General features: G+C 45.9%; 1 protein-coding gene across 1 annotated transcript; it reads left to right on the top strand.

Moving 5' to 3' along the window:
• Window positions 1-21,792: 21,792 nt before the first annotated feature.
• Window positions 21,793-81,310, top strand: LOC130132831 (sodium/potassium-transporting ATPase subunit alpha-3-like). The gene is made up of 26 exons (XM_056301855.1): window positions 21,793-22,123; window positions 22,538-22,843; window positions 23,264-23,392; window positions 23,621-23,817; window positions 41,742-41,855; window positions 43,374-43,433; window positions 43,797-44,000; window positions 47,110-47,223; window positions 47,851-47,985; window positions 48,570-48,687; window positions 50,346-50,434; window positions 50,984-51,163; window positions 53,213-53,411; window positions 54,072-54,316; window positions 54,402-54,594; window positions 55,536-55,711; window positions 58,798-58,934; window positions 59,224-59,374; window positions 60,043-60,211; window positions 62,951-63,105; window positions 65,455-65,578; window positions 66,449-66,594; window positions 68,607-68,737; window positions 75,867-75,968; window positions 80,451-80,542; window positions 81,176-81,310. The coding sequence occupies exons 1-26, from the start codon at window positions 21,793-21,795 to the stop codon at window positions 81,202-81,204; spliced, it is 4,026 nt and encodes a 1,341-aa protein (XP_056157830.1). The 3' UTR covers window positions 81,205-81,310.
• Window positions 81,311-130,707: the final 49,397 nt, after the last annotated feature.

The raw sequence follows: 130,707 nt of genomic DNA, 5'->3' as shown, positions 1-130,707 counted from the left end.
ACACACCAACTAAACAACACACCAACTTAACAACACACCAACTAAACAACACACCAACAAAACAACACACCAACTAAACAACACACCAACTAAACAACACACCAACTAAACAACACACCAACTAAACAACACACCAACAAAACAACACACCAACTAAACAACACACCAACAACACAACACACCAACTAAACAACACACCAACAAAACAACACACCAACTAAACAACACACCAACAAAACAACACACCAACTAAACAACACACCAACTAAACAACACACCAACTAAACAACACACCAACTAAACAACACACCAACAAAACAACACACCAACTAAACAACACACCAACTAAACAACACACCAACTAAACAACACACCAACTAAACAACACACCAACAACACAACACACCAACAAAACAACACACCAACTAAACAACACACCAACTAAACAACACACCAACAAAACAACACACCAACTAAACAACACACCAACTAAACAACACACCAACAACACAACACACCAACTAAACAACACACCAACTAAACAACACACCAACTAAACAACACACCAACTAAACAACACACCAACTAAACAACACACCAACTAAACAACACACCAACAACACAACACACCAACTAAACAACACACCAACTAAACAACACACCAACTAAACAACACACCAACTAAACAACACACCAACAACACAACACACCAACTAAACAACACACCAACAAAACAACACACCAACTAAACAACACACCAACAAAACAACACACCAACTAAACAACACACCAACAACACAACACACCAACTAAACAACACACCAACTAAACAACACACCAACTAAACAACACACCAACTAAACAACACACCAACAACACAACACACCAACTAAACAACACACCAACAAAACAACACACCAACTAAACAACACACCAACAAAACAACACACCAACTAAACAACACACCAACTAAACAACACACCAACAACACCCCCTTCAGGATAAATAGTTTGGCTGAAACTCCCGTCCCCACTACTTTCCTGATTCCAGCCCCATATGTTACCCCCTCGGCTTGAGATGGAGGGTGGGTGGTGGTGGTGGTAGTGGTGGTGGTGGGGGGGGGGGTGTTACGTTCTCAGTGCCCTTCAGCTGTAGGGTGTAATGGAGGAGGGCTGCCCACCTTTTCAGCCTGGCGTTCATCTTACCGACACTGATTCAATGTAGACGTCATAACTGCAGTGGTCATATTAGCTTCACCTGCAGACAGAAGGTCCACCCCACCACCACGGTACCAGGCACAGGACTGTCATTCTCAGACTGATTGACAGGTCCTTTCATACAAGGGAGGCCATCAACCAACAACTGTCTCTGCTGTTTTCCGCCGCTGTTCTGTCAGCAACGTTTGTGAACGCGGGAGTTGAACAGCTGAACATATTTCCAGCTACGCCTGGGGGAGAAGACGCAAAGATGTGCTTACTTTAATAACGCAAGATGTTCACTTATGCATGTAAATATATCTCTTACGTGGGGAAGGAAATCACCTGTTGGGCCTTTAAGCTCTTGTAGGAACAAAACAAAAAGTCAATTCCTCAATTTTAGTTCAGATTGACCCCTGTGTCCTTCCCCCCCACACCCTGCGAGCTGTAGGGGGAAATGACACCGGGTAAAGAAACGGTTCATACCCACAGCAGTACCAGTTTGCAACAGAACCACGAATTTGCTACAGAAAACCCATGGTTTCACACACACACACACACACACACACACACACACACACACACACACACACACACACACACACACACACACACACACACACACACACACACACAGGCCCCCTCCCCCACACTGCCCAGTTTAGTGTAGATGTGGGATTATATCGGTGAAACCAGCCATGACCTGAGATTGGGATTATAGAACATCAGCAACCCCCCACCCCGACCTACCACCACCACCAACCGACCCTACCCCTCTGCCTTCACAGTAGATTACAGATCAGAGGTGCCATATTACACACACACACACACACACACACACACACACACACACACACACCCCTCCCATCACACACTCTTGTGTATGGTTGCAGCTGTGAACAGTTGACTGTGCAAAGCACACGATGCAAGACATCTGAAATCTAAAATCCCCCGTTCAGTTTTATCACAGCACCTTACATCACACACTCTTTATTGTTAGTACTGCTTTTTGTTCTGCTTTTTCGTTCTGTTTTGTAATTTTATTGCTAGTGTTGCTGCAGTGTTGTGAGCTGAAACTCAAGAATTTTACTCTCTTGTTCTTTTATAATGAGACGTAACAAATATAGAATCTTGAGTCATGCCTTGCAACGTGTGCCATTGCTGTGCATGAAGAAACGATCGATCTCGTTTGCTAGATTAATCAGAAATGATGATGAATAAGTTCTAAATGTTTGGTCCTATTGTGTGGACCACTCTAGTGCCAAGTGACATCTAGAACCTGAGATCTTTGAGATACCTTACATTACATTACATTACATGACATTACAGTCATTTAGCCGACGCTTTTATCCAAAGTGACTTACAATAAGTGCACCATTTAACGTAGGAGTTCAGGGGAACTACTAGTTATCAGAGGTCATAAGTGCATCTAAACAAGCATCTAAAGTAAAAGAGCAAGAAAGATTTTATTTAAGTTAATACAATAAGTGCTAAGAGCACATAACAGGGTAGTAGTTCTTGAAGAGGGGAGTTTTCAACCTGTGCTGAAAGATGGGCAGTGACTCCGCTGTCCTGACATCAGTGGGGAGTTCATTCCACCACTGTGGGGCCAGGACAGAACAGAGCCGGGACCGGGTCGATCGGCAACAGGGGCCTCTGAGCGACGGGGCAACTAGGCGTCCCGAGGCAGCAGAGCGAAGTGGTCGGGCGGGGGTGTAGGGCTTGACCATAGCCTGGGGATAGGAAGGAGCTCTTCCTTTCACTGCCCTGTAGGCTAGCACCAGAGTCTTAAACTGGATGCGAGCAGCTACTGGGAGCCAGTGTAGGGACATGAGAAGGGGAGTTGTGTGGGAGAACTTAGGGCGGTTGAACACCAGACGAGCTGCAGCTTTCTGAACAAGCTCCAGAGGTCTGATGGCCGACGCCGGGGCGCCAGCAAGGAGGGAGTTGCCGTAGTCCAGTCGGAAGAAGACCAGAGCCTGGATGAGCACCTGTGCCATCTCGTCGGTGAGGAATGGGCGAATCCTCCTGATGTTATAGCAACCAATGCAACTTTTGCAGCAAACTACAGTTGGTCGTCCAGAATCACCCCCAGATTCCTCGCAGTCCGAGTTGGCGTCACCACGGTGTTGTCATGGTGATCGCCAGGTCTCTGTGCAGGAAACCTTTCCCCAGGAGGAACATCAGCTCTGTCTTGTCCAGATTGAGCTTCAGGTGGTGTGTCGCCATCCACTCCGAGATGCCAGTCAAGCACGCAGCAATGAGTGTCTCTACTTGTGTGTCAGAGGAAGGAAAGGACAAGATCAGCTGGGTGTCATCAGCATAACAATGGTAAGAGAAGTCATGCGAGTGAATAACAGAACCCAGGGATGTCGTGTACAGGGAGAAGAGGCGAGGACCCAGAACCAAACCTTGTGGAACGCCTGTAGTCAGTCTGCGAGGCTCCGACACAGATCCCCTCCATGTCACCTGGTAGGAGCAACCCGTCAGGTAGGATGCAAACATTGAGAGTGCAGAGCCTGTGACACCCAGCCCCTCGAGGGTAGAGAGGAGGATCTGGTGGTTCACTGTGTCGAACGCAGCTGACAGGTCCAGGAGTATCAGGACAGAGGAGAGAGAGTTTGCTCTCGCAGTGTGCAGCGATTCTGTCACTGCAAGGAGGGCCGTCTCTGTCGAGTGACCCACCCTGAACCCAGACTGGCTGGGGTCCAGGAGGTTGTTCTGGTGGAGGTACAAAGAAAGTTGGTTAAAGACAGCACGTTCGAGAGTTTTGGATAGAAAGGGTAGAAGGGAAACCGGTCTGTAGTTTTTGATGTCAGAGGGCTTAAGTGATGGTTTCTTGAGAAGGGGGGTGACTCTAGCAGTCTTGAAGGCAGATGGAAAGCATCCTGCCTGGAGGGAGGTGTTGATGAGGTGGGTTGGAAAGGGAAGCAGTTCAGGTGCTATAGACTGAAGAAGAGGGGAAGGGACCGTGTCAAGGGAGCATGAGGTGGGGCGACTGGATGTGATGAGGTTGAGGACCTGGGTGGGTGGGACATGGAGAGGTGAGGGAGGGTGCAGAGGGTGGGCTAGTGCAAGCAGCACTAACCGGGTGGTGAGAAAAGGAGGATCTGTTGTCGTTTACCTTCTTGTCAAAAAAGTTGACAAAGTCATCAGGGAGAAGGGAGGAAGTAGGAGGAGGAGGTGGGGGTTGAAGAAGTGTAGAGAAGGTTTCAAATTGTTTCTTAGGATTAGAGGCAGAGGATAGGATTTTAGAGCGATAGAAGGCAGCCTTCGCAGCAGAAAGGGAGGAGGAGAAAGTGGAAATAAGAGACTGGAAGTTGAGAAGGTCCTCTGGGAGTTTGCCTTTTTCTCCATTTGCACTCTGCCACTCTTAGGCTCCGTCTGTGTACTGAGTCGGACAGCCAAGGGGCAGGTGGAGTTGGGCATGCAGGCCTGGAGGTGAGGGGACAGAGATTTTCCAGAGAAGAGGAGAGGGTAGAGAGAAGAAGATCAGTAGCAGTGCCAGGGGGTAAGAGAGAGAACGATTCAGGTGTAGGGAGGATAGAGGTAACAGAGGAAGAAAGATCAGTGGCGGAGAGAGAGCGGATGTGTCTACGGGTGGAAACCATGTGGGTAGGGGGAGGGGCTGAGGGGGGCAGGGAAGAGAGAATGAGAGTAGGACATGAAATAATGGTCAGAGAGCTGGAGGGGAGTAACAGAGATTGGAAATATTACCTTAATATCATTATTGCCCTTATTTCATGAATATGCTGTCTTTCAGCCTAAATATCTCTTGTGGTGTTTTGTTCTGTCGTTTTCTACTAATGGTCAGTATTTATGACTGGTTTATGATGTCTGACAGGATGCGGAAGTGGGGCAGGCTAAGCTAACTGCTAGCCCATGCTGACCGGCAGTTCCGACAGTCAGCCTGGGTGGCGTTCGTTCCCTTGGACAGTGATTTTTTTTCTCAGTTTGGATATATGTTATTTTAGATATATGTGTTAATTTGGATATATTTGTTAGTTTAGATATACATTGTAGTTTATATATATACTTGTAGTTTGGATATATGTGTTAGTTTAGACCAGCGAGCTAACGCCAGGTGGGCGAGCTAGCAAAGTTAGCTAACGTTGAATCGCAAATCAGTTCGGCATTTCGGCGACATTACAATACTTTTAGCGAATTAAAGTTTGGCTGAAGTCAGTGGGCCAAGCAGGTTCATTCAACATACGCTAGCCCGCTACCCGCTTCGTCAACAATGCTGCAAAGGTAAGTAACGTCTTTATTCAATACAACTCGGAAAAAAGAACAGCGTCAGGTTTGAGCTTAATGGTGTATGGCTGCTGCATCATTCCTAAGTCCTGACACAGTTTTGGATATGACTCTTCCATCTCAGCTTTGTCTACTCGCCTTTACGCTAGCTGGTCTGCTAACAAGGCCATTTGTAAGTCTTTTATGACATACACATCCTCCTGGATCACTAGCTCACCTTTGCCTAGTGACTCAGTGTACCTGCCTAAATCAGGAAGGGGCTTACCTCCTGGGCCGGCTAGTGGTCTGTCTGTTTTAGTCAAATGGGTGTCTGTCTCTGCTATAGTGTAGTATGTCTGAGCTGGAATGACGGAGACGTCAGCTCCCGTATCTATTTTAAGCCTGACTTTATGGTTTCTGATAGTCAGAACTGCATACCATGGGTCTGTGCCTGCGTCTACGGAGCCTAGGAACAAGGATGTGTCGCAGTTCTCACTAGTTTCTACAGTGTGCACTGCTTTGCCAGGTTTGTACACTTTACTGTAGTGCCATTTCTTTCCACATGCATGGCATGTCACTTCTCTGTCTGGGCACTGCCATTTTCCATGACCTGGGGATTTTCCACATCTGTAACATGCCTGGCGATCAGATGGTGCTTTTCCTTTTGACCCTGTTTTTGGAGTGGGCAGCTTTTGTTCTCTATTCTTGTTGTCGCTGCATCAATTTCGGTTTTAGTTTCCCCTCTGAGGTTCGTTTGCTGACTTTTTATCCCTTCCGACTGCCTTGCTATATTGACTGCTTTTTCTAGCGTCAAATCTCTGTCCAACTGCATTCTCTCAGCAAGACTGGCATCTCTCAGTCCTACTACAAGGCGGTCTCTGATTAACTTGTCGTGAAGTGCGCCATAGCTGCAGTTTTCTGCTAGAGCATACAATGCAGTGATAAAGAGTCTACAGTCTCATTAGCTAGCTGCACTCTTTGGTTGAATCTTGCCCTCTCATATATTAGTTTTTCCTGGGCATGAAGTATTTCTCGAAAGTGTCTCTTACCGCGCTGTGTTGTTGTCTCTCTGCACCGGTGAAAACTTGGCCCTGCAGTATGTCGTCTGCATCATCTCCCGTGCAGTAGACTAATGTGTTCACTTGATTAGCTTGTGAACTAAGATGCAGGTTGCTGGCCAGTCTAAATCTTTCAAACCTCCTTATCCATCTTTCCCAGTCTTGGGGTTCTGGAAAGTCGAACGCTTCTGGAGGCTGGATTGTGAATGTTGCGCTAGGAGGTGTGTTAGCAGGGTTAGCTCCTAGCTGGGGGGGGGGCTGTGTTGCTGCACTGTTGTTGTCTTGGGACATCTCGCCATTCGCAGATATTACCTACGACTAACTAACTTAAAGCTCTCCCTAGCTGTTACAAAGCTGTCACTCCTTACTGCAATCCCTCCTCTGACACCATGTCGTGTTTGGCGTAAATGATTCCAGCAGTCTTTTATCGAGAGTAATGCGAACGTCTTTATTCAGTACAACCCAGAAGACACTCTGAAGTCTGCCCCGGCAACTTTCAAAATAAAATTTCCCTGCGGTATTAACTGATTCCTCCACAGTAAATGCGTGACCTTCCCGTCACAATGGCAACGCTCTATGAAGGTCACGACACCAGAATTGGGCTTGAATGAGCTGGAATTCTTTATGAATGGGGATGAAAGATAAGATAGAATTGCATCAGTTAAACAAATTACTGAGACAGAGTAACCGGGAGTTAATTGGATGTGCAATGTATTCATAAATAATGAATTATTTTGTATGTTTAGTAGCCGTGATTACATCGGATTGAATATCTTCTCATTTGCAATTAGTGACAGATGAGCTCATAATTGTATATCTATTATTTGCAGAATTAACCAATAGGAAAATATGCAACTGCAAAAAATCCATCCCTATGGTAAGAGTAACATTGAAATGTTTAATTAATAGCTAAGCATGAATATTCAATACATTAATGTGTTATAGAGGCTTATTTAATGATAGAGTTGGCATGCTTTTTTTCCCCTATGTGACCTGTCTCATCTCATCTCATCTCATCTCATCTCATCTCATCTCATCTCATCTCATCTCATCTCATCTCATCTCATCTTCAGCCGCTTCTCCGGGGTCGGGTCGCGGTGGCAGCAAGCTAAGTAGGGCACTCCAGACGTCCCTCTCCCCAGCAATGCCCTCCAGCTCCTCCTGGGGGATTCCAAGGCGTTCCCAGGCCAGATTGGACATGTTGTCCCTCCAGCGAGTTCTGGGTCTACCCCGGGGTCTCCTCCCAGTTGGATGTGCCTGGTAAACCTCCAAAGGAAGGCGCCCAGGAGGCATCCTGATCAGATGCCCGAACCACCTCAACTGTCTCCTTTTGATGTGAAGGAGCAGTGGCTCTACTCCGACCCCCCCCCCCGGATGTCCGAGCTCCTCACCCTGTCTCTAAGGCTGAGCCCAGACACCCTATGGAGGAAACTCATTTCAGCCGCTTGTATCCACGATCTCACCCTTTCAGTCACTACCCAGCGCTCATGACCATAGGTGAGGGTGGGAACGAAGATTGACTGGTAAATTGAGAGCTTTGCCTTCCGGCTCAGCTCCCTCTTCACCACAACGGTCCAGTACAACATCCACATTACTGCTGATGCTGCACCAATCCACCTGTCAATCTCCCGCTCCATCCTACCCTCACTCGTGAACAAGACCCCAAGATACTTGAACTCCTTCACTTTGGGCAGCAACTCATCCCCAACCCGGAGGGAGCAATCCACCATTTTCCCGTTGAGAACCATGGCCTCAGACTAGGAGGTGCTGACTCTCATCCCGGCCATTTCACACTCAGCTGCAAACCTCCCCAATGTGCGCTGGAGGTCACGTGCTGATGAAGCCAACAAAACCACATCATCTGCAAAGAGCAGAGATGCAATTCTGAGGTTCCCAAAACGACACACTCCTCACCTTGGCTATGTGACCTGTCGGTGTGCAAAAGTTGTTGGACACACAGGCATTTGGGATGGCACACCTATGGCAGAGTTCAGCTAAAGGGGCACAATGTTGGCAGATTTATTAGAGGAAAGGACAATATTATCATATTTGTGCAGAAATGACTGATCTCACCAAGGACAGATTTCTTTCATTATAACACAGCCATATATTTCAGCCTTTCTCTCAGAAAACATCTTTATTATGCAGTTACTCAAGGCTGAAAGAAATGGATGATGACAATGGACTTGTTGTGTAAAAAAGTTAAGCCTCGTGTGTGTTTGTGTTCCACAGACAGTCACTCCTGTTCTCCATCCAAACACAAGAACATGTACTGGTGGATCTGCTGGGATGTGCAAGTCCCCTGCTTTCAACCGAAAGGCTGCATGAGGCTGAAAGCTTTGAGGGTGAGTGCCTCTGTCCTGAAAGACTGGAGGACACACCACATCCATCTGTCTCCCAGTTGCTGGCATTATATAGGTGGCAGGTATAGTTTGATGTGTGTGCATGCCCCACATAGGTGTATGTGTACCCATGTTTTGGAATGTGTTTTTCAGAATCAGAAACACTTGCGCACATGAAATGAAAGGAAACATCGCTTCCTCCAGCCCACAACAGTACAACACAAAGACAAAAACACATCCAAAAACTACAAGAACTACAGAACACATATATCCAAACTAACACATCTCTAAACTAAACAAAAACATCACTGTCCAGGAGAGCGAACGCCAGCCAGGATGACTGTCAGAACTGCCGGTCTGCATGGGCTAGCAGTTAGCTTAGCCTGCCCCACTTCCACATCTTGTCAGTCCACCCTCGGTGTTTCCTCTTCAGTTGCAGCTCGGGTCAGGGCCGTGGTCCTTAGGCCCACGGAACGCAGCAGACCAGGCTCCCTCAGCCGATCCAACGCCAGCTCTCCCAGCCAGGCACCTTCAACACACCTCCCCGCACTCCACACGATGACACTAAAAATACAGTTAACGCCAGGTGAGGCCGCCGCCAGACCACCCTCAGTGTTGTCGGAACCGCCGGTCTGCTTGGGCTAGCAGTTAGCTTAGCCTGCCCCGCTTCTGCATCCTGTCAGACTGCCCTCGGTGTTACCTCCTCGGGTGCAGCTCCAGGCAGGGCCGTGGTCCCTGGGCCCACAGGACGCAGCAGACCAGGCTCTCCCAGCCGATCCAGCGCCAGCTCTCCTGGCCATCAAACGAAGACAAACTTAGACGTGGACAAAGACACTGCATGGACGGGACTGGGCGAGGCCGCCGCAAACGTGAATTTGCACCGCCATCTTCCCACACCGGAACCCCTCTTTTCTGTTTGTGTGAGCATTTGTCTTGTCTGTGGGTCTGTGTGTGTGTCTATCTGTGTGTATACACACAGGATATTACTCTACATTCCTGCCTTCACGATCTTTGTCACAGGAGCACCTCTTTGTGTGTATACGCACATCTGTACCTACCTGCCCCCCTGCATTTCTGGCCGTCTTTCTGTTGTTTGTGTTTGCCTCGTGTGTGTGTGTGTGTGTGTGTGTGTGTGTGTGTGTGTGTGTGTGTGTGTCTTCATATCAGTGTTCTCATCAGATATCAGAGAGATGATCCCTGCCGTGTCTCTCGACACACAACCTAGACTAAACTTGTCCAAAAACGTACAGCTTCATCATTATTGTCAGAGCCGGGCGGCGAGCGTTTGTCTGCAGGCGTCTTGTGAAAGGGACACAGTGACGAAGCACTTTTCTTTTTAAAACCGTTACTCTGATTTGTTCTGCCGGCCGGGGCTGAAGAAAACATGACCCCTGAGCCTCCATGGTCTTAATCAGTGTTGCATGTCATCAGTGAGATTCGACACAAAAAAAGACTCTTTGGATCATTAAGTCTTTCAAGAAGTCGCTTTTCTTCTTTTTCTCTCTCCCATCAGCTCTCAGCCGCCGCGTGTCCAGTCTTCCTCTCCTGGCTTCGACTCGCCATCCATCCTCTGTGTTTCTCATCGCTTCCATTTTTTTTTCCTTTTCGCCGTCTGTAGGGTGATTTGAGAGTGGAGGTGTCCTGACAGTTGTTGCTATGGTGACCCGGTTTTCTGGAATGCTTCTGTCCCTCGCTGGTCTCTTCAGTCCCCCTCCCAACCCTCACCGCCTCCTCCCCTCAAAACACTGTCTTTGTTGTTGCTGTTGTTGTTGGTTTTGTCCTTTCCTTAATTCAGGGATGAGCCATGATCCACACTCGTACCGGTGCATTTGTACCCGGGAGCGGCCCGGTCCAAAAGCAGCCTGGTAGAAGTGAATTAGAGAGGGAGTGTCGGAGAGCAAGACGGATAACAAACAGGTGGAAAGCAAAAGAAAGGGAGAGAGGATGAGCATGAGTAAACCTGTCAGTCCACCTCTTGCAGACTTCTACTGACTGTTTCTCTGCTACTTGTGTGCTGTTCAGAAGAGGCCCATTATTCCCTCGCCTGCTAACATGTGTCATTATCATCATGTCTTGTGTGTGTTTCTGTGGACCCCCGAGCAACGTTCACCAAATGTGTATTTGTTGGCTAAGGAAAACAGATTCTGAGTCTGATCTACTGACCAAAGATGAGGAAATGATGTGTCATAGCAGCAAGTACTGTAGAAGACCCACATGTAGTACAGATGCAGCCCTGGTACAAGTTCTACTTTTTACATGCCCCCTGGCTGCTGCCCTGATTCTTAGAGGAATTGTTTGGAAAGCAGGTAGTGGTGATGCAAGACAGACGCACACTGGGGATCTAATGACTAGCTAATCACAGCTGTGACTAGACGCTGGTTTAACTTTGGAGGGGATGCATCTTCCGCTTCCAGTGTGGGAAGATGGTGGCACAAATTCAGGTTTGCAGCGGCCTCACCCAGTACCGGTGTGGGAAGATGGCAGCGTGAACTTACCTTTGCGGCGGCCTCACCCAGTACCGTCCATGCAGTGTCTTTGTCCATGTCTGTGGGTAAGTTTGTGTCTTCGTCTGATGGCTGGGAGAGCTGGCGCTGGATCGGCTGGGAGAGCCTGGTCTGCTGCTTCCGGTGGGCCCAGGGACCACGGCCCTGCCTGGAGCTGGACCCGAAGAGGAAACACCGAGGGCGGTCTGCCAGGATGCGGAAGCAGGGCAGGCTAAGCTAACTGCTAGCCCATGCAGACCGGCAGTTCCGACTGTCATCCTGGCTGGGATTCCTTCTCTTGGACAGGATTTTTTATTTTTTGTAGTTTTGATGTGTTCTTGTAATTTTTGAATATGTGTTTTTGTCTTTGTGTTGCACTGCATGAAATGAAATGACAAAGTGTTCCTGATTCCTGATCTACAGTTGGACACCTCTGTAGATGTACCTCTGTCGATGCAGTCGTGACTACATCTTGTTTCAAAATGGCGTCCTGACACCATGTGCAGATTTTTGCATTTTGCTTTAGAGTCGGCATCATTTGAAGTGGCTTGAGAGCAGCGTTATTTGAAGTCAAATGTCTCTGTGTTTGCAAACTTTTCCAGCTCATTTTGAGAGTAGAAAAAAGGGAGAGGGGGAAAGCAGAGAGTATGAAGTAGAGAAGAGAACAGAGGGGTGATTGCTGAGGAGAGCTGGAGGGATGACAATGCAGCACAGAATTCAGGCCACACTTCAATTATGATAGTGGGCAACATTGATCCCATCTGGACACAGTATGTCTGGATGTAGCCACGAACATACAGAGCAGAACAGACACACACACACACACACACACACACACACACACACACACACACACACACACACACACACACACACACACACACACACACACACACACAAAACGGCAACAATAATCTTTGTGCTCCGTCCAGCTGTACGATTGTAATGAGTTTCCAGCGGTGGTCTGAGACAACACTGTAACTATCTAATAGAGGCAACACTGTAACTATCTAATAGAGGCAACACTGTAACTATCTAATAGAGGCAAGACTGTAACTATCTAATAGAGACAACACTGTAACTATCTAATAGAGACAACACTGTAACTATCGAATAGAGACAACACTGTAACTATCGAATAGAGACAACACTGTAACTATCTAATAGAGACAACACTGTAACTATCTAATAGAGGCAACACTGTAACTATCCAATAGAGGCAAAACTGTAACTATCTAATAGAGGCAACACTGTAACTATCTAATAGAGGCAACACTGTAACTATCTAACAGAGGCCACACTGTAACTATCTAACAGAGGCCACACTGTAACTATCTAACAGAGGCAACACTGTAACTATCTAACAGAGGCAACACTGTAACTATCTAACAGAGGCAACACTGTAACTATCTAATAGAGGCAACACTGTAACTATCTAATAGGGGCAACACTGTAACTATCTAATAGAGGCAACACTGTAACTATCTAATAGAGACAACACTGTAACTATCGAATAGAGACAACACTGTAACTATCTAATAGAGACAACACTGTAACTATTGAATAGAGACAACACTGTAACTATGTAATCTCTCACGGCAGGTGGTGTGTACAGAAATAAAGCATGTAAAGCTGTGGCTTAGCTTTGGAGGGCCATGGATGTCACTTCCTGTCTCCAGAACAATGTGTGTACTTAGTATAGTCTGTCAGTCCCGTGTATCTTGGACAGGGCTGTGACTCCCTGAGGTCACTGCTTGGAAGCCATCTTTGTTCCATTTTAGGTCAGTGGAGGCAGGGTGTTGGTTGTATGGATTTGGCGGGTAATTTTTTGTTCTGTTTTTTTTTTCTGTTCACCTCTTTTCAGTTCATTTCCTTGTTGGTGTCTGTTCTTTTTTTTTCCGTCTCCTCATGGTTTGAAAATTCAAAAATCACACTGGGAAATAAGCGGGGCAAAGCAGTGAGCACATGCAGGGAGGTCATGGGGTGCAGCAGTGTGTGCGCAATACATTGCACGCTTCTCGCCCAGCCAGTAAGACACACAAGGTTTGTAGTGACAAGTCACCGCCCGCTGGATACCAGAGCGGCCAGAGGAGGGGCAGTCCCTGGATCACAGTTATCAGTACGCACGTGTCCAACTAAACAAGCAATAATCAATGGACTCTTGGCAATGGCAATGTGTGGCGTGCCGCCATGTTTGTAATGCACGTTTGATTTGATTGTGTTTCATCTCTTGTCTGTGCAGGGTTTTTCCTTGTCATATTGCCACACTGCAAAACAAAAGGCCTCGTTGGGGAAAGTATCCGATCTATCTAATATCTATCTATATAATAATATCTATCTATCCGATCTTTCTATCAAGTCAAGTCAGTTTTATTTGTGTAGCCCAATATTCCAAATTACACATGTGCCTCTGGGGCTTTACAGCAACACAACATCCTGTCTTTAGACCCTCGCATAGGATAAGGAACCCCTCCCTAAAACCTTCAACAGGGAGAACCACCAGGAAGAACCCTCAGGGAGAGCACCAGAGGAGGATCTCTCCCCCAGATCTAACTGTCTCTCCCATCCGTCCGTCTGTCTGTCTGTATGTCTGTCTGTCTGCCTGTCTGTCTGTCTGTCAAATTGTCTGTCTGTGTCTGTCAGTCTGTCCATCCATCTTTCAAACTGTCTGTCTGTCTGTCTGTCTGTCTGTCTGTCTTGTCTGTCCGTCTGTCTGCCTGTCTGTCAAATTGTCTGTCTGTGTCTGTCAGTCTGTCCATCCATCTTTCAAACTGTCTGTCTGTCTGTCTGTCTGTCTGTCTTGTCTGTCCGTCTGTCAAACTGTCTGTCCCTTTGTCTTGTCCGTCTGTCTGTCTGTCTGTCTTGTCTGTCCGTCTGTCAAAGTGTCTGTCCCTTTGTCTTGTCCGTCTGTCTGTCAAACTGTCTGTCAAACTGTGTGTCTGTCAAACTGTCTGTGTGTCTGTCTTTCCGTCCGTGTTGTCCGTCTGTCTGTCCGTCTATCAAACTGTCTGTGTGTCTGTCTGTCTGTCCGTCCGTCTATCAAACTGTCTGTGTCTGTCAAACTGTCTTGACTCTCTGTCTCTCAAACTGTCTGTGTGTCTGTCTTTCCGTCCGTGTTGTCCGTCTTTCTGTCCGTCTATCAAACTGTCTGTGTGTCTGTCTGTCTGTCCGTCCGTCTATCAAACTGTCTGTGTGTCTGTCAAACTGTCTTGACTCTCTGTCTCTCAAACTGTCTGTCTGTCCGCCTGACTGTCTGTCTGTCTCTGTATCTATCTACCTGTCTGTCTGTCTGTCTGTCTGTCTGTCTGTCTGTCTGTCTGTCTGTCAGTCAAACTGTCTGTCTGTCCGCCTGACTGTCTGTCTGTCTCTGTATCTATCTACCTGTCTGTCTGTCAGTCAGTCAAACTGTCTGTCTGTCCGCCTGACTGTCTGTCTGTCTCTGTATCTATCTACCTGTCTGTCTGTCAGTCAGTCAAACTGTCTGTCTGTCCGCCTGACTGTCTGTCTGTCTCTGTATCTATCTACCTGTCTGTCTGTCTCTGTATCTATCTACCTGTCTGTCTGTCTCTGTATCTATCTACCTGTCTGTCTGTCAGTCTGTCGTGTTGTTCTTAACAGTGTTCAGGTTGTAAAAACTGAAATTCAGACTTGCCGTGACCCCACAGGAGCTGTTTGGAAGGTCAAGCAGTTTTAATGCGTGTCGGCTGATGGTGGTGGTGGTGGTGGTGGTGATGGTGGTGGTGGTGTGTGTGTGTGTGTGTGTGTGATGGGGGTAATGTGAGCGGTCATTCCTTGCTGCCTTTGGTCAGCACAGCACCCATTCTTCAGTAGAATCTGACCGGTGATCTGCCGGTTTTTCTGGGTTCTACTGCAACTAACCCGGATGCTCAGTGGACGGGGGGGGGGGGACTATACACGTTTTTGGTTTTTTCTTTTGTTTAATCAAATGATCTCATTTGTCAAAACATTGCAGTGCATCGATATCCAAGGCGCGCGCACAGCCCCCCCCCCCCACACACACACACACCACCGGCGCTTTTTTCTCACACGCGGATTGGTGTGCGGACGGGGTTAGGAAAAAAGGGGGAGGGGGCGTGGTGCGGCCGGCTGGTCACAGTCGCGGAGGGAGACGACATCCGAGGAGGAGCCCAGCGGTCCGGCGCTACAATCCGCCGGCATCACTCGCGCGGCTCGGGACGGCTGTACGCTTGATGCCAGTCTGCACCTGAGAAACGCCCCCTCTGGGTTTAAGTCGCCCGGGGTGCAGCGCTGCAGAGGTGATCCATGACACGCCGCCCTGCCACGTCCCCATAGGCCCGCTGCTCTCGTACCTGAGACGTGAAGACATTCCCGCCGTTAGACAGCGCTGCCCTATCCTTAGACAGGTATATATATATATATATATATATAAGTACACAGTGCAGGGAAGCGCAGAACGCGTTCCTGCCCCTCCTCGCGCCTCGCCGCCAGCTCGCGTGCTTCAGACCCGTCTCGTCTGCTGAGGAGACCCGACCGACTGCGTCGACATGGGGGTAAGAGCTCGTCCGGTGTTGTGTCCCACCATAGGGCATGTGATGCTGTGCGTAAAGGCGCTGCTGGGAAGCAGCCAGCCTCTGGCGTGTGGATGTGGACGACTTGCCGGTGCGTCCAGTTCAGTAACGGTTTGCGTGTGTGGAGGGGGACGCACGGTGACATTGAACACGGTGGGATGTGTACGACTTCCGAGGGTGGATGTGGCGAGCGGGTTCGACTGTCGTCAGCCTGGCATGACGTTCAAAATCTGCCAAAGGCGGCGTGGCTGCTCGTTTTGGTGTGATCCGTGTGGTGTGTGGAATTGCTTTGTAAATGCGCTGCTCCGATCCGCTTCTTTATCCTCGTTTCAACCGAAAACATCGAGTCGGAGGCTGAGATATGGTCGCCATAGCGACGGGTGAAGGAAATGGGGGAATGCTCGTTGCTTGTGCACTGCGCCCATCGCTTAGAAAAAAGGAAAACGCGCCGGAGTTATCCGCTCCTGGAGACTCCGGCCGGTGCGTCATAATGCGGTTACCCTGATCTGCCTTTTCATCTCCCGCTCCAAAAACCAGATTACAGCCGACCAGCATCTGTTGCCAGCGGTGGACGCTGTTCGGGACATTGAGGAATTTCGCTGCCCCTGCGGGAGCAAATGCGCGCGATCTGCTCCTCCTGCCAAATCGGGCAAAGACCGCTCCTCTCCAGCTCCGGCAAATCCACCACTAGTCGGACGCTGTAATGCTGCTCAAATGGACGCTGATATGAGGAATGTGACCCGCAAGTCCAGCTGCCTGCACGGGTAATAGGAGCAAAGAAGACAGACAGACAGACAGACAGACAGATAGTCAGACAGACAGACAGACAGACAGTCAGACAGTCAGATAGACAGACAGACAGACAGATAGTCAGACAGACAGACAGACAGACAGATAGACAGACAGACAGACAGACAGACAGACAGACAGACAGATAGACAGACAGACAGACAGACAGACAGACAGACAGACAGACAGACAGACAGTCAGTCAGTCAGTCAGACAGACAGACAGACAGACAGTCAGATAGACAGACAGACAGGCAGTCAGATAGACAGACAGACAGACAGTCAGATAGACAGACAGACAGGCAGACAGACAGACAGTCAGATAGACAGACAGACAGACAGACAGACAGACAGACAGACAGACAGTCAGATAGACAGACAGACAGACAGACAGACAGACAGTCAGACAGACAGACAGACAGCTGCCGCCATGGTGGGGACGAGTGAGCAGGGCGCCGCGACAGCAGCGTTCCTTCAGACACACCGGCGCAGGCGCGCGTCTCGCTGGCGTCGTTATCTCGGAGCTGTAACGTTAGCGTGGTCCTGCGGTCTTCAGCATCGTGTAGAATCAGGCCAGAGACGATAGTGGCGACCCTACCCAGAGGTGGGGGCGGGGAGTCAAACTCACGGAGGCTGAAATGAATATTTTCTGCAGACTGTATTTGATATGTTTAAACACCACCCAGTGCTGCAGTGTATATGTCTTTTGTTCTGCTCTGTATTTATGAGACGGGGTTGGTTCCTCACGACCGAGTGAGGATGTGGACTTGGTGATGTGAGGATGTGAGGGGGGATGTGGATAGGTCTGGGTACCAAACGGGCACAGACAAATGCGACAAAATGGTTCCTCGGCGGCGGGTGCCCCTCTGTGATGACGGATGGGTCCTGGAGGAATGTGGTCAACATTACAACCACAGACCTGCGCTATCATCATCATCATCATTATCATCTTCATCATCATCATCATCATCATCAGACACAATTGGCCCATCCAATGTCTAGTTTTACTCAAGCTGGTTTACAAGAGCTTGAAAGAGCCTGCCAAAACCCTATCGATTCGTCAGGTCATGAAGGACACTCTGCTCCACCCAGCACATTTAGACGTGTGCGTGGTGGCGTGCCTCATTTCAGTGGCGGAGCTGTCCTCTGGTCCTGCGTCCGCATCCGTCCACGCCGAACCCGTAGGACGTTATCTCATGCCACGAGAGAGCATTAAAGATGAGTATTGGAAATGGTGTCGCTCTGTCACGGTTTGGGATGTTGTCCGTTAGATGGCCAGAGGGGGAAGCCACACATGACTACTGCGTCAAAAGGAGGACAAGAGGAGGAGGAGGAGGAGGAGGGAGCGAGTGGAAACTCCCGTGCCAGGCCTGTGATTCGTTGACATTGCGCCATGGGCGTAAATAAAATAAATGGGTGGGAGGGATGGGTAGGGGGACAGAGATTGGGGGGCGGGGTTGTTCACTTGACAAGAAAACGGAGGCCATCTGGGCCGATCAATCGATAGAGGCCACTGGCAGGGACGGCAACGATCGGGACGGTTGGTGATCGGTTGGCTGGCAAAGAGGAAACGAAGGTCAGCCGCTGTGGGCGCCGAACGCCGAGGTTGATGATCTGGACAGAAAACTAAGCGATGTGACTCTGAGTGGAGGAGCAGGAGGAGGAGGAGGAGGAGGAGGAGAAGTGGAGAAAGAAGGATGGAAATAGAGGGGGGTGGAGAGACAGAAAAAGGGATGCCTCCATAGTGAGTCACCTTGAGAAGGGTGAATGGTTGAGGGAAGGGTGGAGGGAGGAAAGCTGTTTGTCCAGTTCTGCTGGGCTGCCACAGCATCATGCGGCTGTGGTGACGGTAGCGCGGGAGCGGGAGAGGACGAGAGACACGCTGAAAGACAAAGATTGAGGGGGAAAGACGGACAGAGGGGGGTAGGAGGTAGGCGGCTGGGGTTGAATGTGTCTCCCATTTCCTGAATACCCATAATGCACTCGGTGCGAAAGCTTCCGGAGGAGAGCCAATCAGTGCGGAGCCTGAGATCATGCGTGCGTGCGTGCGTATGTGTGTGTGTGTGTGTGTGTGTGTGTGTGTGTGTGTGTGTGAGAATGGGTAGAAGGCTATAGCTGGAGTGTGACACGCCATCCCTGCCTCACGCTGTGTGATCGGTCCACGCGTGACGCGTGTACGGAGCAGGAGGCCTACCTGACATTTTGAGAGCTGTGCGGTGCAGGGACTCCATTTCGAGCAGCCTGGCATGTTCATAGATGTTCTGCAAAACCCTCTGTACATCAAATCACATTCAAAGGGAGGAGAATGTGCTTTTTACAGGATTTTTTTTTCTTCTAACATTTATTTCTGATGTTTCCCCTTTTCTCCAAATTTAGTAGCCAATCGATCCCTATTTTAGTTCAAACACCCACTCTCGTACTGCATGCGTTCGCCAACTGCGTCTCTCCGGCCGGCAGTCTGGAGGGAGACGCCTCGCCACTTCCGTGACAAGGTGAATCCAGGCCGAACGACTGCTTTTACCCCCCCACCCCACACCACACACCCCACACAGAGACCCCACACCACACACAGAGACGCAGTCATGTGACGAACACCCGAACACACTCCGCCCCCCTCCCGAAGACAGCGCTGCCAATTACTGCTGCTTCACCGAGTCCGGCCATAGTCGGATCTGACGAGACCGGGGCGCGAACCCCGGTCCCCAGTGGGCAACTGCATCGACACAAAGCCGATGCTTAGACCACTACACCACCGCGGACCCTGCTTTTTACAGTATTAACCCGAGTTTTTTCAAACCCAAATTATTGATAAATTCACAATTTACCACAAGCCGAGTCACTCGGAAAAAGAGCATGTTATGCCCCAGTGTCGAGCAAATAGCATGTACAACGTACAACATGTGAACATATTTAGCGAATTTGATTCATTGCCTCACAGTACTTTAGTCCTTCCTTGGGTTATTATGAGCACACCAGAGGGTATGAAGTTGCAGCCCGGTATCGCGCCAAAGCGTGTAATATACACGCTGGTCCAGCGTATCAGTGTCACGGTTTGCCTCGCTCAGGCGTGAAAAGTACACGCGTGTATGAAAGCGCAGTGCCAGCAGGGGGCGATGATTAACTCAATGCTAGCAACTCCCCACGGAGGAAAAGAAGCATACAGCATTTTCCAAAATCCCTCGCCTAACCCTAACCCTAACCCTAACCCTAACCTTAACCTTAACCCTAACCCTAACCTTAACCCAACCCTAAACCTAACCATAACCATAACCATAACCCTAACCATAACCCTAACCCAACCCTAACAAGAACCCTAACCTTAACCCTAACCCAACCCTAACAAGAACCCTAACCTTAACCCTAACCCAACCCTAAACCTAACCGTAACCATAACCGTAACCATAACCCTAACCCAACCCTAACAAGAACCCTAACCATAACCCTAACCGTAACCTTAACCCTAACCTGCCTTCACCTCTTAATCATCGCCCCCTGTTGGCACTGCGCCTTCATACACGCGTGTACTTTCACGCCTGAGCGAGGCAAACCGTGACGCTGGACCAGCAGGTGTATTACACGCTTTGGCGTGATACCGGGTTGCAGCGAAATTTAGAGATGACGTTACAGTGACTGGCAGTCATGAGAGACTTGAATGTAGGACGAGTAGGATTTTCCTAAAAATCAATGTATAGACTCTTACAAAAGTAATCCCTCTCCATCATCACGTATGACCCACTAGACACGCGTGGTGGTGTCTGTATGTTTAGAGACCTGCATTTTCTTATTTGATTGATTGATTTTGCTGTGTACGGGACGTTTGTGGGCGTTAACTTTTGGACAGTGTGACTCTATAAAAACGTAGCGACCAGGGGCCAAATATATAAAACTCTGTATATTGAGATGTAGAAATGTGTACACACACAACAGGAAACATGCATACGCAGTCTTTTCATCAGATTTATAAAACCCCACGTACATCTATTCCCCCGTGTTTTTTCCACATACATCTCAATCATCCTGAAATTGTGTGTGTGAGCCTTCTGGCCACGCCCACAATTTACTATAAATGGCTTCCAACACGCCCTCAACTGCCTGGTTTGCATATAAAGGGCCAGCATTTAGTTGAGTTTTAAGGAGACATTGCGGAAGCGTTTAAGAAGCAATTGAACAGGAAGAAGAAGCGCAATTTTACCGCAATTTTAGTTGGAGGCCTAAGCTCTGGCACCACCAGCAAAATGAAACAAGTTGAATGGCAGCAAGTAACCGAAGCAGTGAAAGCCGTTAGTTCTGAGCCACGGACCCTGGAGATTAAAAACAAGTCACACCTAAAGGTGTAAATTACTCTTACTCCCCAATACTGCTACTACTACTACTACTACTACTACTACTATCACTTTCGGCTGCTCCCATTAGGGGTCGCCACAGTGGATCATCCGTTTCCATCTCTTCCTGTCCTCTTTATCTCCCCAATAATACAGAATGATATTCATTTATATAAAGCTCTTGCACCAATTATTTGTTTACATAAAGATCCTTATGTTGTGTCCATATACATACATAGTGATGCATTGTATTCTGTTAACGCTATTTACGTTGGAGACCGCTAGGTGGCACTATTGGTTGATATGTTCCAGGTACTGTGAGTTACGCATGTGTAGAAGGAGGAGCAGTGTGTCGATGAAAAAAAGTGCTAAGTAAAGTACACCTCCCCTGTTCCTCTGCTTCGTGTGTTGATGTCTGATACTGAACCAACTACGCAACAAAGTGGCGACGAGATGGCTTTGCTCTCCTTGCACCCTCCTGCCGTGCTCCTGGAGTGCCCCTGAAGTGAACCGAAAACCGCATTTGCTGCGTGGAAAAAGTTGTTGGACAATTACCTGCTTGCTGTCTTGCTCCGAGAGACAGAGAGCCTTGCTAGTTCTCTGCTTAGGAACAGAGGGGCAGAGAACCTAAAGCACCTCGCCGCTCACGGCTGATACCTACGATGGATCTGTGCAGGCTTTGGAGGCGCATTTCACCCCCAAACTGAACGTTGTCGCCGAGAGGTACCGCTTTAGGCAACGAGCTCAAGCTGTGGGTGAGTCAACGGATCACTATGTGGCAGCGCCGCGCGAGCTCGTGAAGAAATGTAAGTTTGGCAATATGGAAAGTGAAACGCTGCGTGATCAGATCGTAGAGAAGACAAATAATCCTGGTATACGTGAGAGACTGTTAATGGAGGAGGACCTGACACTTGATAGAGCTTTGGAAGTAGCTGGGCGTACTGAAGCTGCTAAAGCTGATGCAGAAGTCATTGCTGACGGTGACACAAAGCACGTCGCCGCCGTTCAAGTGCAAAAGAAGGCGCGCAAGCCAAAATACAAGACCGTTCAGAAACCGGATGCAACCCTCACCTGCTATCATTGTGATTCAGCTGGCCACCTAGCCAACGATAAATCCTGCCCTGCGAAGGACTGCAAATGTAAAACATGTGGTAAGATGGGACATTTTTCTAGAGTGTGCAAATCCTCCCAAAAGTCTGTTAATGAAGTGACTGTGCCTGATATTACTTTCTTAACTGTTACTTCTACCACTGAAACAGCTGCTAAGCTAATGTGTACTGCTACTATTACTGCACCTACTACTGCACAGGCATGTACTGTTGAGTTACTTGTTGATAGAGGGTCTGGTGTTTCTATACTGCCTGAGAATGTTTACAGTGAATATTTTGGTTCAGGTAAGCTAAGTGAACTTAGAATGCAGCTTGTTACATATTCCAGAGAGAAGCTGAATGTGCCAGGATGTCTTAAAGCTGACATTACTTAGTACGGAACTGCAACGCCATGATAATCCCAGAAATTTGGCTAAACTCCTCAATCCCTGACTCCGCTGTTGAGCTGACTGACAGGTCGCTTCACAGACAGCACAGATCCAGGGATATCGGCAACCCTGCGCTCATTTCTTGGTCTGAGTGTATGGTACAGCAAGTTTGTGCCCAACTACGCAACTGTTGTTGAACCTATGAGAGCTCTGCTGCGAAAGGACAGTTCATTCCGGTGGAATGATGCAGCTCAAGCAGCATTTGACCAAGTCAAGAGGATGATCGTGAATAGCCCTGCTCTAGTGCTGTTCGACCCCAACAAGCCTACCATAGTCTCAACAGACGCTTCAGACTACGGGTTAGGTGCCATCTTGACTCAGCTGGACAGTACTGGTGAGGAACAGACTGTTGCTTTTGCATCTCACAGTCTGTCGGACGCTGAGAGAAAATATTCAATCATCGAGAAGGAAGCGCTGGCCTGCGTCTGGTCTGCTGAGAAATGGTGTAGGAAGGGGGAAGGAAATTCCTGTTACGCACCGATCATCAAGCACTTATGACACTCCTGACCACCAAGGGCAATAAACATGTTGGTCTCCAGATAGCCAAGATGGTCTGCTCACCTGATGGAGTTTGACTATGATGTCGAATATGGAACTGGATCTTTGAACTATGTCGCTGACTATCTATCTGGACTCCCACTTCCCGAGACAGACACTGCATGTGCAGAGAATGTGGGATCCCTTGCAACCATTCTCACTGATCTGAGTGCTGTGTCTGTGGATGACTTCCAGTGTGATTGCTGTGCCTACCCAGTGCTCACAAAGCTCCATGCACAGATACGGAAAGGCTGGCCCTCACGAAAGAAGGCACTTGAGCCTGACTTACAGCCATACTTCCTGATCCGCCATGAGCTTGCACTCACGGATGACTGTATTGTCAGAGGTACTCATCAGTTGCTGGTGCCTGAGTCATTGCAGAAAAGAATCATTGATATTGCTCATGAAACCCACCAAGGCATTGTGCGCACTAAACATCGCCTCAGAGAACTGTATTGGTGGCGCAAAATGGATTCCCAGATAGAGACATTGATTAAGAACTGTACAACCTGCAGACAGAATGATAAGTCGACTGTAACCCATGATTCTCCACTCCAAACCGTTCCCCTACCAGCTGCTGCCTGGGAAAAGGTTTCCGTGGACGTCGTAGGTCCATTTGAAATAGCACCTGCTGATTGCAGATATGTCATAACACTGGTAGACTACTATAGTAAATGGCCTGAAGTAGCTTTTGCTGCCTGTGCTGACACAGATACTTTCATCCAGTTCCTGACCACTGTTTTCTCTCGAGAAGGGAATCTAAAAGAACTGGTCAGTGATAATGGACTTCAATTACTCTCCTTTGAGTTCTCTGACTTTCTCAAAAAGAGGGAAATCAGACACCTGAGATCTTCAGTTTATTATCCAAGATCAAATGAAGAAGTTGAGAGATTCAACAGAAGCGTTAAAGACTGCCTACAGACCACATCAATCCAAAGAGAACCCTGGAAATCATTCCTGAGAACTTACCTGATGGATTACAGAGCAACGCCTCATTGTACAACTGGCATATCCCCTTCAGAACTGCTCCATGGTCGACAAATGAGAACAAAGCTACAGGTGATGGGGATGCCTGTACCTCCAAAAGATGGACACGCTGCGCATGAAAGAGTGAAGCAAAAACAAGTGAAGATGAAAGAATACACAGATGCTCACAGAGCCATGGAAAGTAAAGAAAGGAGGACTGAAGTTCACAAAACCAAGGACTGTTGTGACAAAGAAAGGACCAAACACTTACTTGCTGGATGATGGAACGATCTGGAACGCCTCACGCTTATCTGCACTGCCAGAGTGGATCCCGGATACTGAATCTGACAGAGCAATGGACTGTACTAAACCAGAGACTGATAAACCACCTGACTGTAACTCTGATAACCAGCTCAGGTTTACCAGGATTAGAAATCCACCTAGCTGGACCAAAGACTTTGTCATGGGAAAGTGAAATAAATAAATAAATACTGCTGACTAGTGTGGGGAGGAAAAAGAAAATGTGAAAAGTGAGTGATGTTATTAAATTATTCAGAGAGTAATACTGTCAGTTCTAATCTAAGGTACTGGAAGTATTCTCTGTTTAAAAGGGGAAGATGTTGTGTCCATATGCATACATAGTGATGCATTGTGTTCTGTTAATTCTATTTACGTTGGAGACCGCTAGGTGGCAGTATTATGGTTAATATGTCCCAGGTACTGTGAGTTACGCATGTGTAGAAGGAGAAGTAAAATGTGTCGATGAAAAAAAGTGCTAAGTAAAATACACGCTCCTCTGTTCCTCTGCTTCGTGTGTTGATGTCTGATACTGAACCAACTACACAACACATTATTAGAATTATTTTAATGCTTAGTGGCAAACATATTTACTCAAGATAGAACGAAATTAAGGCTTGTCAAAAAAAAGAGGTTGGTAACAAGTCACGCATCACAATGTAATCATTGTGAAGGTTTTTTTAAAACTATACTTCAATTCAAAACTTTATTGCAGACTCAGGGTCCGTAAAAAAACAAAGACAAATAGGTAAAAGACAAACCCTAGACAATACACAGAGTAAACACAATAAAATAAAATGAAGTAAAATAAAATAACGTAGAATGCATCCTAGTATAACCGGTTAGTTTTTTGCCCGGTGCGGGATTCGATACGACGTGCACTGCACCACAAGGCGACGTCACTAACCGCTCGACTAAATGGTCAGACCTGTTAGCTAGGGACTAACGTGTCTTATTAGTAGTTTACACTAACAAAATGTGAAAGAAAAAAAAGCTCTAAATAAAATGTTAGCCAAATTCACACTTTTCTTATCTTTTTTTTTGTGCCAACTCACGACATCGCACTAATCGGCCTAGAAAGGCCGTGTGTACGGTACGCATGGTGTGAAAGACGTGTACCGCCGGTACCGCCTCTAACCGCCCGCGCATTTTTATACATTCGGAAGCCTGCGTGGAAAGATGGCGTAAATAGAGTTTCGGCGTGAGTGCGTGGTTTACACGCTAGGCCCCAGGGTGCCAGGTAGTGACGAGGGGTCCGACTCTTTTTACTGACTCCAGTTTGTATGAGTCACTCACCAAAGGGAGTCGCCCAGAGCCCGGGGAATCCCCTTACGTCACACAACACGTCACGGCTACACATCCGCCATGTTGGAGGAGTCAGTCAATCGTCCAATCAAACTGTGTTGCTGTCACTGCGACGCTAAACGTTTTCTAAACAGTCAGAGTGTGTGTAAACTACTAATAAGACACGTTAGCCCCTAGCTAACGGGTCTGACCCTTAAGCCGAGCGGTTAGTGCTGTCGCCTTGTGGTGCAGTACACCCCGTTAGCTAGGGGCAAGAAAATAACCGGTTACATGTGTTTCAAGGTTTGATTCATACAGAGCTCTCGTGGTTCTACATTTTACAATAGTTAATTTCTGCGCTGTTTCTGTGGTTCGAAACTGTTTTCCGGACAGTGGATCACAACTGCGATGTTTTATTGCCGTACGTTTGTCCGATGTTCGCTTAAGATGTCGTTCTTGTAAACACAGCTCGACAACGAGAACTTCAGCGTAAACAGTGGTTGCTAAAGTCCAGCTGTCTTCCAACATGGCGGAGCGTCCGTTGGCAACGAAGAAGTCACGTGATTGAGAATAACCCGTCGAGCATGCGCACCAGGGTTAGCCGGCAGCCAGGCTAACTTCCGGTTTAGCCACCTTCGCTAACTCGAACGTAAGAAAATAATCGTGCGGCTCTTCTAGACTTTCCAAATGTTACCGGACCACATTCCGACGGTGAAAGGAGTCCTTTCGCTGAGGTTGTAACGCTCAAAAAATCATCCGCTGTTTTACAGCGGCTGCTTTTCCGGCGACGGTGTGCGGGGAAACGGCTCAACTGTGCAGTGTACACGGACACCACAGGCACCGCACGGGGCCGGAGCAAGGCACGCAGAAAAGCCGCGGTTGCAGGTGTTTTTTGTTTCCGGTTGCAAGTGTTTTTTGTTTCCGGTTGCAAGTGTTTAATTGCCTTCGCGAGACGAGCGTGACGTGTATATAAAAACGTCCGACGCCGTCCGGCACGCAGAGACGAGCGGAGCAGCCAGGTCCAGCGGTAAAGGTCCAGCGGTAACAACCGAGAGCAGCCGGCCAACACTCACCGCGGCGTTACACAACTTAAACCACGTCTGAGGTAAAGGAAACAACACTTACACAAAACGTTGGTCATGGAAAGTAACTGGAAGAATTGCAAGGATTTAAAAGTATTGTTTTCCCTTCAGGAAGGTCCGTCATTATGCTAATGGCTGCGCTCACTGCTGGCCCGTGTAGGCGGCAGTTCTGACGGTCATCCTTGGCTGGCGTTCGCTCTCATGGACAATGCGTTTATTGATTTGATTTTGTGATATGTTGATTATAGGTGTTTTTGTAGTTTTTTAAATACTTTGGATATATGTGTAACCTATTTTTCTGGACTTAGCCTGTTAGTGGTTTTAAGTTCCTGTTATAAACCGCTGCCACCAACGTAACCGAGGGGTTGTAGATGTCGCCTATACTGTATGAAACTATAAAATAACAAATACGAAGGCTCCACTTTCACACGAGGCCCACCCTATTTGGATTCTTCCCCCAACAGAACTCCACAGCAACAACACTGGGTACAGCACTTCCGTTCTCTCTTCAGCCTTCAAAATAAGAGCTCAAGGCATACACTGTGGCAACAGCTTATAACAGGAACTTAAAATCACTAACAGGCTAAGTCCAGAAAAATTGGTTACATATGTGTTCTTGTAGGTTTTGGATGTCATCGTCATTGGGTTGCACTGCTGTGGGCTTGGGGGAAACGATATTTCGTTTGCGATAAATATTCCGACATATACATTTTCCTGATTCCTTAAAAGACGTGAACGGCAACCAGTCCCACCTCAGGACGGCATCTACAGCAGCCCAGTCTGCTAAGCACACATTACACTGTTCAATTTCATGACTGAACGATCTCAGTCGAGCAGTCATCAACTGCTAAAAGGGACAAACTGAAGTGCACGAACGGTTGGCGACTGTGGCACAGACCCTGTGAGTGAGTGAGTGAGTGAGTGATTCGTGCAGCCCGAGTCAGACCTTCAGCTCCAGTCTGGGGGAGCGAGTACTGGTTTGAAACAAGCACCAAGGTGGTTGCTTTTCTCACAGGGCTAGGTTAAACCATGCCGGGGCGGCATGGCTCAGGAGGTAGAGCGGGTCGTCTAGTAATCGGAAGGTCGCTGGTTCCATCCCCGGCTCCCCCAGAGAGCGTGTTGAAGTGTCATTGAGCAAGACACTGAACCCCTAACTGCTCCTGATGAGCAGGTTGGTACCTCGCATGGCAGCCTCTGCCGTCAGTGTGTGAATGTGAGGCATCCATTGAAAAGCGCTTTGAGTGGTTTGGTAGACTAGTCATCCAAAGGAGTTGAATCAAGTGCAACTGGACTTGGTATATACCCGTGAAGACGTTTCGCCTCTCATCCAAGAGGCTTCCTCAGTTCGTGCCTTTCAGACTAGACCAAGCTAGTCTGAAAGGCACCAAGAGGCGAAACGTCTTCACGGGTATATACCAAGTCCAGTTGCACTTGATTCAACTCCTTTGGATCACCATGACCTGGATGAATGAGAACATTCACAGACATGTTTGGTAGACTAGAAAAGCGCTATATAAATGCAGTCCATTCACCATTAACACAGTGAATGAATGATGATTTATTTGGAACATGTAAATAAGCAGGATATAACACACAAATAATCCATTGCCAATAATCTGAAGGGATCAACAAATCCACACATCAGTCTCAGAGAACAGATCTCCATATACATCAGGTTATTTGTTACATGTTGGAAAAGCAGTAGGAGGAAGTATACGCTTGTTTTTTTCCCTACCCCTTCTCACCTACTCTTTAAGTTAATTCTGCTACTATACATGACAGAAAGGAAAAACAAAAATATGGCAATATATATATATAGATATATATATATATATATATATATATATATATATAGATATATATATATAGATAGATAGATATAAAACACCCCAGATATCTACTCGGTGTCATATAAAGGAAAATGAAAAAAGGTAATCAGGAATGTTTGTAATTAGTGATTGTATCAAGTAATTGATACAACTGAAATGTATGTTTTGATATTGATACATACAGGATGTTGTGTTGCTGGAAAGCCCCTTGACGCAAATTTGTAATTCGTGATATTGGGCTATACAAATCAAATAGACTTGAATTGACATTGAACTGTATCAAGTAATTAACTTGATACATTTCCACAAACATAGTTGATATAAGAGTTGCACAGTCGTGGCACGTTGACTCGCCTCGTCTTCGTAGTTCGCACCGGCTAGCGGGAGGGTCGAGTAAGTCAAGTCAGTTTTATTTGTCTAGCCCAATATCACAAATTACAAATTTTGTAAGTGAACAGTAAGTAACAATAAGTGAACAAGTTAATGGAGAGGAGTCGTCGTCACTCGACTCAGTTAAAAGAGTCGTTCGTTTTGAACAAATCATTCATGACTGGCACAGCACCCATGCCAGACTGAGATCGTAAACACGCATCCAAGAGGAAGCTACGACAATGGTGGACATAGTGCTGAAAAGACGCAAATATAGCGAGGCAAAATGTCAAGTGGACAAAGCTTATTCCAAAACGAGAGTGAATCTGGGGTTGGCTTTCACCTGCTGGTGAGCACTGAAGAAGAGGATGGAGATGAAGAGCAACGCGGAGTTGACCTGTACACCGGGGTGTGCTCTGGAAACTGGTGAGGGGCGTGTCCATCTGGTGTCGTTGAGCTGGGGAGGAGGGGCCAACTTTGAATATTGTGTTTAAAAAGAACCGCAACCGAGAAATCTTGTCGTTCTACTGTTAAAAAGCAGGCTTTACCCCTTTTTTTTTTTTTTTTACACAATTGATCTAAAACTCATTTTATAATGCAAATATATGCAATTTTAGGAGCATTCACTGAGCGGCAGGTCTGTATCTTTTCTTATTCCACGAAGTTATTAAACATTGAAAATCCAAAACCATCAAAATGACAGCCTTGGTCGTTCTGGTGTTAAGACTTGAAGCCAATAAACCTGAGACCCCCCCCCCTTTTCCTCCCCAATTGTATCCGGCCAATTACCCCACTCCTCCCATCCGTCCCGGTCGCTGCTCCACCCCCTCTGCTGATCCAGGGAGGGCTGCAGACTACCACATGCCTCCTCCCATACGTGTGGAGTCACCAGCCGCTTCTTTTCACCTGACAGCGAGGAGTTTTACCAGGGGGACGTAGCGCGTGGGAGGATCACATTATTCCCCCCAGTTCCCCCTCCCCCCTGAGCAGGCACCCTGACCAACAGGAGGAGGCGCTAGTGTAGTGACCAGTACACATACCAATTGTGTCTGTAGGGACACCTGACCAAGCATGCTCTTGCACTGCAGAACAAGTTAAATATTTGGCATCTTTTTCATAAACCATTGTCAGCATCATCGTATTATAGTGTTGACTTTGGCCAGGTGTTTGGTGTTCTTTTCTCCAGCCTATTCCGGGGATCCTGTATGGACTCTTGGGGGTAGCCAGGGACATGCCGCGGGGCCAGGGGAACCACCCCCCGATGTTTTTATCCTCTGGACCAGGACCAGGATTTTCGACGAAATAAGGTTGACGAGGTGCCTCTGTGGGCGGGTTGACTTTGCCAAATGGCCGGTCCCCGTCTGGAGCGCAGGAGGGGGAGAAAAGTATAAAATGGGCCGACTACGGGGAGGGCAGACTGGCCAGAGACTGTCCCGGGACCCAGCCGACCCTCCCCGTGGGTCTTTATGTTCTGAGATGAGAGTTGGAAACTGGCTATAACCAGGTATGTTAGTGGGCTAGCTATCGCTCTGGCCACAGACGATGCTGGTTACGTTCACCAAGTACCTTGATAATATTATTTTGTTAGTAATAGGCTGATTTGTTAATGGTAATAATCATTGTGTGGGTAAAACTAACAGTAATAATACGTTGACTATATTAGCTGTCGATAATAGCTAATAGCAAGCTTACCTTGGAGCAGACGAAGGTATTTTTGTTGAGTTTTGGGAGGATTAAGCTGGTCACGTGGACTGCCACACTGCTTAATCCATTGCCGACGTCACTACTCTTGCGTTTTGGGTTTCAGGATGGGAAAGAAAATTACACCCCCCTCCAAACTTTTTGGATACCTAGTATCCGATTTGCAGGTCACGTAGGCACACCATTTTGCATTTTGCTGTCTGTTGAAAGCTTGACCGACCTCCCTCACATAGAAACCGTTGCTAAGGAAGGATTGGACAAGAACCGTTCTGGGGCGGGACTTTGCAAAAGGTCAGTTGTAATGGATGGCGAAAACTGAGCATTTTGGTATTGCTGACATTTGATTGTCATCAGCATAAAGCAGCTGGTTCAAGTGTACTGCATATTCCCAGTAAAAGAGATTTATGCCTCTTCTATTGTTTTGGTGTTTAAATGGGGACGGCAAGCTTTGAAAATTATCTGAAAACATTGGACAGAAAGCTGTCCTCCCGTTTTCAACATGAAAACATTTTCAAATTTCTCCAGAGGAATATGGATATAGTCTGAGAGTCCTGAAACCACAACAAGGCTTTAGAAGTCAAATTTTCCACAACCTGTAGGTAGTGAGAGGACAGGGGCCGTTGACTGTGAGCTTACTATAAGCAAACCACAGCGGTAGGCAATTAAAAGACTGCAAAAGTTGGTTAATTCAGTCATTCAGTGCAGTGAAATTTAGCTCAGGAGGTAAAAATTGTCTCAATAGAGGCTTTAATTTTTTTCTACTGGGCTATCATGAGATGAGAGCAGGTTTTAAATTCTCCTTAAATACTCAGCTAGCACTGAGGGTGCCTTTTTTTCTTTTTCCCAGTGTGGGCGCAAGTCCATGAATACTGGGATGCCATCCAGCATTTTACCTGTGCTCCCGTCCACAGGGTTAATAGTTGTGTCAGGAAGGGCATCCCACATAACATTTTGCCAAATCATTATGCGGATGAACAAGACCATACTGGGTCGGTCAAGGCCCGGGTTAACAGCGACCACCATCGGTGCTGTGCCCTCACAGGGTACCGATGGAAACTATCAAATCCGCTGTGGCGACCCCTGAGAAACGGAGCAAGACGAAATAAGAAGAAGAAGATGTAGAGAGAGAACAAGAGAGTGGAAAGACCAACCCTTTTTGCTTTCAGGAAGATTGGGATATACTCTTGCCATGGATATTCTGGAAAAATCCAACCATTTGACATTGTTAACTGGAATATGACCTAATGCATGACACGTATGCACAGGCCATTCATTCTGTCTAACTGAGTAACTAGAAAGCCACATGCCGAGGCTGGCCCACAGAACAGGAGGATGAACTTCAGTATACTCACACCATATGTTTATTTTTGGCCATACTATCTGTTGCGCAACTCTTCCTGCGTGTCAGTATTCCAGTAGTGTTGATTTTGCTTTTGTGTCCCCTTTGTAGTTTCCATTTCTGTGTATTATTTATGTGAACAGACATCATACAATGTGTCATATCAGTGTGTGTCATGTCATATAATGTGGGTCATATCATACAGTGTGTGTATGATATCGCTTCAGATCCATAGTACAGATGCCAGATCAGGGATATCCAATACAATCACTGCATCCCATCATCAGCTCCTAGAATAAACTGTGACATCACTTTCTGTTTACAGGCTAGGCTTGGGGTCAGGTAGATGGGAAGGGTACATGTAGGACTTAGATATGTTGACTGTGCTCAACAGAAAGGTACTGCGGAGCTGCCCCGTAGCCAGCTATGAGGTCGCAGAGGTCTGGACCTCGGTAAGTTGTTTTCCCTCTCAGGCGGACGTTTTGCATCATCATATATATGTATTTTATTTTAAGACTGAAAGTGGGGTTTTGTTTCGTTTTTTGTAGACCCCCCCCTTTTCTCCCCAATTGTATCCGTCCAATTACCCCACTCCTCCGAACCGTCCCGGTCTCTGCTCCACCCCCTCTGCTGATCCGGGGAGGGCTGCAGACTACCACATGCCTCCTCCCATATATGTGGAGTCACCAGCCGCTTCTTTTCACCTGACAGTGAGGAGTTTCACCAGGGGGACGTAGCGTGTGGGAGGATCATGGTATTCCTCCAGTTGCCCCACCAGAGGAGGCGCTAGTGCAGCAACCAGGACACATATCCACATCCAGCGCCACCCACAGACACGGCCAGTTGTGTCTGTAGGGACGCCCTACCAAGCCGGAGGTAACACGGGGATTTGAACTTACGATCCCCGTGTTGGTAGGCAACGGAATAGACCGCTATGCTACCCGGATGCCCCCCAAAGTGTTTTGACATCGTTATAAATTTATAAATGCCCCTGCCGGCACAGCCAAGGTAGAACAGTCAACAGATCTGAGCGAATTCTCTGTCGACCGTATGGTTGTATCAAGCTGCCAAATAGACTCATGTCAGTCAGTTAGAGCTTCTTCGTCAGTGATAAGTGACCGTGTGTCTGTCACATCTGGTAGGCAGAGGGATAAGAACAGCGAGAGCCAACCAGTAGCATGTTGGTGTCTACTAACTAGTGTCCTCTTTTTTGAAAGCCAAAATATGCTCACCCTGGGTCGCATGTTCACATGTCTGTTGAAGCGGTCCGTTCGGGCTACCCAACTCGGTACATTCTCTTTCATCCATCTGACTTTTCAAATATTTCTGAACTGTTCAGTTATAATGCAGTACACCTTTGTCTGCAATTAGGCTTCTTCTTCTTCTTCTCTCAGCTTGTTCCCTGTTTCTCAGGGGTCGCCACAGCCGATTTGATAGTTTCCATCGGTACCCTGTGAGGGCACGGCACCAGTGGTGGTCATTGTTAACTCGGGCCTCGACCGATCCGGTATGGTCTTGTCAATCTGCATACTGATTTGGCAGAATGTTACGTGGGATACCCTTCCTGACATGACCGCTAACCCTGTGGACCCCCGGGGGCACAGGGAACGCGCTGGAGGCCATCCCAGTATTCATGGACTTGCACCCTTGCCTGTCGTCTGCAGTTAGGCTAACGTTCTAATCAATCAGAAAACTTGCCTCAAGTCCTGTGTGATGAAAAGAATGATAATAATGTGGATGAATAATCATAGGCAGTCAGATTATAATTACTTATTTTATTTACGTATTTATTTTAGAAAATGGTTAAGATAAACCTTTTTCCCAGAGTATTTTCAACTATTTGTCCTAAAAATCGATTTGCTGTTCGTAGATTACATTGTAATTCACATACATTAAAAATTCACCAATTGCAGGAAATTGCATGTCTGAAACTCACATTTTCCTGGGAAAAAGGCTAAAAAGAAAAAGTACAAATAGCTATAAATTAAACCTGCTCTACTCATGCTTCTGGACCTCAGTTAAAATGTTGCCCTGGCTACGGCCTGGCTGCTGACTGATGCAACAACTGACACAGTGCAGATTAGATGTCAAAATGAATAGCAACATTTTTACATGGCTTCACTGTGTGACTTGTGAAAAGTGGAGAATCAAGTTTATTTGGATCATAGATGCTGGATGGGGGGGGGGTGGACAATGAGAAAGAGACACAGACTGAGAACCTGCTCTCTAAATTAGTCAGCCATTGACTAGTTTCTCCTGGAGTAATTTAGAAATATTACATAAAACACACCTTGACGTCAAGTACATCATATAAAAGGGAAGAATATCCAACCCCCCGCCTCCCCCACACACTCTATATAGGCCTCAATTATTCAGGCCAGTGCATTGGGTGTTGCTAGGAAACCTTACATCCCTCATCTATCAGCCCATTGGACGCAGGAGCTGTCAATCTAATTCTGTCAACTGCCATTTTCTATGCAGCTCTGCAGCGTGCTGTGCTGAGGCAGATGCCTCTGCATGGCCAGGGAGAGCAGGAAAACCGAGTCATCTAAATTCTCTGACATTAACCCTGACTCCACTGCAACTCCATTTCAAAGAACAGAATGAATAAAAAAACCCAAGATTCATGACCTGCAGTGACATTTTCCCTCCTACATATGCTGCATAATGTCAGAAACAGCTTCTAGCTTTTTCCTGGGAATCACAGTAAAACAGCATAATGAGTGATCTTGATAGTAGTTGACAAGTTTTTCGAAACAGCTTTAGGTTGGACCTTGATTGTTACTCACAGAATTCCACATTGTTCCATGGACTTGATAACTGCTCTCACAAAGTAATTGTATATCTAAATCTTCTGCAAGTCGGACCGCTACCCTGGGCCTGGTGGTCTTGTGGCCATGTGCGTCACATTTCAACATGATGGAAGGGGTATTCATGCAATAAATCCCATTTAGTGAATGCATCATTCATTCATTATCTAAACCGCTTATCCTTACTCAGGGTCGCGGGGATGCTGGAGCCTATCCCAGCAGCCACTGGGCGGCAGGCGGGGAGACCCCCTGGACAGGCTGCCAGTCCATCACAGGGCCCACACACACACACACATATTCACACCTAGGGGCAATTTAGTACGGCTGATTCACCTGACCTACATGTCTTTGGACTGTGGGAGGAAACCGGTGCACCCGGAGGAAACCCATGCAGACACGGGGAGACATGCAAACTCCACACAGAGGACGAACTCGGATGACCTCCAAGCTTGGACTACCCCGGGGCTCGAACCCAGAACCTTCTTGCTTTGAGGCGATTGCGCTAACCACTGCGCCACCGTGTCTTTATTGAACGGCTTCATTCAAAATGCCTTACAGTACAGTAAGAACATGTATTTTTAGGAATCCTGATTCTGGCAGTGTTAGCACCATGCTCCACCCATTGAAACACACTGGGTCCCAGTCCTTATAATTATATCCACTTGCTTGCACCATGAGCAGAACCTGTGAAGTTCTGGGCTTTGGGATTTTGTGGGGACCAGCTAGAACATAGCATAGTTATAAGATTTTGAATGTGTAGCTAGTGAGTACAGATGTCATAACTCCATCAGTCCGAGTGACATCACTACCACGTCCTATCTGAAGAGACCTCCAGAATACACACCTGCTGTCTTTAAACGGCGCAGCCTGAACAATGGCGGTCTGAGGTCCTACTTGCTCTCTGTGTCTGAAGTGGTCCTTCTCTTAATCCAACCTTCCTCGGATAAACATCAGGGAGGGAGAGAAGAAAGGAGGAGAGAGACAGATGGGCGGCTTTGAGAGATGGAGATGGAGGAGGGGAGGGGAGGGGAGGGAGAGAAAGGATGGGAAATGTAAACAAAGTATGTGTGTGGGGGTTGGAGGCTAGAAGGTCCTTCTGGTGTGTGTGTGTGTGTGTGTGGGTGAGTGTGCAGTCAGATGTTTCTAGGTCGGTCTCTCCGCTGATGTGAGTAATATTCCACTGTGACGTTGCCGTAGTAGCCAGACCACGTATATTTAGGCAGTGTGAATAAGCCCATAGAGAAGACATGCTGTCTGCAAATTGACTTACAGAACGGAGAAGTCGTCAGCAAACAGACAACAAAACGCCTCACTTGGTAACACAGTGTACTATTATAAGCAACTGATGACTGTTTGTCTTAAACTAATAAACCAGTGCAGAGAGGCAGAGAGATTTAAAACTGCTGAGAGACTTGTTAGGACTGATGTACAAAATATTACAGTGCCCACTGTAAAGTATTCTGACAAAAGACGTCTTTATTTTGTCTCTATATCCAATTGATTATATATGCATTAGAATTTATATCAGGTCGGTAAAAGATGGGGAATTCTTTTTTAAAACCCGGCATTCATTCAGACTAGAACGAGAGATCCTCTAACATTTGCACTATGGCCAGATCAAAATGAAGAGCTTTAACCAAGAAAAAAAACAGGGTTATCTCGCTTTTTCTCTAACCTGTGGCTGACAGTGCTGCAGGTGAGCGAGGTAAGAAACAGCTGTAGATACACTCATACTACATACGCTCAGTATGGACAGTCTGTTCTGCAGTAGATCTGAGAACATCTGGATGCTTCTAGAACATCTGCAGGTCCCACATCCTGCAATGATAGAGCAGGGAACCAGAGAAAGAGAGAACAAGGGATGGATGAAGGGACAGACAGACAGGCAGACAGACGTATAGACGGATAGATAAGGATAGAGGGAGGGAAAGAATCTTGCAGGAAGGCGATCTTGCACAACATCCTCATAGGCTTAAAATGAATTCTGTTTTTCACAAATTTTGCATACTGTGCTCATGCATGTTTCATACAAGCTACCTACTGCTACACATGTGGAATAGAAAGAGCAGTGGAGCAGCACCTCACACATTTTCCATGGCCATGAATACCAGGATTTGACTTGTTCTCCTGAACTCTCTAACCTCTGTATGAACTTGGCGCCTTTATAAGTACACCTTGTAATCTAGTTCATAATCATGTAAAACTAGCAGAGGTGCCTGGTGTTGCCCAGGGAAAATGTTCCAACCAACACGATGTCATTAACCGCTGCAAATCCGCTGCCACCGCCGCCAAGGTACCCGGCCTTGCCCGGGGAAAATGTTCTCACCAAAACAACCAACACGATCTGATCTTTACGATATAATCAATGATGAAATATAGGATAATTTATGATATGATACACGTGATAAATGAATGTCGAATAAACGAATCTTTTTAACGAATATTATCAAATGTCATAATTTTCAATCCATTCATCAAGTGTCTTCGCCAATGTGTGTATTAGTCGCTCAGGGCTGGAGTGCCTCAGTGTCTTACTATTTGGCGCTAGGATAGAAAGCCTTTCTGCACTACTAGTTGTGGAGGCGGCTACATACAACTGGCCGTGTGATAAACATGGAGCAGAAAGATTTCCTCCAGTCGCTTTAAAAGTCTGTGCTGGTTAATGGTAAACATCAACAATCAAATGTCCCCCATCACCAACTTGCAATTTCACAGTGTAAGAAGCCCAACCTGTCATTTTACAAACCCACCAAATTGTGCTCCAGTGTTTCAATTTCATTTTTTTGTTTTTTGTTTTAGAGTTGTATGTGGTCCATCTGGAGGTCACGTTTTGTTTTTGGTTTTTTCGCTTGCTTCTCCAGATGGAAAATGTTTAAAGCTGCTTAGGCTAGGTTCAGTCATAATGACATAGTAGTATTTCCATGAGTAATGGGGGAGATGTTTTGTTTGTGGACACTGCACTCCATTGCCACTCAGTGGCACTGCGAGACGATCGATGGCGGAGAGGGACTGCCGTAAGGAGACAGAAGAAGAACAACTAGAGCGAGCAAAATAAACTCAATTTGCAAATCAATTTTTTTACTTGGTTTTTGAAATATTTTTGGAACTGTGCAATCCCTGGAAAGTGCTGATTCTAAAGATACCTTTCTTTTTGTTCTACGATGAGTATTTCTGGAGTTTTAAGCAGACATACAAACATACACTCTTGATTCGTATGTATATAGAAGCCATATTGTTACGTGACAGTTTTCAGCTTCTGTTAGTCGCTGTAGCCCCATCTTACATCTCTACAGATCACTTTCATTGCTAGCATGAAGAACGGACGGTCCTGCGTGCGTGCTTGAGTAGAAAGCCTTCTCGTCTTGTTGAAGTTAAGCTCTAGAACAGATGCAAGTGCCTGCAGTGAGGAGGAGGGTTGGTGAAGGACAAGAGATGGGAGAGATGCCTATTAGCAAGGCAGTGGTGGGGTGATGTATGGAGATGCGAGGTGTCTCACAGCGTTGTGGTGAAAGTTGAACAAAGCCAGCAAGCGGTTCCAGACAGACATTAAAATGAAGATGCTTTTACGTCACTTGGTGCTGCTGTGAGCGGTAGAGGCGGTAGTTGTAGTTGTAGTCTCTGACATGGCAGGGGATGATGGGATTGCAGCTTGTGTTGGATTACATACACTTTACACCTATTCTATAGTATATTCTATAGCATATACATCCTCCGTAAATGAATTCATACTTTCCATGATGTTCAGCAAGGTCACTTGGTAACTAAGGGGCAATATTCTTTCCTACAACACAAGCCCATTCATCCATCCATCTGTTATCCAAGCTGCTCATCCTGCTCGCAGGATCGCGGGGGTGCTGGAGCCTATCCCAGCAGTCACTGGGCAGCAGGCAGGGAGACACCCTGGACAGGCCGCCGGGCCATCACAGGACACACACACACACACATTCATACCTAGGGACAATTTAGTACGGCTGAGTCACCTGACCTACACGTCTTTGGACTGAGAGGAAACCGGAGCACCCGGAGGAAACCCACACAGACACAGGGAGAACATGCAAACTCCACACAGAGGGCGACCCGGGATGACCTCCAAGGTTGGACTACCCCGGGGCTCAAACCCAGGACCTTCTTGCTGTGAGGCAACTGCACTAACCACTGCGCCACTGTGCTGCCACAACACAACACAAGCCCGGCCCAGTGAAGTGTAAATTCATAAACTGCATCAAGTCTGTGTTTGTGTTTTGGAGTTGGTCATTTCGTTCATTTTGGTGTTGTGCTTTTAGGATTGGCAGCCTGTTTGAGTTCGTGGCATTGATGAGCAGGCTGCCTGAGTGAGAGTTGTTTGTCTCATCCTGTCCTTGTAGTAGGATACTGAATAAGAGACATCTCTCCCGTGATGGATAGTGGGTTTCTACAGTGCTAACCATTCAGTGGAGACGCCACTTTCTTTAGGGGAAAAACAAACAGCTGTGAGTAAGTGAATGGTTAACCGGGGGGGGGGCATAAAGAATTAGTCTTTTCAATGATCCATCATCCTTGAGGTTCACTCCGAAACCTTTCCCTGATTTCTAACGCTTCTGTCCCAGCTTCTGTCCTCCCTGGGTAAGAGGAAGTGGAAGAAGACGAGAAGAGAGAGAGAGAAAACAAAGGGATGGAATAGGGAAAAAAGGTCTTCAGATGTCAAGCGTCCTTGTGTTGTCGCTGCGTGGCTCAAGTGATTTCAGGTCTTTTGTTCCACTGCTTCCGCTCAGGGACATGAAAGACTGGAGCTTTTGTTTTCTGTGCTCTACGTAAGAGAATGGGGGAAAGATCAGAGAGACGGCGAGAGAGAGAGACAAGAGACAGAGAGAGAAGACAGTGATTGAGCAGGATTACCATTGTTCAGTGGGTTAATCTGAGTGTAGTAAACAGCTGTAATCTCATGGCCTGGCAGAATCTCCTCGCTGGACGAGACTGCCCCCGGGAACACGGCACCTCCTGACAGATGGCATCTCACACACACACACACACACACACACACACACACACAGGCCCATGAAAACAGACATGCACACATGACTTTACGTGGGTGCATACACATGCACCCAATGCACCCACATATATCTGGAATAAAAACCCGAAACGTAGGAAAAAACATCAGCTGCTTAGAAAATCTGCACACAAACACAATCTCTCACACACACACACACACACACTTACATGTGCCCACACGCATAAAAAGCTCTACTTGGAAGAAGATGTAAATATGAAGCCGTGTGAACCCACACTTTCAGCATGCGCACACACAGACACATCTGGAAACCACACATGACAGATGTGTCTGGGCGGTGGGTCGACAGGGAAGCCGCACAAACATGGAGGAAATGTTCAGCTGGCCGTCAACCAGCCGCCATCCTGCCAACTGCTCATCCAGCAAGGAGCGAGCTAACTGAGGAGCAGCATCAAACAGTCGTTAAACGGCATCACACAGCCATCAAATCTGTGTGAGACCTCCTGGTTCAGACTAATCCAGATAAGTGCTTTCCCAAAATACCTCCCCCTCCTCCCCTCCCGACAGTCATCATCAGACGGCTAAGAACAGAATCTGTAGTCAGCCTAAAAATATCCGTTCTTGTCTACACAAAACTATTTTTTCCCACCCTAAGAAATACGACATACGTTTCAGAGTACCACTGAGTGGAAATAAAGTCGTATTTGCTGTAGTCTCCAGACCAACATGAAGAAGAATGACGACTCCTTCACTGATGAAGAGGAGGAGGACATACACACTGTTGTCTTTAGGACATTTGATCAGATAATTCACATAATCTACTACTTACTTGCACCAAATCAATGTACAGTGAAATCCAAATGTGTGATATACAGAGAACACCATATATATATATATATATATATATAGATGGATAGATAGATATATATATATATAGATATCTGTGTACGTGTGTTTAAGTAACTTTAAATGTTGTGTGATGTCCCAGTGCCCTAACAAGACACACTCGTTAAGTCAAATTGCTGGTGTGTGACAAATTACTTAGTAAATAGAACAAATTGTGATTCTGGTTCCGATTCAAAGTGTAGTGTAGACAGTAGTGCAATGAAAACATCCTGTTGCATTGAATCCCACACAAAGGATGATTTAGAAATAATCAAAAAAAATGTTTATGGAATTTCTAAGAGAATTCTGCACTAAAGTGTTTGCAGTCTGCTTCGGCCTCCACCTCTCTGTGCAGTTTCCCTACCCCCATTTAGAGATATACAGTTGGGATATGCCACCAGATGACATTTTCGGTCTTAAGCAGAGACCGGTCTGGAGTCTGTGGTGCATGCTGGGTAGGGAGATGCCAATAGAGAGTGGAAGTGTGAATTCCTCCATCCTACTGCGTGAGCATGCTCAGAGTTGCAGACACAACACAATCGATGCAGTCACGCCATGTCTCCATGTGTATCCTGTAGCTGTTTTTCACTCAGACACAGTCGGAGTCTGTAGTCTCGACAGCAGCAGCAGCCTGAGTTTGATGTAATGATGCCAGATCGGACATTAGAATCTCAAATATTTGACTCCTTGGGGGGATTAGCTCTGTTTTGGAGACAATATATTTCGTCTCATCTATGAAGAACAATCAGCCAACTGTATTCTGACAGACAGATGTCCGTGATGCTGACAGACTGCAAAGCCAAGTTCAAGTTTTATCGCTCACCAAATAAATTTGCACAAACGGGGAATTGTACTTGGTGTAATGCACGGATAAAAAAAGAATGGACGCCATGCAGTAATGGAAAAGTTGAAAGAAAGCGCTTATAGAGAACATCTATAAAAGACTACTTAGTCTCAGACTATCTGGGTGGTGGCAAAGGGAACACAACGGTTTAATGGGTTAATGAAATGCTAAAGAATTTAACTGCATTATAGAAGTCAACAAGGCCCTGTCAGTGATTTCTGGCTCCTGTGTGTGTGTGTGTGCGTGTGTGCGCGTGCTTGCCTGCGTGTGCGTGTGGTGTGTGTGCATGTGTGTTACAGTATGGACGGTCGGATAGCTACCGCGTGGCTACCACGCAGGACAAGGATGAGAAGGAGTCGCCCAAGAAGAAGGGAGGCAAGGACCTTGATGACCTCAAGAAGGAAGTGCCACTGGTATGTACACCACTTTCTGTTTCGTGCAACCATATTTCTGTCTCCTGTGATCAGAGCAGGCATACAGACTAAAGGTCAACCCACCCCTGCTGCTGTTGAATCACTTGTCAATTGACAAGTGTGAAGACATGTGGCTCCTAATCAGTGCTGAACGACAATTTTTCACAGGGCAAAATGAACTGTGAAGAAGAGCTTCGGATTCTGTTGATGGCCTGGTATATAACCATCATCCAACCTCTTATGGGCCTCAAATCCATGTTTGTTTATCTTACATGAAACTGTCCAGCCATCAGAGGGGTCACCCTGCACAAGAGCTTGAAACAGTACCGTTACACCGAATGACAGCTGCAAACAGGCTGTATTCATCAGTAGAAAACAGCCTTTATCCCACATAGCAACTAGAGCTGGGAATTGGCAAGCACCCCCTGATTTGATATTACAGTGATAAAGAGCCTCTCTTACTTTCCTGAGTAAAGCATTCAAACACTTCAAATTTAACATTCGGAGATGTGAAAAAATATATCAAACCTCTCCACATCATGTGTTCATTGTGCTTCAGCATTGTGATTCAGGGGAATGCTGCGATGTTGAAATTGTTATGTATTGCGATTTTACAATGAATCAGTTTATCCCCCAATCCCATTAAGAGCCAATATAGGGCCATTATACTCGCTGGCATTTCTCCAGTGTTTCTGGAACTTGAATCCAGCTGTAATCTAATCTCGGTCTTTAGATGAGATGTAGTGCTGTGGTTTGAGGTAATAGGACAGAGAGATTTAATTCTACTGTGGAGAGATTGCCTCCTGCCTGAGGGAAGCAGTCAAACCCAAGGAGAAGTTCTCTTTGCTAAACAGCGGAGTCATGACTGAAATCAGCAACCACACTTAACTTTTTCACATCTAAAACTGTTGAACGCTGCATCTGAAAACATTCTTCACGTTTTTATTTGTAAATGACTTAAAATTGTGTTTTTTAAGACCTCAATCCAAAACTTCTCTGTTATCTAAAGAACAGTGAGCCTTTGTGTGACAAGTACAGACAAGGATTGGTGGTAAGGGTGGGTGGGGCCTCATAGTTTGATTTAATCTGATTAGCTGTAAGTAAATGAGTGTTTGATGATATCATGAGTGTCAGAAAAAAATGATCCACTGAGAGAAGCCGAAGGGGGAGGATCTCTTTAATAAAGAGAAAAATAGAAAACCTGAATTCTACCTTTTATACTTTATTTCGGGAGAAACAGACAGTTGTAATTGATGTTTCATATATAAGTTTTTCAAATTCAGTCCAATTTAGCATCGAATCCCAAAATGTTGGTTACATGAAATAATATGGAGGAAATATAAAGATATGCAGAAGATCTGGTCAGTTATTATTTTGTTAACCAAAGGCTTTTCTATACTCTAACAAACATCATTTTTAAATGTGCTAATTAATCTAATAAATTCATTTTTATCTTGTGCTGTGAATTTATTTGTGGGACACTGTGAGAGTTTTTTCTTGATTGTCTTTTCTCTGTAGACGGAACATAAGATGTCTGTTGAGGAGGTTTGCCGGAAATACAACACTGATATTGTCCAGGTAAATTGTTCCTCTTTAAACATATTCTCAAACACATATTCAAGTGATGTTTGCTGATGTTTGAGCTGATAGCTTTGTTTGGTAAAACGATGGTTATGTATTGGTGTTAATGCCTCAGTCTCTACTCCTCATTTGCCCTGCTATTCCCCTTCTCCCCAACAAACTTCCTCTTTTTTCTCATTTTGCCCCCCCTCTTTCCTTTCCTTTCCTCCCTCCTTCCTTTCTTCCTTGTTTCCTTCCTTCATCCTTCCCTTCCCTTATCATCACTTCCTACTTCATTCTGTCTCTCCAATTACTGCTCAATTTTCCTTCACTTTTGCTCCCCTATTCAAATATTCCCCTATCACTCCACACCCTTATCAGGGTTTGACCAATGCCAAGGCAGCTGAGTACCTGGCAAGGGATGGGCCCAATGCCCTCACCCCTCCCCCCACCACCCCAGAGTGGGTCAAGTTCTGCCGCCAGCTTTTTGGGGGCTTTTCCATCCTGCTCTGGACCGGTGCCATCCTCTGCTTCCTGGCCTATGCCATCCAGGCTGCCACAGAGGACGAGCCTGCTGGAGATAATGTGAGTGGATGGATGGATAGATGAATAGATACATAAATACATACATACATAATATACATACATACATATATACATGAAGAGATAGATAGATAGATAGATAGATAGATAGATAGATAGATAGATAGATAGATAGATAGATAGATAGATAGATAGATAGATAGACGGATGGATAGACTGACAGTCTGGCTGATTGACCAACAGCTAAACAGATGGAGAGATAGATGAACTGACTGACTGACAGGCTTCCACCAATAAGAAAAAAGGATTAAGTGATCCAAAAAGACAGATGGACAGCTGGACAGACGGTGACTCAAAGTTAGCCTCATTTTAGGCATTCACAAACAGTCAAAGTTGTCACCAAAGAAAAGATAGGACTGTTTTGAATTTGTTTGTTTATTTTGTTGTTTTGTTACTGTGTTTGTGCCATCCTTCTGCCAGTGAGCTGTCCTCCGGTATGCCACCTGGCTTCATAGACGGTATTCTGCTGGGTCAGGACAGAATTACTTTCGAGGGACATGGGGGCTCCATGTCAGGGACAGCATCGTGTCAGCTGTTTTGCCGAATCATACCAGCCGGACCCGTCGTTACGATGACAGATAGCATGGTGTCGGTGTCTGGATGGAGCATGCCACAGGGAGTGGCGGGTAACTCTTGGCATTATAATAGCAGGGCAAGAGGAGGGCATTTACAGGTCAATACCATTTAGTGCCGGATCAGAGCAGAGAGCAGCACTGGGGGACTAAGACTAAACTGCTATGAGACAGACAGCATGCCAACACAGAGTTTGGATCCAGACCGTAGGGCTCAACTCAGGCTGGAGAACTATGACAGAGACAGTGACAGGCGCATAATGCTAGAGTCTTCACATTTCGCTAGAGTCTTCACATTTCGCTAGAGTCTTCACATTTCGCTAGAGTCTTCATATTTCGCTAGAGTCTTCATATTTCGCTAGAGTCTTCATATTTCGCTAGAGTCTTCATATTTCGCTAGAGTCTTCACATAACGCTAGAGTCTTCACATAACGTTAGAGCCTTCACGTCACGCTAGTCTTCACATAATGCTAGAGCCTTCACATAATGCTAGAGCCCTCACATAATGCTAGAGCCCTCACATAACGCTAGAGCCTTCACATAACGCTAGAGCCCTCACATAATGCTAGAGCCTTCACATAACGCTAGTCTTCACATAACTCTAGTCTTCACATAACACTAGTCTTCACATAACACTAGTCTTCACATAACGCTAGTCTTCACATAATGCTAGAGTCTTCACATAACACTAGTCTTCACATAACGCTAGTCTTCACATAACACTAGTCCTCACATAACGCTAATCTTCACATAATGTTAGTCTTCACATAACGCTAGAGTCTTCACATAACGCTAGTCTTCACATAACGCTAGAGCCCTCACATAACCCTAGTCTTCACATAACGCTAGAGTCTTCACATAACGCTAGAGTCTTCACATAACGCTAGAGTCTTCACATAACGCTAGAGTCTTCACATAACACTAGAGTCTTCACATCGCGCAGGTCTTCACGTAACGCTAGAGCCTTCACATAACGCTAGAGTCCTCACATAACACTAGAGCCTTCACATAACACTAGTCTTCACATAACACTAGTCTTCACATAACGCTTGTCTTCACATAACGCTAGAGTCTTCACATAACGCTAGAGTCTTCACATAACGCTAGAGTCTTCACATAACGCTAGAGTCTTCACATAACACTAGAGTCTTCACATCGCGCAGGTCTTCACGTAACGCTAGAGCCTTCACATAACGCTAGAGCCTTCACATAACACTAGTCTTCACATAACACTAGTCTTCACATAATGCTAGAGTCTTCACATAACGCTAGTCTTCACATAACGCTAGAGTCTTCACATAACGCTAGAGTCTTCACATAACGCTAGAGTCTTCACATAACGCTAGAGTCTTCACATAACGCTAGAGTCTTCACATAACGCTAGAGTCTTCACATAACGCTAGAGTCTTCACATAACGCTAGAGCCTTCACATAACACTAGAGTCTTCACAAAGAGTTGAAACGGACTGATTGAGATTGTGTGTGCAGACACGGGACCAGACTCAGTGGGAGGGAAACACATTTAGATGAGAGTTCACACATTAGTGAAAGCAGCGACGCCAAGAATCCCAAATAATCGATAACTGGGAAGAGGATCTTTGTGGAAGAACACTCTTTCTGAGGGTTACTGAAGAAAGGGATCTTTTCTGAAACACAAATACAGATATCGTAGTTATGAACACTCCGAGATGCAGCAAGTGGTTGTGGTCAAGTGACCACTTCACGTTTTCTGTTATGCCAGCGTTTTCTGTTAATGAACCATAACAGTGAAGAGAGGGGAGCAGGCAAGACATTGATCTTGTCAGACGCATCAAGTTGAAGTCGATCCAGACACATGGAGTCACAACAGTCTGAACCGTCAACGAGATGGGCAGGAAGTAATTGCCTTAAAGCCAGTCTTTATTTCAAAAACGTGTTTCTTTCTTTCATAAGCCTTAGCTTCCAAAAATAGCTCTTCACACTCTCTTACACCTCTAAAGTCCATTGATTTGTGTCAGAAAGTCTTATTTTCCACCTCTTCTGCTCATTCATTTCAAATGTGTTATTACACAAAGGATTTAACAGTACATGTCTGTCTTTTTGTCTATTTATCTACCTGTCTCCTCTCCTCATATCCAGTATAGTTTTAGAAAGATACTCAATTCAAGCCTGCCATATTCAATTTGGTTCATGCTATTACATTTTATCATTCTTTTATATTTTCTTAACTCTAGCATTTGAACGTTTATTTTCTTTTTATTGTATTTTTCTCCTTTTATCATTACCTTCTTTTTATCTGTGCAGTTTTACGTAATGTAATGTACATTGCATTACATTGTAATGTATGAAATCCATCCATCCATCCATCATCTGAACCGCTTATCTTGCTGTCAGGGTCGCAGGATGCTGGAGCCTGCTGGAATGTACTTACATAAATAAGGTTATATCAATGATTGATTGATTGATCAACTGATTGAGTATGAAAGTTATATGGTTTTTCTTCTCTATCGTTCTCTCTCTTCTTCCCTCTTTCCTTGTAGTTGTACCTGGGTATCGTGCTGTCAGCCGTGGTTATCATCACAGGTTGCTTCTCCTACTTCCAGGAGGCCAAGAGCTCCAAGATCATGGAGTCTTTTAAGAACATGGTACCCCAGGTAAGGCCGACTGACCACTGGGCCAGGACACTAAGATGAAGGTCTTTATATATTCACACTCATTGATTGGATAATTCTGATCTTGTCTGGGTTTATGGTGTACATAATATTGGTTCAATAATTTGGTTATGGCTGATATTATATTACATTGTATTGTATTGTATTATAATACAGATGGATAGATGGTAGGTGAAAGAATTAAACACAACTTGTTGACTGTTGTAAATCAGACTTGTGGAACAGCTGTTTGGTTGACAGATGGGTTCTGTCACTCCTTTTTGTGTGAAATTGATATATTTAGAATGAGATAATCTGAAAAAAGCACATTTCCCTTGAGGTCCTATTTTACTTAATTTCTCACCTCTCTTTAAATAGCATCCTCAGGCAGTCTTTGGAGGGTATTTTTAGGATTCAGGTTTAGGAGGACTTGACAATCCTAAAATAAATGGCTAGTTAGACAACTTCCTGTTTCCTCTGATGCTCGTCAAACACGTTTTCAGGTTCATCTACACCTCTTGAATATAAAGTTATTACTAAAGTCGACTGTTCCTCCTATCCCCCCCTCACTCTCTCCGGTCTCGCTTTTGTGCTCTGTGTCCCTCCTTCTCTTTTCCCTCATGTCCACAGCAAGCGCTTGTGATCCGCGAGGGAGAAAAGATGCAGATAAACGCTGAGGAGGTGGTGGCAGGAGACCTGGTGGAGGTGAAGGGAGGTGACAGGATCCCCGCCGACCTACGCATCATCTCCTCTCATGGCTGCAAGGTGAGCCACAGGAGGTGGCACCACAGGCTTTTATGTATTTACACAAGGAGACGATGATGTCTATTATACTTGTAAGCTGTCCCTCAGCTAGAAGTTAACTCCAGTGGCTCTGCTCGGTGGCTAACAATGAAATAAACTTCAGCTGAGACCGTGTAATAATATTATCATTATGATTATTATTATTCTGTCATAGGAGCCACAATCATAGCAGTCGTTGTTCTGTGGCAGTGGTACATTTACATTTTCTCATTTAGTAGATGCTTTTATCCAAAGTGACTTACAAGAGAGTCAGCAGACATACTCCTGTGTCAACCCACATGCATTTTAGATCAGGAGAATAGCAGTAGCAGAGGTAGTAGTACTGGTTGTTGTTGTGGTATTGGGAGTTGTAGAAAAACTGTTGTAGTAAATTCTCAGAGGTACACAGTAATACTAGCTAGTAGTCACAGGAAGTAGGAAAATGTGAAATACACATTAGAAACAAAAAAATATGGACTCTTTCTCATGCTCTCTCGCCCTTTGCTCCTCTTTTGCACACACTTTCTCACACACCTATCTTAATTCTTTCCTCCTGTTCTGCCCAGGTGGACAACTCCTCCCTGACTGGTGAATCAGAGCCTCAGACCAGGTCACCTGACTGTACCCATGACAACCCCCTGGAGACTCGCAACATCGCCTTCTTTTCCACCAACTGTGTGGAAGGTACGGTTGCCCCAGTAACCTGTCTGTCGCCATGCATAAATTCTGTTGACATCATTGGTGACATTACCATTGTCATCGCCATTAATTAACACAACTGCACAAATCATCAACACTATCACTCTATCCATAGCCAGATACATCATCACATATGGACATATATATTTAGACAGTGGTCATGTCACCAGCACAGTGGTACGGTCAGTACTGTCATGAAAACTGTACAATCCACACAGCAATGATGGTTGTTAAGACCACACGCCGATGGAAACAGTTCTACACCATGAAAGTAACAGTATAAGTTCACACTGTCATAGTAATAGTACAGTCCTAGCCATGCCACTGTTTGCTATACTCTCCACTGTCATTGTTCTTTTTTATTTCCTATAGCAAAGAATCTCTCTCTTGCTCTCTCTCTTGCTCTCTCTCTCTCTCGCTAATCTTTGTTTGCCTTCTGTTTTTCTTTAGTTTTCTCTGTATCTCTTTTTACACTCCATGTATTTAAACCTTCAAATGTTTCCTTTATATACTGTCATTATCATGTCACTATCTCTGTATCGCCCTGTTAGCTTGTGTCAATACAGTGTGAGTGTGTGTGTGTGTGTGTGTTCTTATAGATCAGTGCACAAATGGTCTTGTCAAACAAAAAGACCTTATAATAGCTTTTGCTGGTAGGCACAAGATGCTTATCCAGGAAAAAAAGTGAACAAAACAAGAAGTGGATTGTGAAATCACTTCTCCACATTTTCCACAGTTACCTAATCTGTATTGTAGCTGTAAAAATACATCATTTCCATTAAATTTAACTCAAAACTTAACAATCTTCGGGCAAGGTATATTAATTACAAGATTGTTTACAATAAATTTTCATATTAAACACACATGATGTCACTACTGCTGCCTTACAACAGTCACTACCCGGCATAGTGAGACAGGCAGTGGCTTCTAATGCATAATTACATCTTCCATTGAGTACTACACCATATATATATCTCCATGCACTTATCAGGATAGTTATATCAGCTAACATAGACATGAATTAATGTCTATTATTGAACAGATATTAATGTGGTTATTGAATCTGGAGGATAAACAGCACAGATACGTTGCTTTAGTCTCACAGCACCACTGCCAAACACTTCTCATATCTGCTGCTTGTTTGTCAGCTGAGAAAAGAATGGTCTATGGCCCCACCTTGTGGACATGTTATTAAATTGTTGTTAATGCTAAGATACTACACTCCTTAGCCGTCTTTGATTCATCCATCCATCCATCTATCCAGTCTCTCTTATAAACAAATCATCTTTCAGTTACTCCATCCATCATCATCTGTCTAATGAATACGTCATCCAACTGTTCTTGTGTCCTTCTCTCTGTCCAAAAATCAACCTTTAATCATATCTTTGCATCATCCACCCTCACCCTTTCTAGGTTTATGCTCTTTCCTCTCCCTCTTGCTTTCTTTCTAACCCTGCTTCTGTCTTTCTCTCTGTAACCTCTGTCAAAATAATCATCGGCGGTGTGACGAGGGTCAAGTTCTCTATTGGAAGGATGCACTGAGGGGAAGTGCTTGGATGCACCTCTGATCCATAGAGGTCCTAAAATACACCCTATCAGACAAAGAAACCCAGATTTGAACGACTTTTCTCTCCTCTGACCAGGCACGGCACGCGGTATTGTGGTGTGTACCGGCGATCGTACAGTGATGGGCCGTATTGCTACCCTCACCTCAGGCCTGGAGACTGGCAAGGTATCACATGCACTACAGCGTCCACCATCGCTACCGGTGTGCCTCAGAGCAAGAGAGTGAAGCTCTGATCTCTTCAACAAAACAAAAATAGTGAAGATGAATATGTTCATGGGGTAGTGTGTGACAAACACCGTTTGTCTTTAGCGTTTGTATTCAGGGACCCTGCTATCTTAAAATTGCCTGTGCAGCAGTATTAGTAAACAGTAAACTTCATCAGTCATAATGCAATCATATACTGTGTGCAGGAATAAGCAGAAGGTCTTAGAATAAGGACTTGTAATCAATCAGAATCAGAATACTTTATTTGTAATAACGCTTCACATAAGATTAAACAGTGCAGCGAGCAGACAATACACATTTTCCTCATGTGAAACAACCAGTGTAATGGTCCTCTATGTTAAAAACAATGATTTGATTTAATCTACTGAATTAAGAGTCTGCAAGCAGGAACACGAGCAGTGGGCAGCACACTATGACTTCTGCATTTGAATAAGCTGGTATAAATTAATATTAGTGAAAGTCATCCCATAATCCTCTTCTTCTTTGAAGACACCTATCGCGAAAGAGATTGAGCACTTCATCCACCTAATCACAGGCGTGGCCGTTTTCCTGGGTGTGACCTTCTTCATCCTGTCAATCATCCTCGGATACAGCTGGCTTGAGGCCGTCATCTTCCTCATTGGCATCATCGTGGCCAATGTGCCTGAGGGACTGCTGGCCACTGTCACTGTGAGTGGACCAGAGGAAGTGTTTGTGTGTGTGTGTGATTCCTAGTAGGTACTATATCTCCTGTTACTCTGTGGTTGAATTGGTTTCCCAGTGTCTTTCTTTTTCTCCTCTTCAGTTACAGTGTTGTGTGCCAACCAGGGTCAAATAGTACTCAAAACCATCTTTGTTTTATCCTTCTTATGTGTCAGATGGGTGGGGTCTGCCACATTTAAAAACCAAGTGTGGGGGCGTCGGGGTAGCGTGGTGGTCTATTCCATTGCCTACCAACACGGGGATCGCCGGTTTGAATCCCTGTGTTACCGCCAGCTTGGTCGGACATACCTGCAGACACAGTTGTCTGTGTCTGCGGGTGGGAAGCCAGATGTGGGTATGTTTCCTGATCCCTGCACTAGCTCCTCCTCTGGTCGGTCGGGGCGCCTGTTTGGGGGGAGGGGGAACTGGGGGAAATAGTGTGATCCTCCCATGTGCTACGTCCCCCTGGTGAAATCCCTCACTGTCAGGTGAAAAGAAGCGGCTGGTGACTCCACATGTATGGGAGGAGGCATGTGGTAGTCTGCAGCCCTCCCCGGATTGGAAGAGGGGGTGGAGCAGAGACCGGGACGGCTCACAAGAGTGGGGTAATTGGACAGGTACATTGGGGAGAAAAAGGGGGAAAAATCCAAACAAACACATAAAAACCACGTGCTGACTGGCCTGCAGGTTTGACAGTGACGGGGTGGTAGTTCACTGTTCACACAGTCCGGTGTTTTCAGTGTTCAGGTTCTTACCTGACATTGTCTGTGTTGATATGGTAGAGAAAACTCCACCCATTTGGTGTCCGAAGTGGTTTAAAACAAACACTTTTGCATCCACTATTTGACCCGCATCTGTTTGTACTGTCGCCGTATGTGTCGGTGTATTTGTTGGTGTATTTGTGTTATTGTGTATGTTGTGTTTTGCCTTAGGTGTGTGTATGTTGTGTGTTTAATGTGTCATCGTCTTTCTGCTTCCTTTGCGTTAGTGCTGGTGTTGTATCTTTGTGGTTTTATATTGTCTGGGGGTGTCTGTATATTTGTCTGTGTGCATCTCTGTTTGTAACCTTGAGATGTCTTTGCTTACATGTCTCCATGTCAGTGTCTCTCTCTTTTTCTGTGGTGAAGGTGTTGTACTCTCTCTTTGTCTCTCTCGCTCCATTTCTCTCCCTCTCTCTCACAGGGCTGCCCGTGTGTGTTCTGTGTATCTATGTCTCTCTCTCCCTCTCTCCCTCTCCCTCTCCCTCCATGTCTACCTTTCTCTCTTTCTCTTCCAGGCCAGTTGCCGTACCTTGGTCATTCAATGAGACCACTGGGTCACTTGTCTCCAATGACAACAGCTAGCTAACGTAATGACACCAGGCTAATGGCTAGTGAACTCAATGAATTGGATTTGGCCTCCGCTGCTTGGCTAGCGCTGTTTGGCCCACGGGTCTTGCCGTACTTGGCATGATGACATGATACACTGCCGCTCAGCTGCACTGCTTCACTGGTTTATGCCTGTTTTTTTCTCTGCATCGCTCTTCCGGGCTGTAAATGTTCACTGACTCATTGAGTAACTGATTTTAGTGCATTTTGCTGTAGAGAGGCATGTGTTGGGATGGCCAACTCCAGGTGTTGGATGTTGTCCGTGGGTGGGGTTACTGTTTTTAGAGTTTGGGATTGGTCAGGTAAGACAGGGAATGAATGAATGAATGAATGGTAAATGAATGGTGTGGTAAATGTTGGGTGGAGTTAGCTTTGTGCCTGGAGTTGGTTATCTTTGCTGTTGCTAACCTGGACAGATACTAATGCTCTTCTTTTTTTGCTTCTCCTTTCTCCCCTTTCATTCCATTACTTCCCTTTCAAAACCCCTTTTTTATTCCATCTATTCTGACATCCACTGCTCATCTTCTCCTCACTCCTCTAATCTATTATTGCTCTTCTATCCTGTGTATGGAGCTCTCTATCGTTCTTTCCTTCTTTGTCTTTCTTCTCTCCCTCCCTTTCCCTCTTGCTTCTCCCCCCCACCCGTCTTTTCTCCCTCTCTCTCTCTCAGGTGTGTCTGACTCTGACTGCCAAGCGTATGGCTCGTAAGAACTGTCTGGTGAAGAACCTGGAGGCGGTGGAGACACTGGGCTCCACCTCCACCATCTGCTCCGACAAGACCGGCACCCTGACCCAGAACCGCATGACCGTGGCCCACATGTGGTTCGACAACCAGATCCATGAGGCTGACACCACCGAGGACCAGTCTGGTGAGAGCAGGAGAGAGCGAGAGAGAGAGGAAATGTGTAGATGAACAGAGAGAGGGAGAGAAGAAGAAAGAAAACAGAGGACATTGAACTGTTCGCCGTGGTCATTTGAGTAGTTAAAAAAAAATGGCGATTGTCGTTAGTTGTCATGGTGACAACACACGTCAGTGGGTAAATGTTGGTACTACTCCACCACTGCAAAATCTCACCTCAGTGAGTCTCTAACTTAAAAAAAAAAAAGAATCGGCGACTTGCTGCAGACAAACAGACAGAAAGAAAGGGAAAAATACCAAACAGGAGGAGAGATTAGGGAAGGAGAAGAGAGGTAAAAAAGAGAGAGACAGAGAGAGAGAACGTGTTTAAAACATTTCAAGATCAATTTGCAGAAATGTTTTTCTTGGGACCAACCAGGATGTGTTCTAGGATTTTTTTACAAAAATGTATTCTGTTTCTGACAGCTTTTAAAGTGATTTTCAAAATTATCTTAAAGATTATTGTATTGTTATATGTTAAAGTAATTTTTATCTTACAGGTGTCACTGATCACTGGAACAGCTGGAATTCACACTTTCACTTTCAAAAACATCAGCTAACATTTCTCGCTATTTCATTCTCTCTACCTTACAATCCCTCCACCACCACCACCACCTCCTTCTCTCTCCAGGAGCCTCATTTGACAAGAGCTCCGTGACATGGGTCTCCCTGGCCCGCATTGCCGCCCTGTGCAACCGGGCTGTGTTCAAGGCCGGCCAGGAGTCCTTGCCCATCCTGAAGCGCGACGTGGCGGGCGATGCCTCCGAGTCGGCCCTGCTGAAGTGCATCGAGCTGTCCTGCGGCTCCGTCAAGGCCATGAGGGACAAGAACAAGAAGGTGGCCGAGATCCCCTTCAACTCCACCAACAAGTACCAGGTGCGTATCACCTGCTGACCTGTGCAGGTGTGGAACACTAAAAACTAGACAAAATGGTCACTCTCATTTTTTTTTTCTCTTTTAGCTTTCGGTTCACGAGACAGATGGCGAAAGTGACAACCACTACCTGCTGGTGATGAAAGGAGCCCCCGAGAGAATCCTGGACCGCTGCTCCACCATCATGCTGCAGGGGAAGGAGCAGCCCATGGATGAGGAGATGAAGGAGGCCTTCCAGAATGCCTACCTGGAGCTGGGAGGACTGGGAGAGAGAGTACTGGGTAAGGTGGAGGTGGGAAATAGGCAGAAAGGAGGAGAAACATCATGGATGGGACTTGGAGTTTAGGAGTAGCCCCTATGCTAGCTGCAGCTGGGTGGACTTAGAGAGAGAGAGAGAGAGAGAACGAATTACTAGGAAAGCCTTGTAAAATGACCAGTGTAGGTGGGAATACTGGGGACAGAGTGTGTACTGGTTAAGGAGAGATGGAGACAGGGAGGGAGAGGAAGAGGGAGGGAGACTCGCCGTTGGGTCAGAAGTTGGTGGACCACTTGAATGTTTAGCCAGAATCAATTTTGGGACTGTCACTCATGGAAATAAGAAATCATTCATCAGGCTGTGCTGACGGCTCAGACAGTCAGGTGTAGACCATGTTGAGTCAGGATGGGTCTAGATGACCCAGGTTCAAATGTAGCCCAGGACTATTGTCACAAGTCCTGCTTTTTTCTCTCTCTACCCTATCTTCATTGACAAATAAAGGAAAACATTGCCTAAAAATCTTTAAAAAAAAAAAAAGGAAAAGAGACTGCTTATTTACTTAGTTTACTTTCCCCAATGAGGGAAAGCAATTTGTTACACTACTGATTTAATCACTTTGCTATTACACAGCCCAGGCTGGTGATGGTTACCTTGATAGATACAGGTTGAAGCTGGAACAGCAGGGAAATGCCCCTACTAGTATATATGTCCCTTTATTTACTTCATTACAGAAAGTGGCTGTCTCTGGTTATCTGACAGAACGCCTGCATGCTAAGGAAAACAAAGTTTGGTAGAAAGTGAATGGTCTCTTATACGCTTGCTTGCTTGTGAACACTTTGGTGGATCCGGATTGACCATAGAATGCGAACATTTAGAAGCATCAACACAACCAACTTCCTCTTTTCACCTTCAACAACGGAGATCAAATCTGCGTTGCTGAGTGCGTTTCTCTGCTGGTCTCCTCAGGTTTCTGCCACCTCTACCTGCCAGAGGACAAGTTCCCCAAAGGCTTCGCCTTCGACACCGACGACGTCAACTTCCAGACAGACAACCTTTGCTTCGTGGGCCTCATGTCCATGATTGACCCGCCCCGTGCCGCCGTGCCCGACGCCGTCGGCAAGTGCCGCTCTGCCGGCATCAAGGTGGGCACATCTCGTCTTTTTACTTGTGGATGTGGAAAAGAGGAACAGTGCTCTTAAGTAAGGATAGGAGAAGTTATTTTGGTGTGTTCCACCGGTGCCTGTGTTGAAAAGATCATTTTTACTCCAGTTTTCTCTCTTTCCTCTATAAAAATGGACACACACAGGCTGCTTTCAGACTCACGCCGCTTTTAGGCTTTCAATGAACAAGAACACATTTGTGTGCATGTGTGTGTGTGTGTGTGTGTGTGCAGGGCTCTTGGTCTCCATTCTTTGATTAAGAATTTCTTTTTGTGTTTCCTTTATTCCTACGTTGTGCAAAATGATTTCAGGTCCATCCATCCATCCATCATGCAAACCGCTTATCCTGCTGTCAGGGTCTCGGCATGCTGAAGCCTATCCCAGCAGTCATTGGGCGGCAGGCGGGGAGACACCTGGACAGGCCGCCAGGCCATCACACAAGGCTGACACATACACACACACACACACACCTAGAGACAAGTTAGTACGGTGAGTCACCTGACCTACGTGTCTTTGGACTGTGGGAGGAAACCGGACCCCCGGAGGAAACCCACCCAGACACGGGAGGAACATGCAAACTCCACACAGAGACGACCCGGGACCACCCCCAAGGTTGGACTACCCCGGGGCTCGAACCCAGGACCGTCTTGCTGTGAGGCGACAGTGCTAACCACTGCGCCACCGTGCCGCCCTGATTAAAAATAAATTATGCATATTAAGCATTAAACATAACTTATCCATGCTTATTCAGTGTATCGAAACACACAAAAGAGTCAAAAAGCTGTACCATTGCCATATGGACAACCCTGTTGGCCAGTAGCAGATGTTTCTAATCACACTCAGCACAAGTTCGACAGCGTCTCCGTCTGCAGCCAGTTATCAGTAGTGAAGTGGACACATTGTGTCCAACAAATGTATTCAACAGAAAGTTCTAAGAAGAATTTCAGTCCTCCGTTTCTTCTTCTCCTTCCTCATCATTATATTTCCTCAGTTTCTTCTTCCTTTGCTTTATCTTTCCTTCCTCTACCATGTTCTTATTTCATCTTTTTTCCCTTTCTTCTTCTGCTTCTTCATCTTCCTCTTTTTTTCCGCCTGTTTTACGGTTACAATTTTGCGTTTTAAGCCCTTTCGTGACACTCCCAGACAGAACAGCTTATGTTAGGTTTAACAGTAAAGTGAGGTTGTGATACCGTCGACATCAGAAGCTCCGAGGAGAGTAAGAACCAGGGACCCCTTGTTACATCCAGTGGTCCCAAAAGGACCGTTTCAATACAATGAGAGCCAAGCACAGAAATGGAAGAGTTGTTTGTACATATTTTTTTATTATTATGATTATTACTGCAATTATTAAAATTATTATAATTGGTAGGTGTATTGTAATTGAAGCACACGGGAGGGTGTACTCTAATTATCAGGGCATCACACTGCTCAACCTGCCTGGAAAGTCTACTCTAGGGTGCTGGGAAGGAGGCTCCGACCAATTTTAGAACCTCGGATCCAGGAGGAACAATATAGATTCCGTCCTGGCCGTGGAACAACAGACCAACTCTTTACCCGTGCGGAAGTGCTGAGGGAGGCACTGGAGTTTGACCAGCCAGTCTACACGTGTTCTGTGGACTTGGAGAAGGCTTACGACTGCGTATGCCGGGGGCACTCTGTGGGGGTACTGCGGGAGTATGGGGTACCGGGCAGTTTCTACAAGCCATCCAGTCCTTGTATAACCAAAGTGAGAGCTGTGTCCATATTCTCGGCACAAAGTCAAACACGTTTTTGGTGGGTGTGGGACTCCACCAAGGTTGACCCTTGTCTCCGATTCTGTTTGTGATATTCATGGACAGGATCTCAAGATGCAGCCAAGGTGAGGAGTGTGTCCATTTTGGGAACCTCAGAATTGCATCTCTGCTGTTCACAGATGATGTGGTTTTGTTGGCTTCATCAGAATGCAGTCTCCAGCGTGCACTGGGGTGGTTTGCAGCTGAGTGTGAAATGGCCGGGATGAGAGTCAGCACCTCCAAGTCTGAGGCCATGGTGGATTGCTCCCTCCAGGTTGGGGATGAGTTGTTGCCTCAAGTGAAGGAGTTCAGGTATCTCGGGGTCTTGTTCACGAGTGAGGGTAGGATGGAGCGGGAGATTGACAGGTGGATTGGTGCAGCATCAGCAGTAATGTGGACGTTGTACCGGACCGTTGTGGTGAAGAGGGAGCTGAGCCGGAAGGCAAAGCTCTCAATTTACCAGTCAATCTTCGTTCCAACCCTCACCTATGGTCATGAGCTTTGGGTAGTGACCGAAGGGTGCACTCACAGATACAAGTGGCTGAAATGAGTGTCCTCCGTAGGGTGTCTGGGCTCAGCCTTAGAGATAGGGTGAGGAGCTCGGACATCCGGAGGGAGCTTGGAATAGAGCCGCTGCTCCTTCACTTCAAAAGGAGCCAGTTGAGGTGGTTCGGGCATCTGATTAGGATGCCTCCTGGGCGCCTTCCTTTGGAGGTTTACCGGGCACGGCCAACTGGGAGGAGACCCCGGGGTAGACCCAGAACTCGCTGGAGGGACTACATGTCCAGTCTGGCCTGGGAAGGCCTTGGGATGCCCCAGGAGGAGCTGGAGGGCGTTGCTGGGGAGAGGGGCGTCTGGAGTGCCCTACTTAGCTTGCTGCCACCGCGGCCCCACCCCGGAGAAGCGGCTGAAGATGAGATGAGATTATTGATGGGCAAATTAAAAGCTTGCATAACTGTGGTGTTTGCCTCGGTTTTTCTCATAATTAAGTTTTTATTTAATTTTATTTAGATTATTCTCTCCACAGGTTTGGACTCTTAACAAACTCACATAGGAAGTCTGTTCATACTTTCAAACCTTCAGTTTGTTGAAGAGATGTGCAGCTTCTGACAGTTTTGAAATTGTTTATATATTTAACCTTTATTGCAAATGTTTTCCTGTACAAATGAGATGAGGGGTGTGTGAAATTCTCTGCACAGGGGAGTGCTGCTGATGTTCAGTTCATAATAGCCCACACTTCCTCCGGGAAATGTACTCTCCCGCTGACATTATCATGATTATTATGCTGTTGTTTAGGTCATCATGGTGACCGGTGACCACCCCATCACAGCCAAGGCCATTGCAAAGGGAGTAGGCATTATCTCTGAGGGCAACGAGACGGTGGAGGACATCGCCGCCCGGCTCAATATCCCAGTCAGCCAGGTCAATCCCAGGTATGGGTCCATATGCACGCACACACACACACACACACACACACACACACACACACATGAACAGAGAAACAAACAGACAGACACATTTGTCCCAACAAGAGCCAGAGATATAATTATATTATGACAGCAGTCTTCATTTAGTTACACAAAAGCTGCAAAGTTTAGTTGTTTAACGTGTTATTGATTTTGTTTTTGTTTTTTTTTTCTTGCTTAGTAAAGTGTTTTGGGTGATTAGTTCATCAATGTGTGTGTGTGTGTGTGTGTGTGTGTGTGTGTGTGTGTTCCATAGAGATGCCAAGGCGTGTGTGATCCACGGTACGGATCTGAAGGACCTGAGTCAGGAGCAGATGGACGACATCTTGAGAAACCACACAGAGATCGTCTTCGCCAGAACATCACCACAACAGAAACTCATCATCGTAGAGGGCTGCCAGAGACAGGTACACACACACACACACACACACACACACACACACACACACACACACACACACACACACACCAACCCCCACTAAAACACAGAGACACACATTATTAGCAAAATGCAACATTATCTAGCAATTAATAATGTCACCTATGCCCTCTCAATTCAATTCAGTTCAATATGTGCTTTATTGGCATGACATACGTTTGTGTACATATTGCCAAAGCATGTAAAACAACAACACAACACAACAATGATTATTGTTGTGTTGTGTTGTTGTTGATTATCTCTCTCACTCTTGCTCTCTCTCTGTCTGTCTCTCTCTAACTCATCTCTCTCTCGCTGTCTCTCTCTGTCTCTCTCTGTCTCTCTCTCTCTCTCTCTGTCTCTCTCTCTCTCTCTGTCTCTCTCTCTCTCTGTCTCTCTCTCTCTCTCCGTCTCTCTTTCTCTGTCTCTTTCTATGTCTCTCTCTCTGTCTGTCTCTGTCTCTCTCCGTCTCTCTTTCTCTGTCTCTCTCTCTCTGTCTGTCTCTCTCTAACTCATCTCTCTCTCTCCGTCTCTCTTTCTCTGTCTCTCTCTCTCTGTCTGTCTCTCTCTCACTGTCTCTCTCTGTCTCTCTCTCTCTCTCTCTCCGTCTCTCTCTCTCCGTCTCTGTCTGTCTGTCTCTCTCTCTCTGTGTCTCAGGGTGCCATTGTGGCAGTGACAGGTGATGGCGTGAATGACTCACCTGCCCTGAAAAAGGCCGACATCGGTGTTGCTATGGGGATCTCTGGCTCTGATGTGTCCAAACAGGCAGCTGACATGATCCTGCTGGATGACAACTTCGCCTCCATTGTCACAGGAGTGGAGGAAGGTGAGAGAGAGAGAGTGAGACAGAGAACGAGTGTGATATATCAAGATTCATTGATATTTTTTTTCAATTATGATGGAAAAAAATACACCGCACGTTCAAGTAGAAGAATGAGAGAAAGTTGTTGCCCAAACTACAACATAAAATAGGTGAACTTAACAAAATATTTGCCCCTAAATAATCTGGATTCTTATTTCTGTCATAAAAGGCATATTGTGTTTTGCACGACAGATGGAGACATGTAAATCTAAACACTGGCCTACAGGCAGAAACATGGCAGCACACGTTTTGCAGAACATCACTTGTTTTAAATGGCTGAACAACATCAAAAGCATTTACTGCCACATGGAACTGCCTTGCTGCTCCTGCTCTCCTCGCTGCTCCTGCTCTCCCTGCTCTCCTCGCTGCTCCTGCTCTCCTCGCTGCTGCTGTCCTCGATGCTCCTGCTCTCCTCACTGCTGCTGCTCTCCTCACTGCTGCTGCTCTCCTCAATGCTCTTGCTCTCCTCGCTGCTTCTGCTCTCCTCGATGCTCCTGCTCTCCTCGCTGCTTCTGCTCTCCTCGCTGCTTCTGCTCTCCTCGATGCTCCTGCTCTCCTCGCTGCTTCTGCTCTCCTCGATGCTCCTGCTCTCCTCGCTGCTTCTGCTCTCCTCGATGCTCCTGCTCTTCTCGCTGCTTCTGCTGTACTCGATGCTCCTGCTCTCCTCGCTGCTTCTGCTCTCCTCGATGCTCCTGCTCTCCTCGCTGCTTCTGCTCTCCTCGATGCTGCTGCTCTCCTCGCTGCTGCTGCTGTCCTTGATGCTCCTGCTCTCCTCGCTGCTTCTGCTCTCCTCGATGCTGCTGCTCTCCTCGATGCTCCTGCTCTCCTCGATGCTCCTGCTCTCCTCGCTGCTTCTGCTCTCCTCGCTGCTGCTGCTCTCCTCGATGCTCCTGCTCTCCTCGCTGCTTCTGCTCTCCTCGATGCTGCTGCTCTCCTCGATGCTCCTGCTCTCCTCGATGCTCCTGCTCTCCTCGCTGCTTCTGCTCTCCTCGCTGCTGCTGCTGTCCTTGATGCTCCTGCTCTCCTCGCTGCTTCTGCTCTCCTCGATGCTGCTGCTCTCCTCGCTGCTGCTGCTCTCCTTGATGCTCCTGCTCTCCTCGATGCTCCTGCTCTCCTCAATGCTCCGGCTCTCCTCGATGCTCCTGCTCTCCTCGCTGCTTCTGCTCTCCTCGCTGCTGCTGCTCTCCTTGATGCTCCTGCTCTCCTCGCTGCTCCTGCTATCTTTGCTGCTGCTGCTCTCCTCACTGCTCCTGCTCTCCTCGCTGCTCCTGCTCACCTTGATTCTGAAGTGTCAACAGAGGACCTGGCAATGAAAATGCAGCCATTTTCTGTGGGTTTCTGCTGCCACATATGTCCTTATGACCTTTTTGGAGGTGTGCACTGGACCACAGAACATCGTTAAGCCACGTCAAATGACGTGCACCAAATATTCTTTCATTGTGTCTGGACTGTCCAGCTGCCAGAACCTTCTGTCTGAGTGTCAAGTGTGAGGAATTCATCCTGCTCTTTCCTGCTGCCCTCCACTTGTGCTTTTAGCACCAGAACCACCGGCATGTCACTCCGACGGTTTTTAATCTCTATGTTGTGTCAAGATAAATACCCAGCTGAGATGTTAATGCATTACACAGCAGTATGTCTGTTAGGAAACGATTGACACCAAGATTAACATGTTAACAACTATAATACTATTTTTAAACAATTTAAACTTCAGAGAGAATTGGTCCAACTTGCATAGCAAAACTGAAAAAGTGAAAATATTACCTGAAAAACAAAACAGAAAACACATATTGCTACTCTAACAAACGTAACAAGGCCTGTAAAATGTGACGTGTAAAAAAAGAACTGAAAATAAATGTTGAAACGGTCTCAAACAACGACCGGAACTTAAAAACTACTAGAACGACTGTGGGTCGACGGTGTTTAAACTCTATGTTGTGTCAAGATAAATACCCAGCTATTAACACATTACACATGTTAGTATGTCTGTTAACTAGCTGGCACCACAATTAACATCTTAACAACTTTAACACTACTTTTCAAACAATTTAAAATGGCCGCTGTTCAACGCCTGTAAATACTGCAAGGCCTCGGTGGTAGTCATGGTGCGTCTGTAACGTGTCTGTACCCAGACATGTTGGACATAATCACACATCAGGTTTAGACTATTTCTCTGCACTGGAGGATGCTAGTGTGTTTCTAGGACACAGCAGCGAACTTCACCAAGGAAATGACACACACCATCACGCACAAATTATGAGTGGTGGTTTTAGGTAGATCTTATCATAACTTTTTTTTGTGCAATTGATCTGAAACTCATTTTAATGTAAATATATGTAATTTTAGGAGCATTCAGGGAGCGGCAGGTCTTTATCTTTTTTCCCACAAACTTATTAAACTTTGAAAATCCAAAACCGTCAAAGTGACGGCCTCGGTTGTTCTAGTGTTAAATATGTGGCTACAATAGGAAGTGGCGTCCTATTTAGATGGTTTCTAGAGCTGCCACCAATGCACACCTGAAGTTATGCTCACGTACACCAGGACAAACACAGACGTGTCCTGTAGAGAGAGGGACGGCACCATCCTCCGTAGTGACAACACAGCATTTCTGCAGGTTTTTTTCCAGTCTGAGAATAAACTAAGCTGTGAACTTTGTAGCCCTGCTCCCACTGACTTCTTTACACTGTGTCCCTCATTTCCTCGCAGGGCGTCTGATCTTCGACAACCTGAAGAAGTCCATCGCCTACACTCTGACCAGCAACATCCCTGAGATCACCCCTTTCCTCTTCTTCATCATGGTCAACATCCCACTGCCCCTGGGAACCATCACCATCCTCTGCATTGACCTGGGAACTGATATGGTGAGAGAGAGGAAAACACACACACACAAACAAGCAGACACATCTACAACTATATATTGCTAGACAGATTCGAATAGATAAAGACAAATATAAAGTAGTATCTCCTACTGCTGTTCTCTCTCACTCTCGCTCCCTCTCTCTCTCACTCCCTCTATCTCTCTCTTGCTCTCGCTCCCTCTCTCTCTCTCACTCTCGCTCCCTCTATCTCTCTCTATCTCCCTCCCCCTTTCCCTCAATCTTTCTCTCGCGCTCTCTCTCTCTCTCACCCACTCACTCTCTTTTACACATAAATGCACACATACCCATACATAGAGTAAGTTAAACACAAATATACCTCACACACCCGAGTGCTAACACGGCATTTGTCCTGTATGGTAACATGTGTTGTGTGAGTGCTAACATGACATGTGTCCTGTATGGTAACGTGTGTTGTGTGAGTGCTAACATGACATGTGTCCTGTATGGTAACGTGTACTGTGTGAGTGCTAACATGACATGTGTTCTGTATGGTAACGTGTGTTGTGTGAGTGCTAACATGACATGTGTCCTGTATGGTAACGTGTGCTGTGTGAGTGCTAACATGACATGTGTCCTGTATGGTAACGTGTACTGTGTGAGTGCTAACATGACATGTGTCCTGTATGGTAACGTGTGCTGTGTGAGTGCTAACATGACATGTGTTCTGTATGGTAACGTGTGTTGTGTGAGTGCTAACATGACATGTGTCCTGTATGGTAACGTGTGTTGTGTGAGTGCTAACATGACATGTGTTCTGTATGGTAACGTGTGTTGTGTGAGTGCTAACATGACATGTGTCCTGTATGGTAACGTGTGTTGTGTGAGTGCTAACATGACATGTGTCCTGTATGGTAACGTGTACTGTGTGAGTGCTAACATGACATGTGTCCTGTATGGTAACGTGTGAGTGCTAACATGACATGTGTCCTGTATGGTAACGTGTGTTGTGTGAGTGCTAACATGACATGTGTCCTGTATGGTAACGTGTGTTGTGTGAGTGCTAACATGACACGTGTCCTGTATGGTAACGTGTCTTGTGTGAGTGCTAACATGACATGTGTCCTGTATGGTAACGTGTGTTGTGTGAGTGCTAACATGGCATGTGTCCTGTATGGTAACGTGTGCTGTGTGAGTGCTAACATGACATGTGTCCTGTATGGTAACGTGTGTTGTGTGAGTGCTAACATGGCATGTATCCTGTATGGTAACGTGTGTTGTGTGAGTGCTAACATGGCATGTGTCCTGTATGGTAACGTGTGTTGTGTGAGTGCTAACATGGCATGTATCCTGTATGGTAACGTGTGCTGTGTGAGTGCTAACATGGCATGTGTCCTGTATGGTAACGTGTGTTGTGTGAGTGCTAACATGACATGTGTCCTGTATGGTAACGTGTGTTGTGTGAGTGCTAACATGACATGTGTCCTGTATGGTAACGTGTGCTGTGTGAGTGCTAACATGACATGTGTCCTGTATGGTAACGTGTGTTGTGTGAGTGCTAACATGACATGTGTCCTGTATGGTAACGTGTGTTGTGTGAGTGCTAACATGACATGTGTTCTGTATGGTAACGTGTGTTGTGTGAGTGCTAACATGACATGTGTCCTGTATGGTAACGTGTGTTGTGTGAGTGCTAACATGACATGTGTCCTGTATGGTAACGTGTGTTGTGTGAGTGCTAACATGACATGTGTCCTGTATGGTAACGTGTGTTGTGTGAGTGCTAACATGGCATGTATCCTGTATGGTAACGTGTGCTGTGTGAGTGCTAACATGACATGTGTCCTGTATGGTAACGTGTGTTGTGTGAGTGCTAACATGACATGTGTCCTGTATGGTAACGTGTGCTGTGTGAGTGCTAACATGACATGTGTCCTGTATGGTCACATGTGCTGTATGAGTGTGTCTTTTCGCCTAGTTAGTACTCAGGTGTGTGAGGTGTGTGTTCATGTTGCTTTAGGTATGCACCAACACAAGGCAACGTCCATGTAAACTCACCTGTCTTACCAGTGGAGCCCACGCTGTTTATGTGCATGAATACTCATCACTTGAGTGATGAGTATTCATGCATGCATGCTCAACCGCAAACAACAGTACAAACATATGGTGTTTATACCCTGAGCTCAGATCAGGTATCCAGGCAGAAAAACACTGTTTACATAATGTATGATGGTGGTCACAGGCCTGTGCACAATCACTTATGGGTACATATTAAGGAAACAAAGCAATCTGCATGGAATCATGAAATCACTCATTCAGTCAATCAGTGTATCAACAGAGATCATCATCTTTCTCTCTCTGTCTGCCTGTCCTGTCTTTCTCACCCTCCATCAGGTGCCAGCCATCTCCCTGGCCTATGAGGCAGCAGAGAGCGACATCATGAAGCGTCAGCCCAGGAACCCTGCGAGGGACAAGCTGGTCAATGAGAGGCTGATTAGCATCGCCTACGGACAGATCGGTAAGTCCTCATGTGACGACCTGCGGCCTTCTGAGGAAGAGACACTCTAAGAATAGCAGATGTGGATTTGTGGAGGATTTATCCACACAGGAAAGACCCCAGAAACCTGACACTCATTTGAGCCATCCTTCATTTTTATGGATAAGTCATATCATCCAATTACATTATACGGTTATGGCATATCCTTCTTATTCTGTATCATAAGATTTTAGTGTCCTAAATTGGCTGACCAGTTAGACTGTATGATGGTGTTTAACAGTCTGCGGGGGCTTCTGGGAGGCGTGGCAGTCTATTCTGTTGCCTACCAGCATGAGGATCGCCAGTTTGAATCCCCGCGTTACCTCTGGCTTGGTCGGGTTTCTCTACAGACACAATTGGTTGTGTCTGTTAGTGGGAAGCCAGATGTGGGTATGTGTTCTGGTCGCTGCACTAGCGTCTCCTCTGGGTGCCTGTTCAGGGGGGAGGGGGAACTGGGGGGAATAGGTTGCTACATCCCCCTGGTGAAACTCCTCACTGTCAGGTGAAAAGAAGTGGCTGGCTATTCCACATGTATCGGAGGAGACATGTGGTAGTCTGCAGCTCTGCAGATCGGAAGACGGGGTGGAGCAGCGACCGGGACGACTCAGAGGAGTGGGGTAATTGGAAGAGTGGGGTAATTGGAAGTGGGGGTAATTGGCCAAAGTAAATTGGGGAGAAATAGAGGGAACCCCCCCCCCCAAAAAAACAGAGTCTGCAACATAAAAATAACTATGGAGGTGTTAGAGTAAACGACCCTCTTCTCTCTCTCGCTCTCTCTCTGTCTCTCTCTTTCTCTCTCCATCCCTCTCGCCTTCCCTCCCTCTCCCTCTCCCCCTCTCTTTCTCTCCACAGGTATGATCCAGGCTTTAGGAGGCTTCTTCTCCTACTTTGTGATCCTGGCTGAAAACGGTTTCTTGCCCTCTTTACTGGTGGGCATCAGGCTGAACTGGGACGACCGCTCCAACAACGACCTGGAGGACAGCTACGGACAGCAATGGGTACGACTGACCCCCTACATACCACACCAGGAAAACCCACTTTCTGTTGCGGCATTTCTGTCCACCCCGCTTTATGCTAATGTTGGAATTTGGAATTGGAAAGAAACTCAATGGAAGCATCAAAATATAAACAAAAACAGGGCGTCCGGGTGGCGTAGCGATCTATTCCATTGCTTACCAACACAGGGATCGCCTGTTCGAGTCCCGTGTTACCTCTGGCTTGGTCAGGTGTCCCTACAGACACAATTGGTCGTGTCTGCAGGTGGGAAGCTGGATGTGGGTATGTGTCCTGGTCACTGCACTAGCGCCTCCTCTGGTCGGTCGGGGTGCCTGTTCAGGGGGGAGGGGGAACTGGGGGGAATAGCGTGCTACGTCCCCTTGGTGAAACTCCTCACTGTCAGGTGAAAAGAAGCGGCTGGTGACTCCACATGTATCAGAGGAAGCACGTGGTAGTCTGCAGCCCTCCCCGGATCAGCAGAGGGGGTGGAGCAGTGACCAGGACGACTCGGAGGGCGGGGTGATTGGCCGGATACAATTGGGGAGAAAAACGGGCGAAAAAACAAAACAAAAGCAAAAACAAATCAACAAAAACAAATCAAACAAAAGAATCCCAAGTTAACTTAAATCTATTAACGCTGTCTGGGGGTGGAAGAGTTGACATGTCGATAGAGATTATGCTAAAAAAGATGGAAACACAATTTTTATATTTCTCCGAAGTTAAAGAGTTAATTTATATTTCTCCGAAGTTAAATGTCGACCTTTGTCTAATTTATTCAAGACTGTTTTGATTATGTAGTGCTGTGAACGGGGGTAATGTTCCATCACTTAAACCCCACAAATTAAAACAAAGCTAAGTCACGTTTGATTGTAAAAGTTTACTTAAATTTCGCTTAAAATGTTGACAAAGGGTTTGCTAATGTCTTTAATCCAGTGTCTGTCATGGGTCATCAGACAGCGGCAGCAGTGAACCAAACAGGAAACCGCCTTATTTGTAGGGAGTGCACTGGCTAATCCTTACATAATTATTAGTCAGTGTGTAATATCCATATATAATATGTACTCAAAGTCATAACACTACATAAAGAGGACGGACGCATTACGTCACATCAGACTAAGTCATAACACTACATAAAGAGGATGCCTTATGTCACGTCAGACTAAGTCATAACGCTACATAAAGAGGATGCCTTATGTCATGTCAGACTAAGTCATAACACTACATAAAGAGGATGCCTTATGTCATGTCAGACTAAGTCATAACACTACGTAAAGAGGACGCATTATGTCACGTCAGACTAAGTCATAACACTGCATAAAGAGGACGTGTCACGTCACGTCAGACTAAGTCATAACACTACGTAAAGAGGACGCATTATGTCACGTCAGACTAAGTCAACACTGCATAAAGAGGATGCCTTATGTCATGTCAGACTAAGTCATAACACTACATAAAGAGGACGCATTATGTCACGTCAGACTAAGTCATAACACTACATAAAGAGGACGTGTCACGTCACGTCAGACTAAGTCATAACACTATGTAAAGAGGACGCATTATGTCACGTCAGACTAAGTCATAACACTGCATAAAGAGGATGTGTTATGTCACGTCAGACTAAGTCATAACACTACATAAAGAGGACGCATTATGTCACGTCAGACTAAGTCATAACACTACATAAAGAGGACGTGTCACGTCACGTCAGACTAAGTCATAACACTACGTAAAGAGGACGCATTATGTCACGTCAGACTAAGTCATAACACTGCATAAAGAGGATGCGTTATGTCACGTCAGACTAAGTCATAACACTACATAAAGAGGACGCGTTACATCATGTCAGACTAAGTCATATCATCAAACACACACGAGAGAAAAAATTACAGAGAGCATAAAATAATTCTAATGTGCCCACTGCCTACCATGGACGTTTGCAGAGCATTGGTGTAAACTTGTTCCCTGTGTATTCTTTTGTGTGTGTGTGTGTGTGTGTGTGTGTGTGTGTGTACAGACGTACGAGCAGCGTAAGATTGTGGAGTTCACCTGCCACACAGCCTTCTTTGTCAGTATTGTGGTGGTGCAGTGGGCTGACGTCATCATCTGCAAGACCCGGCGCAACTCTGTGTTCCAGCAGGGCATGAAGTGAGAACCCCACCACATAACACATTTATTAACCATATTTACACTGTATACAGACACCACAAAACACATTTAACCATATTTAAACTGTATACAGACACCACAAAACACATTTAACCATATTTAAACTGTATGTTGTTCGTCTGTCGCAGTGACAAGGACCATCTAGTCATCCGAATTCTGTGGGTGTGAAGATCGCTGGTTAGTCCAGTCTGCGCCCTGAATGTTCTTTGGCAGTGTGGGCCTGGGATAGTGGGAGTAGCTGGAGGGTTGCTGGCGTGGTCTTTCCTGGCCTGCCTGTGGCTCTCTGCTGCAGCAGTCCTGGCAGCCTCATATGTGTTTGCACCATTTCGGACAGCTGCACACCACTCTCCTCTGTTCAGAGCTTTCTGTTCCCGTGTGTCGTAGTTGATGGTGTAGGCCCTTAACGAAACCTTCAAGGTGTCTATGAAACGCTTGTTTTGACCACCATGGGAGCGTTTGCCTTGCTTGAGTTCGCCATATAACAGTTTCTTTGGGAGCCGGTGGTCTGGCATGCGAACTACGTGGCCCACCCAACGAAGCTGTGATTGCATGAGGATGGTGTGCATACTTGGCTGCCTTGAGCGAGTGAGGACCTCTGTGTCAGGGATCTCGTCATACCACTTTATGCCAAGAAGTTTTCTGAGGCATGTGGTGTGAAAGTGGTTTAGTGTTTTTGCATGGCATTTGTAAACTGTCCATGTTTTGCAGCTGTAAAACAGTGTGGTGAGAACTATGGCCCGATACAGTTTAATTTTTGTCTCCTGGGTGATGCCTCTCCTGTTCCACACATTCTTGTGGAGTCTGCCAAAAGCAGTACTTGCTTTAGCAAGTCGTGCGGTCATCTCTTCATCAGTGGTGACATATCTGGAGAGAGAACTGCCCAGGTAAGTGAATTTGTCAGCCGCATTTAATTGATGCCCTTTGATGGTGATGTTGGGTACATTGTATGGCTTGTCTGGAGCTGGCTGATGAAGTACTTCAGTCTTTTTTATGTTGATGGTGAGGCCAAAGTTGTTGCAAGCCTCTGAGAACTTATGGACACTATGTTGCATGTTGGCTTCAGATGTAGCGTTGAGGGTGCAGTCAACAGCAAACAGAAGATCGTTGATGGTTGCTGTTTTAACTAAGGTTTTTGCTTTAAGCCGTCCCCCTCTCTGAAGGCATCTGACAGAATGGCTGAGAACATAAGGCTGAACAGGGTTGGGGCAAGGACACAGCCTTGCTTTACTCCGTTAGAGACAGGGAATGACTCAGATGCAACTCCGTTGTCTTGGACTCTGGCTAGCATGCCATCAGGTAGCTGTCGTACAATGGTGATGAACTTTTTTGGACATCCGTATTTTGCCATGATTCTCCTAAGGCTGTCTCTGCAGACAGTATCAAAGGCCTTGGTCAGATCAACAAAAGTGGAGTATAGGTCAACATTTTGTTCCTGGCATTTTTCTTGAAGCTGGCGGGCAGCAAACACCATGTCTATGGTCCTGCTGTGGCAGGATGAGGAAAAACACTGGAGATGAAGGCGAGTTTGAACTTTATTCCTCAGCTCCAAAAACCAAACTACAACAGGGACAAACCAGAGAGCCCGGAACGTAAACCACGCCCCCAGCTCACAGCCCTCCTGGGTGAGAGGCATAGCCCCTAGTGTCTGCCACACCGCGTTCTTTCCAGAATCCACATTGACTCTCAGGTAGAGGTCCTCTCTCGAGGTGTGCACTGAGGCGATTTAATAAAACTCTTGCAAGCATCTTGCCTGTAATGGACAGCAGGGAAATTCCACGGTGGTTATCACATGATTGGTGATTTCCCTTGTGTTTATTGAGGTGGATAATTGAGGCATCTTTAAAGTCCTGAGGTACTGTTTCAGTTTGCCATATGAGATGAAACAACTGCTGAAGTTTCTTCGCAATCGCAGGCCCTCCTTCTTTATAAATTTCAGCTGGGATGGAGTCTGAGCCAGGCGCGATTGCCTTAAGTGTCTCTTCCATTGTTGGAAGGGTGCTCAGCGTCTCATCATATGGAATTTGGGGTAGTTAATCGATGGCTTCATAGTTGATGGTAGAAGGGCGATTCAAAACATTGCCATCTTTCAAGAACCTCCCCTTTGTCTGTGATTAGTGTTGTCCCATCTGCACTAAGGAGCGGGGATGAGCCAGCGATGGCAGGACCGTAGACTTCTTTCATTGTAGGCCATTGTAGGAGTTTTTCGTGTTATTTCTGTCTGCAAAACCCTGTATCTCATCAGCTTTGCTGCTCAGCCATGAATCCTGCATTTGGCGTAGTTTTCTTTGGATAGAGCTGCGGATGTTCCTACATGAATCTGTCTTGGCCGTTGACTGGGGGTCTTCAGTATGAAGTTTGTAGGCACAGCATTTCTCTTCCAACAGCTGGTTTATCTCGGTGCTGTTTCCATCAAGCCAGTCTTTGTGTTTCCTTGTGGAGGGGCCTAGACACTCCAAGCCTGTGTTATACACTGTGTCACGAAGTGTGGTCTAAGCAGCCTCCACATTCTGGCTGTCCAGCACAGTAACCTCCAGTCTTTCCTCCAGAGTGTCTGTAAAGGACTTCTTGATGTCATTATTCTTTAGTTTACTGACATTTAGACGTTTTTTGTGCTTTCATGCCTTGTGGGCGTCTCTTGGGCTGGATGTGGAGATTGACTTTAGAAACAATGAGGCGGTGAACCGTCCAGCACTCTGCCCCACACATAGCCTTTTTAACTCTTTTATGTCCTGCCGGTCTCTTTTCCTGACAATGACATAGTCAATCAGCTGCCAGTGTTTGGACCTCGGGTGCATCCAGGACGTTCTGTTGCGGATGGGGAGCTGAAATACTGAGTTTGTGATCAGAAGCCCATGTTCTGCACAGATCTGAAGAAGTAGCAATCCATTCTTGTTGCAGCTTCCAACTCCGTGCTTTCCGGTCACGCCTTCCCAGGAGATGCTGTCTGTGCCAACTCTTGCATTAAAATCACCAAGAATGATGAGTTTTTCAGCGCTGGGAACGTCGGCAATGACAGTGTTCAGGTCTTCATAAGATTTATCCTTGATCTCGTCCGGGTTGGTCATCATGGGTGCACAGGTGCTGACAATGGTGACAAATTTCTTGTCCTGAGAAAGGGGCAGTCTCAGCGTCATTAGGCGACCATTCACGCCTTTTGGAGGCGTGGCCAGTTTGCTTACGAGCGTTGACTTGACTGCGAAGCCAACTCCAGCTTCACATTTCTCCTCAGGTCCACGTCCACTCCAGAAGAAAGTGTAGTCTGCGCTTCTTTCACGAATGTCACCCTGTCCTACCAGCCTGGTCTCACTCAAGGCAGCTCATTTGCAATAAGCGCTGTGCATCTCTTGGGTCTTTCTGCATTTTCCCTGTCAAGAAGAGTGCGAATGTTCCATGTGGCAATTTTCAAAGGTGTTGTATTCGTCTTTTTTTTCTGTTATTTTGACCGCAAAAATAGGGCCCCCTCTGACCGCGGTTTGCCAGATGGGATGATGTGGAGCAAGCAGTTTTTAGGTCACCTTTTCTAGATCCTTCCTCATGCTAGGGAGGTGAGCAGTGCAGCCCTAAAGAGGGCTGCTCAGTTGTTCAGAGAGCTGCCGGACTCCACTTCTGCTCCTTTCAGTGACGAACGACCATATGTTCTAAGCCGCCTGTCGCTTTGTCACGCCCCTATTGCCACATCATCAACCCCACTCTCTCGTCCGAGACCACCTAGTACCAGTGGCAAGACTAAGTGAGATGACTGGCAATGGAGACGGATGCAGATTTTTCCTCAGGGTTTCTTCCCGAAGCCTTTCCCGTAGACGATTATAACCGCAAGGCAGCAGAGGTTTTAAATCAGAGTTTTCCTTCTCCTAGATGAACTGCCCGACAGGCTAAGGAGCTTCATCTACCTGGGTTTGAAATCAGAGTTGTCCTTCTCCTAGACTGGCTGCCAACCAAGACTAACGAGTCCAATCGACCCACCCCGTTATCCCACCAGGAACCTGGTTGCCCCCGCAGCAGACTTTGTGAAAACAGGAGGTACCACGAGAAGGTGCTGCGGTCACAGTTGCGTGGGAGCGGCCATATGCTAGGATATGTAACAGGAAACCATATGCAAGGTCCTACCTAGCAAGCTAAGTGATGGACCCGTGGCCATCACTACACCAGAAAGCGAGAGGCCACCGCACCGCTTTGCATTCCTTTTGGCAAGTAGGACATCTGACCCAATACTCCCCACCTCCCACCACAAAATACATACACCACAAAACACATTTAACCATGTTTAAACTGTACACAGACACCACATAACACATTTAACCATGTTTAAACTGTATACAGACACCACATAACACATTTAACCATGTTTAAACTGTACACAGACACCACATAACACATTTAACCATGTTTAAATTGTATACAGACACCACATAACACATTTAACCATGTTTAAACTGTACACAGACACCACATAACACATTTAACCATGTTTAAACTGTACACAGACACCACATAACACATTTAACCATGTTTAAACTGTATACAGACACCACATAACACATTTAACCATGTTTAAATTGTATACAGACACCACATAACACATTTAACCATGTTTAAACTGTACACAGACACCACATAACACATTCAACCATGTTTAAATTGTATACAGACACCACATAACACATTTAACCATGTTTAAACTGTATACAGACACCACATAACACATTTAACCATGTTTAAACTGTACACAGACACCACATAACACATTTAACCATGTTTAAACTGTACACAGACACCACAGAAGACATTTAACCATGTTTAAATTGTATACAGACACCACATAACACATTTAACCATGTTTAAATTGTATACAGACACCACATAACACATTTAACCATGTTTAAACTGTACACAGACACCACATAACACATTTAACCATGTTTAAATTGTATACAGACACCACATAACACATTTAACCATGTTTAAACTGTACACAGACACCACATAACACATTTAACCATGTTTAAATTGTATACAGACACCACAGAAGACATTTAACCATGTTTAAACTGTACACAGACACCACATAACACATTTAACCATGTTTAAACTGTACACAGACACCACATAACACATTTAACCATGTTTAAACTGTACACAGACACCACATAACACATTTAACCATGTTTAAACTGTACACAGACACCACAGAAGACATTTAACCATGTTTAAACTGTACACAGACACCACATAACACATTTAACCATGTTTAAACTGTATACGGACAAACACAGTCGAGTAGCCGTGACCCTATCCCTACTGGATAAATAAAGACTACTGAGATGTGTGGAATATTCGCCCCCCTTTAAAAACCAATATATAAAATCCAGTGAGTCAAGTAAATTCTTTATGAGACAGTACAAGCCTGTTTCATGCAATAAGTAATTTACGTGATTCACCGGATTATTTTGCTCCTTATTTGTTGAGCACTTTCCCTACCTTTGAGTGTTTCTTTTAACAAAGTTTTATAAATATATATAGTGAGATCTGCAAGTGCACTGCAAAAACCAAGATCGTAGCAAGTGATTTTTTGCACTTGCTACTTGCTAAATCTCCTGTCCAGAGAATGAGTCTGGTTTTTTTCTTGTCTGATAAGATCAATAATCTTGCAGAGGGTTTCTGTTGTTTTAACAGCTCATCCTGACTTGTCTTGGTAAGGCGCTATAGCTGTTTGTAAGTGTCTTGTGTTAAATGTCAGGGAGTCACGTCAGTGCCGCCAACGCTGTCGATACCAGATGTCATCATCAACAGATGTGTTTGATTTATTTCAAGAATCAGACACTCGCCAAGTCCAACAACATTTTTTGGGACAACACAAAACAACGGTTTTTGATTATTTTATTTGTTCCCCCATTTCCCCTTTATCATCCATGGGTCTTCCCTCATCTGTCCTCTCCCCGTGGAGCAGTTTTTGGCAGGAAATGTTTCTATAGCAGTCACACAGACCCAGATACCGCTAACATGACTCGGCTCTGCTCCAGTCCTAAAGGTCAGCCTGGAGGGAGAAACACCACAGCAATCCAAAAGTACATTTGGACCGGATCCTTATGATAGTCCACTGTGTCAGCCATACGGACAGGACGGAGCACTATTAAACCTTTTTCAGCCTGAACATTGACGATGTGACTCATTAACTGAACAATTAAAAGAGAAAATGAAGTGGCTGGTCATGTGTTCGGCTGTGCAGCCTTCATGTTCTTTCAACATGTGAAAGCTGGACTGTACACTTCAGAAAGCCTGCATGGTGCATGTATACGTCTCTACCAGGCACCTAAAAATGTGGAAGAAATAGAATGCTACATGTGGCTTCTGGGTGGCGTGGCGGTCTATTCCGTCGCCTACCAACACAGACATCACCAGTTCGAGTCCCCGTGCTACCTCCGGCTTGGTCGGGCGTCCCTACAGACCCAATTGGCCGTGTCTGCGGGTGGGAAGCCGGATGTGGGTATGTGTCCTGGTCGCTGCACTAGCGCCTCCTCTGGTCGGTCGGGGCGCCTGTTCAGGGGGGAGGGGGAACTGGGGGGAATAGTGTGATCCTCCCACACGCTACGTCCTCCTGGTGAAACTCCTCACTGTCAGGTGAAAAGAAGTGGCTGGTGACTCCACATGTATGGGAGGAGGCATGTGGTATAGGCTGCAGGCCTCCCTGGATCGGCAGAGGGGGTGGAGCAGAGACCGGGACGGCTCGGAGGAGTGGGGTAATTGGCCAAGTACAATTGGGGAGAAAAATCCAAAAGAAGAAACAAAATGAATTTTACGTGTAGATATGAATGGATGAATAAAACATCTGGCATTTCTTTGGAATATTAGTTTTCCTTTGTCATCAGTTTATCAGTAAATTAATTTTTGCCTATTTTATTGACTCTCCTCTATTGATGTAGTCATGCCCTCATGTTTCTGTTTATTACTGGAGGATTCCTAGTTAAAACACTTCCCTTATCTCAACATTTCAGGAATACGAGTGTTGACTCCTCAGTTTCTCCGTCTTCATGTCTCTGTCCCTGTCTCGTCATCCTTCTGTCAGTGTGTCCTCTAACTCTGTCCCACGTCTTTGTGTTTGTTTATCCAGGAACAAGATCCTGATCTTTGGCCTGTTTGAGGAGACGGCCCTGGCTGCCTTCCTGTCTTACTGCCCCGGCATGGACGTGGCACTGCGGATGTACCCACTCAAGTGAGTGTCAGCGGATGAACGTGTGTGTCTGTCATTAACTCACAGCACCAGGTAGTAAAGCATATCGTAGGCACGAGTGTGTGTCCAGTCAAACCCAAATGGCACAAGTGCACAACAGGTAGCTCACCAACGCGGATGCCAGTCATGGGGAGACTAAGGGATCTCGTCTCCAGGTCATAGCGGTCAAAGGCGCCGGCGCTAGTTCAAGGTGTGGCCGGTACATTTTTTTTGATGACTTCAGGACATGCTAGGCTGGCGGTAATCGGGTGCAACGGAGGTGCGGTTGTAAAAGTGTTGGAGTAGAAGGAATAAATGATCAGTAGGAGTGGTGGGGGCAGTCTTCAGTTACGGCCATCAAATCAGCTCCTCTCATTTCCCTTAAAAGCGGCGTGCTCTGTCATGGCGAGCTGCCAGTTTCATCATGGGCGGTGGAAGTCCGGACTGGCTAAGGCAGAAAAGCTTCTCCTGATGTCCTTGTTCGGGAGGTGCAGAGTCCCCAAGTGTGCACACAACAGACATGAACACCATTTCTAATGTGACATGGGACAACGCGCCAACATGATTATTTGAAAGGCTACCATTTTAACATGTCTTCGTTCTTACCAGCGTCTTCCTCTCTTTCCTGTGCATGCAGTGAACACAGCAGGGACCTTAAACGGCTGTGGTCACGGATCAGTTGGCCGAGGCAGTCGGTTCGTTCTCGTTTTCTGGAAGCCTACTTTCTGGATGCACTGTATATAGTATATACACCTCTCTCTCTCTCTCTCTCTCTCTCTCTCTCTCTCTCTCTCTCTCTCTCTCTCTCTCTCTCTCTCCAATTCAATTCAGTTCAGTTCAATATGTGCTTTATTGGCATGACAGGTTTGTGTACATGTTGCCAAAGCATGTAAAACAACAGCACAACACAACAATGATCGTAATAACAACAACAATGATTATGCTATCAAACAACAACAGTAGCAATAACAGTTTATGGTTCCACGGCCTAGCCGGCAAGAACACGGCACCAACAACGCCGAGGCCATGCACTCGGCCCCAGGGGGCCACACTCACTGAGAATGCGCCACCTCCGAATAGATATGTTCAAAATGACTTTTCCACATTTCTCCATTTTGGATAGGCAGGTCTTGTGGTTTTGTAGCGCTCAAATTATTCCACATTTCCCAGAATTGGTTTTGATTCAGGGAATGTTCTATTTCCTGTAGGGTTCTATCTACATGGCTTTGTTTTTTCATTCTTAATGTGTGTTTATATCGTTTTAATGTTTCGCTATATTTCTTTCTTATATCCATATCTTGAGGTTGGTAGTGTTTCAGGTTTGACCATTTACGCAGTTCTTTTCTTATATTTTTACAATCGTTGTCAAACCATTTTTCATGTTCAGGTTGTTTCTTTTTTTCTGTTGTGGGTCCTTGGTAGGACCATGTTTGCTGCCGTCTGAAAGATACAATTGATTTCATTGACAGCTTGGTTGGTACTGTCCTTATTAGTTTCAAACGGTTTGTTAATGAAGTTAGTAATCATATTAAGTAATTTGGATGAATTCAGGATATTGATAAATTTTTCTGCACTGTCTGCAGCCCATCTGTAGGTCTTATTAATTTTGAACAGCTTGCTGGGCTCCTCTATAGGCATTTGAGTCAGGTTAATAGTTTTGAAGAAAATCCTAATTTGGTTATGGTCAGAAAGAGGAGTTTGTTGTCTGACAGTGAATGTGTTGAAGGAGGTGGGGTCCATGTCAGTTATTGCATAGTCAACCACACTAGCTCCAAGACCTGAACAACATGTGAACCTTCCCAGAGAGTCCTCTCTCTCTCTCTCTCTCTCGCGCTCTCTCTCTCGGTCTCTCTCTTCCTCTCTTCTCTCTCTCTTCCTCTCTCTCTCTCTTCCTCTCCTCTCTCTCTCTCTCTCTCTTCTCTCTCTCGCTCTCTCTCTCTCTTCCTCTCTTCTCTCTCTCTTCCTCTCTTCTCTCTCTCTCTCTTCTCTCTCTCTCACTCTCTTCTCTCTCTCTCGCTCTCTCTCTCTCTTCCTCTCTTCTCTCTCTCTTCCTCTCTTCTCTCTCTTCCTCTCTTCTCTCTCTTCCTCTCTCTCTCTCTCGCTCTCTCTCTTCCTCTCTTCTCTCTCTCGCTCTCTCTCTTCCTCTCTTCCTCTCTTCTCTCTCGGAGCGGGTGAGGAAGTGAGGAGGGAGTAGCAGCGTGTTGCTTCGGTATAAACGAGTTTCTAAAATGCCCCCCCCCCCCATTGTTCTCTCCGTCTTGTCCTTTTTCATGTGCTTTTTTGTTGTCTTTTAGTTAGTTTTTTTCGGTGACAGGTCTAAACAGAGTTGTTTTAGTTTCAGTGACGGTACTACCGCCCTCAGCGGGGCAATATGGCTGCTGTGGGAGGTGGAGGGGTGGCGTTTGAAAAGTTGACACGCCGTCATGTGATTAAAGTGGCTCCGGTGGTCACGTGCTCGGTGGAGGAGCGCTGCCTCGCGGTAGGGGAGCATGTGGGATATGGACGCTGCGGTCATGTGTATCGATAGTGGTGATGAAGCCAGCCAGGTGGTGGACAGCGGTGTGGTGATGAAGGACAGGTTGACTCCCGTTCTGCCGCTGGTTCATCCTGCCACGAGACTCACCATTTCTAATGTTCCCCCCTTCATGAGGGAGGCCGCTTTACAGAAGGAGCCTGCCAGATACGGACAGCGAGTGTCCCCGATAAAAATGGTCTCTTCGGGTTCCCAGTCTCCTCACTTGAGACACACCGTGTCCCATAGGAGACGAGGCTTCATAATTCTGAGAGCTAATGCGGAGGATTTGGATCTGAAGCTTAAGTTCAGGATTGACGAGTTTGACTACATTGTGTTTGTTACATCCGGTATGATGAAATGTTTTGGCCGTGGGTCTGAGGGGCATTTAATAAGGTCTCGTCCCGGCAGGAGTGAGGGTAGGCGATGCGCCATGAGCGGCGCATGTCCGGCTGAGGACGGCGCTGCCGAGTCGGCACAGGGCAGACAGGAGGCCGGGGAGCGAGGGGCAGGAGAAATAGACTAGGTGGGGGAACAGAAAGAGACCGAGGCTGGAGAAGATAAGGAAAACGGATGGACTGAGCAGGCAGGAGAGGAAGGTGGGCAGGTTGAGCTGGTTAAAAAAGGTGCTCACGATGGGAAGGTGACAGGACTTGAACAGGTGGAAGCTGACGGAAATGAAAACAGTGAGAACGGGGAGTGAAGCAACCTGGCTGGGCGAGATGTGAATTGTGGTGGGAAGAAGCAAATATGGCAGACTGCTGTTAGAGTGGCAGAGTCTGTACTTGAGGAAGAGGGAGAGACGCTGTCGGACGATGAAGTAAAATTAAAAAAGTCTATTAAAAGGAAGGCCACAGAGGGTAGACAGGACAATTTAAAAGCAAAGAGGGTTTCAGAGGGTAAAAAGCCACCCTCCTCCTCTTCACCTGAGGGGGCCACAGGAGAAAGTGACTGTTAGTTCCCACTTCTCATACACAGGTGGACACTGAAGGGAGCCAAGCTTTCCTGAAAATCAGGAAGCTTTTCCAGGTCACCAAGGGTTTGAGGGTGGTCAAGGTGGAAAATTACTTTCCAGACTTGCAGCTTTTTGTGGACTCAGTCAGACGTTTGATGAAAAACACAGGAGATTTGGAAGTGAACACATTTACTGAGCAGGAAATCTCCAGACTGAGAAAACTTGTACAGAAAGTGAAATGGCAACTCCTTGATGATGCTTAAGACGAGTTTGGTGGACGAGTGTGTTGCTCTGGGCGATCTTCCTCTTACTGCTGCTGGAGGAGCCACTGACTCATGGAGCCAGGCTGGATGTCCACCACCGGTGCTCTCCAGGACTTTCCCAGAAACTGGTTTCCACCACAAACATCACCCTACAGAGCAGAGCTCCTACACAAAAATGGCTTTTTTTTCTCCCAGAACTGGGGGCGGTATTGTGCATAGTGGGAGTTGATGAAGATGTTTTTCTTTTTTAATTTGTGTAATGAGGGAAAGTCCTGGCTGTATTACTGGCTTTGTTCCATTTTATTTCTTTGGTATGTACATTGTGTAAACTCAACATCATTGCACGCTGTCCATCTTGGGAGAGAGCTCCTCCTCTGTTGCTCTCCCTGAGGTCTCTTCCTATTTTTTCTCCCTGTTAAAGGTTTTTTTTTAGGGAGTTGTTCCTTATCTGATGCGAGGGTCTAAGGACAGGATGTTGTGTTGCTGTTAACCCTCTGAGGCGAATTTGTGTTTATGTTGGGCTGTTTTATTTTGAAGTTCTGCTTTTGCAAATACTTGTTTAGATACTCAATGGTCTTTTTTTCCTGACGCTTTTTTTGTATGAGCTGGACGATAAAGAGAGGATTGTGTTTGAGTATCAGCTGTTGGACTGTGATGTATTCTGAATAAATGTACCTTTTTAAAATAAATCTCTCTCTCTCTCTCTCTCTCTCTCTCTCTCCCTCTCTCTCTCTTTCTCTCTCTCTCTCTCTCAGGCCAAGTTGGTGGTTCTGTGCATTCCCATACAGTTTCCTCATCTTTGTCTATGATGAGATCCGAAAACTCATACTGCGCCGAAACCCCGGAGGTAAGACCACACACACACACACACACACACACACACACACACACACACACACACACACACACTACTGACAGTGTCTCTGTGTTTTCCTCAGTATATGTATTTCTTTCTGAGATGTAGTTTAAGTGGTGCATTCAGGGACCAGCCTTGTCATCTTGTTTCCTACCAGGATGCTGAAATAACTGGACTGCAGGTTGCCGTGTGCCTGGTTTTTACTCTGCAGTGTCTTTTGTCAGGCTGGTTTTTACTCTGCAGTGTCTTTTGTCAGGCTGGTTTTTACTCTGCAGTGTGTTGTGTCAGGCTGGACTGCTTCTCCATAGTTTTGTAAAAGTAGTGACCACAGGAGGATGTCAGGTCAACTCACAATATGACTGAGCTCAGTAACGTTTTATGCAAATGTGTGCATGATAAACCAGAAATCTGTTTTTCTCTCCCTCTTCTCGTCTCCTCTTTTCTCTTCTCCTCTTTTCTCTTCTCTTCTCTTCTCGTCTCCTCTTTTCTCTTCTCTTCTCTTCTCGTCTCCTCTTTTCTCTTCTCGTCTCGTCTCTTCTCTTCTCTTCTCTTCTCGTCTCCTCTTTTCTCTTCTCGTCTCTTCTCTTCTCCTCTCTTCTTGTCTCTTCTCTTCTTTCTCTGCAGGCTGGGTGGAAAAGGAGACTTACTATTAAACTATCAGAACCATTCTTTACTTCTCTCCCCCTCCCTACCCTGAACACATTCCCTACACCCCCCCTCTACTTTCTCCTCCTCTAATCCATCCATCCCTCTCCACACCCTCCAACCATACAAGAGAAGAACTGTTTACTCCTCTCCCTTTTTCTCCTCCTCCTCTTCTTCCTCTCCCTGCATCTTCCCATCCATCACTCCCCTCTTGAAATAAACAGACAAACGCCAAGTCAACCAGAGGACCAACGACACAGGATGAGAGGAGGAGGAGGAGGAGGTTTGGAGGAAGGTTGCTCCCTCTCCTCCACACTTCTCTGCTTTTGCCCCTCCATCCTGCTGTGTTTTTTGTTGTTTTGTTTGTTTTTATTTCTTTTTCTGATCCAAAGACCTCAGCATTAGTCTGCCAGTGAAAGTGTCGTGCCAACGGGTTAATAAGGAAGTGCTGGATCCAGAAACTCTTCCGTACGTGTGTGCGCTGTAACGGCGCCTTCGCGTGGCGCTTAATGATAGATACCAGTGATTATTAACCATGATTTACAGTTAATAAATACAGCAGAATAAACACTATTACACACCGTTCAGCATTGGTGCAGAGCAGCACCGTGTCAGCCCCCGTCTGGACTCCCCTGTGGATGTGAGCGAGTGGGTGGTGTGATTTCCACTTACTTTTTTATTTTTTTGCCTGAGACCGGCTCCCCGATCACTGCCATCCTCGTCACTCGCCCACTCTGACCTCCTTTTCCTCCATCCTCCCTTCATAGTTCCTTCCTTCTCTCCCCTCTACCCCCCCCCTTCTCTCTCTCTCTCTCTGGTCACTGCCAATCTTCTACTGCCTTTTCCTTCCCCACCTCTTCCTCTTCCTCTTCTTCCACCTGCTCCTCTTTCTGCCACCAAGCCCATTCGACAAGTCAAGGAAGAAGCTCACTTCCTAATCTCACCATCAAACTGAAGCACCCCCCCACCCACACACAGGAGGTTAAAGGTCACCCACCCCACCTCCCTCTCCTCCCTGCCTGTCTCCTTCTCCTGCCCTTCCCCTGTTCTTTTCCGCTCGTGTTGTTGTTGTTTTCTAATAGACGACTGGGTGTTTTTTAAGAAACAAATAATTGTCAGTAAAAGTTTTATGTAATTTTTTTTTAAGGTTAGGAGTGAGTCTGAGAGCTGCTTGTTTTCATTCGGACATGACGAAGCACACCGTCTCTCCCTCCCTCTCGCTCTCTCTCCCTCTTTCCCTCTCTCTCTCCTCCTCTCCTTCCTCCCTCGCCCTTGTTTGTCCGCCCCTGTTTGTCTGTTTGTGAACGCTGTGCAAAAACTTTTGTCCTTGTAAGCTCCCGTCTCCTCCCCACCTCCCCGTCCCACCTTCTCCTCCCCTATTGACAAAGAAAAAAAGAAAAAGACAAACAATCTTTCTGTGTCCTCGGAAAAAGAGATTTCTCTCTGATTTCATTATTTAAATCAGCGAAGAAGAAAAAGGGAAAATATGGAGCAAGGCGCTGTACCTTACCGTGCAAAACAGCAGCGGGAAAGAAAACACAAAATGAAATAAAAATGACGGATCTCTCTTTTTTCAGCTTGGTCTCTGGTTTGTTTTTGTGTGGAGTTTTGTCAGAAAATAAATGCTGTGACCAGCCTATGAAGGAAGTCATTACTGACGAGGACCCTGGCGTGCAGACCTTCACATGATGCACCTCATGTCATCGACAGCCTCCTACCTTGTTATTAGAAATGGTGCCGGCGTTTCCTCCGGCATGTGAGGGAGCAGTGCATGACAGATAGCCGGTACAGTCACACGTTACTGTTTTCTGCATTAGTACGGGAAGGGGGGGGAGGTGCTGCCGGGGCTTTAGCCCCCCCGCCCCCCTTGTGGTGGCTGCAGGCTGTAGCATCTTACACTCAGCAGTAACCGTAAACTTGAAAAATTCAGACAAATTAAAAATATAAATTGTGTGTAGAATGGGTTTAGACAGACTTGTAGGATTGTGTTGATAAATACATTTTAATTATTTAAATTATTTGTCGAAGAGAATCCTCCTCTTCCTCCAAGAAGCCGCGTGACCCGCGTCCACACAGCCAAGCAGCAATGGCGAGCAACAGCAAGCAAAATGGACATCAGATTTTTCTTAAGTGACGTTAACGTTCCCACAAAAAGCACAAACGAGTGTTATCAATAGTAATGTTACCGAGGACGACGGGGATGAGGACAACAACACCGCTGACACCACACCCACTCCAGCGGCAGCCACAGAGAAGGTTCAAGCTAGCGTTAGCTGCAGCAGCACAGCCAGTCACTCCACGAGAGGGTGCCAGCGGGGACGGGGAAACAACAGCCCACCAGCCCTACCTCTGCCCGTGCTGGGGCGGCCAGGGCCAGCCGAGTCAGGGACGAGGAGCCCTAGAGTCAGGGACGAGGAGCCCTAGACTCCGGGACGAGGAGCCCTAGACTCCGGGACGAGGAGCCCTAGACTCCGGGACGAGGAGCCCTAGAGTCAGGGACGAGGAGCCCTAGACTCAGGGACGAGGAGCCCTAGAGTCAGGGACGAGGAGCCCTAGAGTCAGGGACGAGGAGCCCTACAGTCAGGGACGAGGAGCCCTAGACTCAGGGACGAGGAGCCCTAGACTCAGGGACGAGGAGCCCTAGACTCCGGGACGAGGAGCCCTAGACTCCGGGACGAGGAGCCCTAGAGTCAGGGACGAGGAGCCCTAGACTCAGGGACGAGGAGCCCTAGAGTCAGGGACGAGGAGCCCTAGAGTCAGGGACGAGGAGCCCTAGACTCAGGGACGAGGAGCCCTACAGTCAGGGACGAGGAGCCCTAGACTCAGGGACGAGGAGCCCTAGAGTCAGGGACGAGGAGCCCTAGAGTCAGGGACGAGGAGCCCTAGACTCAGGGACGAGGAGCCCTAGACTCAGGGACGAGGAGCCCTAGACTCAGGGACGAGGAGCCCTAGACTCAGGGACGAGGAGCCCTAGACTCAGGGACGAGGAGCCCTTTCAACCAAACATAACATTTCCTGGAAGAAGATGCAGCACAGAGAATTTTGAGAGCTCATTCCGACGAGGATGGTTTAGAAATGGCAGTGGTTGCATTGCGTTGCAGAAGCAGACTGTTCTTTCCTTTATCTGCAGCCCAGCGGCGGCGGAGGCGTCGCTCTGCACAGCACCAGCTCCTTTGCTAAGGGAGGCTTTTGCATGTGGAGAAAAGCAAGAGAAAAGTTTGCTCAACACGGGTTATCATAACGTTAGTTCATGTTTATGTTAACTAAGTTGTGCGTCTAGATCCAAATGTGACCCAGGGAACCAAAAGAAGCGGTAATAAAGTTTGCCTTCATTAGAACGGCTTCGTGCTTTGTTTGTGTGCCGCTTATGGCGAACAGCGTATGAGTGGCCATGATGTGTAATGTGCTGTTCAGTAAAAAATAATACGATGACGTCACTCACATTCAGTTAGCATCCCCCCCCCCACACACACACACACACACAGAGTCTTCTTGCACACCTGTCTGTCTGCATTACTTAATATTTCTACATAAGCAGCCGACTAATTAACCATCAGTACATTTCCTCAAATGATTAAGCCCAAGGTGGTGATGATGATGATGACGATGATGGAGGGGTCCAAAGTACAAATCTGGCAGCATTTTTTTTTTAATTTCACTTTAATTTGGACAACGTTACTTTGACGTTGTGATATTAATGTTCAGGGTGCTTTAGTGCAAGGTAGTGTTGGACCAGATGGGAAATGTCCAGGAATCAGAAACACGATGCGTCGTTTCCCCAGCCCACAGCAGCGCAACACAAACACAACAACACACATCCAAAACCTACAACAACACACACATCCAAACCAACACACATCCAAAACCTACAACAACACACACATCCAGACCAACACACATATCCAAAACCTACAACAACACACACATCCAGACCAACACACACATCCAAAACCTACAAGAACACACACATCCAGACCAACACACATATCCAAAACCTACAAGAACACACACATCCAGACCAACACACACATTCAGACCAACACACATCCAAAACCTACAAGAACACACACATCCAGACCAACACACACATCCAAACCAACACACATATCTAAAACCTACAAGAAGACGCACATCCAGACCAACACACGTATCCAAAACCTACAACACACACATCCAGACCAATACACATATCTAAAACCTACAAGACGCACATCCAGACCAACACACATATCCAAAACCTACAACACACACATCCAGACCAACACACATATCTAAAACCTACAACACACACATCCAGACCAACACACATCCAAAACCTACAAGAACACACACATCCAGACCAACACACATATCCAAACTGAACACGTTTTTTTATTATATTTTATTATTATTTTATTGTTTTATTCTCAATATTTATAATTATCGCTGTAATCAAAGGGGATTGTACATGATATTGATATACAGCACACTATGCTTATATGTGCAAAAATATAATTTTTAAGAATCCAACCAAGGTTTTCAAATGAAACTCCCTCAAATATTTCAGAGCTAATTTTTCAAGAAATTTTAGGAACTAGATTCTCGATATCTCATCTAAATTTAGATGCCAAACTTCAGTATCACAGTATGACAACATCCATATTTCACGCTGATATAATACCAGTGAAAGACCATAAACGAGGACATTGTGTTATTGCCCAGCCTTCATAGAAGGACACACAAAGATCAGCGAACTTGGTGCTGGACAGGATTTATTTGAATAAAATGCACATCAGTAGCACTCATTCAGTGTAATAGTCTAATTAGTAATCCTCCTGCAGGAGCTGAAAGAAATGGTTCAAAATATTGCCCAGTTTGAACCGACACCAACATGTAGGTGGGTCCGTAGTGTCGGCTGTCTGCTGAAACTCACATACAGACAGGGAGGAAGGTCTCCCTCGTTAGATGGCCAAGCCACTCCTGATTCTTACTGCCTCCATGCGAATATCCAAACCACACCACTGCCTGCCACAGTTACCCCCTCCATACTCTCCATAGTTCATGGTGACAGAACACAAAGCATGTAGCGTGTGCCGGGTGGAGTTTGAGACCTTAGCTTCCCTCTACAGACAATAAGACCCAGTCTGAACATATTAGTTTGCTAGCAGAGACTATTACAGCTGGCAAGTGGAACTGAGGCCCATGTGGATTCAAGGGTTGTTGTAGTGGTAATTGTCCCTCATGTCCTCACTTCGTTCATTACTGCTGATGTGCTGTCGACACAATTCACAGTTTATATTCACATACACACTCAAACCTGATTGGACACTCAACTGACAACCATGTTGATGTCAGAATGAAGAAAAAACCTTGGATTTTCTTCTACAGTTTCCCATGTGACTTATTTCTAATGTGGCACTTTACCATAAATTATTTGAGCCAAGCACCGTTTAGCTAATATTCACTGGAGTCACACACGGCACGATTAAAATGCCGTTAACAAAAGAACAATTTCAACTCCTGCCAGTAGGTGGTTGTTACACTGTAAAACATAAACAGCTAACGGGGCTGTGTACCTGCCTCCTTCCTGTTTGAATGTTGTTCCTGCCTGCTTGCAGAGGGGCCAGGTGATTTGTTGTTATTCACGTCGCTGAACAGCAGAGGTCAGTGTAAATGTAGGAATTACACAGCACATCTTATGACAAAATTGTTTTTAAAGGTGTTTGATGATGGGTATGAACCGGTGAGGCTAAATGCCCAGCTTGGAAGAGTCCTGCTAGCATGCTGGCTTAACAGACCCTTTCAGTCTCTCATATGGTTCGTTTAAGGAACGTGCGAAGCCGTATCCATACTGTGACTGACCCTGTACACCGACCAGGGCCTTTGGAGATTAATAAAGAATACCAAAGCAGATGTAAAACAGAAATTTGAAGAAATACGAGAGTAGTTTTAAGATTGTCACCATTTTCTGATGCTGTGTTAATCAGAAGTATAGTGACACTAGAGAGGTCACTTAGATGAGTGATGAAACGTAAACGTATCCAGATGAACTGCTTCACCCTTCTGTGATGAATCAGAAGTAGACTATCTCTCTTAACTGTCGACGGAACTGTGAGTCAGTGTGTCAGCAATAACAGTCCTTTACAAAGACGCCATTTGTCTGACCTGTGAATGGGTCTGGGCTGACTCATTCTAACTTCTGCTTGGGAGAAGTTGGACGTGTGTGTGTGTGTGCGTGTGCATGTATGTGTGGTTGTGAGTAATCTAGATTACTTGGAGCTAAATACAGTCCCATTTCTAGTCTACCTTTCCCTGGTAAACTTTTAGAGAATTTTATTTTTAATCAACTGTAGGTCAGGTGAATTGGCCATACTAAATTGTCTCTAGGAATGAATGGGTGTGTGTGTGTGTGTGTGTGGGCCCTGTGCTGGCCTGGCCTGGACAGGTATTCCTCAAGGAAATGTTCTCGGCCCAGCTTTGTTTTCATTGTATATGCTCCCACTGGGAAACATTAGCCGTCACCACGTCAGTTACCATTTGCAAATCTCTGTTTCGCCAAATGACCCCAATGCACTGCATGCCCTTATTGCCTGTCTCACTGACATTCACGTATGGATGGGTAAAAACTTGTTAAAACTAAATGAGGAAAAAACAGATTCTTTTAATAGGACCCAAAGCAGCAAGAGAAAAACTGCACTCTGTGTTTGGTCGTTTTCGAAAACAGATTGAAACACACTACGAAGTTGGGAGTATTTTAGACTCTGATGTAAATTTTGATTCTCATTTTAAAAAGAGAGATCCTCTTTTCATCGTAGGAATATCGCTAAAGTCAGACCTTTTTCAGTCAGAGAGATACTGAAATGCCAATTGACGCTTTTATTACTAGCCGCTTAGACTATTGCAATTCCCTTTTTACTGGAGTAGCTAAAACGAGTAGAGGAGAAGTACAGCCAGTCCAGCATGGTGCGGCTGGATCGTCAATAAAACAAAGAAAATGGACACACTAAGTGACTGCTTAAGACTCTGCACTGCCAGCCGTGTCTTTTGCAGTGGCTTTTAACAGTCTCGTACTTGTTTGCGAAGCTTTAAACGACTTGCTCCTTCCTGCAGGCCACCCAGCGCCTCCACCGCTTCTCTTTTCAGCATACCTCACGTGCCCCGTGAAGGTGCTGGAGAGGCCGCCTTCTCTTTCTATTGTTTCTTCTGTGTTTCTTCTATTTCTATTGGTTCTTCTATTTCTACTGTTTCGTCTATTTCCTGTTTCTTCTATTTCTACTGTTTTGTCTATTTCCTGTTTCTTCTGTTTCTATTGTTCCGTTTCTACTGTTTCTTCTATTTCTATTGTTTCTACTGTTTCTTTGGTTTCTATTGTTTCTTCTATTTCTACTGTTTCGTCTATTTCTTGTTTCTCCTGTTTCTATTGTTCTGTTTCTACTGTTTCTATCGTTTCTTCTACTGTTTCTGTGCCCCCACACTGAGGAACACGCTGGGTATTAGAAGGGGAAGCTCTCCCTGTATTTCTGAAAGGAAACGAAAGACCCGGCTTTTAATTTGGAGTAGCGTTTCGTTTTTAAAATTTAGTTTTTTTCATATTTGTTTTTATCAGTTGTCCAGGGTGTCTCCCTGCCAGCCGTCCAATGACTGCTGGGATAGGCTGCAGCATCCCCGCGACCCTGAGAGCAGGATAAGCGGTTTGGAAAATGGATGGATGGATTGTTTTACTTTATTAGTTTTTACTTTTGTTTTTAACATTTTACTGTTTTACTGTTGTAATTTTTAGTGTACTTTAGCACAACATTTATTGTTGTCTATTTTATTTATTTATTATCTATGTCTTTGTCTGTGTTCTTTTAATCTTAATATGTGAAGCATGTTTGAATGATAGGTGCTATATAAATAAAGTTGAGAGAGTGTGTGTGTGTGTGCGTGTGCGACTGAGTGCAACGGTGTCCATGTTTCATGAATACTATTACAGGGCTCAGGGAGCAAATGAGTACTCTTGCCCACTTGAAACAGCCATGCCTGTGCACGTGTGTGTACACACACACACACACACACACACACACACAGTTCTGTCCTAGCAATATAGGTCACCCTGTTCAGTGATCCCAGATTTTTGACTCCCTTCCGTCTCCCTCTTTCTCTCTCGCTCTTCCTCCCTTTCTTGGAAAGGCTGGACAGACAGTTGGACTGACAGCTGGACAGCCAGCTGTCAGTCCAACTGTCCATTAATGAACCTTTCACTCACATAAGCTGAAATTACTCTGTTGTTAACACACTGATATGTGGCCTTTTGCAGTATGACTTTGTCTTTATTAGAGCACCTTCCTCGGACAGTACCTGCCCCTCGAAACAGTTGCAGTACAGATGTTGACTATCATCACTGTTGTGAGTTTGTTCATCAAGCTGTCCTTTATGAACACATTTAATAGTGACAAATAAGCACACAGTGTAAGTCGGCAGGGTAACAAATTATTTCCAGATGTGTTCATAAAACAAACTGAAACCCCCAAAAGTAACACGGCTAAATCTGGTAGAGTAAAAAAAAATTTTTAAATGTAAAAAAACGAATAAATCTGGTAGTAAAAAAAGAAACAGTTTAAAATGAATAACGGATAAATCTGGTAGTAAGAAGAGTTTAAAATGTAAAAGGGATAAATCTGGTAGTAAAAAGAGTTTAAAGTGTAAAACGGATAAATCTGTTAGTAAAAAGAGTTTAAAATGTAAAAGGGATAAATCGTAGTAAAAAGAGTTTAAAATGTAAAAGGGATAAATCTGGTAGTAAAAAGAGTTTAAAATGTAAAAGGGATAAATCTGGTAGTAAAAAAAGAAACAGTTTAAAATGTAAAAGGGATAAATCTGGTAGTAAAAAGAGTTTAAAATGTAAACGGGATAAATCTGGTAGTAAAAAAAGAAACAGTTTAAAATGTAAAAGGGATAAATCTGGTAGTAAAAAGAGTTTAAAATGTAAAAGGGATAAATCTGGTAGTAAGAAGAGGTTAAAATGTAAAAGGGATAAATCTGGTAGTAAAAAAAGAAACAGTTTAAAATGTAAAAGGGATATAAATCTGGTAGTAAAAAGAGTTTAAAATGTAAAGTGGATAAATCTGGTAGTAAAAAGAGTTTAAAATGTAAAAGGGATAAATCTGGTAGTAAGAAGAGTTTAAAATGTAAAAGGGATAAATCTGGTAGTAAAAAAGAAAGTTTAAAATGTAAAAGGGATAAATCTGGTAGTGAAAAGAGTTTAAAATGTAAAAGGGATAAATCTGGTAGTAAAAAAAGAAACAGTTTAAAATGTAAAAGGGATAAATCTGGTAGTAAGAAGAGTTTAAAATGTAAAAGGGATAAATCTGGTAGTAAAAAGTTTAAAATGTAAAAGGGATAAATCTGGTAGTAAAAAGAAACAGTTTAAAATGTAAAAGGGATAAATCTGGTAGTAAAAAAAGAAACAGTTTAAAATGTAAAAGGGATAAATCTGGTAGTAAAAAGAGTTTAAAATGTAAAAGGGATAAATCTGGTAGTAAAAAGAGTTTAAAATGTAAAAGGGATAAATCTGGTAGTAAAAAGAGTTTAAAATGTAGAAGGGATAAATCTGGTAGTAAGAAGAGTTTAAAGTGTAAAAGGGATAAATTTGGTAGTAAAAAGAGTTTAAAATGTAAAAGGGATAAATCTGGTAGTAAAAAAAAACAGTTTAAAATGTAAAAGGGATAAATCTGGTAGTAAAAAGAGTTTAAAATGTAAAAGGGATAAATCTGGTAGTAAAAAGAGTTTAAAATGTAAAAGGGATAAATCTGGTAGTAAAAAAGAAACAGTTTAAAATATAAAAGGGATAAATCTGGTAGTAAAAAGAGTTTAAAATGTAAAAGGGATAAATCTGGTAGTAAAAAGAGTTTAAAGCAGCGTTTCAGGGTGATTTTTAAAGGTAAAGGTGATTTCAGCAGCCGTAACTTTGCAGGCAGGTGGTTCATAACAATATTCTGTGGTTTGCTAGGAAAGAATAGACGGCCTCTCCACATATGCAAACACATAAACACACCACATGCAGGAAAACACACACACACACACACACAGACACACACCTTAACAAAAGCAGGAATGCTCTCCCAGCCGGCTGCTTGTACAGAAGCAGAACGAGCAGATGCCTCAGAGCGCTGCTGTAGCTCGCCAACGCCTCTTCAAAACACCACAAGCATGTCTGCTGCTCATTACAATGGCCGTGCACACACTCACAAACAAGTACACACGTGGCTGTGTGCACGGACATGTACACACATGTACACACCTCGGGTCCCTCTTGCACCGGCATACTAACACCCCTTTCTTTTGACACACAGACAGGCACGCCATGTCTGTCTGTCTGTCTGTCTGCCTGTCTGTCTGCCTGCCCTGTCCTGTTATTCATGCAAACCTAAACCCCTTTGCTTGTGCACACACACACACACACACACACACATTCAGTCTCCCCCTTTTGTGCCATAGCACACCAAAGCCCCTTTCCTCACACACACACAGACACACACAGGTTCTCTTTGTCAGCTGCCCCCCTCCCCCTCCCCCCCCCCCCGCCGCCCCCCTCAGTAATCTGGCCGGCCCATGGCCCCGGCTCTCTCTCGCTCCACTGTTCTGTGTGATAGAGTATCGATCGGTTTCTCCTCGGCGCGCTGTGGAGCGGGCAGGGATTGGCGGAGGAGGAGTGGGGGGGGGGCAGGTGTATGAAGGGGTGCAATGGTCAGATCATACTCCAAGGTTGTTTCCACGGCAACAGCGGGATGGGTCAGAAGGTTGCCATGGCGCCTAGGTCGCAGGGGTCAAGGGAAGGCGTTTGGGAGTGTTCTGTCTGTTTTTGTGTGTGTGTGTGTGTGTGTGTTGGTTATTAGGGAGGGGGAGGGGATTAAGAAGGGTGGAGCGAGAGAGAGAGAGAGAGAGGGAGGTGTACAGTCCAGTTATATTAGGCCTCTTTATAATGAATGGTGGTGTATGTGGTTGCTCTCTCTCTTGCATCCCTGTGGCAGTGTGTGTCCGTCTGTGTCGCACAGCAGTGTGTCTCCGTCTGTCGCACAGCAGTGTGTCTCCGTCTGTGTCGCACAGCAGTGTGTGTCCGTCTGTGTCGCACAGCAGTGTGTGTCCGTCTGTGTCGCACAGCAGTGTGTCTCCGTCTGTGTCGCACAGCAGTGTGTCTCCGTCTGTGTCGCACAGCAGTGTGTGTCCGTCTGTGTCGCACAGCAGTGTGTGTCCGTCTGTGTCGCACAGCAGTGTGTCTCCGTCTGTCGCACAGCAGTGTGTCTCCGTCTGTGTCGCACAGCAGTGTGTCTCCGTCTGTGTCGCACAGCAGTGTGTGTCCGTCTGTGTTGCACAGCAGTGTGCCAAACACGCACACATCAATTCCACAACCTGACTTCAACTTCAAAATCAGACCAAGAAAACAGAATCATATGATTGTATCACAGCGTTCTGTGTAGAATGTTGAGGGCTGGAGAGCTGATGGAGCTCTATGGCTGTACATGTGGTTTGAAAAGAGACACCTACATGTGGGCTGCATCACTTTTCATCCCTCCTTCCATTCCTCCATCCTTTATCCACACTGCTTATCCTGCTCTCAGGGTCACGGGGATGCTGGAGCCTATCCCAGCAGTCACTGCATGGCAGGCGGGGAGACACCCTGGACAGGCCGTCAGAGGGCCCACACACACACACACACACGCACACACACACACATCATAAACAAAAGAAGTGGATCAGGGTACGACATGATAACATGTAATTAGTTGTGTTGTATTTTGCAGACATCGGGAATGTGGTTTGTCCTCAGCGCACACGTGTGTGTGTGTCCTGCACAGCTGTTCCTGTTCGGGCCAATCTGTTGTGTTACATGTCCTGTGAGATCAGACACTGTCGGTCGTTGGTGGTCACAGAAGTGATGCTACAATCTCTGCACACGCCAGCCTCAGCTGAAAGACCATGTTGTACACTAAGTATAAAGTACACTATGTATCAAATATACTAAGTATCACATGCACTATGCATCAAGTACACTATGTATCACATACACATACACTATGTATCAAGTACACTATGTACCACATACACTATGCATCAAGTACACTATGTATCACATACACATACACTATGTATCAAATACACTGTATATAAAGTACACTATAACATACACAATGTATAAAATACACTTTGGACAAATACAGTATGTAAAAAATACAGTAAGTATAAAATACACTGTGTAAAGTACACTATGTATATAAAATACACAATGTATAGAATACACTACATATAAATACAGTATACTATATAAAATATAGTAAGTATAAAATAGAGTATATATTTGATACTGTAAGTATAAAATACAGTGTATATAAAACAGCAAGTATAAAATTAAGTATAAAATGCAGTATATAACATACAGTACATATAAAATACAGTATATAAAACACAGTATATATAAAAACAGTAAGTATAAAATACAGTAAGTATAAAACATAGCTGGCTACTGGCAAATCTGGAAAAGTTGCCAACCTTTATGTAAACTAGTATCACAGAATAAGTAAACTAGTATCACAGAATAAGTAAAATAGTAACACAGAATAAGTAAAATAGTAACACAGAATAATTGAAATAGTTTCACAGAATAAATAAACTAGTATCGCAGAATAAGTAAAATAGTAACACAGAATAAGTAAAATAGTATCACTGAATAAGTAAGCTATTAACACAGAATAAGTAAAACTGTATCACTGAATAAGTAAACTATTATCACAGAATAAGTAAAATAGTAACAGAATAAGTAACACAATAAGTGAAATAGTATCACAGAATAAGTAAAATGGTATCATAGAATAAGTAAAATAGTAACACAATAAGTAAAATAGTAACATACAATAAGTAAAATGGTATCACAGAATAAGTAAAATGGTATCACAGAACAAGTAAAATGGTAACACAGAATAAGTAAAACTGTATCACAGAATAAGTAAAATAGTAACACAGAATAAATAAAATAGTAACAGAATTAGTAACACAATAAGTGAAATAGTATCACAGAATAAGTAGTAACAGAATAAGTAAAATGGTAACACAATGAGTGAAATAGTAACACAGAATAAGTAAACTGGTATCACAGAATAAGTAAAATGGTATCACAGAATAAGTAAGATAGTTTCACAGAATAAGTAAAATGGTATCTTAGAATAAGTAAAATAGTAACACAGAATAAGTAAAATAGTAACACAGAATAAGTAAAATGGTAACACAGAATAAGTAAGATAGTTTCACAGAATAAGTAAAATAGTAACACAGAATAAGTAAACTAGTATCACAGAATAAGTAAAATGGTATCACAGAATAAGTAAAATGGTATCTTAGAATAAGTAAAATAGTAACACAATAAGTGAAATAGTATCACAGAATAAGTAAAATAGTAACACATAATAAGTAAAAAGGTATCACAGAATAAGTAAAATAGTAACACAGAATAAGTAAAATAGTAACACATAATAAGTAAAAAGGTATCACAGAAAAAGTAAAATAGTAACACAGAATAAGTAAAATAGTTTCACAGAATAAGTAAAATGGCAACACAGAATAACTAAACTAGTATCACATAAGTAAAAAGGTATCACAGAATAAGTAAAATAGTAACACAGAATAAGTAAAATAGTTTCACAGAATAAGTAAAATGGCAACACAGAATAAGTAAGATAGTTTCACAGAATAAGTAAACTGGTATCACAGAATAAGTAAAATAGTAATACAGAATAAGTAAAATAGTAACACAGAATAAATAAAATAGTAACACAGAATAAGTAAAATAGTATCACAGAATAAGGAAAATAGTAACACAGAATAAATAAAATAGTAACACAGAATAAGGAAAATAGTAACACAGAATAAATAAAATAGTATCACAGAAAAAGGAAAATAGTAACACAGAATAAGTAAAATAGTAACACAGAATAAGTAAAATGGTAACACAGAATAAGTAAAATAGTATCACAGAATAAGTAAAATAGTAACACAGAATAAGTAAGATAGTTTCACAGAATAAGTAAACTGGTATCACAGAATAAGTAAAATAGTATCACAGAATAAGTAAAATAGTAACACAGAATAAGTAAAATAGTAACACAGAATAAGTTAAATAGTAACACAGAATAAGGAAAATAGTAACACAGAATAATTACAATAGTAACACAGAATAAGTAAAATGGTATCATAGAATAAGTTAAATAATAAAACAGAATAAGGAGCCTCAATGAGTCATTGTGGAGCAGCTGATCTGTTAGGAGTTAAAAACCATCCGTCAGTTCCGGCGAGTTTATTCAGGCTGTAAATGCAAATATCACAAAAGTCAAGTCAGTTTTATTTGTGTAGCTCAATATCAAAAAATACAAATGTGCCTCAGAGGTTTACAGCAACACAACACCCTGTCGTTACACCCTCGCATCAGATAAGGAACAACTCCCCAAAACCCTTTAACGGGTAGAAAAACAGAGGAGGATCTCTCTCCCAAGACGCACAACATGACATGTTGTTGTGTTTACACAATTTACACAATGCAACATGGAGAGAGGATAACACAGTTATCATGGAATTATAAAATATTTGAAGAATATGATGAGGACGATGCCAAGCAGTGTCCGGCTGGTGACCACTGTCACCATGGAGACCTGGGAGGAGGGCCGACTGCACGTGCTCACAGGGGAGACTCACATCACACCATTCACACACAAGAAGAGAAAGGAGAAGACACCAGAAAGCCATCATAGCAGCGACAATACAGGTTCAACAAACACACCAACACACCTTTACACTGGTGTTTTACCCCCAGAGACGGGCCGTCCTCACAGACACCACGGGACCGAGTCTGCATGTGAAACAGCAGCCTGCCGGGTTTCAGAGAGATCCTCATGTCACGTACCGAACCCAGAGAGACACGAGAAGAACATGTGATGTTAAGGTGAGACTTGACCCATCTTAAGAGATGTAGATAAATGTAGGAACCTCCCCAGAAGATGGTGAGCATGATGCTGTTGATAGGACAATAATAGTGATGATGACGATGATGAAGATGTTGACGATAATAATACTGGTCACATAAGATTTTGTTTTGTTTTGTACCACTGGGGACTTGCACTTAATTTTGTTGTACAGCTGTGCAATGACAAATAAAGACGTCCACGCGTTCCTTCAGAGGCCACATCTGTATTAGATGATGGGCATTTGTCCTGTGGGACATGTGTCGGGATGCTTAGTGGGTCTTTCACCGTCCTCTTCATCTGTAACTAGCGAGGGAGATTGTAAGACAGACTGTTGAACTCTTCCTGCAGCGAGTCAGTAAAGTGAGGGATGATATTACTTCACAGCCTCCGTTGGCTTCCTGAAGGCCTGTCTGGCAGATCATGAGATCATGGACCTGGTGGATGATGGTTCCTCTCGTGTTGGGCCACGTGTGTGGAGGTCAGACCGACATCAATCACGTTTCAGGGCAAAGGGTGTGTGTCTGTCAGTCTGACAGGAGACGAGAATCCAGCTGAGGCGTAAAAACACCTCTGGAAGGGAGGAAGGAAGGGAGGAAGGGAGGGGGGGGACGTTCACCAGCCAGCACTCGTGCTGTGGTTTTAATTTGCTCAAGCAGCAAATCACAAAAAAAGAAAGAAAAGAAAACCTCCAAGTGGACCAGTCTTCTAAAACCGGCCTACCAGATGACACGGCGACACCGGGTCCAGCTCATCTGGTCGGGCGTGAGACCAGACGTCACGTCTCCTGCATCTACCCACAACATCACGTGTCTTATGACGAGGCCGTGAAGTGACGGACGTCATCAGAGATATGAAGGTCTGATGTGGGAGAGAAAGACAGACGTCTGACCCACCTGCAGAGAGGCGGGGGAGGGGAGGAAGGAGGGAGACACGGTTATCTCCCATCGACCAGCAAAACTTCAGACACATCCCTCACACACACACACACGATGGGCTGGGGGTATGAAGGGATTAACGGACCTCGCTCCACACGTTCTCAGGGTTGTGTGGTTTCATACAAGCTGCTGCAGAGGAAATAACTCGACGCTAGATGGCGCTCTAAGCCCTCTGGCCGCAGTCCTCTGTCATGAAACTGGATGAGAGCCGGGAATCTGGTGCTTTTTTCGACAACACGGGGCGCGAATGAAACACACCCACACACACACCCACACATACACCCACACACACACACAGGACCTTTGTGGTAAATGCAAGAAGCGAACGGTAACCAGCGTGTGGCGCTAGGGAGAAACGGAGGTGTGGGACAAATGAATAAATAAACTCGGTAAGTGAGGATGCTGAGGCCAGGGTGCATCCCCTGCAGAACACGCACCCTGAAGCTGCATCCCCTGCAGAACATGCACCCTGAAGCTGCATCCCCTGCAGAACACGCACCCTGAAGCTGCATCCCCTGCAGAACACGCACCCTGAAGCTGCCTCCCCTGCAGAACATGCACCCTGAAGCTGCCTCGGTTATGGCCGTCCCACTTGCCGTACAGCCCTGAAGCAGAGGGAGGCTGCTCGTGGAAGGGCCACGTGGTTTCCACGGCAGCGAACCAAGAGCACGGCCCGGCTGTGGCTCCTCGGGGCCTTCTGGAACCAACAGAATAAAGCCTGTGGGTGTGTGATGCAAGATAAACTCATCCTTTCCAAATGAAACGCATAATGATCAGATAATAATAATTATTGTTATTATTATAACCGTCACATGTGCAGTAACATCTGTACATTTGGCATGTGCAAAAAAAAGAAGACATGCTGACTCGGGTTAGTTAGTGTGTAATATCTGTTACACTTACGCATACATTATATGTTGATTGTGTGTTTATTTGTATTTTGACTATTTGTATGTATTTTATTTTCTTAATTTTTTGGTACCACTGGGGAGTTGCACTTAATTTCGTTGTACAGCTGTGCAATGACAAATAAAGGCATTCATTCATTCATTCATTCCGTACACTTAAACATGTCTCGTATCAGAACGAGCACATCTGGGATACATATTCCACAGGGGATACATATTCCACAGGGGATACCACATCGGGCACCACAGCGGTCAGTAGGTGACAGCGTACTCCCATGTAAGGGCTCAGCAGCAGCCCGGTTCTTGGCAGTTGGCAGAAAACCGAATGAACATTAAGCAGCAACACTTATTCCGTCGTGTTGGATAACTGTGATGGCGCCGCCATCCTCATGTGTTGTGTTCACCAACATCCCCATCGTTGTGTAATATCAACCTCTTGGATGGATCTATATCACATTACATATTGCACCCCACATGTGTTTTTCCTTTTTCCTAGGGCTTCATGCACATCAGTCCAGTGTTTTGTGTGGTGGGCCCTTGTTGCCCTCGGGGGATTTTTTTTTCTTTCATCATTGAGACTTTCTCAGGAAGCACCGTGAGACGCTCCCATTAATAGCAGTTGTTATGAGCCTGTCACCAGGTAACAGCACATGTTATGGGCCCGTCACCAGGTAACAGCACATGTTAAGAGCCTGTCACCAGGTAACAGCACATGTTAAGAGCCTGTCACCAGGTAACAGCACATGTTAAGAGCCTGTCACCAGGTAACAGCACATGTTAAGAGCCTGTCACCAGGTAACAGCACATGTTAAGAGCCTGTCACCAGGTAACAGCACATGTTATGGGCCTGTCACCAGGTAACAGCACATGTTATGAGCCTGTCACCAGGTAACAGCACATGTTAAGAGCCTGTCACCAGGTAACAGCACATGTTAAGAGCCTGTCACCAGGTAACAGCACATGTTAAGAGCCTGTCACCAGGTAACAGCACATGTTATGGGCCTGTCACCAGGTAACAGCACATGTTAAGAGCCTGTCACCAGGTAACAGCACATGTTATGGGCCTGTCACCAGGTAAGAGCACATGTTATGGGCCTGTCACCAGGTAACAGCACATGTTATGGGCCTGTCACCAGGTAACAGCACATGTTATGAGCCTGTCACCAGGTAACAGCACATGTTATGAGCCTGTCACCAGGTAACAGCACATGTTATGAGCCTGTCACCGGGTAACATCACGTTATGGGCCTGTCACCAGGTAACAGCACGTTATGGGCCTGTCACCAGGTAAGAGCACATGTTATGAGCCTGTCACCAGGTAACAGCACATGTTATGAGCCCGTCACCAGGTAACAGCACATGTTATGAGCCCGTCACCGGGTAACAGCACATGTTATGAGCCCGTCACCGGGTAACATCACGTTATGGGCCCGTCACCGGGTAACATCACGTTATGAGCCCGTCACCAGGTAACATCACGTTATGAGCCTGTCACCAGGTAACAGCACATGTTATGGGCCTGTCACCAGGTAACAGCACATGTTATGAGCCTGTCACCGGGTAACATCACGTTATGAGCCTGTCACCGGGTAACAGCACATGCTATGAGCCTGTCACCAGGTAACAGCACATGTTATGAGCCTGTCACCGGGTAACATCACGTTATGAGCCTGTCACCAGGTAACAGCACATGTTATGAGCCTGTCACCAGGTAACAGCACATGTTATGAGCCTGTCACCAGGTAACAGCACATGTTATGAGCCTGTCACCAGGTAACAGCACGTTATGGGCCTGTCACCAGGTAACAGCACACGTTATGGGCCTGTCACCGGGTAAGAGCACACGTTATGAGGCTGTCACCGGGTAAGAGCACATGTTAAGAGCCTGTCACCAGGTAACAGCACATGTTAAGAGCCTGTCACCAGGTAAGAGCACATGTTATGGGCCTGTCACCAGGTAACAGCACATGTTATGAGCCTGTCACCGGGTAACAGCACATGTTATGAGCCTGTCACCAGGTAACAGCACATGTTATGAGCCCGTCACCAGGTAACAGCACATGTTAAGAGCCCGTCACCGGGTAACAGCACATGTTATGAGCCCGTCACCGGGTAACATCACGTTATGGGCCCGTCACCAGGTAACATCACGTTATGAGCCCGTCACCAGGTAACATCACGTTATGAGCCTGTCACCAGGTAACAGCACATGTTATGGGCCTGTCACCAGGTAACAGCACATGTTATGAGCCTGTCACCGGGTAACATCACGTTATGAGCCTGTCACCGGGTAACAGCACATGCTATGAGCCTGTCACCGGGTAACAGCACATGTTATGAGCCTGTCACCAGGTAACATCACGTTATGAGCCTGTCACCAGGTAACAGCACATGTTATGAGCCTGTCACCAGGTAACAGCACATGTTATGAGCCTGTCACCAGGTAACAGCACGTTATGGGCCTGTCACCAGGTAACAGCACACGTTATGGGCCTGTCACCGGGTAAGAGCACACGTTATGAGGCTGTCACCGGGTAACAGCACACGTTATGAGCCTGTCACCGGGTAACAGCACATGTTATGAGCCTGTCACCGGGTAACAGCACATGTTATGAGCCTGTCACCGGGTAACAGCACATGTTATGGGCCCGTCACCGGGTTATGAGCCCGTCACCAGGTAACGGCACACGTTATGAGCCCGTCACCAGGTAACGGCACACGTTATGGGCCCGTCACCAGGTAACGGCACACGTTATGGGCCCGTCACCAGGTAACGGCACACGTTATGGGCCCGTCACCAGGTAACGGCACACGTTATGGGCCCGTCACCAGGTAACGGCACACGTTATGGGCCCGTCACCAGGTAACGGCACACGTTATGGGCCCGTCACCAGGTAACGGCACACGTTATGAGCCCGTCACCAGGTAACGGCACACGTTATGAGCCCGTCACCAGGTAACGGCACACGTTATGAGCCCGTCACCAGGTAACGGCACACGTTATGAGGCCGTCACCAGGTAACGGCACATGTTATGGGCCTGTCACCAGGTAACGGCACATGTTATGAGGCCTGTAACCAGGTAACAGCACATGTTATGAGGCTGTCACCAGGTTTTGCCCTCGTCTGATGCATGTTAGGGCTAAATAGCAGCATCAGCAAAATACGTGAATTGATTGACATACGTATTTGTGAACTGTAACTACAGATGGTTGATAAATTTAGGAAAATAACACAAAAATTCTTACCATTGGTGACCAGTGCACATTTGCCATCGAAGGTGTGTGTGCGAAGTTGCTTAAAGATGGTTGCCGGGCTGGTTTTGTGTGCTGGTCACTCGTCTGGTTCATATTTCCTGTACCTCCTGCTGTCATGACCTTCACCCGCCACTGTTCTGCTGTGTCTTAAACACAAGTTTCCGTCATTGTCTCCTAAATACTCGGGCACTGTTTGGCTCTATAGACACATGACAGACGGACTGCAGCATCATCTCCGTCGTCATGGAAACAACTAAGATGCTGTGCAAGAAGCAAGTGGAAATGTATAGCAAGTGTTTCTCAAAGATATCAGATTTAAGGTAAGTCTAATAGTGTCTGTAAATCTATGCTCTGACCAGCTCGTAGATACACACACACACACACACACACACACACACACACACACACGTTTCATGGATGTACACCCACAAGGAGACAGAAGAGAAAGCTTTCTTTACACACGTATCATCCATACTGTGGTCTCTCTTTCTCTATATACGTATATATTTTCAAAACGACTTCCTTCTTTATCCATTCATCCTTATGCTTCTCATGCACTCTCTGTCTGTCTCACCCTCTCTCTCTCTCTCTCTCCCTCTCTGTCTCTGTCTCTCTCTCTGTCTCTGTCTTGCCCTCTCTCTCTCTCTCTCTCTCTCTCTCTCTCCATCTCTGTCTCTTGTCTCTCTCTCACCTGCTGGCTTTACCATAAGCCGTTGGGAGGATCCCCTCCATCTAAAGTGCTGCACTACGACTGCTGACAGTTTTTCATCAAACCTCGAACCTCAGCAAAGTTAATGTCTGCCCATCGTATTACACAGGACCCCGGGACCCCTCTCCTGCCCTCTGTCTCCTTCACCTGCCCCTCCCCCCCTGAAGCCAGATGGACAGAAGTTCTTTTTATTCGGGGGCCCTGCGCACGTGCCAAGGATACAGTGCCTAAGAGCGTTTAATTCACGGCTCAAACGCCGCCTCCCTCTTTTCATCCCACGGCCCCTGCAGTCCCCCCCCCCTCCCTCCCTCCTCGCTCTCTTTTCTCTCCCTCCTGCCCCTCGCTCTCCTCCCCTCAGCCGTGGAGGAGGCCCCTGACATTTACTGATTAGACCGGGTGACTGCAAGGCAAGGCAGCCGTGCAGCCCCTCCTGCTGCTTTGTTCTGTGTTTCTGTCTTTTTACCATTCTTTCCTTTTCTATTCTGCTTTCCGGTTCTGTTCTGTTCTGTTCTATTCTATTCTATTCTATTCTATTCTATTCTATTCTATTCTATTCTATTCTGTTCTGTTCTGTTCTGTTCTGTTCTGTTCTGTTCTTCAGACAGTCATGATGCCGTGAATGAAGACGTTAAGATGCATCACTGTTTTCCTCCGAAGTCGTGCCGTGATTTACTTATTGGGTTATGACTCGGCCTACTTATTTCTCTGTCTGTCATTTCTGCTGAAGCCACGCGTCTTTCTTTTACCTTACAGATGCCTTCAAACGTTACTGTCTTCAAACGTTACTGCCTTCAAACGTTACTGCCTTCAAACGTTACTGCCTTCAAACGTTACTGCCTTCAAACGTTACTGCCTTCAAACGTTACTGTTTTCAAACGTTACTGCCTTCAAACGTTACTGCCTTCAAACGTTACTGTCTTCAAACGTTGCTGCCTTCAAACGTTGCTGTCTTCAAACGTTACTGCCTTCAAACGTTACTGTCTTCAAACGTTACTGTCTTCAAACGTTACTGTTTTCAAACGTTACTGTCTTCAAACGTTACTGCATTCAAACGTTACTGCCTTCAAACGTTACTGCCTTCAAACGTTACTGTCTTCAAACGTTACTGTCTTCAAACGTTACTGCCTTCAAACGTTACTGTCTTCAAACGTTACTGTCTTCAAACGTTACTGTCTTCAAACGTTGCTGCCTTCAAACGTTGCTGCCTTCAAACGTTACTGTCTTCAAACGTTACTGTCTTCAAACGTTACTGTCTTCAAACGTTGCTGCCTTCAAACGTTACGGTCTTCAAACGTTACTGTCTTCAAACGTTACTGCCTTCAAACGTTACTGTCTGTCTTCAAACGTTACTGCCTTCAAACGTTACTGCCTTCAAACGTTACTGTCTGCCTTCAAACGTTACGGTCTTCAAACGTTACTGTCTTCAAAGGTTACTGCCTTCAAACGCTACTGTCTGCCTTCAAACGCTACTGTCTGTCTTCAAACGTTACTGCCTTCAAACGTTACTGCCTTCAAACGTTACTGTCTTCAAACGTTACTGTCTTCAAACGTTACTGTCTTCAAACATTACTGCCTTCAAACGTTACTGCCTTCAAACGTTACTGTCTTCAAACGTTACTGTCTTCAAAGGTTACTGCCTTCAAACGCTACTGTCTGTCTTCAAACGTTAGTCTTCAAACGTTACTGCCTTCAAACGTTACTGCCTTCAAACGTTACTGCCTTCAAACATTACTGCCTTCAAACGTTACTGCCTTCAAACGTTAGTGCTTTCAAACGTTACTGCTTTCAAACGTTACTGCCTTCAAACGTTACTGCCTTCAAACGTTACTGCCTTCAAACGTTGCTGTCTTCAAACGTTGCTGCCTTCAAACGTTACGGTCTTCAAACATTGCTGCCTTCAAACGTTACTGTCTTCAAACATTGCTGCCTTCAAACGTTACTGCCTTCAAATGTTACCGTCTTCAAACATTGCTGCCTTCAAACGTTACTGCCTTCAAACGTTACTGCCTTCAAACGTTACTGTCTTCAAACGTTACTGTCTTCAAACATTGCTGCCTTCAAACGTTACTGTCTTCAAACGTTACTGTCTTCAAACATTGCTGCCTTCAAACGTTACTGTCTTCAAACGTTACTGCCTTCAAACGTTGCTGCCTTCAAACGTTACTGTCTTCAAACATTGCTGCCTTCAAACGTTACTGCCTTCAAACGTTACTGCCTTCAAACGTTACTGCCTTCAAACGTTACTGTCTTCAAACGTTGCTGCCTTCAAACGTTACGGTCTTCAAACATTGCTGCCTTCAAACGTTACTGCCTTCAAACGTTACTGCCTTCAAACATTGCTGCCTTCAAACGTTACTGTCTTCAAACATTGCTGCCTTCAAACGTTACTGCCTTCAAACGTTACTGTTTTCAAACGTTACTGCCTTCAAACTTTACTGCCTTCAAACGTTACTGCCTTCAAACGTTACTGTCTTCAAACGTTACTGTCTTCAAACATTGGTGCCTTCAAACGTTACTGTCTTCAAACATTGCTGCCTTCAAACGTTACTGCCTTCAAACGTTACTGTCTTCAAACATTGCTGCCTTCAAACGTTACTGCCTTCAAACGTTACTGTCTTCAAACATTGCTGCCTTCAAACGTTACTGCCTTCAAACGTTACTGTCTTCAAACGTTACTGTCTTCAAACGTTACTGTCTTCAAACATTGCTGCCTTCAAACGTTACTGTCTTCAAACATTGCTGCCTTCAAACGTTACCGTTTTCAAACGTTACGGCCTTCAAACGTTACCGCCTTCAAACGTTACCGTCTTCAAACGTTACTGCCTGTCTTCAAACATTACTGTCTTCAAACGTTACTGCCTTCAAACGTTACTGCCTGTCTTCAAACGTTACTGTCTTCAAACATTGCTGCCTTCAAACGTTACTGCCTTCAAACGTTACTGTCTTCAAACATTGCTGCCTTCAAACGTTACTGCCTTCAAACGTTACTGTCTTCAAACGTTACTGTCTTCAAACGTTACTGTCTTCAAACGTTACTGCCTTCAAACGTTACTGTCTTCAAACATTGCTGCCTTCAAACGTTACTGTCTTCAAACGTTACTGCCTTCAAACATTACTGCCTGTCTTCAAACGTTACTTCCTTCAAACGGTACTGTCTTCAAACGTTACTGCCTTCAAACGTTACTGTCTTCAAACATTGCTGCCTTCAAACGTTACTGTCTTCAAACGTTACTGCCTTCAAACATTACTGCCTTCAAACATTACTTCCTTCAAACGTTACTGTCTTCAAACGTTACTGTCTTCAAAGGTTACTTCCTTCAAACGTTACTGCCTTCAAACTTTACTGCCTTCAAACGTTACTGCCTTCAAACGTTACTTCCTTCAAACGTTACTGCCTTCAAACGTTACTGCCTTCAAACGTTACTGTCTTCAAACATTACTTCCTTCAAACGTTACTGCCTTCAAACATTACTGCCTTCAAACGTTACTGTCTTCAAACGTTACTGCCTTCAAACGTTACTGTCTTCAAACATTACTGCCTGTCTTCAAACATTACCGTCTTCAAACGTTACTGCCTTCAAACATTACTGCCTGTCTTCAAATGTTACTGTCTTCAAACATTACTGTCTTCAAACGTTGCTGCCTTCAAACGTTACTGTCTTCAAATGTTACTGCCTTCAAACGTTACTTCCTTCAAACGTTACTGCCTTCAAACGTTACTGCCTTCAAACATTACTGCCTGTCTTCAAATATTGCTGCCTTCAAACGTTACTGCCTTCAAACGTTACTGTTTTCAAACGTTACTGCCTTCAAACGTTACTGCCTTCAAACGTTACCATCTTCAAACGTTACCGTCTTCAAACGTTACCGCCTTCAAACGTTACTGTCTTCAAACGTTACTGCCTTCAAACGTTACTTCCTTCAAACGTTACTGCCTTCAAACGTTACTGCCTTCAAATGTTACCGTCTTCAAACGTTACCGCCTTCAAACGTTACTGTCTTCAAACGTTACTGCCTTCAAACGTTACTGTCTTCAAACATTACTGCCTGTCTTCAAACATTACTGTCTTCAAACATTACTGCCTGTCTTCAAACATTACCGTCTTCAAACGTTACTGCCTTCAAACATTACTGCCTGTCTTCAAACGTTATTGCCTTCAAACGTTACTGCCTTCAAACATTACTGTCTTCAAACGTTACTGCCTTCAAACGTTACTGCCTGTCTTCAAACGTTACTGTCTTCAAACATTGCTGCCTTCAAACGTTACTGCCTTCAAACGTTACTGTCTTCAAACATTGCTGCCTTCAAACGTTACTGCCTTCAAACGTTACTGTCTTCAAACGTTACTGTCTTCAAACGTTACTGCCTTCAAACGTTACTGTCTTCAAACATTGCTGCCTTCAAACGTTACTGTCTTCAAACGTTACTGCCTTCAAACATTACTGCCTGTCTTCAAACGTTACTTCCTTCAAACGGTACTGTCTTCAAACGTTACTGCCTTCAAACGTTACTGTCTTCAAACATTGCTGCCTTCAAACGTTACTGTCTTCAAACGTTACTGCCTTCAAACATTACTGCCTTCAAACATTACTTCCTTCAAACGTTACTGTCTTCAAACGTTACTGTCTTCAAAGGTTACTTCCTTCAAACGTTACTGCCTTCAAACTTTACTGCCTTCAAACGTTACTGCCTTCAAACGTTACTTCCTTCAAACGTTACTGCCTTCAAACGTTACTGCCTTCAAACGTTACTGTCTTCAAACATTACTTCCTTCAAACGTTACTGCCTTCAAACATTACTGCCTTCAAACGTTACTGTCTTCAAACGTTACTGCCTTCAAACGTTACTGTCTTCAAACATTACTGCCTGTCTTCAAACATTACCGTCTTCAAACGTTACTGCCTTCAAACATTACTGCCTGTCTTCAAATGTTACTGTCTTCAAACATTACTGTCTTCAAACGTTGCTGCCTTCAAACGTTACTGTCTTCAAATGTTACTGCCTTCAAACGTTACTTCCTTCAAACGTTACTGCCTTCAAACGTTACTGCCTTCAAACATTACTGCCTGTCTTCAAATATTGCTGCCTTCAAACGTTACTGCCTTCAAACGTTACTGTTTTCAAACGTTACTGCCTTCAAACGTTACTGCCTTCAAACGTTACCATCTTCAAACGTTACCGTCTTCAAACGTTACCGCCTTCAAACGTTACTGTCTTCAAACGTTACTGCCTTCAAACGTTACTTCCTTCAAACGTTACTGCCTTCAAACGTTACTGCCTTCAAATGTTACCGTCTTCAAACGTTACCGCCTTCAAACGTTACTGTCTTCAAACGTTACTGCCTTCAAACGTTACTGTCTTCAAACATTACTGCCTGTCTTCAAACATTACCGTCTTCAAACGTTACTGCCTTCAAACATTACTGCCTGTCTTCAAACGTTATTGCCTTCAAACGTTACTGCCTTCAAACGTTACTGCCTTCAAACGTTACTGCCTTCAAACGTTACTGCCTGTCTTCAAAAATTACTGCCTTCAAACGTTACTGTCTTCAAACGTTACTGCCTTCAAACGTTACTGCCTTCAAACGTTACTGTCTTCAAACATTACTGCCTGTCTTCAAACATTACCGTCTTCAAACGTTACTGCCTTCAAACATTACTGCCCGTCTTCAAACGTTACTGCCTTAAAACGTTACTGTCTTCAAACATTACTGTCTTCAAACGTTACTGCCTTCAAACATTACTGCGTTCAAACGTTACCGCCTGCCTTCAAACACTGCTGCCTTCAAATGTTACTGTCTTCAAACATTGCTACTTTCAAACGTTAATGTCTTCAAACGTTACTGCCTTCAAACATTTCTGCCTTCAAACGGTACTGCCTTCAAACGTTACTGTCTTCAAACGTTACTGTCTTCAAACATTACTGCCCGTCTTCAAACGGTACTGTCTTCAAACGTTACTGCCTTCAAACGTTACTGTCTTCAAACGGTACGGTCTTCAAACGTTACTGCCTTCAAACGTTACTGTCTTCAAACGTTACTGTCTTCAAACGTTACTGCCCGTCTTCAAACGGTACTGTCTTCAAACGTTACTGCCTTCAAACGTTACTGCCTTCAAACGTTACTGCCTTCAAACGTTACTGTCTTCAAACGTTACTGCCTGTCTTCAAACATTACTGCCTTCAAACATTTCTGTCTTCAAACGTTACTGCCTGTCTTCAAACATTACTGTCTTCAAACGTTACTGTCTTCAAACGTTACTGCCCGTCTTCAAACGGTACTGTCTTCAAACGTTACTGCCTTCAAACGTTACTGCCTTCAAACGTTACTGCCTTCAAACGTTACTGTCTTCAAACGTTACTGCCTGTCTTCAAACATTACTGCCTTCAAACATTTCTGTCTTCAAACGTTACTGCCCGTCTTCAAACGGTACTGTCTTCAAACGTTACTGCCTTCAAACGTTACTGTCTTCAAACGTTACTGCCTGTCTTCAAACATTACTGTCTTCAAACGTTACTGCCCGTCTTCAAACGTTACTGCCTGTCTTCAAACATTACTGCCTTCAAACGTTACTGCCTTCAAACATTACTGTCTTCAAACGTTACTGCCTGTCTTCAAACATTACTGTCTTCAAACGTTACTGCCTTCAAACATTACTGCCTTCAAACGTTACCGCCTGCCTTCAAACATTGCTGCCTTCAAACGTTACTGCCTTCAAACGTTACTGTCTTCAAACATTGCTGCCTTCAAACGTTACTGCCTTCAGACGTTAGTCTTCAAACGTTAGTCTTCAGCACTGAAACGTTACTGCCGTCAAACGTTACCAAGAGTAGCTGGCTGCAGACAAAATGGCGGACCTCCGCAAGAGGCACCTCCGCAGTTGAGTTAAACCTCACCTCAGGCATCAGCACATCCAACACGAAGCTGACTCTCTGGAACTCTGTCGTTGGGACATAAGGTGCACATTTTGTGGTTCCTTTGAGGACCAAGTTGATGTGCTTAAAAACTTCATCAATTTGGTCGTCTTCTTCCAGGTAGGTGAAGACCCTGTCTGGTTTCGCAGACCTGAAATTCACCAGCCACTTGGAGCTGCCTTCACCTGTGATTATTTCCTATAGAAACAAAGACCATGTCAAATAAATGCACTGCAGAAGATCAGGCTTTGATCCTCTTTTTTGCTATTAGAAATGTTTTATGTATAAGCATTATTATTATTGGTATCATACCAGTGGCCGTTGTCCGACCCATTCAGCTTCGTGATGAAGTCCACCAATCCTTCATGGGCCGACCTGCGGGCTTCTCTTGCATGTTTTGCCATCTTTGCTGTAGTTGGTGTAGTGGTCATCAAGTAATGTAAAGGAACCTCTAGGGATGTGTGGCAAAAGACAACTTGTGAATTCTAAACCAACCCAGAGTAATTCATCAAATATCGTAAAAACACAACACACAATGACAATGTATGGTCATTTTTTGTTGTGGCTGTCCTGTAAAGTTTGTCAAATGTCACTTACTCCCCTCTGGTTCTAAGCCCTCGTTATGTTCCTGTAATGTAAGAGAGCAACAAGACAGATGATGACTGAAAAATATATTTATTTAACAATGCACTTTTCAACATTAGTTAATAAAGTGTTTGACGCACCTGAATGGATTAGTTATTAATGGTTCTGATTATACCGGTAGTTAAATTGAATTTCAATCTGACCTGGACGACTTCCGAAAATGTCAGTTTCCGGAGTCTTGGGAGCCTGAAGATAGGAGGCAGGTCACCTCTCAGTAGAGCTTTGGACTGCTCTGTCCAGTGGGCAAAAACCTTGCCATGCCTTGAAAAGGTGAAAACATGAAATCTGAAAAGCCAATTAGACCCTATTCTAGTTCGATGTCTAGTTCGATGTCTGCAATGGGACCTTTTCATACTCCGTGTTGAGTACTTTGCTGCTTTTCCTCGTCTCCCTCCCAATCCATGGTGCCCAATTGTCATATGCCGGTTGGACAACAAATGGATTCTGTGAAGAGTCTGCATCAAAAACATAATTTCGAAAATATTGAAATATGTAATACAGTTCATTCCGGGGAGACAGTCACATCCGATGAGACCTAGTGTATTTTACTCTTTTGCCAAACTATATACACTGTGGCGCCCCAATCTCCCATCAGCGCTCCACTGGACTGCTGACCCACCTTCGGCCCCTTGGAGAGCGACCTGACCTGGCCTCACAACACTCACCATCAAAAAATCCTCTGCTTATCATGTGTAGATGGACGGATTCCCAAAATGCCTCTATGTTGTGTTCACCTTGGAAGTCATCACTCAGTTGTTTCAGCTCACTAACTGCAATCACCAAATACAACATAAGACACTACACTACATCCTCTGAGGATGAGTAGTAAGTACATTGTAGTTTATGTGGCACCTACAAAATGGTAGTTAAAAAGCGATTTACCTAAATAGCACTTTTAGGAAAAACTTACCCTCAAAGTTGAACACTGCTTTTCTGTGGAGGTCCATAACCACCACAGGGGGGTAGAACCCACAGTTTACACATGAGTATGTGTATTCTCTGTTGCAAAGTGCCTCAAAGTGGCAGTATGCTTGAAAAATTCAGTTGGTGGCTGGAAACCGTTCTTCACACAAAGCCTCCAGAGAGCTGATGACTCTAGACACTGACACATGAGTCTATGGTAAAAAAAATAAGACAGGAAAAGGTTTGAAATGGAAGGTATGAATATGCTGAAAACACAGTACTACTATAACTAGTAACATCATTCCCTGCAATCACTGTGCCTGGTCATGTATTTATTTTAAAAATGGGCAAATAAATTGCAGATGTGGAATAGGCTGCCAATTTAACTTTGATTAGTGCTGCAGAAACCACAGCACTAGCAGAAAAGGGGCTACAGAGAATTTGGAAAATCTTGCGACAATAGTTAGTTGAACAATTTTCAATTGATGAAATCTTTCTGGGTCAATATGGAATAAATGAAGGTCAGAACACCTTGTGTTGTCTGTCATTAACACCGTTTTACACACCTGAAGATTGTGCCTTAGGTAAAGGCAAAGCTGCAGTGTCAGAATGACATGGTCATGGAAATGAAGCAGACCATCTGTCCATTCCTGATAACGGTAGATCATGTGGCATTCAGTACACCTTCTATTGGAAGTAGAGATGTCTGTAATGGACATAAAGATATAAATTAGGACATTAAATCAGCTGTATATGGTTAATCAAACGATTAATGTACATGCACACTGTGCTTTTATAAACTAAATAAACTAAAGGATGCATTTAACTTACTTTGGATTACACCAGTCATGCCAACTATTCTGGCTTTGTCTGTGATGTGCGAGATTTCCTCCAATTTGGGATTGCCTGAACAGAGCTTGCATGTCGTTTCAGTTGGAATCAACTTTGAAGGGTAATCCATCGAACCTCTTGGGGTTGTGGCATCTCCAGGAAGAGTGGCTGGTATTTTTTTCTCTTCATAAACGTATCGCACACTCCTCTCCATTCCTGTGGTAGGAGGGTAACTGACAGAGTGAGTAGCCTCTGGTAAGTTTGCTGTGGTACATGGTGCAGTCACGAAGAGTTCTTTCTGGGTTTGGAAAAGGTGCCATTTAGCAATGTTCTTGTGCAGACATGATATACGCGCCTTTGCACAGGGGCAATGCCAGGTGCTTTTTTTTCTGTTATACGTCACCATGACTCTGCCAAGACAACAGTAGTGGTAGATTTTGGGCTCGTGTATGGAGAGACAAATTTGGTTTGGAGAACCTCCAACTTCCACCAATACAGACAATGGTGCATGAGCTTCCTCTGCTGTTCTTTGCCTGTTTTTGCAAGCGGCCACCTTGGAATCTCCAAAAAACTTGCATTCCACCATTTCTTCAAGGACCTCATGTTTAAGTGGTTCCTCAGTAGCAGTCTTGCTACAGTAATCGAGTGACCGGATATGCTCACACAGACTGTGCCTGAGGCCACTCCGTTGTGCAAGCAACTGATATTGACGACAGTCCTCCAATTCACACTTCGTCACATGTTGTTTGCCCCATGTTTTACGTTGTACATGTATGGGCACACTGAACCCATGAGTACCTTTTGGGATGGCAAAAAGGCCACGAGTTTGATCAACACATACGCTTTGAAGGTGAGATGCAGCTGTAATGTCTTTTGGCCTTGCATGTTTTCTTTCTATGTGTACTAACAAGTTCTTTTTGTAAAGAACAACAGAGCAGTGAGGGCACTTCACTGACTTTAGATTTGTCATACGTGAAGATGGCAACTCTACACTCTCTACTGATGCTGAGGGAGGACGTGTGAACGAAGGGTCTACACTCTCGACTGATGCTGAGGGAGGAAGTGTGTATGAATGGTCTACACTCACTACTGATTCTAACCCTACTGATGAGGATGACACAGATGGGCTGATTTCAGCTGAAGGTGGCACCAATGGTTTTGGGCATCCAGTCACATGTATTGTCAAATCCTCTTTGCGCATGATCGTTTTGCACAATACGGACAGTGGTAATGACCCGTGCCTCCGCATGGCTGGTTGCATCTGCAAATTATTTTGTCTGCAAGGGAACAGTAATCCAACTTTTGAAAAGTACAACTTCACAGCAAAAAAAAAAAAAAAAACACAAAAATGTAATTTAGATGAAATATACAATGTACAATTATGAATGTTATCACATCCAACAGTGAATTAAAAAAAATTACAAAACAAATCTCAGTCCCTTGAAAGTAACATTCTGCTTTCTTGTCAAGGTGATCTACTGACTCCAAATAACACTGTTGACCTTTAAATCTATGGTAAATTCAATGGGAAAGAGGGCTTCACAAATTCCAAACTTGTTTGCTTCTCATCTACTTACATGGAAATGCACTGCATTTTGGATGTGGGCATCCAGGTGTTTAAAAATGGTCTCCTCCCGTGTGGTGGTACATCTGGGGCACAGAGGACAACCCAACTGTAACCCGTGGGTTGTGCGTCCAAACTGGCTTCCAGGCTGGATTATGGGTGGGTGCATCTGGAAAACAGTGTAGTTTTTATTATTATTATTATTATTTCGGGCCATTCTAGATTGTTATTTTAAAGTGACTTTAACCAGTAATACACACAAAGCCGTCGGGGCACTTGCCAGTTCTGCGCGTGCCCATATAAAACTCTCAACAAATGCCTTATAAAGGTTATTGCTGTGCATTACATTTTTCTTAGATACACTAAATAAAATGAACGTAATCATACAACAGGCTACTCGCCAGCTAGCAGCCTCCCGCTAACCTCGGCTGTCAGGCTAGCAACGTTAGCTGCGTGCTACACTGAGCTCTGGGCGTTAGCCAGGCTGAGCAGCCCACCAGCTAACTACAGGCGCTGCCCATTAGCGGGGCAGTGATTCAAACAGTTTGTACTCACAGTATCCATTTTAAACTCAATTAAACTAATTCATTTACACAAATATTTAATAAGGGCTTAGCTAGCTACATGGCCTGCAACAACTACGCAACGACACATCGCTAGCTAACGTTAGCTAAATGCTTAGAGCCACTTGACATTTCCAATGTATTCTCTCCATACCGGTAACAGTTGTTATACCCTCGCTCGCTGGGTTCTTCCATACATTAAGTTTGATAGACAACATTGAATAAAACCTTAGAAAAGACAACTAACCGTTTAAAGTATCTTATGACCGCTGTCGCACTAGCTTTTACTTCTTCTTTCCGTTGTATGGCGGATTGCGATCTTAAAAACAACACGAAGAAGACCAACGTCCGGTTTTCTGTCAACCGCGGAGGTCACGTGATGGTCCTGTCAACTGCGGAGGTGCCTCTTGCGGAGGTCCGCCATCTTGTCTGCAGCCAGATGCGTCTCAACGTTACTGTCTTCAGACGTTTCTGCCTTCAAACGTTACTGTCTTCAAACGTTACTGTCTTCAAACGTTACTGTCTTCAAACGTTACTGCCTCCAACATTACTGCCTTCAGCACTGAAACGTTACTGCTGTCAAACGTTACTGCCTTCAAACGTTACTGCCTTCAAACGTTACTGTCTTCAGACGTTACTGTCTTCAAACGTTACTGTCTTCAAACGTTACTGTCTTCAGACGTTACTGTCTTCAGCACTGAAACGTTACTGTCTTCAAACGTTACTGTCTTCAGACGTTACTGTCTTCAAACGTTCCTGTCTTCAAACGTTACTGTCTTCAAACGTTACTGTCTTCAGACGTTACTGTCTTCAAACGTTACTGTCTTCAGCACTGAAACGTTACTGTCTTCAAACGTTACTGTCTTCAGACGTTACTGTCTTCAAACGTTCCTGCCTTCAAACGTTACTGCCTTCAAACGTTACTGTCTTCAGACGTTACTGTCTTCAAACGTTCCTGCCTTCAAACGTTACTGTCTTCAAACGTTACTGCCTTCAAACGTTACTGCCTTCAAACGTTACTGTCTTCAGCACTGAAGTGACATGCTCATCCTCACCTCCTCTTGCATACGTACTATATATATACACACACACACACACACACACACACATATATATATACTGCATATATACTGTATATATCTGCATATGTACTGCATATGTACTGTATATGTGCACTACATATGTACTCTGTATATATATATATATAGCATATGTAGTATACTGCATATATACTGCATATATACTGTATATATACTGCATATGTACTGTATATGTGTCCTGCATATGTACTGTATATGTGTACTGCATATGTACCCACCCTGCATACAACATCCATAAACATGTCTGTATATTTACAGATATCATCGTTGTGATGGCTAAATATGTTTGTGCAACCCCGTTACATATGGATGTAGCTAATGGGGGGGGTCAGGGGTCAGTTGGGCAGTTCTACCTTCCCCAAAAACACTGTAGTCCAACTCAAGTGTTTCCAGCGGGGTATCAGCTACCTCATGAACAAAATAATACCATGTTTTAGAGTAGAAATATCCACTATCTGGTGATGCTCCCACTAGACAACAAGCTTTAGTAAAGTCTGAAGTGTTTCTGTCGCGTGTTAGAGACGCTGGCTTGTGCGAGGGGTCCAGAAAGAGACCCGCTCCTTTTACAACCCTGGATTAATGTGAAGAGGGATTTCTTAATTTCCGCTCCTGACAGGAAGACGTTATGTAATGTGGCTCAGGCTGTGGGAGCCAGGCTAACTGCTGCTGAACTGTCGCCTTCGGGGGCGCTCGGCTCCCAGGACGTGACCTCTGACCTCTCCTCTGTAGTAATAAAGGCACTGAACCTGAGAGAGAGATGCTCCGCATTGTACGGCTCAGTCACACTGACTGATGATGACAGGCGGCCTCACAGCCGGCACGCCTGTTACAGCTCACTGACGGCTGACCGAGGCCGAGTCTCTTTCCAAAGTTACATCATGTTTGACTTTCACCCAAACACATCATCCAGCTAGATGCATGCAGAACATGACAGTTACATGTTGTACCGGTGGCCTTTTATTTGTTTATTTATTTATTTTCTTTTTCTCCCCAATTGTATCCGGCCAGGGCGGCACAGTGGTTAGCGCGGTCGCCTCACAGCAAGAAGGTCCTGGGTTCGAGCCCCGGGGTAGTCCAACCTTGGGGGTGGTCCCGGGTCGTCCTCTGTGTGGACTTTCCTCCAGGGGTTCCGGTTTCCTCCCACAGTCCAAAGACCTGTAGGTCAGGTGACTCACCGTACTAACAGGTCCCTAGGTATGTGTGTGTGTGTGTGTGTGTGTGTGTGCGTGTGTGAATATGTGAATATGTGTATGTGTGTGTGTGTGAGGGGGGGGGGTCCTGTGATGGCCTGGCGGCCTGTCCAGGGTGTCTCCCCGCCTGCCTCCCAATGACAGCTGGGATAGGGCTCCAGCATCCCCGTGACCCTGATTGGGATAAGCGGCTTGGATAATGGATGGATGGATGTACTTGGCCAGTTACCCCACTCCTCCGAGCCGTCCCGGTCTCTGCTCCACCCCCTCTGCTGATCCGGGGAGGCTGCAGACTACCACATGCCTCCTCCCATACATGTGGAGTCACCAGCCGCTTCTTTTCACCTGACAGTGAGGAGTTTCATCAGGGGGACGCAGCACTTGGGAGGATCACGCTATTCCCCCCAGTTCCCCCTTCTCCCTGAACAGGGACTGCGACCGACCAGAGGAGGCGCTAGTGCAGTGACCAGGAAACATACCCACATCCGGCTTCCCACCCACAGACACGGCCAATTGTGTCTGTAGGGACGCCCGACCAAGCCGGAGGTAACAAGGGGATTCGAACCGGTGATCACCGTGTTGGTAGGCAACAGAATAGACCGCCACGCCACCTGGACACCCAATTGGTGACATTTTAAACAATCATGAGGACTCAACACAACATACCCCAGTTGTTAAATATGAGATGCTATAAGCATTGATCAGGATTTAAAAATGTATCTGGGCAAGTAAATATACATATACATATACATATATATATATATATATATATATATATATATATATATATATATATATATATATATATATATATGTACTTAGCACAAAAAGTAAGGAAATGTGTGTTTGGTAGATGATGTCTTTGGTGTAACGATGCTTCTTGGCAGTAAATCTTCTATCAGGCAGCTGCTGGTCAGCACCTGGGGGACCAGGAGCTCAACACAAGAGTCAATAGCAGCAGCAAGATAAGCTGTTTGACATCGGCAGAGAAGATCTGGCAAATGTTTCATGGGCGCAACCCACATACTCAGCTGTGCTGCTCATCCCACAAATGCAGGTTCCTTACACATGTGGCGCCATTTAAAAGGCAAGTAAACAGGCTTTCCAACGCTATAAGATTTACTGCCAAGAAGCATTGTTACAACAAAGAAATACTCTACCAAACACACATTTCCTTACTTTTTTCTGCTGAGTATATATATATATATATATATATATATATATACACACACACACACACACACACACACACACACACACACACACACACACACACACACATATGCTTCGGACAAGATGGCGGCGTGCTGGACGCAGCGGCTACTGTGGTTCCCTGTTCAGTGCTAAGTTTTCGTTGTTATTCACACCCTACTCATAAGTTTATTTACAAGTGTAGCTCCTGCTCTCTCCTACAGCCGTCAGGACCTGTTAACCCTCAGAAGGGATTACTCACTTCCCTCCACCAGCACGGACAACGTCCCCCATCCATATTACCGCTCACCGGCCTCGCAGTGGAAATGCTGCCCCCTGTCGGCAACGTGGCTACATGCTAAGCTAAGTAGCGCTCCCTCCCCAGCATCTTCATGGCTAATGTCCGGTCGTTAGCTAACAACATGGAGGAGATAAGACTCAGGCTGTCCTCTCAGGAAAGGCTGCAGAACTGCTGTCTGCTGATGTTTATGGAGACTTGGCTCAGCAGCAACATGGCGACTCGGCAGTCGAGCTAGCGGGCCGCACAGCCTGCCGTGCCGACAGGACAGTGGACTCCGGCAAGACCCGCAGAGGAGGTTTGAGTATTTATGTCAGTAACTCTTGGTGCAACAATATAAAGATGGTTGAAAGGCATTGCTCTGCTGATCTGGAGCTGCTTATGATTCAGTGCAGGCCTTTTTACCTGCCCAGGGAGCTAACGGCCATTACCATCACCGCTGTACACATCCCCCCACATGCTAATGCTAAGGTAGCACTTAAGCAGCCACAATGTGCCATCAGCAGACAACAGACCAAACACCCGGACAATGCCTTTATCATAGGGGGTGAGTTTAATCAGGCTAACCTCAGGACTGTACTGCCCAAATTCCACCAGCATGTCTCCTGCCCCACTAGGGGACAAAACACCCTGGACCATCTCTATACAAACATCAAGGACTCATACAAAGCTACTCCCTGCCCTCATCTGGGGCATTCTGACCACCTCTGCCTGTTCCTGGTCCCAGCCTACAAACCCCTAATAAAACGGGTCAAGCCAGCAGTTAAGACAATCACTGTCTGGCCAGAAGGAGCAGTCTCTGAACTCCAGGACTGTTTTGACAACACAGACTGGAGTATTTTTGCACATTCAGCTACCCATGGCTCCCATACAGACATTAATGAACACACATCTGCCATACTAGCCGACATTAACTTTTACACTGAGAGTGTCACAACAAAAAAATCGGTCCACACCTTTCCACACCAGAAACCCTGGATGACCAGTGAGGTCCGGCAGCTGCTGAAAGTCCGGGATGCAGCGTTCAAGTCAGGTAACTGTGAGGCCTACAGCGCAGCCAGATCCAGCCTCAAAAAGGGCATCAGAACAGCCAAACATAAATATTCCCTACGAATAGAGGACCACTTTCACAATAACTCTGATCCTCGGCGAATGTGGCAAGGCATTCAGTCTATCACAGACTACAAAAGCTCTAACCGCGGTCCCACTGTCCATGATGCCTCCCTACCAGACAAGCTAAATCATTTCTATGCCTGCTTCGACAAGGACAATACTGACCCAGCCACAAAAATCCCCAGCCACCCAGAAAACCAGGTGCTCACTCTATCAGTCGCAGAGGTCAGAGAATCACTGCGCAGAGTGAACACACGGAAGGCTGCCGGACCGGATGGCATACCGGGTTGGGTCCTCCAGGAATGTGCTGACCAGCTGGCTGAGGTCTTCACAACTATATTCAACCTCTCACTGTCCCAATCTAAAGTCCCAGCATGCTTTAAGACCACCTATATCATTCCTGTCCCCAAGAAACCAACATCCACATGTCTGAATGACTACCAACCCATAGCACTCACCCCCATTGCCATGAAGTGCTTTGAGAGACTGGTTCTGGCTCACATCAAAAACATTATCCCCCCCACATTCGACCCACATCAGTTCGCCTACCGTCCCAAAAGGTCTACTGAGGATGCCATTGCCACTGCCCTGCACGTTGCTCTGACCCACCTTGAACTTAACAACACATACATCCGGATGCTGTTTATAGATTACAGCTCTGCCTTCAACACCATCATCCCCGCCAAACTAACCACCAAACTCCTCTCCCTTGGCCTCAACCCCCCCCCTCTGTAACTGGACCCTGGACTTCCTGACCAACAGACCTCAGTCTGTTAGGTTAGGTGACCACTCCTCCTCCACCCTGACCCTCAGCACAGGTGCCCCTCAAGGCTGTGTTCTGAGCCCCCTCCTTTTCTCCCTCTTCACCCACAACTGCCTGCCAACTCACCCCTCAAATGTTATAGTTAAGTTTGCAGATGACACCACAGTCATTGGCCGTATCACCAACAATGACGAGACGGCCTATAGGGACGAGATTCAGCACCTCACATCATGGTGTACTACCAACAATCTTGTCCTTAATGTGCAGAAGACAAAGGAGCTGATTGTGGACTTCAGGAGGTCTAGAAGCTGCAGCCACTCCCCCATACACATCAATGGGGTGGAAGTGGAGCGTGTTTCCAGCTTTGAATTCCTTGGAGTCCACATCAGCAAGGACCTTTCATGGACATTAAACACCCAGGCCCTTGTGAAAAAGGCCCAACAACGCCTGCATTTCCTGAGGAGGCTGAGGAGCACCCGTCTACCCCCCAAAATTCTCACCAACTTCTACCACTGCACCATAGAGAGCATCCTGACCATCTGCATCTCAGTGTGGTACGGCAACTGCACCTCAGTAGACCAGAAAGCTCTGCAGCGGGTCGTCAAGGGTCGCCCAGCATATCACCGGTACCCAGCTCCCAGCCATAAAAGACATTTATCACAAACGCTGCCTTCGAAGGGGTCTGAGCATCAGCAGAGATCCCACCCACCCCAACCATGGACTGTTCTCCCCCCTGCCCTCTGGGAGGCGCTACAGGGGCCTCAGAGCCCGCACTACCAGGCTCAAAAACAGCTTCTTTCCACAAGCTGTTGCCCACCTGAACCTGGCCACCCACTGAATGTCTGTAGATATTTTTAAATATGTTGTACTCCAGCTCTCTTTAACTTATTTTAGCTTTTGTTCTTCATGTGTGTATATCTTCTACTGTGTTTGGTCTTCATGTGTGTATATCTTCTACTGTGTTTGGTCTTCATGTGTGTATATCTTCTACTGTGTTTGGTCTTCATGTGTGTGTATATCTTATACTGTGTTTGGTCTTCATGTGTGTATATCTTCTACTGTGTTTGGTCTTCATGTGTGTATATCTTCTACTGTGTTTGGTCTTCATGTGTGTGTATATCTTCTACTGTGTTTGGTCTTCATGTGTGTATATCTTCTACTGTGTTTGGTCTTCATGTGTGTGTATCTTCTACTGTGTTTGGTCTTCATGTGTGTGTATATCTTATACTGTGTTTGGTCTTCATGTGTGTGTATATCTTCTACTGTGTTTGGTCTTCATGTGTGTATATCTTCTACTGTGTTTGGTCTTCATGTGTGTGTATCTTCTACTGTGTTTGGTCTTCATGTGTGTATATCTTCTACTGTGTTTGGTCTTCATGTGTGTATATCTTATACTGTGTTTGGTCTTCATGTGTGTATATCTTATACTGTGTTTGGTCTTCATGTGTGTATATCTTCTACTGTGTTTGGTCTTCATGTGTGTATATCTTATATTGTGTTTGGTCTTCATGTGTGTGTATATCTTCTACTGTGTTTGGTCTTCATGTGTGTATATCTTATACTGTGTTTGGTCTTCATGTGTGTATATCTTCTACTGTGTTTGGTCTTCATGTGTGTATATCTTCTACTGTGTTTGGTCTTCATGTGTGTATATCTTATACTGTGTTTGGTCTTCATGTGTGTATATCTTCTACTGTGTTTGGTCTTCATGTGTGTATATCTTCTACTGTGTTTGGTCTTCATGTGTGTGTATCTTCTACTGTGTTTGGTCTTCATGTGTGTATATCTTATATTGTGTTTGGTCTTCATGTGTGTATATCTTATATTGTGTTTGGTCTTCATGTGTGTATATCTTATATTGTGTTTGGTCTTCATGTGTGTATATCTTCTACTGTGTTTGGTCTTCATGTGTGTATATCTTATACTGTGTTTGGTCTTCATGTGTGTATATCTTATATTGTGTGTGGTCTTCATGTGTGTATATCTTCTACTGTGTTTGGTCTTCATGTGTGTATATCTTATACTGTGTTTGGTCTTCATGTGTGTATATCTTATATTGTGTTTGGTCTTCATGTGTGTGTATCTTCTACTGTGTTTGGTCTTCATGTGTGTATATCTTATACTGTGTTTGGTCTTCATGTGTGTATATCTTCTACTGTGTTTGGTCTTCATGTGTGTATATCTTCTACTGTGTTTGGTCTTCATGTGTGTGTATCTTCTACTGTGTTTGGTCTTCATGTGTGTATATCTTCTACTGTGTTTGGTCTTCATGTGTGTATATCTTCTACTGTGTTTGGTCTTCATGTGTGTATATCTTATACTGTGTTTGGTCTTCATGTGTGTATATCTTATATTGTGTTTGGTCTTCATGTGTGTGTATATCTTCTACTGTGTTTGGTCTTCATGTGTGTGTATCTTCTACTGTGTTTGGTCTTCATGTGTGTATATCTTATACTGTGTTTGGTCTTCATGTGTGTATATCTTCTACTGTGTTTGTGTGTGTCTGTCTTGCACTGTTTGGTGAAGCCACAGCCCTCATTTCATTTTTAACATGTGCTGCACATTGTTTTTAATGACAATAAATTGAATATGTATATATATATATATATATATATATATATATATATATATATATACACACACACACACACACACACACACACACACACATATATATATATATACACACACACACACACACACACATATATATATATATATATGTGTGTGTGTGTGTGTGTGTTTTTGTCCATAAACTCTGTCCTCGGTGACGGACGGGGGACGGGGCGTTTGTGTAAGTGGGCTGAGCGCTGCGGTGACCTCTGTCCAGAAGGAAGTGGGATTATTTAGTGCGGCTGGGGTCTAATTGTTATTGGATGTGGTCAATATTTATTCGGTGGTGGTCGGATTTATTGGGGTTAATGTGGAAATAATGGGGCTGCCGACTGAAAGCCGGTGGAGGCCGCCGAGGAAAATCGATGGACACAGTGAGTTAATTATGAGAAATCAATTAAAAGGTGGGGATTGGTCCTGTACGACACCGAGCCCTGCAGATCAGACATGACGAGGGAGAAGAGGGAGAGGAGGAAGATGAAATGTTAATCATCTCTGTCTCTCCCCCAGTCTCTCTCTCTCTCTCTCTCCCTCTCCCAGTCTCTCCCTCTCTCTCTCTCTCTCTCTCTCTCTCTCTCCCAGTCTCTCCCTCTCTCTCTCTCTCTCTCTCCCAGTCTCTCCCTCTCTCTCTCTCTCTCTCTCTCTCTCTCCCTCTCCCAGTCTCTCCCTCTCTCTCTCTCTCTCTCTCTCTCTCCCAGTCTCTCCCTCTCCCACTCTCCCCCTCTCTCTCTCCCAGTCTCTCCCTCTCCCAGTCTCCCCCTCTCTCTCTCCCAGTCTCTCTCTCTCTCCCAGTCTCCCCCTCTCTCTCTCCCAGTCTCTCCCTCTCTCTCCCTCTCCCAGTCTCTCCCTCTCTCTCTCCCAGTCTCCCCCTCTCTCTCTCTCCCAGTCTCTCTCTCTCTCCCTCTCCCAGTCTCCCCCCCTCTCTCTCTCTCCCAGTCTCTCTCTCTCTCTCTCCCAGTCTCCCTCTCTCTCTCCCTCTCCCAGTCTCCCCCTCTCTCTCTCTCTCCCAGTCTCCCTCTCTCTCCCAGCCTCCCAATCTCCCCCCTCTCTCTCTCCCCCAGTCTCTCCGTCTCCCTCTCCCAGTCTCCCCCTCTCGCCCTCCCAGTCTCTCTCTCTCTCTCTCTCTCTCTCTCTCTCTCTCTCTCTCTCTCTCTCTCTCTCTCTCTCTCTCTCTCTCTCTCCCAGTCTCTCTCTCTCTCTCCCAGTCTCCCTCTCTCTCCCAGTCTCCCCCCCTCTCTCTCTCCCAGTCTCTCTCTCTCTCTCTCTCTCCCCCAGTCTCTCTCTCTCTCCCCAGTCTCTCTCTCTCCCAGTCTCTCTCTCTCTTCCTCCCTCCCTCTCTCAGTCTCTTTCACTTCATCCAGCTCTCTTCACCTCCTTTCTCTGCTAAATGCTTTGCAAGTTTTTGCTTTTTTGGTTTTAGTTTAGTTTGTTTTTCTTGTCTAATTTTAAAAGGGCCACTCGGGCCACTCACTAAAACACACACACACACACACACACACACACACACACACACACACACACACACACACACACACACACACTCTCTCACGCATGCACACACACACACACTCTGTCTCACACACACACACGCACACACACACAATCTCACGCATGCACACACATGCACACACTCACACACACACACACTCTTACACATACACACACACTCTCACACACACACACACTCTCTCTGTCTCACACACATACACACACACACACACACTCTCTCTCTCACACACACACACACACACACACTCTCATGCATGCACACACGCACTCTCTCTCTCTCTCACACACACACACACACACACACTCACGCATGCACACACACACACACACACTCTCTCTCTCACACACACACACACACACTCTCTCTCTGACACACACACACACACACCCACTCTCTCTCTCTCTCACACACACACACTCTCTCTCTCTCTCACACACACACACTCTCTCTCTCTCTCTCACACACACACACACACTCTCTCTGACACGCACACACACACACACACTTTCTCCCTCTCACACACACGCACACACTCACGCATGCACACACACACACAATAATAATCAATCAATCAATCAAGTTGCATTTTATATAGCACTTTTCTAGCTGCACCAGCCACTAATAATAATAATAATGATGATGATGATGATGAGGATGAGGATGATGATAATAGTTGTAGGAGCCCTTTGGTCTCCTCTCGTAAGCACTTGATTGGTCCACAGGCGTCCGTCTCGTTGCTACGGGCTCACAGCAGTAAAGGTGGGACATTCAGTGGGGTGAGGGGTTGCCTGACGGGGGGCAGCACACGGTTTGGTGAGGCTGGGCTGCTGGTGCTGCTGCTGCTGGTCCAGGCAGGCAGGCCCCGCTAGGCTGGCAGGCCCCGCTAGGCAGGCCAGGGACACATGGCTGCTGCTGCTGCTGCTGCTGCTGCTCCAGGCAGCCAGGCCCCGCTAGGCTGGCAGGCCCCGCTAGGCTGGCCAGGGTGACATGGCTGCTGCTGCTGCTGGTCCAGGCAGCCAGGCCCCGCTAGGCTGGCCAGGGACACATGGCTGCTGCTGCTGCTGGTCCAGGCAGGCAGCCAGGCCCCGCTAGGCTGGCCAGGGACACATGGCTGCTGCTGCTGCTGGTGCTGCTGGTCCAGGCAGGCAGCCAGGCCCCGCTAGGTTGGCCCCGCTAGGCTGGCCCCGCTAGGCTGGCCCCGCTAGGTTGGCCCCGCTAGGCTGGCCCCGCTAGGTTGGCCCTGCTAGGCTGGCCCCGCTAGGCTGGCCCCGCTAGGCTGGCCCCGCTAGGTTGGCCCCGCTAGGCTGGCCCCGCTAGGCTGGCCAGGGACACAGGTGTGCGTTTGGAATATTGGACTGTTTAGTATGATGTATGAGGTTTTATGGCTTCATGGTGGTGAGTAATAAATACAGCGTTTCAACTTCAACAAGTCTGAACATTATTTCACAGACACACGTAACACGAAGTGGCTACAAGCGCGTCAGTTAGGCGCCGGTCTAGCAACCCCCCAGGGGCTTGAAGTGTGGGCTTAGTCTCTACGGTAATACTGATCCTAATGGATCCGTCTTACACGGCCCCTTTCTAACACTCAGCCAGGCCTTACCACAAACGGGGTGAAACAAGACAACAGATAAACACAACACAGACACACGGGGGTGGATGGGAAGGGGGGACAGACATACAGGGGTGGAGGGGAAGGGGGGACAGACATACAGGGGTGGAGGGGAAGGAGGGAGGGAGAAGACATACAGGGGTGGATAGGAAGGGGGGACAGACATACAGGGGTGGATGGGAAGGAGGGACAGACATACGGGGGTGGATGGGAAGGGGGGACAGACATACAGGGGTGGATGGGAAAGAGGGACAGCCATACAGGGGTGGATGGGAAGGGGGGGAGGGAGAAGACATACAGGGGTGGATGGGAAGGAGGGACAGACATACAGGGGTGGATGGGAAGGGGGGACAGACATACAGGGGTGGATGGGAAGGAGGGACAGCCATACAGGGGTGGATGGGAAGGGGGACAGACATACAGGGGTGGATGGGAAGGGGGGACAGACATACAGGGGTGGATGGCAAGGGGGACAGACACACGGGGGTGGATGGGAAGGGGGGACAGACATACAGGGGTGCATAGGAAGGGGGGAGGGACAGACATACAGGGATGGATGGGAAGGAGGGAGGGAGAAGACATACAGGGGTGGATAGGAAGGGGGGACAGACATACAGGGGTGGATGGGAAAGAGGGACAGACATACGGGGGTGGATGGGAAGGAGGGACAGACATACGGGGGTGGATGGGAAGGGGGGACAGACATACAGGGGTGGATGGGAAAGAGGGACAGCCATACAGGGGTGGATGGGAAGGGGGGGAGGGAGAAGACATACAGGGGTGGATGGGAAGGAGGGACAGACATACAGGGGTGGATGGGAAGGGGGGACAGACATACAGGGGTGGATGGGAAGGAGGGACAGACATACAGGGGTGGATGGGAAGGGGGGACAGACATACAGGGGTGGATGGGAAGGGGGGACAGACATACAAGGGTGGATGGGAAGGAGGGACAGACATACAGGGGTGGATGGGAAGGAGGGACAGACATACAGGGGTGGATGGGAAGGGGGGACAGACATACAAGGGGTGGATAGGAAGGGGGGACAGACATACAGGGGTGGATGGGAAGGGGGGGAGGGAGAAGACATACAGGGGTGGATGGGAAGGAGGGACAGACATACAGGGGTGGATGGGAAGGGGGGACAGACATACAGGGGTGGATGGGAAAGAGGGGAGGAAGAAGACATACAGGGGTTGATGGGAAGGAGGGACAGACATACAGGGGTGGACAGGAGGGGGGACAGACATACAGGGGTGGATGGGAAGGGGGGGACAGACATACAGGGGCGGATGGGAAGGAGGGACAGACATACAGGGGTGGATGGGAAGGGGGGAGGGAGAAGACATACAGGGGTGGATGGGAAGGGGGGGGACAGACATACAGGGGTGGATGGGAAGGGGGACAGACATACAGGGGTGGATGGGAAGGAGGGACAGACATACGGGGTTGCATAGGAAGGGGGGAGGGACAGACATACAGGGGTGGATGGGAAGGAGGGAGGGAGAAGACATACAGGGGTGGATAGGAAGGGGGGACAGACATACAGGGGTGGATGGGAAGGAGGGACAGACATACAGGGGTGGATAGGAAGGGGGACAGACATACAGGGGTGGATGGGAAGGGGGGACAGACATACAGGGGTGCATAGGAAGGGGGGAGGGACAGACATACAGGGGTGGATGGGAAGGAGGGAGGGAGAAGACATACAGGGGTGGATAGGAAGGGGGGACAGACATACAGGGGTGGATGGGAAGGAGGGACAGACATACGGGGGTGGATGGGAAGGAGGGACAGACATACGGGGGTGGATGGGAAGGGGGGACAGACATACAGGGGTGGATGGGAAAGAGGGACAGCCATACAGGGGTGGATGGGAAGGGGGGGAGGGAGAAGACATACAGGGGTGGATGGGAAGGAGGGACAGACATACAGGGGTGGATGGGAAGGGGGGACAGACATACAGGGGTGGATGGGAAGGAGGGACAGACATACAGGGGTGGATGGGGAGGGGGACAGAAATACAGGGGTGGATGGGGAGGGGGGACAGACATACAGGGGTGGATTGGGGAGGGGGGACAGTCATACAGGGGTGGATGGGGAGGGGGGACAGAAATACAGGGGTGGATGGGGAGGGGGGACAGAAATACAGGGGTGGATCGGGAGGGGGGACAGACATACAGGGGTGGATGGGGAGGGGGGACAGAAATACAGGGGTGGATGGGGAGGGGGGACAGACATACAGGGGTGGATGGGGAGGGGGGACAGAAATACAGGGGTGGATGGGGAGGGGGGACAGAAATACAGGGGTGGATGGGGAGGGGGGACAGACATACAGGGGTGGATGGGGAGGGGGGACAGACATACAGGGGTGGATGGGGAGGGGGGACAGAAATACAGGGGTGGATGGGGAGGGGGGACAGACATACAGGGGTGGATGGGGAGGGGGGACAGACATACAGGGGTGGATGGGGAGGGGGGACAGACATACAGGGGTGGATGGGGAGGGGGGACAGACATACAGGGGTGGATGGGGAGGGGGGTACGAGAGGGAGAAGTGGCAGCCACACACGACGCCAGCAGGACTCTCCCACTTAAACACACACAAAAGTGCAAGAAAAACAAAAAACAACAACACTGTGGACATTGATATATGTAGGCCAGTCTCAGTATTTGGAAATGTGTAATCGGAGGTATTTACATTTTCGTCCCTCTGTGTGAAACATGCGTGTGTCTTACTGACAGCCTTCAGGGAGCTTAAACTAACTAATGGACATCAGATGAGGCTTATGGTGCTCAGTTGGATTTTCATCCTTTGTTGACCTTCTGTCTGGCAACACGCCGCCGTCAACACATTCTGTTTCCTGCAGACCGACAAATACAAAGACATCCCTGCAATACGCCACTGACATCTGAGCCACGAATTACACAAAGGAGTCGGTTCATCACCGTGGTCTTCAAGATTAGTAACAACACCTCAGAGGTCCCGTCACAGCTGGCATGAGACACCCCATCCTCACATCATCACGTCCTCACATCCTCACATCCTCATATCACACCATCACATCCTCACATCCTCATATCATCACACCATCACATCCTCACACCATCACATCTTCACTTCCTCACATCCTCAAATCCTCATACCATCACATCCTCACATCCTCATATCATCACACCATCACATCCTCACATCATCACGTCCTCACATCCTCAAATCCTCATACCATCACATCCTCACATCCTCACATCCTCATATCATCACATCCTCACATCATCACGTCCTCACATCCTCAAATCCTCATATCATCACACCATCACATCCTCACACCATCACATCCTCACTTCCTCATATCCTCAAATCCTCATATCATCACACCATCACATCCTCACATCATCATGTCCTCACATCCTCAAATCCTCATATCATCACACCATCACATCATCACGTCCTCACATCCTCAAATCCTCATATCATCACACCATCACATCCTCACATCATCATGTCCTCACATCCTCAAATCCTCATATCATCACACCATCACATCATCACGTCCTCACATCCTCAAATCCTCATATCATCACACCATCACATCCTCACTTCCTCACATCCTCAAATCCTCATATAATCACACCATCACATCCTCACTTCCTCACATCCTCAAATCCTCATATCATCACACCATCACATCCTCACATCATCACGTCCTCACATCCTCACATCATCACGTCTTCACATCCTCATATCATCAAACCATCACATCCTCACATCCTCACATAATAATAATAATAATAATAATAAAAAATCAATCTTATATAGCGCTTTTCTCACACTCAAAGTGGCTTTACAATAAACGGGGTGAAACAAGACAACAGATAAACACAACACAGACATACAGGGGTTGGATGGGAAGGGGGGACAGACATACAGGGGTGGATGGGGAGGGGGGGACAGGCATACAGGGATGGATGGGGAGGGGGGACAGACATACAGGGGTGGATGGGAAGGGGGGACAGACATACAGGGGTGGATGGGAAGGGGGGACAGGCATACAGGGGTGGATGGGAAGGGGGGGCAGACATACAGGGGTGGATGGGAAGGGGGGGACAGGCATACAGGGGTGGATGGGAAGGGGGGGACAGGCATACAGGGGTGGATGGGAAGGGGGGACAGACATACAGGGGTGGATGGGAAGGGGGGGCTACGAGAGGGAGAAGCGGGCAGCCACACACGACGCCAGCAGGACTCTCCCACTTAAACACATACAAGAGGGCAAGAAAAACACAAAACAACAACACTGTAGATGTTGATGTTGTGTAGGGGTTTACTCCCTTAGCCTGTTCCTCTCCCGAGGTGTCCACCAGGCAAGTGGCACTATATCATCACATCCTCACATCATCACATCCTAACATCCTCACTTCATCACATCATCACATCCTCACATCATCACATCCTCACATCCTCACTTCATCACATCATCACATCCTCACATCTCACATCATCATATCATCACATCCTCACATTCTCACTTCATCACATCATCACATCCTCACTTCATCACATCATCACATCCTCACATCATCACATCATCACATCCTCACATCCTCACTTCATCAAATCATCACTTCATCACATCCTCACATCCTCACTTCATCACATCATCATATCCTCACATCATCATATCCTCACATCATCACTTCATCATATCATCACATCCTCACATCATCACATCCTCATATCATCACATCCTCACATTATCACACCCTGAAATCACCACATCATCACATCCTCACATCCTCATATCATCACATCCTGACATCACCACATCACCACATCATCACATCCTCATATTATCACATCCTCACATCATCACATCCTAACATCCTCACTTCATCACATCATCACATCCTCACATCATCACATCCTCACATCCTCACATCCTCACTTCATCACATCATCACATCCTCACATCCTCACATCATCACATCATCACATCATCACTTCATCACATCATCACATCCTCACATCATCACATCCTCACATCCTCACATCCTCACTCATCACATCATCACTTCATCACATCCTCACATCATCATATCCTCACATCATCATATCCTCACATCATCACTTCATCATATCATCACATCCTCACATCATCACATCCTCATATCATCACATCCTCACATTATCACACACTGAAATCACCACATCATCACATCCTCACATCCTCATATCATCACATCCTGACATCACCACATCATCACATCATCACATCCTCACATCATCACATCCTCATATCATCACATCCTCACATCCTCACACCCTGACATCACCACATCCTCACGTCATCACATCCTCATATCATCACATCCTGACATCACCACATCACCACATCATCACATCCTCACATCCTCATATCATCACATCCTCACATCATCACATCAGCACATCATCAGATCATCACATCCTCACATCCTCACATCATCAGATCATCACATCCTCACGTCATCACATCCTCACATCATCACATATTAGCATTAACATGTGTGTGTGTGTGTGTGTGTGTGTGTCTGTGTGTGTGGTGATGGCTGCTGGCAGTGGTGAACGGCGTGAGAACAACAACAATTAGTCACATATTAACCCTAAATAAGGAAGAAGACAGGAAGTGATGGAGACATAGAGACAGGAAGTGGTAGAGGTGAGACAGGAAGAGTCAGTGAACCACCTTTGTCTGATCAATACAGCTTTGTTATTCAGTTCCAGGGGCAGGCAACACAACCATATTCCTCTGAAGTCAAAGAAATACACTGCCGTTCCTTACCACACACACACACACACACACACACACAAACAACCACACACAACCACACACACACACAGACACACACACACACACACACACACGTACATGTAAATGCTAACA

Source organism: Lampris incognitus, unplaced genomic scaffold (assembly GCF_029633865.1).
Source record: "Lampris incognitus isolate fLamInc1 unplaced genomic scaffold, fLamInc1.hap2 scaffold_180, whole genome shotgun sequence".
Lineage (NCBI taxonomy): Eukaryota > Metazoa > Chordata > Actinopteri > Lampriformes > Lampridae > Lampris > Lampris incognitus.
The sequence above is the reverse complement of the archived record's forward strand: the minus strand, read 5'-3'. Positions and strand labels throughout refer to the sequence as shown.

Coding starts and splice junctions, on each gene's coding strand:
- LOC130132831 (XM_056301855.1), top strand. CDS start 21,793: ATGGAAAGTGAAACGCTGCGTGATCAGATCGTAGAGAAGACAAATAAT. Junction 22,124..22,537: donor CTGCAAATGTAAAACATGTG/GTAAGATGGGAC, acceptor GCTGACTGACAG/GTCGCTTCACAGACAGCACA. Junction 58,935..59,223: donor GTCAGCCAGGTCAATCCCAG/GTATGGGTCCAT, acceptor TGTGTTCCATAG/AGATGCCAAGGCGTGTGTGA.